Source organism: Bufo bufo, chromosome 4 (assembly GCF_905171765.1).
Source record: "Bufo bufo chromosome 4, aBufBuf1.1, whole genome shotgun sequence".
Taxonomy (NCBI): Eukaryota; Metazoa; Chordata; class Amphibia; order Anura; family Bufonidae; genus Bufo; species Bufo bufo.
The window spans coordinates 581,490,092-581,634,270 of NC_053392.1; the positions used below are offsets into that span (position 1 = coordinate 581,490,092).

The following is a 144,179-nucleotide window of genomic DNA, read 5'->3' on the forward strand; positions in this document are numbered from 1 at the left end:
CTGTAATGTACTGATAAACATTAGACTTTCATATATTTTAGATTCATTACACACAACTGAAGTAGTTCAAGCCTTTTCTTGTTTTAATATTGATGATTTTGGCATACAGCTCATGAAAACCCAAAATTCCTATCTCAAAAAATTAGCATATCATGAAAAGGTTCTCTAAACGAGCTATTAACCTAATCATCTGAATCAACTAATTAACGCTAAACACCTGCAAAAGATTCCTGAGGCTTTTAAAAACTCCCAGCCTGGTTCATTACTCAAAACCGCAATCATGGGTAAGACTGCCGACCTGACTGCTGTCCAGAAGGCCATCATTGACACCCTCAAGCAAGAGGGTAAGACACAGAAAGAAATTTCTGAACGAATAGGCTGTTCACAGAGTGCTGTATCAAGGCACCTCAGTGGGAAGTCTGTGGGAAGGGAAAAGTGTGGCAGAAAACACTGCACAACGAGAAGAGGTGACCGGACCCTGAGGAAGATTGTGGAGAAGGACCGATTCCAGACCTTGGGGGACCTGCGGAAGCAGTGAACTGAGTCTGGAGTAGAAACATCCAGAGCCACCGTGTACAGGCGTGTGCAGGAAATGGGCTACAGGTGCCGCATTCCCCAGGTCAAGCCACTTTTGAACCAGAAACAGCGGCAGAAGCGCCTGACCTGGGCTACAGAGAAGCAGCACTGGACTGTTGCTCAGTGGTCCAAAGTACTTTTTTCGGATGAAAGCAAATTTTGCATGTCATTCGGAAATCAAGGTGCCAGAGTCTGGAGGAAGACTGGGGAGAGGGAAATGCCTGAAGTCCAGTGTCAAGTACCCACAGTCAGTGATGGTCTGGGGTGCCATGTCAGCTGCTGGTGTTGGTCCACTGTGTTTTATCAAGGGCAGGGTCAATGCAGCTAGCTATCAGGAGATTTTGGAGCACTTCATGTTTCCATCTGCTGAAAAGCTTTATGGAGATGAAGATTTCATTTTTCAGCACGACCTGGCACCTGCTCACAGTGCCAAAACCACTGGTAAATGGTTTACTGACCATGGTATTACTGTGCTCAATTGGCCTGCCAACTCTCCTGACCTGAACCCCATAGAGAATCTGTGGGATATTGGGAAGAGAAAGTTGAGAGATGCAAGACCCAACACTCTGGATGAGCTTAAGGCCGCTATCGAAGCATCCTGGGCCTCCATAACACCTCAGCAGTGCCACAGGCTGATTGCCTCCATGCCACGCCGCATTGAAGCAGTCATTTCTGCAAAAGGATTCCCGACCAAGTATTGAGTGCATAACTGAACTTAATTATTTGAAGGTTGACTTTTTTTGTATTAAAAACACTTTTCTTTTATTGGTCGGATGAAATATGCTAATTTTTTGAGATAGGAATTTTGGGTTTTCATGAGCTGTATGCCAAAATCATCAATATTAAAACAAGAAAAGGCTTGAACTACTTCAGTTGTGTGTAATGAATCTAAAATATATGAAAGTCTAATGTTTATCAGTACAGTACAGAAAATAATGAACTTTATCACAATATGCTAATTTTTTGAGAAGGACCTGTATATGGTATGGAAGTGTGGTTTTTATGTTATTTTTCAGGGTTTGTGTGCGTGTCAAAAGTGTGAATATTGTTCCACATTTACGAAGACCCCCTGCGCCAGAATTCTGGAACAAGTTGCACCTTGTTTTTTGGACACAATACCTATCAAAAGTGGGCAAAAAGTCACCAAACAACAATTAAATTTCAGGTGCTGGGAGAAGGAATAACGCCTATAGAAGATAACTAAAGCACACTGTGAACGCAATATCAAACTATCGAAAAAATATAGAATCTTTATTAAGAATTAAAATAGACATGATAAAAGACATATATAAATGGTCATTGACAAGCACACACCACAGGGGTATGTCATATTGGGGTCAGATGTAGCAAACAAATAAGGAATACCGTAAATAGGGGGAATGGCATAGATAAGACCGTATGCCAATTGGCACCCCCACACTAAATACAAATATGAACCCTGCGATCAGTAAAATACAGACCCAAAATGGCACCTCCAAGGACATGCATTTCCTCAGAAGGAAGCTGATGCGAAACACGTGTCGGGTTGTCTTTGGAGGTGCCATTTTGGGTCTGTATTTTACTGATCGCAGGGTTCATATTTGTATTTAGTGTGGGGGTGCCAATTGGCATACGGTCTTATCTATGCCATTCCCCCTATTTACGGTATTCCTTATTTGTTTGCTACATCTGACCCCAATATGACATACCCCTGTGGTGTGTGCTTGTCAATGACAATTTATATATGTCTTTTATCATGTCTATTTTAATTCTTAATAAAGATTCTATATTATACCTTCTTTTTTGGCCCAAATATGTGCCATTGTCCCAAACCCGCAGGTAGTAAAGGCATTAAAGGGGTTATATGGGAATTTGATATTGATGACCTATCCTCAGGGTAGGTCATCAGTATCAGATCGGCAGGGGGTCCGGCTCCCAGGACATCCACCAATCGGCTACTGAAAGAGGTCGTAGCTCAATGTGAGCACTTAGGCCTTTTCCTAGCTCGTTAAGTGGCCTAGGTGCATCTCAGTCCCATTTAAGTGAAGTGCAGCCGCTATCCAATGTACGACACTGTGAGCGGTGAGGAGGCTTCGGCACGCCAGATGGATGTTGGTTGATACAGCTGACCAGGGTTTGTGCAGTGGAGGGGTAAAAGGTAAATGTATTGTGTGGCTGCTAATGTTATGGGGGCTCTGTGAGCAGAAATAGTACAGTGAAAGTATATCAGCAATCCTGCACCATCATAACGGTTATCAGACTGGTAATTTCCCAGCAGCTACTGATCACAAACAGTTGGAAACCTTATCGTGTATAATGAAAATATCTGTGCTTAAACACTCTGTGCTGCCCCCAAGCTGCTTAAGCTTAAATCATTAGGAAAGACATTTAATAGGTTTCGGCAAGACGTCACATCACAGAGATCAAGACAGAGTCCATTTCTTGGTGACGTTCAAGTGGTTTAGGTGATCTTGCAGGTACTTGTGTTCGGGGAAGTGCGCCAGCTTCATGGCCTTCTTCTCCTCGAGGTGTCTGCGTTTCCGTTCTGCGGCGTGACGGAATTCCTGTTGCTTGGTCATGTAGGGCTGGCTTATCCAGTACTCTGTCTCAGCCTCTGTCTCCAGTCTCTTAATCATAGACTGTTTCATGGTCCAGGTGACCACCCGGGGTCTCCTGTATTTCCCTATCCACTGGCGGCCGGGAATGCCCTTTCTCAGGAGGATGTTGGTCAGGAACATTTTTGCTCGGGGTCTGAAAATGAAAAAGAATAAAAACTGAAGCACGAAATACAAGAGCAAAGAGAACCAAGGGCCTTTACGGATGGGAGGCAGCCACTCCACGCTGTAACCCCTGCCCAAACACAAGATAAACAGCCAAATTTGCTTGGCCCGGTCGCAAAATTTTGCCCATGGTCTCCCTAAGGCACCTGTGTACGACATGATCATTTGCCATTTTTTTCAAGGACCAGGGTGTCAGTTTAAAAAATATAAAAAAAATAAATAAATGCAGTCTGGCATGTTTCTGATGGGACTGTTCATACCCATGGATCACTAGCTCATTTGTATGGCTGGCTTTAGAGTATACGGACATCATGGAGAACCCCCCCGACTACTAGGCGGAGCAGCTCAAACACTGGGGGGCCTTAGCAGAGCATGGTCATTGCATAATGTGTGCCTTGTAATGCAAATGGGATGTGCCACCGATGAGTGGGACCACTGCCAATGAGCAGAATGAAGGGGCCACGTGTATGGGAATAGTTCTGTGGTAGCAGAAACAAAGAGAGGACTTACTAGAAAGCCATGATCCTTCCATACTGCTGATCGATGGCTGGCCTTACTACCTATTAAGCATGGATGGCCGACCCTAAGTGGCAATCAAGGCATATTACCGGAAACCCTTCTAGTAACCTGCAAGCACCCAAAGGCCCCTTTACGCTGCCCAATGTTCGCGTTCATGCGTGAGGATCTGCAGGTGTAAAGGTGCTGCAGATTATCTGATGAACAAGCGAAGCGCTCGTTCATCGGGTGATAGGATCGTTGGTGTGGCCACCTAAATTGCTGTTTGCTGGCAAACGAGTCTCTATGGGGAAGAGTGATGGTAATTAGGGATCACTGCTCCCATACTGTGGAGGAGATCGCTGTATGTAAATGTGTCTCCTCCACTGATGATTAGGCAATTACCAGGAAGAAACGCTTCCTTCCTGACAATAGTCGGCCTCAACTGTCAGTGTAAAAGGGCCTTCAGAATATCAGATCAGGTCATCAGAAAGTGACATTGTTTAAATCATGTTTTTACGTTAACCAAAAATTCTTTAAAAATGGGTTAATTTTAAATTTTCCATGTCAATATCTATATTTAAACTAAAACCAAAAATCCTGCAGTTTTCACACTGGACACTAAGCCTAATAATAGGCGCCACTTCTTGGTCTGTACAGATCACTTTACTACAGTTACCTGCTTATCTGTCATTCTAATCCTGCCTGTAATGATATCACCTCTGTGTATAGATAAGACAGGATCTACCATTCACAGTAGGTGATTGTCACAGTTTATCTATTCTTTCCTTGTACAATAACCTCTGCACAGGTCACAGAGCATGTCTATAAGACTCTCCAATAGAAGTTAATAAGGTCCTCTCCTGACCATTGTGTCTATGGACCATGGGGCTGCTGTAAAGCAGGGCTCGCGGGCCACATGCGGCCCCCGTCCTGCTGGGCAGAAACACTGCTGATCCTGCGCAAAGCACCGCACAGCAGATGGATCACAGAGCCTGCTCCTCCACTCTAGCAGGACAGCTGTACAGGGTGGACCTCAAGGAGCGCTGTGCAGGGTGGACCCCAGACCCAATGCGGTCTGCATCTTTTGTGGCTTCATTGAAGTGAATGGGTTTGCATCCAATCCACAAAAAATGCAGTTCCGATGCAGACTAAAACAATGGCCGCCTGCGTGAGCCTTCAGGGAAAGTGCTTACTGGTTATTGCAGGGCACCTACAGTATATCTGGGGGTGCAGGAGGCGGTAAGAACCAGTGAGCGCCGTCCTCTGCAGTGAAGGAAAGCGCACATTTGTGAATAGGAGGCAGGAAGGAAATGTCGACACTTACAGGGGTTTCCCAGTAAAAATGATTTTTAACCAGTTCCTGCAGCATGGCCGCTGACACAGAAGATTCCTACTTTCCTGCTCCGTGCTGACCTCGCAGTCTCCATCTTCCGGTCCCGGAAGAACCTCTCCAGCAAATGACTGACTTCTGTGGAGAAACGCTGCTTGTGGCCACATCACCACTGAGGCCAGTCATTGGCTGGAGAGGTACAAGTGACTATGCCCATAGCCAGCCGGATGTAAACAGCACCGGTACCGGAAGATGGAGGTAGCGGGAGCGGCGGGGAGCAGGAAAGTATGAATCTTCTGTGTCAGGGCCATGCTGCAGGAACGTGTTAAAAATAATTATTTTTTACCGGGAAATTTGTAAGTTCCTAATACACTGTGCAATATTCGTTCAATTACTGGGAACAAGTGTTCATAGGAGCGCTCATTCCTGATATCTGGCGGTATAATCGTACTGCCGATCAGCTGATAAACAAGGAATCACTCGTTTGTCGGACGATTTGCATATTTTATCAGGATGAAAGAGGTACGATAATCGTCAGCACATCTCACCGTGTAATCACGGTAGATTATCGCTATTCCCCATTCACTTTGCATTAGCTTGTGTAATAGGCTGATGCAAACGAGCGCTGATTAACTTTATTTTTTATTTTTGCGGCCCCATGAAATGTGTCAATGTGGCCTCAAGACCAAAAAAGGTTGTGCACCCCTGCCATAAAGCAATTATCTAAAGGCTGTTAAGAACAGCTCAGGCAAGATGTCCGTCCCCATAATCATGTTCAGAAAATAAAAATGAATTAGACTTAGCAGTAATTCTGTTTCCTTGAGTCCACCATGGACTCAAGGAAACAGAATTACTGCTAAGTCTAATTACGGTTTTCCATTTCGTCCACCATGACTATCAGATTACTTGGTAGGGAGTACCTTCTGGCCAAAGGTCATATCAGCAGAAGCAGAGACATCCATACGATAATGTTTCATAAACGTATTTATACTCGACCAGGTGGCGGCTCTACAGATTCTTTTAGGTGAAACGCCATCTCTTTCCGCCCATGAAGATGCCACTGCCCTCGTGGAATGGGCTCTAACATTTGTGGGGCTAGTAAGGCCTGACATTTGGTAGCAGCAGGATATTGTGGCTTTAATCCAACGACCTTGGAAGCTTTTTTCCCTGCGAATTGAATAAGGAGGTTGTCATCCTTCCTGAATTCTTTTGTAGCTGCCAGGTACTGAATAATTGTCTCCCTTACATCATCCAGGAGCTGGAATTGTTCTTCAGATGAACTCCTTGTGTCCGTAGAAAAGCAAGGTAGGATGATTTCCTGATCTCTATGAAAGTCTGTGACGACTTTTGGAAGGAACCCCGGATCTAGCTTCAAAACTTCCGGAAAGATAGACAGATATGGTTCTCGGCAGGACAGAGCCTGAATTTCTCCCAGGCGTCTCGCTGAGGTTATGGCTATGAAAAATGCTGCTTTGAAAGAAAGGTGAGAAAATTGGAGTTTCATTAGCCCTTTCAAGACCAGGTTTAAATCCCACTGGGGAACCCTTGGGGTTATAGAGGGTCTTAGTCTAGAAGCGGCCCTTATAAATCTTCTTCTTCTTAGGATGGAACGGAAACTTTAGACCTTTTGACCGGAGGTGTAGGTACCTGAGGGAGGCCAAGGAGGATTTAATCTTATTCTGGATCATAGATTTAACCTCCATAAGGATAGACTGTTGCTCGTCATTAATACAGAGCTTCTTTTTGTGACTTTAAGGGAGTCTTTTGGCAAAAGTTGCACATCTAGCGACCCTGGATTTAACTCTGGGCTCTTTCACTCCCTATAAAGAGAGGAGCAGCCCAGTATCAGAAATACATAAACATTAAAAATGTCAGGGTAACAGATATTCTCCCCCTAGGGGAACTCACGGTTGGAGTAGCCGAGGGTGGGTCTGTAGAATCCATCTGGCTTGCAGGGGCATCAGGAGCTGACATCCTAAGGCCTCCTGCACACGGACGTTTTTTTTTTCCCCGTTTACTGGCCGTTTTTTGCGTTTCGTATACGGAACCATTCATTTCAATGGTTCCGCAAAAAAAACGGAATGTACTCTGTATGCATTCCGTTTCCGTATTTCTGTTCCGTTCTAACATAGAACATGTCCTATTATTGCCCGCAAATCGCGTTCCGTGGCTCCATTCAAGTCAATGGGTCTGCAAAAAAACGGAACACATACGGAAATGCATCCGTATGTCTTCCGTTTCTGTTCCGTTTTTTGCTGAACCGTCTATTGAAAATGTTATGCCCAGCCCAATTTTATCTATGTAATTACTGTATACTGTATATGCCATACGGAAAAACGGAACAGAAACGGAAACACAATGGAAACAAAAAACGGATCAGTGAAAAACAGACCGCAAAACACTGAAAAAGCCATATGGTCGTGTGCAATAGGCCTAACTCTGGAGCCGGGAACAACCACAGTGGAGCAGCGGTAGGTAGTTAAAAACACCGCTCTTTTTCATACAGGCAAAGCCGGGAATAGAGCGCAGTGCTGCAGCGCGTACTACAAGGGCGGCGTGCAGCGTGCTCTGTAGTTCGCTCTCAGCTTCCTCACAGAAGGGAAGGAAGACCCTGCGAAAATAGAGAGAAACAGGCCCCCATTAATCAGGGACGAGATCTGCTCCTGTTTTAGTCCTCTGCCGAGCTTTAGTAAAGACCGCAGGAGGGCAGAGGTGAAGGAGAAACCGCAGTAATCCCCTCCTGAAAGGTACCATAAAAAGAAAAAATCTGTATAAATCTTCACCTCCTACAGGAGGTCTCCCTGTGAGATGCCCTCTTAGGGACAGGAAACACCGAGGGTGAGAGTGGGTGGTGGCCTTTTAAACTCTCTGTGTTTCTGCCCCTACAGAGGTCAAGGGGTCAATCTCATGTGTAGCCGTCATGGTGGACGAAATGGAAAAATCAATTAGAAAAAAGAAATAAAAAAAGGATAGCTGTCATTATCTCCTTTTAACTGACAGAATAAAAAATTCCTTTATAAGTGTATGTTCCCACAGAGTGGATATGCTGCAGATTTCTACGCGACAAATCTGCAGCATTTTACAGTACTGGCTAGTCTTGAGCGAATCAAGCTTCGGATCATAGATCCGAAGTCGATTCGTTCAAAAACGTTGGTTTTAATGCCGTTTCCGTACAGCATTAAAATGTATTGGCTCCGTGGTGCGAGACTTTGGCGAATTACTTCGGTATTCCTGTGCGAGTATTAAAAAACATTTTTAAAATAGAAACCCGAAGTGGGCTTTAGTTCTGGCTGGTACCAAAGCCCACTTTGGATTCCTATTTTTAAAATACGCAGACAGGAATACCGAATTAATTCACCTAAGTCTTGCGCCACTTTGCCTGAGATGAAGTTTGGCTCCACGGAGCCAATACATTTTTACTGCTGAACGAATCGACTTGAGATCTAGGATTTGGTTGCATCTTAAAATTCAGAAAGTGTACACTACAGGCAGTCTGAAGAGGTGTCCGATTTCTCACAGGGGCTCGGGCTGGATGATGCATCTGCCGTACAGTTAGGACTTTACACCGTCTATTGGTGGGCTTGGTTTGCTACAGCAAAATGGTGCATCTTACGCCAGACAACCTTTCCCGGGGAGTCGCATCCCCTCAGCCTGCGAGGAACAGTGAATTATTCTTTGGGGCTGCATAAATATCTCGAAAATGAGAGGTGCCACATTTTGTGCACGTTACGCCAGCATTCAATAACATCCACAAGGGCCAAATGTATTAGAAACGTGCAAACGTTTTTTAATGCCTATAGCGGCGACATCCAACTTGTGACACTACAACTCCCAGCCTTCCTCTTGCAAAAAAGAAAATACAGCTGATGCCACTGGGGTCCCCAATGAATGATGGGAGTAGTGATGTGGATAAGGCCTCATGCACATGACCGTAGTTTGGGTATGCATCCGATCTGCGTTTTTTGCGGACCCCTTCATTTCAATGGGGCTGCAAAAGATGCGGACAGCACGCCATGTGCTGCCCTCATCCGTATGTCCTATTATCTGTTTTGCAGACAAGAATAGACATTTAAAACATTTTGCAGGACCTGAGGAAGGGGAAATGCGGGATGCACACAGCCTGTATCCGTGTTTTGCGGATACGGCCGTGTGCATGAGGCCTTAGGGCTTGTTCACACGACCGTGGCTGTATGGGTCCGCAATCACGGAGGTGCGGAACGGAAGCACTACAGAGTGCTTCTGTGGTGTTTCTGTCCGTGCCTCCGCACCGCAGAAAAATACTACTTGTTCTATTTTTTGGGGTTCGGACGGATCACGGACCCATTAAAGCTGAATGGGTCTCTATCCGTCCCAGGCGCCGAACGGACGTTGCCCGTGCATTGGAGACCGCAAATTGCCGTGAATCAGCCCTTATATATAGCTTTTACTAGCATCTGATCAGGTACGGGAAGGGGAAGCAAATCAGGAAATCAAACAGGTGGAGTCTTTAATCAGTCAGGAAACGCAGGCAAATACACGACGACTTGTGGTTTAGATAAGATAGATAGACTTCTGCTTTAACAGTCGAGGGGTTTAGGTTTTATTTTTTTGGGGCCCTAAGCTTTGAACACAGCACCCCAGACCAGACGGAAAGCCGATCCAGTCCTGGGCTCTAGGATCCCTTCTCCATACTGGTGGCCTGTATATTATATTGGACCCTGGAGTTCAAGGCCCAGCATTCAGAAATATAATATATTCTACTATTTGCTCTTTTCTCTGTAATTCAGGAATATATATATATATATATATACACACACACACGTATAAAATCAGGCATTGTATACAATGCCTAGGCACTCTACAAAATACCTAAAGTATTCAGGCAAAGAATGATACCCTTAAAGGGGTTATCCAACTTCTCAAACAGCCCCCCCCCCCCATGTGCCGGGCCCCTCACAGGTAATATACTTACCCCGCTCCCCGCTCCTGGTCCCCGCACCGCCGCTTCTCCCTGTACACGGATGAAAACATCCGGTGTCAGGGGGGAGCAGCCACTGGCAGGCGGGGACGAGCCTCCCTAGCGTCACCCACGGGGACCAGGAGCGGTGCGGGGTAAGTTTATTACCTTTGAGGGGCCCGGCACATGGGGGGGGGGGGGGGGCAGTTTGAGAAGTTGAACCCCTTTAATAATTCACACATGCAAAGTATAAAAGGGCCATAACACAAGTGAGGACAATGCTGGTCTCTTTCTCTCATTTTTTCAGTAAGAAGGTTCTGCTCTTCTGCTATTTTATAAGACGTGTAGTTTATTTTGCATTTTGTTTATTGCAATTCAAAATGCCATTCGCTGCAAGAAGTGAGGACATTGGCGTCTGTGCAGGAACAAATGCCAAACTATGCAGTGCTCTAGTGAGAGAAGGACAAAGGGGTCCTCTCACTTCAGCAATAGACATTTATTATGTAGAGGAAGTTACTACAAGCCACTTACTAATGTATTGTGATTATCCATATTGTCTCCTTTGCTGGCTGGACTCATTCTTCCATTACATTATACACAGTTCATATCCAGGGATTAAGACCACCCTGCAGTCCAGCAGCGGTGGTCGTGTATGCACACTACAGGAAAAAGCGCCGGCCTCTCTGGTGGCAGGAGCCGTAGGAGCGCACATAGGCACGCACATTGTCTATAGTGTGCAAGCACGACCACCACTGATGGATTGCAGGGTGGTCGTAACCCCTGGATATGAGCAGTGTATAATGTAATGGAGAAATGAATCCAGCCAGCAAAGGAAGCAATATGGACAATCACAATACATTAGTAAGTGCCTTGTATTAACTTTCTCTACATGATAAATGCCACTTACTGAAGTGAGAGGACCCCATTGAAAGTGATAATGAATATTTTTCCAATATACTTTATTTATTGATTTTGCACTTCATTATGAAAAAAATTAACCCTCGGCTTCACAGCACAGTACTGCATAGTGAAGAGGTTCCTCACTCACTGCGCTGCCCTCACTGCCTCCTTCAAATATGGCTAAAGTTGGCCCTAAATACAGTATTTTCTGCTTTATAAAAGATGCACTTTCCCCCCCCAAAAGTGTGTGGGGATGGCAGTGCGTCTTATAAAACGAATACTAGTGAGGGCTTCCATTATAGAAGCGCTCACTAATATGCAGGATTCGCAGGGAGTGAGTGGCCCAGAGAAGATCAGGCGAGACCACCAGACCTGGAGAGGAGCGGCGGAGCAAGAGAGGTAAGTGAATGTATTTATTTTAGGGTCTGATGTGGGGTCCTGAAATTGGTGTCTGATGTGGGGTCCTGAAATTGGTGTCTGATGTGGGGTCCTGATATGGGGGTCTGATGCGAGGTCCTGATATGGGGGTCTGATGTGGGGTCCTGATATGGGGGTCTGATGTGGGGTCCTGATATGGGGGTCTGATGTGGGGTCCTGATATGGGGGTCTGATGTGGGGTCCTGAAATTGGTGTCTGATGTGGGGTCCTGAAATTGGTGTCCGATGTGGGGTCCTGATATGGGGGTCTGATGTGGGGTCCTGATATGGGGGTCTGATGTGGGGTCCTGATATGGGGGTCTGATGCGAGGTCCTGATATGGGGGTCTGATGTGAGAATGTCACAGTCCCTCAGGTGACTGATGTCAGGAAATCAAGGAGGTTGGCTGAGCGTGGAGGAATCTAACAGCCTCCTTGATTTCTCTTGATCCAGTGTTGATAGGGTTAATGACCACTTCCCTTTTCTCAGCTGTTGCTCAGTGGTCATCACTTCTACCCTTTATAGTATGACCCCACCCTTCTGACTATGCGGTAGATAGCGTCATTTGGGTTTGGCTGAGCTGGTGTGAGGTCGTCTCTGGTGTTCTTGCTCTACAGAAGTTAAGTGTCGCGTTTGTTTATGTTTGTTATATTCCCTGTTGTTTGTATCTGGGCCTGAAACAGAGACTTCCATTCGTCCATCTGGGGAGGAATGGGTTGTCTCTGGTCCTAACCTTTTCCAGGGCCTTATAGGGATATAAGGGCCTAGGTATCCTGCATATGAATATTCCTACCTTCAGGGTCTATTCATATTGATAGATAGTCAGGGCCCGGATTAGGGTTGTCTAGGAGGTGACCCGTTTCTTCCCTAGTTTCCAGGCCCAGTTACTGTTCCCCTTCCCTCCTGTGTTCAGTGTGGAGCCCCCCCCACACTGATCGTGACAGAGAATCTGAAATAGGGGGTCTAATCTGAGCATCTGATATGGGGGTCTGATGTGAGGTCCTGGTATGGGGGTCTGATATGAGAATCTGAAAAAAAAAAAAAAAATCTTATTTTCCTCCTCTAAAACCTGAAGTGCATCCTATGAAGTGAAAAATACGGTACTTTGTCTATCTATCTTGCCCTGTCTGACATCAGTGAGTGCCGACAGAGGGTGCGCGAACTGTATGCGGGATGCACTGACTAACGAGCCGCCGATAGATGTAGGAGAGGCGGCAGTGATCTCTTGCATCTCCTAGCGCAGTGTTGGTGAACCTTTTACAGACGGAGTGCCCAAACTGAAACCCAAAGCCCACTTATTTATTGCCAAGTGCCAACACAGCAATTTAACCTGAATACCAATATACTGTAGTATATCTTCCATGTACTTTTAACAAAAGCCGTCCTACATTCAGTGCCCTGTCTGTGCTGTTCATAGTGCGCCCTGCACTGATGAATGGCAGGAAAAGTCTAAGTCACATTGGTGCACCATAGACTTTTTCCAGGGTGCGGGTGCCTACAGAGAGGGCTCTGAGTGCCACCACTGGCACCCGTGCCATAGGTTCGCCACCACTGTCCTAGCGGCTATATGTTTAGTCAGTGCTCACTCCCTGCCAGAAAGGGCAGTATGTATGTGTATATGTATTTATGGCCAGCTTTAGGGAATATATGAGGGAGTCAGTGAGGGCAGCGCAGGAACATCTTCACTATACAGTACTGCGCTGAATGGTGAAGACGGGCAGCTCTCTGCCAAAAGTCAAATTTAAAGAATGCAAAATCAGTAAATAAAGTATATTGAAAACCTGTTCCTTATTACTTTCCCTACACAATTAACAAAAAAAAAATTGCACGTTTAACCACTTCAGCCCCCCTAGCTTTAACACCCTTAATGACCAGGCCACTTTTTACAGTTCTGACCTACACTACTTTAACCGTTTATTGCTCGGTCATGCAACTTACCACCCAAATGAATTTTACCTCCTTTTCTTCTCACTAATAGAGCTTTCATTTGGTGGTATTTCATTGCTGCTGACATTTTTACTTTTTTTGTTATTAATCGAAATTTACAGATTTTTTTTTTTGCAAAAAATGTCATTTTTCACTTTCAGTTGTAAAATTTTGCAAAAAAAAAAAGACATCCATATATAAATTTTTCTCTAAATTTATTGTTCTACATGTCTTTGATAAAAAAAAAATGTTTGGGTAAAAAAAAAAAAATGGTTTGGTTAAAAGTTATAGCGTTTACAAACTATGGTACAAAAATGTGAATTTCCGCTTTTTGAAGCAGCTCTGACTTTCTGAGCACCTGTCATGTTTCCTGAGGTTCTACAATGCCCAGACAGTACAAACACCCCACAAATGACCCCATTTCGAAAAGTAGACACCCTAAGGTATTCGCTGATGGGCATAGTGAGTTCATAGAACTTTTTATTTTTTGTCACAAGTTAGCGGAAAATTATGATTTTTTATTTTTTTCTTACAAAGTCTCATATTCCACTAACTTGTGACAAAAAATAAAAACTTCCATGAACTCACTATGCCCATCACGAAATACCTTGGGGTGTCTTCTTTCCAAAATGGGGTCACTTGTGGGGTAGTTATACTGCCCTGGCATTTTAGGGGCCCAAATGCGTGCGAAGTAGTTTGAAATCAAAATCTGTAAAAAATGGCCGGTGAAATCCTAAAGGTGCTCTTTGGAATGTGGGCCCCTTTGCCCACCTAGGCTGCAAAAGTGTCACACATGTGGTATTGCCGTACTCAGGAGAAGTTGGGCAATGTGTTTTGGGGTGTCATTTTACATATACCCATGCTGGGTGAGAGAAATATCTTGGCAAAAGACAACTTTTCCCATTTTTTTTTATACAAAGTTGGCATTTGACCAAGATATTTATCTCACCCAGCATGGGTATATGTAAAATGACACCCCAAAACACATTGCCCAACTTCTCCTGAGTACGGCGATACCAGGTGTGACACTTTTTTGCAGCCTAGATGCGCAAAGGGGCCCACATTCCTTTTATGGGGGCATTTTTAGACATTTGGATCCCAGACTTCTTCTCACGCTTTAGGGCCCCTAAAATGCCAGGGCAGTATAAATACCCCACATGTGACCCCATTTTGGAAAGAAGACACCCCAAGGTATTCAATGAGGGGCATGGCGAGTTCATAGAATTTTTTTTTTTTTGGCACAAGTTAGCGGAAATTGATATTTTTTTTTCTCACAAAGTCTCCCTTTCCGCTAACTTGGGACAAAAATTTCAATCTTTCATGGACTCAATATGCCCATCAGCGAATACCTTGGGGTGTCTTCTTTCCGAAATGGGGTCACATGTGAGGTATTTATACTGCCCTGGCATTCTAGGGGCCCTAAAGCGTGAGAAGAAGTCTGGAATATAAATGTCTAAAAAATTTTACGCATTTGGATTCCGTGAGGGGTATGGTGAGTTCATGTGAGATTTTATTTTTTGACACAAGTTAGTGGAATATGAGACTTTGTAAGAAAAAAAAAAAATTTCCGCTAACTTGGGCCAAAAAAATGTCTGAATGCAGCCTTACAGGGGGGTGATCAATGACAGGGGGGTGATCAGGGAGTCTATATGGGGTGATCACCCCCCCTGTCATTGATCACCCCCTATAAGGCTGCGTTCACACGGGCGAGATTTCCGCGCGGGTGCAATGCGGTAGGTGAACGCATTGCACCCGCACTGAATCTGGACCCATTCATTTCAATGGGGCTGTTCAGATGAGCGATGATTTTCACGCATCACTTATGCGTTGCGTGAAAATCGCAGCATGCTCTATATTCTGCGTTTTTCACGCAACGCAGGCCCCATAGAAGTGAATGGGGTTGCGTGAAAATCGCATGCATCCGCAAGCAAGTGCGGATGCGGTGCGATTTTCACGCACGGTTGCTAGGTGACTGTCTATACACTGTATTATTTTCCCTTATAACATGGTTATAAGGGAAAATAATAGCATTCTGAATACAGAATGCTTAGTAGGTGATCAGTTGAGGGTTAAAAAAAATTAAAAAAATTAACTCACCTTCTCCGTTTGTTCGCTAAGTCCCGGTCTCTTCTTTACTTCTCAAAAGATGAACTATGGGCTAAAGGACCTTTGATGACGTCAGATCACATGCTCCAATCACAGGGTCCATCACCGCGGTGATGGACCATGTGATTGGAGCATGTGATCTTACATCATCAAAGGTCCTTTAGCCCATAGTTCATCTTTTGAGAAGTAAAGAAGAGACCGGGACTTAGCGAACAAACGGAGAAGGTGAGTTAATTTTTTTTATTTTTTTTAACCCTCAACTGATCACCTACTAAGCATTCTGTATTCAGAATGCTATTATTTTCCCTTATAACCATGTTATAAGGGAAAATAATAACATCTACACAACACCGAACCCAAACCTGAACTTCTGTGAAGAAGTTCGGGTCTGGGTACCACAGTCGGTTTTTTATCACGCGCGTGCAAAACACATTGCACACTCACGATAAAAACTGAACATCGGAACGCAATCGCAGTCAAAACTGACTGCAATTGCATTCCTACTCGCGCGGGTTTGCCGCAACACACCGGGACGCATCCGGAACTAATCCGGACACGCTCGTGTGAACCCAGCCTAAGGCTCCATTCAGATGTCCGTATGTGTTATGCGGATCCGATCCATGTATCCGTGGATCCGTAAAAAACATACGGACATCTGAATGCAGCCTTACAAGGGGGTGATCAATGATGGGGGTGATCAATGACAGGGGGGTGATCAGGGAGTCTATATTGGGTGATCAGGGGTTAATAAGGGGTTAATAAGTGACGGGGGGGTGTAGTGTAGTGTGGTGCTTGGTGCTACATATTACTGAGCTACCTGTGTCCTCTGGTGGTCGATCCAAACAAAAGGGACCACCAGAGGACCAGGTAGCAGGTATATTAGACGCTGTTATCAAAACAGCGTCTAATATACCTGTTAGGGGTTAAAAAAAATCGCATCTCCAGCCTGCCAGCGAACGATCGCCGCTGGCAGGCTGTAGATCCACTCGCTTACCTTCCGATCCTGTGAACGCGCGCGCCTGTGTGCACGCGTTCACAGGAAATCTTGCGTCTCACGAGATGACTCATATATGCGTGACTCTGCGCAGGGCTGCCGCCTCCGGAACGCGATCCTGCGTTAGGCGGTCCGGAGGCGGTTAAAGGGGTTGTGTCACTTCAGCAAATGGCATTTATCATGTAGAGAAAGTTAATACAAGGCACTTACTAATGTATTGTGATTCTTCATATTGTCTCATTTGCTGGTTGGATTCATTTTTCCATCATATTATACCCTGCTTGTTTCCATGGTTACGACCACCCTGCAATCCAGCAGCAGTGGCCGTGCTTGCTACAGGAAAAAGCACCACAGCCCCGGACACCAATGAAGCTGGTGCCTTTTCCTATAGTGTATAAGCACGACCACCACTGATGGATTGCAGGGTGGTCATAACCATAGAAACAAACAGTGTATAATGCGATGGAAAAATGATTCCAGCCAGCATAGGAAGCAACATGGACAATCACAATACATTAGTAAGTGCCTTGTATTAACTTTCTCTACATGATAAATGTCACTTGCTGAAGTGAGAGGACCCCTTTAAGTGTAATTCAATATGCCATTCTTGCAACAAGTGAGGACAATGCTGGTCTCTTTCGCTTGTTTTCAGTAAGAAAGTTCTGTTCTTCTGCTATTTTATAAAACGTGTAGTTTATTTAGCATTTTCTTTCTTTCATGTTTTCACAGTAATAAAGGCTTCCTATCATTTGACACTTGTAAACATTTCCTACTTTGCCTAAACAGAACTCTGCATTCTATACCTTACCTGTTCTTGGCCTAAATATTTTAGGTATTTTCTAGAATTCCAGCATTTCATACATTTATATGTAAGGCTACTTTCACACTAGCGTTGTTTTAATCCGGCGTTCAATTCCGACACCGGAACTGCCAGCCGGATCCGGAAAAACGTGTGAAAACGGATTACATTTGAATCCTGATCAGGATTTTGATCATCACAATGAAAAAATGCATTGGAAAAAAAACGGATCCGCCATTTATGGACTTTAACTTTTTTTTCACATTTTTCGGGTTTAACATGCAAAAGCCGGATCCGTTTTGACTGAACACACGGCGCCGGATCCGGCGTTAATGCAAGTCAATGGGAAAAAGACCGGATCCGGCGTTCAGTCAAAGTGTTCAGGCTTTTTGGCCGGAGGTAAAAATACTGCATGCTACGTTTTTCTGAAAAGCCTGATCAGTCAAAAAGACTGAACTGAAGACATCCTGAAGGACTGACTCTCCATTCAGAATGCATGGGGATAAAACTGATCAGTTCTTTTCCGGATTTGAGCCCCTAGGACGGGACTCGGCGCCGGAAAAGGAAAACGCTAGTGTGAAAGTACCCTAACATATACAATGTACGTTCCGCTCTCCCCCCAGACCACACTGAAAAAAAAACAAAAAAAAACACCACATCAGACCCCCCAGATCAGATATACTTACCTCTGTGGTCTATCCTGCCGTTCACACTCATACTCCACCTCACACTGATGATAAACATCCGGATGTTACGATTAGGGATGAGCGAACCCACTTTGGATGAAACATCCGAAGTCGATTTGCATAATACTTTGTTGTAATACTGTACAGAGCGAGCGCTCCGTGCAGTATTAGAATGTATTGGCTCCTATGAGCCGAAGTTATCACTTCGTCCAGTCTCGCGAGACTTCGCATAATAACTTCAGAAATCTATTTCTACTGTAAAAAAAAAACATTTCCCGAACTCTGGTTCGGTTCCGAGGCACCACTTCGGATTTGCTCATCCCTAGTTACGATGCTTTGCTTCGCTTAACAATGTCCTGATGCTGAATAGGCCGAGGTTGGGGGATCACTTTAACTCTCCGATCCTGAATGTCTCAGCACCCCTGGCGTGTTTACATAGCGCCCCGGTTTGGAATTGATACACTGAACTTTATAACAGGACTGTATGCAGTGAGCTCCCCCTAGTGGACACTACAGGCAGCCAGAATGTTATCATGTCACGCTAGGGGAAGTTATACAGGCGGGAGTTTCTTACACCAGGCTTAAAAAAGAATAAACCGACCAGTGTAAAATGTGTCAAACTGATCAAGAAGAGCACGCCTCTTAATAAATTGGTGCCCCAGCACCTGAAATGTACACCAGGTGGGAGCTGGCATACATTTTTGGTGTCATTTAAAAGGGTTATCCTTCATATAAGATAGGGCCAGGGGCTATCCATAGTATTCAGTATATTGGGCAGACTAGATGGGCCAAATGGTTCTTATCTGCCGACACATTCTATGTTTCTAAGGTCAACATTATCATATCGGTGGGGGTCCGAGTCCCAGCACCCCAGCCAATCAGCTCTGGGGTGCACAGCACCATACATAGTACAGTGGTTGTGCTTGGTATTGCAGCTCAATCCCATTCACTTCCATAGGGATGTACGGCGACGTCACATGGCAAAGGAAGAGGCCACAAAGCCTCTTCTCACAGCTGGGACCCCCGCCGTTCTAATATTGACGACCTATCCAGACTGCTGTGTAATACTACATTTCCCCTGCAAAACGTTTGGCGTGCGTGGCCATAATCTCGGAAACCAAACACCTTATAGCACCGACCTTTAAAAAGAGGTTCTTCAGCAGCGGTGCATATGATAAAGTAAGTGCATCACACAGGCAGCCCTACTGTACCAATACGATATGATGTCATCACCACAGCCTCTCCCAGGTGGAGCTCCCCTTTAAGCCTGTCATGTGACACATTAGTTCTCCCCCATACACAGTATGGAAGACAGACTACAGCCGTAAAGCAACAGGATATCACTTACCAGCCTAGGACGCCTATGTCATATACTGAATATGTCGCATTTAGCCTCCACGACCCGTCTCAGCAGATCACACATGCATGTCTATTGCCCTTCACAAACCGGAAGTCCGAGGCAAACCGGAAATGCATAGCGCGCCATATTTAATACGGGCACTTCGGCGTAACACAGCGACATAAGAGTAATTCCCGTCTCCTAAAATCTTTTACGGTACTAATAACACTTCGCATAGAGAGGCAATGAATATTCCCATCCAGTGAAAGAAGTAGCTTTAAACCACTGCCCAAACTAAACATGGCGGCAGGGTGCTTCCGTCTGTTGTGCTCAACCGGAAGTGACGCGGGTAAAACAAAACCCAGATCATGGTGGTGAAGGAGAGCGGGATTGAGCTGTGATGTTTGGCGGTTTCTCTTGGTTTTGATAGACAGGTGAGGCGGTGGTCAGTGTGAGAGCGATAGGGCATGCGTATAAAAAAGGGGATGAGTGAACTACAAGTCCCAGCAATCCTCCCTGAGTACAGATTAACGTTATTTTTTCTAAACTTTATTGATAGTATGCCCATAATAACACTGTAGGTAACAAAGTGGAGCATGTGGGTAATTACCAGTGAGCGCCCCCTATTGGAGTCGTAACGGCTGCCGTTTGATTCTGCCTTACGTTTATTTAACGCACGCGCCCGTATGTCCGTATTTGTGATGGATTCAGTGCCGAATGTCTTCCGCCATGTTGCTGAGGATGGGTTCGCGTCACGTTTTCGCCTTACGTTTACCCTGTACAAAAAAACGTACACGTTAAACCAGGGATCCTCAGCCAGCGACCCTCCAGCTGGTGCAAAACTACAACTCCCAGCATGCCGGAATAGCTGTGTGCTGTCCGCACATGCAGGGAGTTGTAGTTTTGCAACAGCTGGAGGGCTGCAGGTTGGGCATGCCTGCGTTCAACAGATACCATGTTGTGCTTTCCATCACCATAGACTTCCATTGTAAAAAGAAAAAATGTATACGTTAAAGGTAGGGTTGAGCGATTAGGGTTTGGATTGCTGTATCCTAACCCGATTATTTTAAAAAACGACGTTAAGACTATGGGCTCCGTCCTACTGCAAAATGTACGGCCTCCGCGGAGGTCTTTCCGAAGTTTCAGCAAATATCGCTAGACTTACTTTGTCTCCCCTCGTTTATTCGCATAAATTACTGTATCAAAATACTAAGTCGAACTTGGCTTCCTGCCTCATTAATGAAGCAGAGTTCGGCTTCATATTTTGATACAGTAATTTATGCGAATAAACAAAGTGACGCGTGATAAAGGCGAGACAAAGTATGTCTCACGATATTTGGTGAAACTTCAGAAAGACCTCCGCGGAGGCCATACATTTTATAGTAGGACAGAGCCCATACTCTTAACGTCGTTTTTAAAAGAATTGGGTTCGTATACAGCAATCCGAAATCGATTCGCTCAACCCTAGTTAACCACCTCAGCCCCCAGTGCTTAAACACCCTGAAAGACCAGGCCACTTTTTACACTTCTGACCTACACTACTTTCACCGTTTATTGCTCGGTCATGCAACTTACCACCCAAATGAATTTTACCTCCTTTTCTTCTCACTAATAGAGCTTTCATTTGGTGGTATTTCATTGCTGCTGACATTTTTACTTTTTTTGTTATTAATCGAAATTTAACGATTTTTTTGCAAAAAAATGACATTTTTCACTTTCAGTTGTAAAATTTTGCCAAAAAAACGAGATCCATATAGAAATTTTGCTCTAAATTTATTGTTCTACATGTCTTTGATAAAAAAAAAATGTTTGGGTAAAAAAAAAATGGTTTGGGTAAAAGTTATAGCGTTTACAAACTATGGTAGAAAAATGTGAATTTCCGCTTTTTGAAGCAGCTCTGACTTTCTGAGCACCTGTCATGTTTCCTGAGGTTCTACAATGCCCAGACAGTACAAACACCCCACAAATGACCCCATTTCGGAAAGTACACACCCTAAGGTATTCGCTGATGGGCATAGTGAGTTCATAGAACTTTTTATTTTTTGTCACAAGTTAGCGGAAAATGATGATTTATTTATTTATTTATTTTTTTCTTACAAAGTCTCATATTCCACTAACTTGTGACAAAAAATAAAAACTTCTATGAACTCACTATGCCCATCAGCGAATACCTTGGGGTGTCTTCTTTCCAAAATGGGGTCACTTGTGGGGTAGTTATACTGCCCTGGCATTCTAGGGGCCCAAATGTGTGGTAAGGAGTTTGAAATCCAAATTCTGTAAAAAATGACCTGTGAAATCCGAAAGGTGCTCTTTGGAATATGGGCCCCTTTGCCCACCTAGGCTGCAAAAAAGTGTCACACATCTGGTATCTCTGTATTCAGGAGAAGTTGAGGAATGTGTTTTGGGGTGTCTTTTTACATATACCCATGCTGGGTGAGATAAATATCTTGGTCAAATGCCAACTTTGTATAAAAAAATGGGAAAAGTTGTCTTTTGCCAAGATATTTCTCTCACCCAGCATGGGTATATGTAAAATGACCCCCTAAAACACATTCCCCAACTTCTCCTGAGTACGGAGATACCAGATGTGTGACACTTTTTTGCAGCCTAGGTGGGCAAAGGGGCCCATATTCCAAAGAGCACCTTTCGGATTTCACAAGTCATTTTTTACAGAATTTGATTTCAAACTCCTTACCACACATTTGGGCCCCTAGAATGCCAGGGCAGTATAACTACCCCACAAGTGACCCCATTTTGGAAAGAAGAGACCCCAAGGTATTCGCTGATGGGCATAGTGAGTTCATGGAAGTTTTTATTTTTTGTCACAAGTTAGTGGAATATGAGACTTTGTATGAAAAAAAAAATCAAAAAAAAAAATCTGCATTTTCCACTAACTTGTGACAAAAAATAAAAAATTCTAGGAACTCGCCATGCCCCTCACGGAATACCTTGGGGTGTCTTCTTTCCAAAATGGGGTCACTTGTGGGGTAGTTATACTGCCCTGGCATTTTCCAGGGGCCCTAATGTGTGGTAAGTAGGTAAATGACCTGTGAAATCCTAAAGGTGCTCTTTGGAATATGGGCCCCTTTGCCCACCTAGGCTGCAAAAAAGTGTCACACATGTGGTATCTCCGTACTCAGGAGAAGGTGGGGAATGTGTTTTGGGGTGTCTTTTTACATATACCCATGCTGGGTGAGAGAAATATCTTGGCAAAAGACAACTTTTCCCATTTTTTTATACAAAGTTGGCATTTGACCAAGATATTTCTCTCACCCAGCATGGGTATATGTAAAATGACACCCCAAAACACATTCCCCAACTTCTCCTGAGTACGGCGATACCAGATGTGTGACACTTTTTTGCAGCCTAGATGCGCAAAGGTGCCCAAATTCCTTTTAGGTGGGCATTTTTAGACATTTGGATCCCAGACTTCTTCTCACGCTTTGGGGCCCCTAGAATGCCAGGGCAGTATAAATACCCCACATGTGACCCCATTTTGGAAAGAAGACACCCCAAGGTATTCAATGAGGGGCATGGCGAGTTCATAGAAATTTTTTTTTTTTGGCACAAGTTAGCGGAAATTGATATTTTTAATTTTTTTCTCACAAAGTCTCCCGTTCCGCTAACTTGGGACAAAAATTTCAATCTTTCATGGACTCAATATGCCCCTCACGGAATACCTGGGGGTGTCTTCTTTCCGAAATGGGGTCACATGTGGGGTATTTATACTGCCCTGGCATTCTAGGGGCCCTAAAGCGTGAGAAGAAGTCTGGAATATAAATGTCTAAAAAATTTTACGCATTTGGATTCCGTGAGGGGTATGGTGAGTTCATGTGAGATTTTATTTTTTGACACAAGTTAGTGGAATATGAGACTTTGTAAGAAAAAAAATAATAAAATTCCGCTAACTTGGGCCAAAAAAATGTCTGAATGGAGCCTTACAGAGGGGTGATCAATGACAGGGGGGGTGATCAATGACAGGGGGGGTGATCAATGACAGGGGGGTGATCAATGACAGGGGGGTGATCAGGGAGTCTATATGGGGTGATAACCACAGTCATTGATCACGCCCGTGTAAGGCTTCATTCAGACGTCCGGATGCGTTTTGCGGATCCGATCCATCTATCAGTGCATCCGTAAAAATCATGCGGACATCTGAATGGAGCTTTACAGGGGGGTAATCAATGACAGGGGGGTGATCAATGACAGGGGGGTGATCAGTAGGATATATTTCCAGACGCCACACGTGCCAGGAGCTAGAAGCAGCGCTCTCTCCACCAGCGGTATCCACCCACCGACTTGAAAAAGGGGTCCGCAGAACCCCGAAACGCGTTGTCACTTTAACAATAAAAAAACCATTGGTTTCTAAAAATTCTCTGGTTGCGTCTTTTGCGCCTACGGTCCGCCCCTCCACTCGACCCCCGGTCCAGTGGAAATATATCCTACTCATCAACCCAGACGGCGGCTTGGCCCCCGCCAAAGGGAATCGCGGACGGAATCGGCAGCATCCACCAGTGAGACATAATCAGTCGTATCCACCTCCAGTCCAGTTGCACCAAACAATAGGTGCATCAACAACAGGTGAGCAGTACCACTCTTCCTGTTGTTCTGGAGGCTCGGCTCTTAACTTATTTACCCTATGAGCGCCTTTTTCTCTCCTTGGCCATTATCTACTAGGGGGGTGATCAGGGAGTCTATATGGGGTGATAACCACAGTCATTGATCACGCCCCTGTAAGGCTTCATTCAGACGTCCGGATGCGTTTTGCGGATCCGATCCATCTATCAGTGCATCCGTAAAAATCATGCGGACATCTGAATGGAGCTTTACAGGGGGGTAATCAATGACAGGGGGGTGATCAATGACAGGGGGGTGATCAGGGAGTCTATATGGGGTGATAACCACAGTCATTGATCACGCCCCTGTAAGGCTTCATTCAGACGTCCGGATGCGTTTTGCGGATCCGATCCATCTATCAGTGCATCCGTAAAAATCATGCGGACATCTGAATGGAGCTTTACAGGGGGGTAATCAATGACAGGGGGGTGATCAGGGAGTCTATATGGGGTGATAACCACAGTCATTGATCACGCCCCTGTAAGGCTTCATTCAGACGTCCGGATGCGTTTTGCGGATCCGATCCATCTATCAGTGCATCCGTAAAAATCATGCGGACATCTGAATGGAGCTTTACAGGGGGGTAATCAATGACAGGGGGGTGATCAATGACAGGGGGGTGATCAGGGAGTCTATATGGGGTGATAACCACAGTCATTGATCACGCCCCTGTAAGGCTTCATTCAGACGTCCGGATGCGTTTTGCGGATCCGATCCATCTATCAGTGGATCCGTAAAAATCATGCGGACGTCTGAATGGAGCTTTACAGGGGGTTGATCAATGACAGGGGGGTAATCAATGAAAGGGGGGTGATCAGGGAGTCTATATGGGGTGATTAGGGGTGATCAGGGGCTAATAAGGGGTTAATAAGTGACGGGGGGGGGGGGGGTGTAGTGTAGTGTAGTGGTGCTTGGTGCTACTTTACTGAGCTACCTGTGTCCTCTGGTGGTCGATCCAAACAAAGGGGACCACCAGAGGAGCAGGTAGCAGGTATATTAGACGCTGTTATCAAAACAGCGTCTAATATACCTGTTAGGGGTTAAAAAAAACACATCTCCAGCCTGCCAGCGAACGATCGCCGCTGGCAGGCTGGAGATCAACTCTCTTACCTTCCGTTCCTGTGAGCGCGCGCGCCTGTGTGCGCGCGTTCACAGGAAGTCTCGCGTCTCGCGAGATGACGCATATATGCGTGACTGTGCGCAGGGCTGCCACCTCCGGAACGCGATCCTGCGTTAGGCGGTCCGGAGGTGGTTAAAGGACTTGCGTCACTTCAGCAAATGGCATTTATCATGTAGAGGAAGTTAATACAAGGCACTTACTAATGTATTGTGATTGTCCATATTGCCTCCTTTGCTGGCTGGATTCATTTTTCCATCACATTATACACGGCTTGTTTCCATGGTTACGACCACCCTGCAATCCAGCAGCTGTGGTCGTGCTTGCACACTACAGGAAAAAGTGCCAGCCTCTCTGGCGGGAGTGCACATAGGCTGGTGCTTTTTCCTATAGTGTGCAAGCATGACCACCGCTGATGGATTGTAGGGTGGTCGTGACCACGGAAACGAGCAGCGTATAATGTGATGGAAAAAATGAATCCAGCCAGCAAAGGAGGCAATATGGACAATCACAATACATTAGTAAGTGGCTTGTATTAAAGGGGGTATCCAATTCTAAATATGCCCCCCACAAATTCCTGGGCCCCTCCTATAGATCATACTTACCCCGGCACCCTTGTCACTCTGGATCCCTGCACGGCCACAGCTGCATCTCCCCGTCGCGCAGATCGGAACATCCAGTGACAGGGGTGCAGCCAATAGCAGGCTGCGATGGTGACCCGCCCCTTTACATCACCACGTGTATAACAGTTTGACCCAGTTTTTAGGAACAGACTTTGTCGACCCAGAAACGCCCAACCTGGAGCGGCCTAACGGGCCTGGGGTGCGACGTAAAGTCTGCGGACAAAGACCAGATAAAGGTCTCCTGAAAACCTAAAAAATGTTAAAGGGGTTCTGCAGTTTTTTTTAAACTGATGATCTTTCCTCTGGGTAGATCGTCAGCATCTGATCGGTGGGGGTCCGACACCCGGACCCCTGCGGATCAGCTGTTTGAGAAGACAGCGGCGCTGGCAGTAGCACCGCGACCTTCTCGCTGTTAGGGTACATTCACACGACCGTATTATTTTATCCGCATCCGTTCCGCATTTTGCTAAATAGATGCGGATCTATTCATTTCTATGGGTGACTAAAATTTGCGGACAACGTTCAGTATGTTGTCCGTATCCGTGTTTCCGCATTTCTAGTCCGCAAAAATATGAAGCTTGTCCTACTATTGTGCGCACAGATTGGTCCGCAGCCCCATTCAAGTCAATGGATCCGCAAATTGCGGATGACATACGGAATGGTTTCCATATGTCATCTGTTTTTCGCGGATCCGTTTCTGTATTTTTGAAGGCCTTAATTCAGGTTTTTTTTCCCTCTTCTTTTTTTTTTTTTTTCTTCCATTTTTTGCGGACCATAAAAAACAGAAGACACACGGAACACAAACGGAAGTCATTTGTCCGCAAAATGCGGTCATACGGTTCCGTTATAGGCGGACCGCAAAACGGAAAGGATTACACACAGTTGTGTGAATGTACCTATACCGCAGGCCAAAAAAACTGCAGAAAGACCCTTTTAAGTCTTAAAAAAAGTATTAAAACATAGAATATTAAATACATTTCATTTAACAGTTTTTTTTTTTTGTTTTGTTTTTTTTTGTGGATATTTTTATTTGGAAACTTGTATGACACCTGGGACCCCCGCCGATCAGCTGTTTGAGAAGGCATCGGTGCTCACAGCTTTTCCTAGGTCAGTGACATCATGGACCTCGGTCACGTGGCCTAGGTGCAGCTCCGCCCCATAGAAGTGAATGGGTCTGACCGCGATACCAAGCACAGCCGCTATACAATGTACGGTGCTCAGCTTGGTGACCAGAGTGAAGACCACGTGCTCACAGGAACGCCAATGCCTTCTCAAACGGCTGATCGTCAGTGGTCCCGGGGGGTCTGACCCTCACCGATCAGATACTGATCACCTATCATGAGGAAACACGTTAAAATCAATGGCTATGTGTGCTGTCCGTTTTTCTTGCCCCACCAAAATGAAAGAGGATGGCCCACTAATTTCATGTATGACTTTTCTGACCACAGAGCGCCCCCCCCGTTCCAAAGAAGTGAATGTAGGGGTTGTCACAGTCTGCTCCATTCACACAGGTGACTCGGGGACCCCTGTACTTGTGATTAGTGGTGGTCCCAGCAGTCAGACCCTCAGCAATCATAAGGCTGGGTTCAGACCTGAGCGTCTTTGATATGCGCGTTTTTGACGAGCGTTTTTTGCAATAGTAAACGCGCGTTTGACGCGCGTTTGTGTGATTGACTGCAATGTCCTATGGCCACAAACGCGCGTCAAAACGCCCCAAAGAAGCTCAAGTACTTGTTTGAGCGTAGGGCGTTTTACAGCGCGTTTTTCAGCGCTGTAAAACGCTCAAGTGAGAACCAGGGCCATAGGGAAGCATTGGTTTTCATGTGTTGAGCGTTTTACAGCGCGTTTGAACGCGCTGTAAAACGCTCAAGTGTGAACCCAGCCTAAATGTATCATCTGTCCATGATGTTCTTAGGTCCACCCCTTTAATTATAGAATATTCACTAACGTATGTACTGCCCCTTGTAAGGATACCTGAAGAAACTTCAGTTTTTTTTCTTCTTATAAAATAATAAAAAAAATTATACAATATATAAGATAGATCTTCTATATTATATTTTTTTAAATTATTTATATACAGTACAGACCAAAAGTTTGGACACACCTTCTCGTTCAAAGTTTTCTTTATTTTCATGACTATGAAGGCATCAAAACTATGAATTAACACATGTGGAATTATATACATAACAAACAAGTGTGAAACAACTGAAAATATGTCATATTCTATATTCTAGGTTCTTCAAAGTAGCCACCTTTTGCTTTGATTACTGCTTTGCACACTCTTGGCATTCTCTTGATGAGCTTCAAGAGGTAGTCCCCTGAAATTGTTTTCACTTCACAGGTGTGCCCTGTCAGGTTTAATAAGTGGGATTTCTTGCCTTATAAATGGGGTTGGGACCATCAGTAGCGTTGAGGAGAAGTCAGGTGGATACACAGCTGATAGTCCTACTGAATAGACTGTTAGATCTTGTATTATGGCAAGAAAAAAACAGCTAAGTAAAGAAAAATTTGTGGCCATCATTACTTTAAGAAATGAAGGTCAGTCAGTCAGCCGAAAAATTAAAAGTAAGGGCTATTTGACCATGAAGGAGAGTGATGGGGTGCTGCGCCAGATGACCTGGCCTCCACAGTCACCGGACCTGAACCCAATCGAGATGGTTTGGGGTGAGCTGGACCGCAGAGTGAAGGCAAAAGGGCCAACAAGTGCTAAGTATCTCCGGGAACTCCTTCAAGACTGTTGGAAGACCATTTCAGGGGACTACCTCTTGAAGCTCATCAAGAGAATGCCAAGAGTGTGCAAAGCAGTAATCAAAGCAAAAGGTGGCTACTTTGAAGAACCTAAAATATGACATATTTTCAGTTGTTTCACACTTGTTTGTTATGTATATAATTCCACATGTGTTAATTCATAGTTTTGATGCCTTCATAGTTATGAAAATAAAGAAAACTCTTTGAATGAGAAGGTGTGTCCAAACTTTTGGTCTGTACTGTGTGTGTGTGTATATATATATATATATATATCACGTATGTATGTTCCGTGATCACTCAAAAACGCAACCATCAATTTCAACGAAACTTGGTATACACATCCCTTGCTACCTGGAAAGAAATCTTGTGGGGGTCTCAGCTCTCTAGGACGTACCGTTCCTGAGATATTCCCCAAAAATGACCTGCATTAGCCAATACAAGCCTGCAAGTCTTTCTCTTCATATCCCAACTGCCATACACACGTTCACATGACTCTTATCAGCCAATAGAAGCTCGCAGCCCCTTATGCCTGATTCACACTTGAGCGTATTTGATACGCGCGTTTTTGTCGGACGTTTTCACATCGCGTTTTTGGAAATGGGGAAACGCGCGTCGTACGCGCGTTCTTGCGATTGACCACAGAGGCGTCCAATGAAAAAAAAGGTGTTACGCGCGACAATACGCCCCAAAGAAGCTCCTGTACTTCTTTTGGCGTAGGGTGTTTTTCAGCACGTACGAACGGGCTGTAAAACGCGCAGGTGAGAACCATGCCTATAGTGAAACATGGGCTTTCACCCGTTGAGCGTTTTACAGCGCGTAGGAACGCGCTGTAAAACGCTCAGGTGTGAACCAGGCCTTAGTCTCCACATACACACAGTTTTACTCCAGGTTTCTATGACAACCCAGCCATTTTTCCTCACTGCTGTAGGTCAGCTTTAGGCTAGGGCTACACGACGACAATAAGTCGCACGACACATAGGGCACAACTACACTGCTACATGTGTCGCGCGACAATTTTTATAATGATAGTCTGTGGTGTTGCACTGTGACATGTGACCTACTGCGACACGACAGTCGCAGAAAAATCTATCTTGGATGGATTTTTTGCAACTGTCGTGTCGCAGTCGCAGCATGTCGCAGTGCGACACCACAGACATCATTATTAAAATTGTTGAGACAAAATGTTGCACAACACATGTTGTCGTGTAGCCCTAGCGTTAAAGGGGCGGGCACTGTGGAGGTCACTGTTAAGGGGCAGTGGCCACTATTAAAGGGGCAACTGCTGTGGAGGTCACTGTTAAGGCAGCGGGGTACTGTGGAGATCACTGTTAAGGGGGCAGACCCCTGAGGAGGTTTCTGTCAAGGTAGTGGGGTGCTGTGAAACTCACTGTAAGGGCTCATTCAGACGGCCGTATGCTGTCCGCAAAAATACTGAATGCTATCCGTTTTTTTGCGGATCCGCAAAAAAACGGATCTGCAAAAAAACGGATAGCATTCAGTATTTTTGCGGACCCATAGACTTCAATGGGGCCATGTCCTGATTTTCACGGACAAGTATAGGACATGTTTCATTTTTTTTGCGGATCCGCAAAAAAACGGATAGCATTCAGTATTTTTGCGGACAGCATACGGCCGTCTGAATGAGCCCTTAAAGGGGCGGGCTGCTGTGAAGGTCAAAGTTAAGGGTATGGGCTGCTGTGGAGGTCCCATTTTAAAGTGGGCGGGGAGGGCAGTGTTAACTGGGTGGGGGACTGTGGAGGTCACTGTTAAAGGGGCGGGGTGCTGTAGAGGTCACTGTTATGGGGGATACTGTCTATCTTTTAATGACACACATAAACATTAAATAAAATAGATGAAATATACCTGTAAATTGCTGCAAACAGGAGTTGTTCATTCCAAGTCAGCTAGATGAAGGCCAAAAAGCAGTCTGGTCTTTTAGGGTTTGTTTGAAATCTGCTAGTTTTTCTACTGCTCCTGTGCGGGTTTATGTGTTTCTATGGTAACAGACTACGAACAAACCCTGTGTGGTCAGATCCTGCAGTCATCCTTCCATCTGTATGTTAGGAAGAAGACGGGGGTAGATAGGACAAGCGTGGACCTGGCCTGACACCCGGGCGGCAGCTTATGGTGCAGTTTTGCAATGCGCTAATCATACTGTCTCTATATGTGATGTGACCAATATGTAAAATCTGCAGTGATATTGGCGTCAGTCCGTCTTCCTTTGTATTGTAGGCATGTCAAACACACGCGACAAGTCAAGGATTCGGTCTTCGTCGTCCTGTGAGGATAGAGGTAATCCGTAGGTTAATGTTACAGCATCTGAACTATAAAGGAGCCTATTACAAAGCCTGAGGGGATGGAGCATGACATATGGCCTACGGAGAGGTTCTCTGTGTCACGCTGCAACGCTCAGGCCCTGCAGTTGGAATAAAGTATTCATCAGTTTTGTCCAAAATGTTCTTTTAAAGGGGTTGTCCCATGAAGTCAACGTATTCCTTGTCCACAGGCTAAGGTATAGGTATCTGAGCGGTGGAAGTCTGACCTCTGTGGCCACCACCGATCACGAGAACTGGAACCTTTGCTCCCCCTTATAAATGGAGTGGTGGTAAGTCCAAGACGTGGAATCAATCAATCCATGTCTTGGACTTACCTGGTCGCTCCGCAGCCAATCCCTGATCTTCTTCTCTTCAGTCTCATAGAGTTGAATGAAGCGGCATTCTTCATGGTTGACCACCGCTCCATGCAGACAGGGGAGAAGAAGCCCCCATTCTCATGATCGGTAGAGGTTCCAGCAGTTGGACTTCTGCAGATACTTATCCCCTGTTTATGGATGGGGGATAAGTGGTGTTCATGGAATAACCCCTTTAAGGGATTTTGTTATGGTCACTGGCCATAAAACACCTGCGCTTGGTACCATCACCAATAACTGACTTTTAGGAGCCCCAATAATGGAAGCAGAGAAGTATGCACCCCGACTTTAGTATTATAGATGTTAGCCCACACCCCTTACAGCACTGCCCACGCTTCCATATTAAAATGGTGAACCCACAAAAATTATTTATCCCCTGTCTACAGGATAGGGGATAAATATCGGATCACGGGGAGGTCCAACTGCTGGCACTACCCATGTTCTCAAGAACGAGGGGTCCCCTGTCTGAATGGTGGTGCTTGTTGGTCAACCCCTCCATTCACTTCTGTGGGACTTGCAGAGCGCATTATACGGAAGCCCCCATTGATGCTTTCATTTGAGTACAGTATCCAGCTCTTTGCACATATACACTCTGCTCTGGTTTTATCTACTCTACATACAGGTGAAACTCAAAAAATTAGAATATTGTGCAAAAGTTCATTTATTTCAGTGATGCAACTTAAAAGGTGAAACTATCATATGAGATTAGGGCTGCAACAATTAATCAACGTTATCGATAATATTCGATAACGGGATTCGTTGTCAACGAATCCCGTTATCGAATAATCGGTCGATTTGTTGCTATGCGGGCGGTCAGGCGATATGCCTGCGGGTCCTTGAACTTTAAATCACCGCATCTTTATTACCTTCCAGTGAAGCTCCAGTAACAGGCAGAGTGGGCAGCGGCGTAACGTCACTTACTCACGTGACGCGCAGGCTCCGCCTGCTTCATTCATAAAGTGGATGGAGCAGGCGCGTCATGTGAGTAAGTGACGTTACGCCGCCGCCCGCTCTGCCTGTTACTGGAGCTTCATTGTAAGATAATAAAGATGCAGTGATTTAAAGTAAAAGTTACTGCCGGTTAAGGAATACTGCTGAGAGTGGCTGGGCCAGGGCTGTTATGGGTAGGGGGATCTGTGGATGGCACTGTTATGGGGAGGGGGATCTGTGGATGGCACATAGCATAAGATGCTATATAGTGTCATCCATAGCCCCCCCCCCCCCATAACAGTGTCATCCAAAGATCCCCCTCCCCATAACAGTGTCATCTAAGGATCCCCCTCCCATAACAGTGTCATCCAAAGACCCCCCTCCCCATAACAGTGTCATCCAAAGATCCCCCTCCCCATAACAGTGTCATCCAAAGATCCCCCTCCCCATAAGTGTCATCCAAAGATCCCCCTCCCCATAAGTGTCATCCAAAGATCCCCCTCCCCATAAGTGTCATCCAAAGATCCCCCTCCCCATAACAGTGTCATCCAAAGATCCCCCTCCCATAACAGTGTCATCCAAAGATCCCCCTCCCCATAACAGTGTCACCCAAAGATCCCCCTCCCCATAACAGTGTCACCCAAAGATCCCCCTCCCCATAACAGTGTCACCCAAAGATCCCCCTCCCCATAACAGTGTCACCCAAAGATCCCCCTCCCCATAACAGTGTCACCCAAAGATCCCCCTCCCCATAACAGTGTCACCCAAAGATCCCCCTCCCCATAACAGTGTCACCCAAAGATCCCCCTCCCCATAACAGTGTCACCCAAAGATCCCCCTCCCCATAACAGTGTCACCCAAAGATCCCCCTCCCCATAACAGTGTCACCCAAAGATCCCCCTCCCCATAACAGTGTCACCCAAAGATCCCCCTCCCCATAACAGTGTCACCCAAAGATCCCCCTCCCCATAACAGTGTCACCCAAAGATCCCCCTCCCCATAACAGTGTCACCCAAAGATCCCCCTCCCCATAACAGTGTCACCCAAAGATCCCCCTCCCCATAACAGTGTCACCCAAAGATCCCCCTCCCCATAACAGTGTCACCCAAAGATCCCCCTCCCCATAACAGTGTCACCCAAAGATCCCCCTCCCCATAACAGTGTCACCCAAAGATCCCCCTCCCCATAACAGTGTCACCCAAAGATCCCCCTCCCCATAACAGTGTCACCCAAAGATCCCCCTCCCCATAACAGTGTCACCCAAAGATCCCCCTCCCCATAACAGTGTCACCCAAAGATCCCCCTCCCCATAACAGTGTCACCCAAAGATCCCCCTCCCCATAACAGTGTCACCCAAAGATCCCCCTCCCCATAACAGTGTCACCCAAAGATCCCCCTCCCCATAACAGTGTCACCCAAAGATCCCCCTCCCCATAACAGTGTCACCCAAAGATCCCCCTCCCCATAACAGTGTCACCCAAAGATCCCCCTCCCCATAACAGTGTCACCCAAAGATCCCCCTCCCCATAACAGTGTCACCCAAAGATCCCCCTCCCCATAACAGTGTCACCCAAAGATCCCCCTCCCCATAACAGTGTCACCCAAAGATCCCCCTCCCCATAACAGTGTCACCCAAAGATCCCCCTCCCCATAACAGTGTCACCCAAAGATCCCCCTCCCCATAACAGTGTCACCCAAAGATCCCCCTCCCCATAACAGTGTCACCCAAAGATCCCCCTCCCCATAACAGTGTCACCCAAAGATCCCCCTCCCCATAACAGTGTCACCCAAAGATCCCCCTCCCCATAACAGTGTCACCCAAAGATCCCCCTCCCCATAACAGTGTCATCCACTGGTGCGAATTCTTCCCGCCCTTCTCCCCTTCCCCCAGTCACCTGCTGGCCGGTCTTGAGAAGTTGAGACTGCCTTAACCCTTCATGACCACCTACTGGCATGATTATCTGGGGTTCTCCTGTACATGAGTGGAGGATTTAACCCCTTCCTGGCGTCTTCCTATTTAAAAAAAATAAAAAAAAAATAAAAAATAATAATAAAGGAAATGTGTGTCCATACTGGGTCCGTGCCCTATCTCGGGTAAAGTGGGAACTATGCGAGGTCCCCATCTGCCCTCCGGGGCTGTTTTGGTTGATGATTCTCCACCTGTGCAATCCAGTGACGGACCACTGCCGGATCCCAATCCGTCCTCCGTGGCCGTTTGATTAATAATTCTCCACCTGCTCTATACAGCGGAGAACCTCTGGAATTTCCAATCCACCCTCCGGGGTAGTTTGGTTGATAGTTCTCCACCTGTGCAATTCAGTGAAGGATCTCCGCAGGATTCCCAATCCGTCCTCCGGGGCCGTTTGGTTGATAATTCTCCACCAGCGTATTCAATAAGGGACCTCTGACATTCCCAGTTCACCCTCCTGGGTCGTTTGGTTGGTAATTCCCCACCTGCGCAATTCCAGTGGGAGACAAATGGAACTTCCCAATCCGCCCTCTGGGGTCGTTTGGTTGATAATTCTCAGCCGGCGCAATTTTATACAGGACCCCTGTTCCCAATCCACCCTTCCGGGTCGTTTGGTTGATGATTCTCAGCCGGCACAATTTTATACAGGACCTCTGTTCCCATTCCACCCCCTGGGTAGTTTGGTTGCTAAGCCCCCTCCTGCGCAGTCCGCATCTGCCAGGGGCGAGGTTCTGAAGGGCAGACCTGCACGCTAGCGGACCACAGCAGGTCATCTTCTCCTCGAATATCTCCACACCCCCTCCCTTCATTCCCGGGTCACGCTCAGGCGCTCCCTCTCTCACAGGAGTGGGTCCGTCCGAGGGAGGGGGGGGGGGGGGGAGGAGAATCACTGATTCAGACTCTGACATGAATCCGAAGCAATCCCCTAAGATTGCGTCTACGGTGGCCAGCAGCACTTGTCGTAGGCATTACCCCCTTCCTTAGGCAGAGTAATTGCACTATTTTGGGATACAGTACTGACCTTATACATTGTTCCCTGTCAAAGGTGGACTAGGTGCAATAACACTGATTTCAGTGCCGGACGTATACATTCCCCCTTATGTAGGTGGCGGAATTGCATCTCCACTGGGTTCAGTACCTGCCGTATTCATTAGCTCCTTCCATAGGTGGCGGGATGACATTATCACTGGTTACAAGGTGTGCTGTATGCATTACCCCCTTATTTAGGTGCTAATTGCACTCCCACAGGGTACAGGACTCACCATATGCACTAGTTCTCGCCGTGGGTATTAACCCCCCCCCCCCCTTCTTAGGTGGGGTATTTTCCCTACCACTGGCTTAAGTACTCCGTACGCATTCCACCTTCTATAGGTAGGGTAATTGCACCACCATTGGATACGGTCCGACTGTCGCGCTATCCTCCCATAGGCGGAGTGTTGCACATCACTGTGCTTCCTGCCTGCCTTACCCCCTTTCGCAAGTGATCCATTAGCGGGGGAATAACTGAATATCTTCAGATACGGCACAGGGGGTTTACTAGCATCACTTGTATCCTAGAGACTCCTATCTCCATGGGTCTTCATTGTTCCAGTCGGTCATGATATTGTCCGCATCCGTAGTAGTGCGTACACCATTGCACATATATGGTGAGTACGTTCCAGCGAGTCAAGTGCTTTACTGACTGTATTCTCTATCCACCACTCCTCCTTCTATCGGAAAGTGGTTATGCTGGCACTCTGGTAGCAGCTACAGCGTGTTCTCCTCCAGAGATGCAGCCTTTCTCTAATGCTCGAGTTCGTGGTCGCTGCAGTGGGACATCCCCTCAGGAGGGGCCCTACCCTGGCTCCAGCTGGGCAGTTGCTCCTTTCAGCGTCATTCCAGGTAGAGTCTTTAAGGTTGCTCTTAAACGTGGGCAGTATGGTACGTGGCTTCTACGGATAATCAGGCTTCCCTCTCAGTTTGCGCTGACGGGACGAGCGCTGGCTACTACTGTGGGAACGGTATTGCGTACCACTACATGCTTGGGTACTGTCTGTTCAGTTTTTCGTCAGTTGATGGACTCTTCTACAACTGAAATCCTTGGCTACTTCTGTATAGCGCCAGTCTCAGATGGGAAATGGGCTTGGACCTAGCCTATTCTTCCCCTGTCCTTTTCCTTCTCTGGATCATGATTCATAGACACCCCGCATGCCGTGGTAGTTCCTATGTTACTACCTTCCCTCATCTGCATCTGCAGGGGGTATTCTTTTGATGGCCTTCCATTCCAGACACGCTCCAGTCCCGACTGGTGGGCCGTGGCAACCTCCACATCCCTCCTTCTATGTGGACTCCTTCCATTGGTCTGGGTGTGCTAACTGTATCTACACGAAAGCTCCCCACCTTCTCTCCCGAGCAGGAGTTCTCGAAACATACGACATAGATGCCCTGACATCCCCTTGGCGGGAGTTCTCCCTCCTTACGTGTTTCTTCTCTCCTACCCAGGGTTCTACGGAGGACCAGATGGAGGGCATTCTGACAAATCCTAGTCGCTCCGTGTTGGCCCCGTCGCGCGCGGTACTCTGATCTTGTTCTCCTTCTAGGAGATGTCCCTTGTCACTGCCCTCAGAGACTACCTTCTTTCAGGGTCCGGTCTTGCATCTGCATTTAGGGTCTTGGTTGACGGCGTGGCTATTAAAACTGTCATCCTGAGGTGGAGGAAGTTTTTTCTGGCGGACGTCATCCGCACTATGATTCAGGCTTGGGAGCCTGCACCGCCCAGGATCTATTATAGGATCTGGCGGTCCTCCTGGGCTTCTGTGAAAGCGGGACATTCCCTCACTCCAATTTTTTTTTCTCTCTCCATGGTCCTATCCTTTTCTTCAATCAGGGTTGGACTTTCGTTTAGCCCTTAGTTTTCTTGTTGGGTCAGGTGTTGGCGCTTCTATCCTGGGGCAGCTTCCAGCGTCCTCTGGCGCCCATGGAAACTTTCCTTCAGGGAGTGGCACATGCGGTTCTTCAGTACCGTCCTTTATCTCCTTGGGATCTGAATATAGTTCTCTCAGCGTTCCAGTCTTCTCCCTTTGAGCCCTTGGGGAGATATCTCTCCGGCTCCTGTCCTAGAAGGTAGTTTTTTCTTGTGGCTCTCGCATCCATCAGACGGGTGTTCGAGTTGGGGGTGCTCTCTTGCTGAGAACCCTTCCTGGGTCTTCACAAGGATAAGGCGTTTCTCCAGCCCATCCCTTTTTTCTCCTGAAGGTGGTCTCTGTCTTCCACATCAATGTAGAAATTGTCCTTCCTTCACTGTCCCTCTCCTTCACTCCCTAAGGAAGGGAGTTACGTCTTTGACGTCAGGGCTCTGATCATTATTGGCAGCCTCCAGTCCCTTCAGGCGTACGGAACCCCCTTTTTCTGTGTCATCCGGAGGTTCCACGCAAAGGATTGGCGGCCTTAAGGTGGAAATTGCACAATGGATTCGGTCTGCAAATGCTGTACATTCCGCACCCGGTGCGGGGTTCCGCCCTTAGGTGTCTCGGGTCGCTCCACTGAGCGGTGGGCGCTTCTTGGGCTCTGAGGCATCGCGCTTCGGCTGCGCAGTTGTGTAACGCGGCTACCGGTCCTCCTTACATACATTCACAAAATTTTACCAGGTGCATTCTTATGCATCGGCGGCCGCTGCTTAGCCCGCTTGGTCTTGCAGGCGGCAGTTTTCTTAGATACCAGCAGGGACGCTTGCTTCCATGGGTCTGTGGTTTTTCCCTCCCCGTGGACTGCTCTTGAACGTCCCACGGTTTCTGTGTCCCCCAATGAATATGGGCGAGAAAAGGAGATTTTTGTATAACTTACCAGTAAAATCTTTCTCGCTCTTCATTGGGGGACACAGCACCCACCCAGTATTGTTGTTCGGCCACAGTTGTGGCGGTTGCTGGTTAGAACCCCATTGGGTCTTTTGGCATGGTTGGTGTTCCATGTTTTTTCTTGGTTGGCTTGCTTCTCCTACTGCGTGTTCACAAACTGAAGCTCTCTCTCCAGGCTGGAGGGGGTATAGCTGCCAGGGAAGGAGCTAACAGCTTTTACTAGTGTCAACGCCTCCTAGAGGACATAGCTATACCCACGGTTTCTGTGTCCCCCCAATGAAGAGCGAGAAAGAGATTTTACTGGTAAGTTGTACAAAAATCTCCTTTTTGCACAATATTCAAATTTTATGGGTTTCACTTGTATTTAGGGCCTGTGACTACCCACATGCAGTTCATTATAGTGAACAGGAGATGCCAAACAAGGTGATTCCCTCTCCCATGTGCAGAGTTACAGTGTGGCCATCAGTTGGCAGCTCCACATTCAGACAAGTATCCATTAGAAACGTGCTTGGAATATGGTTCACCAAAAAAGCCGTATGGAGCCCAAGGACCCTCTTACATGGGCAAATTATCAGGCCAGTTTTTTGGAAAAAAACATTTAGATAATTTGGCCCTATAATTGTACCCCAGATTACTGGGCAGCAGAACAGGGAAGTACTGCCAAAAAACAATGAGTCTCTATGGGGATGAACAATCGCAGTAGTGATCATTCATTCCCATACAGAGATGATGTAAATACAATTAACGAGTGGGCAATGATCGGGAACAAATGTTTCACTCCCAATCATTGTTCCGGGACTATTACAGCTATCCAAGACACTTGGATATGGCTAGCTGTGGATCCCAATCCAGCCAATGGGATTGGCGACTTTTTAAAGACTACAATGGATATAAAAATTCTACACACCCCTGTTAAAATGGCAGGTTTCTGTGCTGTAAAAAAAATTAGACAAGGATAAATCATTTCTGATTTTTTTCCAACTTTAATGTGACTTATAAACTGTACAACTCAATTAAAAAACAAACTGAAATCTTTTAGGTGGAGGGAAGAAAACAAAAAAAACTAAAATAAAGTCGTTGCATAAGTGTGCACACCCTCTTATAACTGGGGATGTAGCTGTGTTCAGAATTGAGCAATCACATTCAAAATCCTGTTACATAGGAGTTAGCATACACCGGCCATCATGTAAAGTGCCTCTGATTAACCCCAAATAAAGTTCAACTGCTCAGTTGGTCTTTCCTGAAATGTTCTTAGTCGCATCCCACAGCAAAAGCCATGGTCCACAGAGAGCTCCAAAGCATCAGAGGGATCTCATTGTTAAAAGGTATCAGTCAGGAGAAGGGTACAAAAGAATTTCCAATGCATTAGATATATCATGGAAAACAGTGAAGAAAATATGGAACTGGACGTCCCTCCAAAATTGATGCAAAGACGAGAAGAAAACTGGTCTGGGAGGCTACCAAGAGGCCTACAGCAACATTAAAGGAGCTGCAGGAATATCTGGCAAGTACTGGCTGTGTGGTACATGTGACAACAATCTCCCGTATTCTTCATATGTATGGGCTATGGTGTAGTCAGTGGCAAGACGAAAGCCTTTTCTTATGAAGAAAAACATCCATCTGAAGTCTCCCAAAAGCATGTGGGAAAAGGTGTTATGGTCTGATGAAACCAAGGTTGAACTTTTTGGCCATATTTCCAAAAGATATGTTTGGCGCAAAAGCAACACTGCACATCACCAAAAGGAGACCATACCCACAGTGAAGCATGGTGGTGGCAGCATCATGCCAAGGGGCTGTTTTTATTCAGCTGGAACTGGGGCCTTAGTTAAGCTAGAGGGAATTCTGAACAGTTCCAAATACCAGTCAATATTGGCACAAAACCTTCAGGCTTCTGCTAGAAAGCTGAACATGAAGAGGAACAATACCAGGGTTCTCTCTATACAGGAAAGACAGAGAAGGCAAGAAGGGAGAGGGGTGGCCCTGTATGTGAAAGATAGCATGAAATCTAATTTGATTCAAGTTAGCGAGACCAATTTAAAGTCAGTTTGGGTTACCTTTGCAGCTTGATAATCGTAAGGTAACTCGTGTAGGTGTGATATATAGACCACCTAGCCAAGTCAAAGAATTAGATGATCTACTAGTTGAGGAAATGGCTAAAATGACATTGAAGGGGGAAGTTATCATTATGGGAGACTTTAATCTTCCCGATGTAAACTGGAAAACCAATATAGCTAGTTCTGCCAGGAGTGCAGATATTCTAAATTCCCTACTGGGATTATCTCTACAGCAAGTAGTTGAGGAGCCAACCCGGAAGGAGGCCATTTTAGATTTAGTATTCACAAATGGGAATTTGGTATCTGATATTACTGTAGGGGAAAGTGACTGATTCACACCACACAAAAACAAAAGTTTGAGATTTTAGAAATACTGACTTTTCTAAAATTAGATTAGTGGTATACAAGTCCCTATCAGATTGGAACAGTTTCAATGGAGTCCAGGAGAAATGGGACTACTTAAAAGTGGCACTATTGAAGGCAACAGAAAATTGCATTAGGCCTGTTAAGTAAATAAGTAAAAGCAAAAGCAAAAAAAGGAAGAGACAACTGTGGTACTCAGTAGAAGTGGCCAAAATCATTAAAAACAAAAAGATCGCATTTAGTAATTATAAAAAATAAAAAAACGAGGATGACAGGCAAATTTATAAGATTAGGCAGAGAGAGGCCAAACAAGTTCTAAGAGCTTCTAAAGCACGGGCAGAAAAGAAATTAGCTCAGTCAGTAAAAAAAAAGGCAATAAGACATTCTTCAGATACATAAATGAAAAAAGGAAACTAAAACAAGGAATTACCAAATTAAAAACAAAAGAAGGAAGGTATGGAAGAAGATAAAGAACTAGCTGACTGCCTCAATGAATACTTCTGTTTAGTTTTTACAAAGGAAAATAAAGGAAAAGGACCTCAGTTAGGAAAGAAGACTAATGAATCTTTTGATGCATGTGTCTTTACAGAGGAAGAGTCAACTGTCTAAAATTAATACAAATAAGTCACAGGGGCCTGATGGGATACACCCAAAGCTATTAAAATAGCTCAGCGGTGAACTAGCAAAACCATTAACAGATTTATTTAACAAATCACTGGCAACAGGAGTCATCCCAGAAGATTGGAAATTGTCAAATGTTGTGCCCATTTACAAGAAAGGTAGTAGGGAGGAATCGGGCAACTATAGGCCAGTAAGCCTGACATCAATAGTGGGGAAATTAATTGAAACCATACTTAAGGAGAGGATTGTGGAACATCTAAAATCCCATGGATTGAAAGATGAAAAACAGCATGGGTTTACTTCAGGGAGATCATGTCAAACTAATCTTATTAATTTTTTTTTTTTTTTGAGATTGGGTGACTAAAATAATGGCAAAGGTGCAGTAGACATTGCTTATCTGGACTTTAGTAAGGCTTTTGATACTGTCCCACATAGAAGGCTTATCAATAAATTGCAGTCTTTGTGCTTGGACTCCCATATTGTTGAATGGATTAGGCAGTGTCTGAGGGACAGACAACAGAGGGTTGTAGTCAATGGAGTATATTCAGACCAAGGTCTTGTTACCAGTGGGGTACCTTAGGGATCTGTTCTGGGACCCATATTGTTTAATATCGTTATCAGCGAAATTGCAGAAGGCCTCGATGGTAAGGTGTGTCTTTTTGCTGATGACACAAAGATTTGTAACAGGGTTGATGTTCCTGGAGGGATACACCAAATGGAAAAGGATTTAGGAAAACTAGAGGAATGGTCAAATATCTGGCAACTAAAATTTTATGCTGATAAGTGCAAGATAATGCACATGGGGCGTAAAAACCCAAGAGCAGAATATAAAATCAGTGATACAGTCCTAACCTCAGTATCTGAGGAAAGGGATTTAGGGGTCATTATTTCAGAAGACTTAAAGGTAGGCAGACAATGTCATAGAGCAGCAGGAAATGCTAGCAGAATGCTGGGGTGTATAGGGAGAGGCATTACCAGTAGAAAGAGGGAGGCGCTCATGCCGCTCTTCAGAGCACTAGTGAGACCTCATTTGGAGTATTGTGCGCAGTACTGGAGACCATATCTCCAGAAGGATATTGATACTTTGGAGAGAGTTCAGAGAAGAGCTACTAAACTGGTACATGGATTGCAGGATAAAACTTACCAGGAAAGGTTAAAGGACCTTAACATGTATAGCTTGGAAGAAAGACGAGACAGAGGGGATATGATAGAAACTTTTATATACATAAAGGGAAGAAAAAAATGCTACAAGAGGACATAGTTTTAAATTAGAGGGGCAAAGGTTTAAAAGTAATATCAGGAAGTATTACTTTACTGAGAGAGTAGTGGATACATGGATTAGCCTTCCTGCAGAAGTGGTAGCTGCAAATACAGTGAAGGAGTTTAAGCATGCATGGGATAGGCATAAGGCCATCCTTCATAAATGGGCATATACTGTGCAACTATAAACTCATAGGGTCCTTGTAACGTGCCTGAATTGCTTGCTAGAAAGCCCATTGCTGCCTGTCCATGGACAATGTAAGGCTTCATTCACACGACATCCTTTCTACATTTTATTTTTTATTTTTTTTGCGGATTATACGCGGACCCATTCATTTATACAGGGCTGCAAAAATGCGGACAGCACACTGATGTCATCCATATACTTTCTCGTACTTTTTTCCATTGGGGGACACAGACCATGGGGTATAGCTTAGAGATATTAGTAGGAGGGACACTATGCAAATGAAAGAGCTCCTCCTCCTCGGGCTATACCCCCCGACTCCACCAGGAGGAACTCAGTCTTTGCTTAGTGTCTGGTGAAGGAGGTTGACATTTTCATTCGTCTCCCTTTTTGTTATTTTTCTTCCAGCTGGGGACGCAGGTCGGCATTGCGCCTTCCTGGTCCCCCATGGAGTGCCCGCCGCCGTTTGTTGGACGTTGCCAGGCTGCCTCCATTATCCCCCCAAGAAGGCAAGTGGATCTGGGCTCGACCTGTCAGCTCCGGCATCCCACCAGCTCCTGGGTCACCTGCTGCCACCCTCCTCCAGAGCACTGCACTCCTGAGCAAGGAGTCAGATGTCTGAAGAGGTGCATCCCTGCTGGTCCTGGGAGAAGATCTGCAGGAGCAGATAAGTATGAAGCTGCAAGGCAGCCATGTCCTCTGTGTCTCCCCCCTCCCTCCCTACCTCTCTGCTCTGAGACCTATGGGCCTCCTGGGTGAATGGGGATCTAGGTGGCATTGTTGTTCTGTCTGGGGCGCAAGGGCGCAAGGGTCATGGAGGCACTTAACTGGGCAGGCGTCTCTGGATGTCCCTGCTCCTTCTCTGCCGGCATATCATGTCTCTGAGCACTTCCCCCTCCGGTCTCCGCTTCTCTGGGCTTGCCATCCCCCTTGCTGGGGACGCCTTACTTTAGTTTTTTCCACGCTGAGCTGCGCCGGGGGCCATTTTCTTTCCCTTCTTTACACAGTGAGCTCTTTTCCCGCTCCTATGATGCGATCGGGGGGCGGAGCCTAATCGCGGCCGGGGGCGAAGCCTAATCGGAACTCCAGCTCCTTCCTGCTGCTGAGAAGCTTCTCACACTGAACGGCTGCTCCCCCGCTCCTCTCTGGATGCCTGAGCGGTAGGATTTTTTCTCTCTGTACTGATTCCAGTCACTTTTGTGAAGAGACCATCATGCCTAAGACTAAGTCCGGTAAGACCTCTTCTCAGACCCCAATGGGGTCCTGTTGGAGTGTCTGCTCCCACTTTCGGTCACTGGTGCCTGTGCCTCCTGCCCTGCCTCTGGACAGAATCACCTCTCTCCCCCTTCTCTTGCCCAGTCCAGCCCCCCCCCCCCCCCCTGCGGGCGGCCCCCGCTTGGGCATCTGCCATGTCCAGCGCGCCCGCTGATTTGGCCCTGTTCGCCAAGGCAGCCATGTCTTTCATAGAACGTATGTCCGTTTCCAATCCTGCGGCGCCAACCACTCCGTCCCCTCACAGTGGTTCCTGCAGAGGACGCCTGACTAGTAAGAGGCAGCGTGAGCGACAGCATCCCTCCTCGGATGACTCCGCTTCTCACCCTCGGCTAGAAGCTTGCTCAGACTCCTCCCCCCCCCCCCTTAGGGAGCGCAGGTCTGAGGTCACGGAACGGGACCTTCCGCCAAAGCTCTCCACCATGGTGGCTGATCTAGTAGCGGCTGTCCGTGACACCTTTAATCTCCAAGGGGATTCTCCTCCTTCCACTAGGAGGGAGTTCGCCCTTTTTCCTCCCAAAAAACCGGAGGCTGCTGTCTTTCCGGTCCATGAGGAATTTTCCGCTGTCATACCCAGGGCATGGACCCGTCCTAATCAGTTTTCCGCCACAAAACGCATGGATACTCTCTATCCTTTCCCGGCGGACAGCGTGGAGAAGTGGTCTTCTCCCCCTAGGGTGGACCCCCCGGTAGCCAGGTTGGCCAAAAACACTTTTTTGCCCGCGTTTCGGCCCTCTCGGTCATTCAACGCAGGGCGGTCTGGTTGAAGGTATGGGATGCTGACGCTTCCTCCAAGCGTTCCCTTGCGTACCTCTCCTTTTGAGGGTTCCAGACTTTTTGGGGCTCAACGGGATGAGTTCATCTCTGCCGCTACTAGGGGCAAAAGCACTCACCTTCCCCAGGCTAGGGCTAAGCACCCTTTCGGGCGAGGACTTCCGGTTCTCGGTACCAGTCTTTTCGCCGCTTCTCTGCGAACAAGTCGTCGCCTGCTTCCTCTGCAGGAGGGTCACAGGACTCCCGCAAGCAGCCCTCTTTCAAACCCCAGCCTACCTGGCGCCCGAGGACACAGTCGACCCACCCTTCCGCTCCCAAGCAATCTTCTGCATGAAGTGGCGCCCCCACCCCTCGTGGTGGGGGGCCGCCTGCTTTCTTATCAGCAGATTTGGACTCATGTTCAGGACGCATGGGCTCTAGAGATTGTAACGTCTGGTTACAAGATAGAGTTCGCGTCCAGACCACCGGAACGTTTTTTCTCCCTCCGCTCCGTTATTATTTCTTTTCTTCCAGGGGAGTTCCTCGCGTCCGTGGACATCCATGGCACTCATCTGCATGTTCCGATCGCAGAATCTCACCAACGATTCCTGCGCTTCGCCATTGGGGCTCGTCACACTCAGTTTGTCGCCCTTCCTTTCGGGTTGGCAACCGCCCCTCGGGTCTTTACCAAGATCCTGGCACCGATCATGGCGCTTCTTCGTACCAGGGGCATTCCTTTGCTGCCCTATCTGGACGATATCCTGATAAAAGCCCCCTCGCTTCCGCAAGCCGAGGACAGCGTCCGGATCACTGTTCAGACTCTGGAACAGTTCGGCTGGATAATCAATTTTCCAAAGTCCTCTCTGCTCCCATCCCAGAAGCTCCCCTTCCTGGGAATGGTTTTTGGACACCTTGTCCGCCAGAGTGTTCCTGCCACCCTCCAAGTCCTCCCAGATCCAGCGGGCAGTGTCGAATCTACTGCGATCCCAGTTCCTCTCCATATGGGAATGCATGCGGGTCCTGGGTCTTATGGTGGCCTCTTTCGAAGCCGTTCCATATGCCCAGTTTCACACTCGCTTGTTACAACAGGACATCCTTTCCCTCTGGGACAAAAACCTCTCGGGGTCTAGACTATCGCATCCGCTTGTCTCAGCGGGTTCGGGCAGCTCTCCGTTGGTGGCTATCCCCATTGAACCTGAGGTCGGGGAGATCCTTTCTCCTTTTCTCCTGGACGGTCGTCACCACCGATGCCGGCCTCCTGGGTTGGGGCGGCGTTCTCCAGTCTCGCACGGTTCAAGGGATTTGCTCGGCGGCAGAGTCTCGCCTTCCAATCAACATTCTGGAACTGAGGGTGATTTTCCGCTCTCTCTCTCTCTCTCTCTCTCTCCCATTGGACCCCTCTCCTTGCGGGCCTCCCAGTGAGGATTCAATCGGACAATGCCACGGCCATGGCCTACATCAACCATCAGGGCGGGACCCGCAGCCGGATGGTGATGCAGGAGGTGACGAGAATTCTGACGTGGGCGGAGACGCACGTTCCAGTGTTGTCAGCAGTTTACATTCCAGGAGTGGACAACTGGACAGCGGACTTTCTAAGCCGCAACAAGGTGGATCCAGGCGAGTGGTCTCTGCATCCAGAAGTGTTTGAAGAAATCTGCCACAGATGGGGCCGTCCGGATGTGGACTTAATGGCGTCCAGGTTCAACAACAAGCTCCCAGTGTCCTGGCTCGCGCCCGAGATCCGAAGGCGTACGGATGGACGTGCAGGTGTCTCCGTGACAGGACTTCAGCCTCCCCTATTTTTTCCTCTCCTACCAAAGGTTCTACGCAAGATCGAGGCGGAAGTGATCCCGACCGTTCTCATCGCCCCAGGGTGGCCTCGCCGCGCGTGGTTTTCGGACGTGGCTCGGATGCTGGCGGACGCCCCATGGCCTCTACCCGACAGACAGGACCTACTGTCTCAGGGCCCGCTCTTCCACCAGAATTTACGGTCTCTTCGTTTAACGGCGTGGCTGTTGAAACCGCCATCCTGAAGAAGAGGGGGTTCTCGGATTCAGTGATTAGGACCACGATCAGAGCGAGGAAGTCTTCTTCCTCCCGGATTTACTATCGTACCTGGAAGGCCTTCCTGTCCTTTTGTGAGAGTTCGGGGTTCCCTCCCCTTCGCTTTTCCATCCCGATGGTACTGTCTTTTCTTCAGTCTGGGCTTGAGCAGGGACTGTCGCTTAGTTCCCTGTAAGGTCAGGTTTTGGCGCTGGCCGTCTTTTTTTGCAGAGGTCCCTTGCTCTTATGGGTCTTGTGAAGACCTTTCTTCAGGGGGTGGCACATTCGGTTTCCCCGTATGTTCCCCCTTTGTCTCCTTGGGATCTCAATTTGGTCCTGCGCGCTCTGCAGTCTGCCCCCTTCGAGCCTTTGAGGGAGGTCTCTCTGACTGTTCTCACCTGGAAAGTGGTCTTCCTTGTGGCCATAACTTCTAATACAGCTACATAGCGTAGTGATTAAAGTTCTGGGCTATTATGCAGAAGCTGTGAGTTCAAATCCCATCACAAGCTTTTAAATCAGACTGGTGTCGGAGCTGGCCGCTTTTTCCTGTCAGGAGCCTTTTCTGGTTTTCCACCAGGATAAGGTTGTGCTCCGTCTGGTCCCCTCCTTTTTGCCCAAGGTGGTCTCTCCCTTCCACCTTAATGAGGATCTTGTCCTGCCTTCCTTTTGCCCTTCTCCGGCTAACCCAAGGAACTGCATTCCCTGGATGTCGTACGGGCCCTGAAGGTGTATCTCGCGGCTACTGCTTCCGTCCGCCGTTCATGACGCTCTGGATCTGCTCGTCTATTTCCGCGGGTTATCGCGCTTGTGGTAGAGTTCCCCCGGCTAGGATTACCGCTCACTCCACTAGGGCGGTGGGGGGCTTCCTGGGCAAGACACAATCGTGCCTCTGCGTCTCAGCTGTGTAAGGCGGCCACCTGGTTGTCCTTACATACCTTTACGAAGTTTATCAGTTGCATCACTGGCTTCGGCTGATGCGGTCTTTGGCCGCAGGGTTTTGCAGGCTGTGGTTCCTGTTTGACCGTTGGATGTTCCTCCTGGCGGTGCTGAGTTTTTTTCCCACCCCATGGACTGCTTTAGGACGTCCCATGGTCTGTGTCCCCCAATGGAAAAAAGTACGAGAAAAGGAGATTTTTGTGAAACTCACCTGTAAAATCTTTTTCTCGTCTTTTCCATTTGGGGACACAGCTCCCACCCATTCTGCCTGTTGCAGGAGGGGTCTTCAGTTCAGTTTCTGTTTATGGTTGGACCTTATGGCTTGGTCCGATGGTTTCCATAATTTTTTCTTGCTCCTTCTCCTACTGCTTGTGCAACGCCTGAGTTCCTCCTGGTGGAGTCGGGGGGTATAGCCCGAGGAGGAGGAGCTCTTTCATTTGCATAGTGTCCCTCCTACTAATATCTCTAAGCTATACCCCATGGTCTGTGTCCCCCAATGGAAAAGACGAGAAAAAGATTTTACAGGTGAGTTTCACAAAAATCTCCTTATCCTCATCCATGCGACTGTGCCACAGATTTTAGAACATGTCCTGTTGGTCGTTTTGATTGTGCCTGCTCGTGACATGGTGTGGACGCTATGAAGAAATACTGAAATAAAGTAGCAACTCTGCCGTGTGAAATGAAAATCGAGAACTGGTCTTTGACTGTGCAGAGCCGTGCGCTTGTTGGACAGGAAAGAAAATGGGATATAGCATTTCTACAGGATGTCACCATACCGCTCCTCATATACCGGGCCACTGTGAGTGTTACATTGGTCTTAAAGAGGATTCCTCACAATGGATATTTATCAACCATCCATAGGATAGCTGCGAAGAAAGGGATGCAAGTGAGCTCTTAACAAGCTCTGCCTCTGATGCCACTAGATGTAATGCAACTATCCTATAAGTCAGTGTTCAACCCTTTAAACAGACCTTGAGAAATGACTCGAATATTAGGTAAGCCAGCATCTCATCTGCAGACAGAAGTTTCAGGGTGATTGCCCCCTCATCAGTGCAGAGCAGAGAGAACTTGCTTGATTGGGTGAGAGGCCTAAGTAAGGATTTGGGGGGTACTATCTATCCTTGGGGAGAGAGCACCTTTTAAGAGATCATTTGCTGGCTTATTTAATATCTGAGTCGTGTCTAAAGGCCTATTTAATGGGTCAAACATGGACTTCTAGGATAGCTGCCTTACATCTGGTGGCATTGGAGGCCGAGATTAAGAGCTCATTTGCATCCCTTTCTTCCCAGAATTCCAGAGGAGCATGTATGGCCTAGAAGACTCCTCACACCTACTAAGGTTCTCTCTCTCTCTCCTTAAGGAGAGATAGTACCCCCCCAAAATTAGGGTAGCTGATAAATGATTGCTGGCCCTCCCATGATCACAAGAACTGGGGGTTGACCTAAACAGCCGACTACATCACTTGGCTGACTTCGTCACTCCCGTAGACACTGAATGGACCGGCAGGCTGCGTGTCACCAGCGCTGTATTCCAACTGCAGGGAGGATAGGTGATCCTTGTCTGATCGGTGGGGACAGTCAGGGGGCGTCCACACAGGGCATGTACTCTGCCAATTGTAGGCAGGAAATACTCAGATTATAAATTTCATCCACAATCTGCACTTAAAGGGAACCTGTCACCTGGATTTTGGGTATAGAGCTGAGGACATGGGCTGCTAGATGGCCGCTAGCACATCCACAATACCCAGTCCCCATAGCTCTGTGTGCTTTTATTGTGTATAAAAACCGATTTGATACATATGCAAATTAACCTGAGATGAGTCAGAGCTTGAAAATATGACTTCTCTGGTCACCCAAGTAAGATATGACTCTTATGTTAATTTGCATATGTATCAAATTGGTTTTTTTACACAATAAAAGCACACAGAGCTATGGGGACTGGGTATTGCGGATGTGCTAGTGGCCATCCAGCAACCAATGTCCTCAGCTCTATACCCAAAATCCAGGTGACAGGTTCCCTTTAAATCCCACGCTGGAATTGTCATGCGTTGCTGGTTTTCAATTAATGCTGCGGATTCTGCCTTTGGTTTCACCCTTTGCAATGCATGGTGTGAAATCTGCTGCAAAATCCACCAAGCTGATTTTGATGCAGGTTTATCAATATCGATAGAGATCCACAGTGAATATTCAGCAGCTAAATACATCCCATGTTGCTATAACCGTAGTGTATGTCCACATCGGCTTTATCCGCTGCAGATTTTCCTCCGTGGGAATTGTAGGCGGAAAATCTGCAGTTTTTATTACAGTTGCAGCAAAGTGGATGAGATGTAACCCAATCCATAAATCCAGGGATGCTCAACCTGCAGCCCTCCGGCTGTTGTAAAACTATAACTGCCACCATGCCCTCCTGTGGGCTGATAGCTGTAGACTGTCTTGGCATGCTGGGAGCTGTAGTCTTGAAACAGCTGGAGGGCCGCTGGTTGGGCATGCCTGCATAAATCTAATCCACATGGAAACAGACATGCAGAGCCTTGCAATGCATGAGGGGTAATCTGCAGCAGAATTCACATGTAACTCATGCAGGTTTTGATGATGTTTGGCAGCAAAGTACATTCCAATTGGATGCTCCCTAAAGGGGGCTCATCATGTTTGGGAGAGGGGTACAAGTGATAGTCTTTATAGTTACAAAGTTAAAACGATAATGTTGGCTAAAGCTTTCATTTTTATTTCTCAGGGACAGAAAAGAACAAAAGGAAACGCAGCCGCAGTAGATCTTCTTCTGTGTCTTCATCCTCCTCCTCATCTTCATCATCATCATCATCATCACATTCGTCTTCCTCAGGCTCGTCATCAGCTTCCAGGAGCAGAAGCAGCTCCAGCAGTCAGGGTAAGGGCCATTTCAAGACGAACCTTTCTTGCTAAGCATCCCATTAGTAGTATCCCTCTGGTTAGCCACCTTCTCCAGACTTCAGTTTCAATCTCTTAGGCCTTATTCACACAGTCAACGTTCGGTCAGTGTTTTCCATCAGTGATTTTGAGCCAAAACCAGTTGAGATCAGAAACATAGAACAGGAGCAAATATTTCCATTATATCTTATCTGTTTGGAGGCTTCACACTTGTCTTGGTTCACAATCGGTGATTGAAATCACTGACCAAAAACTGACTATGTGAATACGGGCTTACCCTAACATTCAACAGAAACAACCCGTCTACCTTCCATAATTTCTCCTTATATGATGCACTCTACTCTTCTAAGGGCGTGCTATAATCTTCTTTTGTAACCCATTCCCCTATCCACGACTTCTCCCGTGCTGCTCCTCTTCTTTGGAATGCTTTCCCCATTCCTGTTGCCTGGCATATAGACCTTTGGGGGGGAGGGGGGTGTAATAAACCCACCTCATCAGTGAGGCCTAGCTAATAAACTACGCCACTTATTCTTTTGTTTCCACTTTAATACCTTAGTGTCTCCATCCATGACACTTATCACAGATAACCTCCCTGGGTGACTGGTCCACTAAATTAAAGGTGCCCATACAACTTCAATAGCCTACGGCCAACTGCTCGTTTGACCATCAGCTGTCCCACCTTACCCCCTCCCCATACACATACATGTTCGGTTTGGCCAAATGTGTGTCTTTTTAATGGCCAAAGAGGGTCAAGCTGCTGCCAGATACCTCTAGTGGTGGCTTATCTCTTGGATCTGGTGTTATAATTCAGTTCTCCTTCTGTCAGGGAACAGTCAGGAGACCCCCATACACGTAAGACTGTTGGCTGGGCCCAACGGAAAAAGCAGGTTCATCTTGAACCTCTATCTATAGTTTTGCCACCAGGGGGCAGACTACTGCCATTTATTTTAATCCAGTTAGGCTCCATTCACACGTCCGCAAATGGGTCCGCATCCGTTACGCAATTTTTCAGAACAGGCGCGGACCCATTCATTCTCTATGGCACACAGTGTGCTGTCCGCATCCGCATTTCTGTGCCGCGGTCCCAAACTTCCGGGCTTCGACCTCGGAACTTCCGGTCCGCGGCTCCGCAAAAAATAGAACCTGTCCTATTCTTTTCTGCAATTGCGGACAGGAATAGGCAGTTCTATGGGGGATGCCGGCCGGGTGTATTGCGGATCCGCAATACACTATGGATGTGTGAATGGACCCTAAATGAACGTGTACCTCAGTGCAGTGTATGAGCTTTGTGCTGCAAGTTTCTGGTGTACAGGAGTGGCAATTTTTGGTGCAAGTGGTGCCAAAAATTTTAATTTTTCTTTTAGCATTTTAAACCTCCCCTGCCACTTGCACAAAAAGTGGACAGAACCTCTGCTGCCCAGTGAACCGACACACTTTAGACCAAAAATCTACACCATGGTGCATGGAACTCCTGGCAATGTGCCAGAATTGTTACCTCTTAATAATTCTGGCACATAGAACCCCAGCAGGGTTTGCTATTAAGACTGGTGTACGTCACATCAGTCTTAATACATTTTACCCCCTTTAGTTTCAATCCTATTCAAGGTCCACAAATATTATTTTAAATGTTTTCTATGTTTTTTTTCTTTTCTATTAGATTCACAGAAACCTAAGTCAAAGAAGGCATCCAAGGAAAAACACAACAAAAAGGTAAAGTCTGTCGCCTTTATTCTGCATGAAGTGTCCGTTCTTGTACACGCTGTATTGTTTCTATGTCCAGTGTTCTTCTCTGATAAGTTTTGTGATCTTTTAATGAATCTGAGCTCCTGTACTTTGATACAGAGCTCCATATCCCCTGTATATTGAGATAAATGGTAAAATGCTGGCAGCCACCACTATGGGTAGCTTAGAAGTTTATTTCTAGTGATGAGCAATTTGTCTCATTGACCAGAGATGTCAAGCTTCAGGGGGGCGCATCTTCAGATCTAGATCTCTGGTGGCTAAGATAAAACGATTGGTACGTGTCGATTTGCTCATTTCTTATTTCCATTGAACTAATAGTCAAACAGTGTGCGGTAAGCTCCCCCTGGTGGTGGCATTTTTTTTTAAACTGGACTACCCCTATAAGGAGTTAAAGGGCTACAAAACCTATGCCCTGTTCACACGATAGAGGTCAAGTGTGGGACCTTCACCTGTCACAGGAAGAGTGGTCTTGTGTCATAAGAATGGATTACGGGTCAAGAATTCCTGCCATTGCTCCATTCATCTCAATGAGACTGCCAGAGATCGGATATCTCCGTTGGTCCTGTGAAGAATGAATGCATGCATGCTTGACCCCTTTTATGATCAATTTCCAGGAGATCTATTTAAAAAAGGAAAAAAAAATTTGGGAAAATGTTAAAGGGCCTATCCTATGTCCAATTGTATGCAAAGCACAATATCATGTAATACGTAAACTCTCAATATGAATTCCTTAAAAAGAAAGCTTATTCTGTGCGTTCAAGTAAATATTCGCACCCACTGGCCTCTCTAAAGACCCCTTCACTGCAGCGTCCTCTTTCCAGAGCAGTCGACGCCCCTGCACCGTTTATATTTTGTTTGCGTTGGCGTTGCGCTGCGATCCCTGATTGTGATGTGGCCCTGTGAACATTCATCAGCTTTTTCTCTACTTGTCAGAGAAAAAGCAGGGCAAGTGCAGTGGCCTTGTGGTCCTCTGACAAGCAGAGAAGATCTACAGTCGGTGTACGGTAGCCAGGGCATCAACATCTGTCTATATTTTGACAAATTACAGAATTGTGATATTTATAAGGTAACACCCTTATATTCTGCACTTGGCAGTAGAAGCTCCAACATAGCCCCGTCAGTATGTGTTTTATAATGGCTCAGTGTGTTACACTATAGGTGACGGCATGTCTGAAAATAATCACTTGTATCATCATTTATGTACATCTGTAAATCTAGCCCTATAGTTAGCTCCATCTGTATGTATATATCAATATTAATATACTTATGTGCACTCCAAAGACCTTGATGGTGGGGTAGCTGTCCTTGCTCTCATTTTACCACTGGTCCATGAAAAACTGGTTGTGGGTGGTTGGTTATTCTGGGCAACTTTTTTTGCTATAATTTCCAAATTTCTCCCCATGTCTCGACATTTCGGCAGAACATCATGCTTTATCTCCAGGCTTCTTGAGTTTGCTCTACATCTGTTGCTCAACGTGCTTCTAACGTATTTGCTCCACTGTGTCGTGACTGGATCCACAGTCAGCCTTTGCACCCCACATCTACATTGTGTGGGTGGAAACTTTCACAAATATATTTCCAGCATTTAGTTCTCAGCTTCTGCAAAGTGATGCTATCCAATATGGTCACCCAGCACCATAGCAAAAACACATTTTGGTGCATCCTGTGATAAATTTTGTGGTGGTGGATCTTGCTAGAAAGCGTTAAGAACTTTTATTTTCTTTGCTCCACCTCTTGGTCGGCTTACGTTAGACCGTTTATTTTGCAGCGTTAATCTTGTGGGGGTTGCAACTCCACTTGGCGGCTCCCCCTTTTGTAGACCTGTTTCAGTATTGGCTAGTGAAGCACAAAGGGGGGAATTTATTACTCGCCCGAATCCTCAGAATGGGGCCACTCACTCCAGTTTTGAAAGTGGATGGTAACGTGGTATGATTATCCTGTCGAGGAGAATTTAAACCAGATTTATTAACTTGGCTTTTTCTTTAAAAAATTAATAAAATAAAAAAGCACAAATTTTCGCAGATTAACATCTTAATACAGAAGTGTTAGGCCTAAATGCACTAAATTTTTTATAATTTTATCTACTTGTATAGCAGTGACACACGACATTTGTTAAACTTGGCACGATTTACGGCTTCACATATCTTGTAAAACTGACTTCCCTTTGCAATTGGGCCCCATGCACATGTCCGTATTTTAGATATGTATCCAATCGTTTGCTGTCTGCATCAGTATGTCCGTTCTGCGGCCTTGCAAATAAAGATAGAACATGTCCTATTCTTGTCCTTTTTGCGGACAAGAATAAGACATTTCTACAGGGGGCGGAAAAAAAAATGGCACCATGCACACGGCCGGTATCTGTGTTTTGCAGGTCCATGGTTTGCAGACCGCAAAACACATACGGTCATGTGCATTGGGGCTTAAAGGGGTTTTCTGGATTTTCATATTGAAAATTTTTACTTAGAATCAATAAGAGATCGTCAGGGGTCCAACTCCAGGCATCGCCAATCACTGAACCTCCAATGAGCGCCGCAGCTTACCAAGCGCAGTCCATTTGATTGAGGCTGTGCGTGGTTTCACAGCTCAGCCCCATACACTTGAATGGGACTAAGCTGCGCCTAGGCCATGTGACAGATGAACATGTCACACGGCCTCCAACTCCCGGCACCCCCGCCAATCTCATATTGGTGACCTATCCTGAGGATAGGTCGTCAGTATTAAAATCCTGGAAAACCCCTTTAATCTCCCTCATTTTGTCTTTTTAGACATAATTTGAGCCATAAGTCTGGTGCATTTGGCTTAGTAAATATTCCCCCATGTCTTACTAGTTTTCTGGACGTCAGGGCTAGGAAGAACACGACCCAGTGCTACCAATCGAACGTATACTTTTTTTATTTTGTTACAGGATTATATTATATTCTCGTTTGTGGACACTCGTGGTTGGATTTATTCCAAAAAAGACAAACAGAGGTACCTACAACATTTAAATATTTTTTATTTTTTAGTATTTTTTTTCATACAATTAAACAATTGAAATTTTTTTTAAATGTAAAAATAGTGTTTTGTTTTTTTCTTTCAGACCTTTTTGGCTACAGATGATTACAGGAGTTGTTCCTTCATAAAAATAACTTTCATTAGTTACTTTCCCGGTAAGTCTTGTGAAGGATTATCATCCATAAAAGAATCCCTTGGAATAAAAAGTAAATTAATAACCATTTCTTCTATATTTTAGGTCGGCTGAAGAGTTAATTGCTCCCATTCAGTTATGCCGTCGTGTATAATTAAAGGTTGCTTCAACACGTGGAAGACAAAAGACTCCAATGTTATTCTTCATGTCTTCCCAAAAGATAAGGACGGAATAAAACTGTGGCTAAGCCAGTCCCCGGAAAACTTCCCGAATGTTGACGAGCTGGTTGAGAAAGTATACTCCCAAAATAAATATGGCACCGTTAGATTGTGCTCGAAACATTTCAACGACGATCAGTATTTCCACGAGGGAACACGACGAAGACTCAGGCCGAACGCTGTTCCTACCATTTTCATACCCGAAAGTTTACCTTCTGAGAAAGTAAAAAAAAAGGGCATTAAACGAAAGAGAGCATCGAAAAATGATGAAACCGGTGAAGGAGCTTCGAGCAGTGTCCTGTTTTATTCGCAGACATCCGATCCTAACAACCCGCTCGTCCAGCAAGTTTTGCCGTCACACTTGCATATTGTGCTTCCAAGTACGAGCCTGCTGTCAATGGGAAAACCCAGAATGTACGACAAGGCCGTCAACACAGATTACTTCGTTGATAAAAAATGCCGAGCGGTGGGGACAGATCCCCATTTCGGCAAGAGAAATTGTGTCACCCAAACATTGCCTTGGAAGGGGAAATCTCAGGGTTCACTCTGTACCATTTTAATGGGAGATTTAATAAAACCTCTTCCGAGAACATCTGAACCCAACCTTTGGCAAAGCAAAAACACCACGTCCTCTAATATAGGCACCTTAAACCATACTTTTTTCCCCAGAACCTCCCAAACGTTGACTGGGCGTGCCGCCAACATAATAATTCCGAGGCAGAAAGAAGTGAAGCTAGAATTTGGTAGTCGTGGGAAAGAGCCTTTTGGTGACCACGATGGATCACCATCATCCGTTCCTCCGGTCCTTCTGAGGGAAATCAAAGAGGAGAGGATGAGTCCTACACCAGAATGCGATGGAACGCAACTTATTTCCGAACTGGATTATTCTAAAGTTGTGGTTAAAAGCGAAGATGGCGATAGTGACGAGTCTGAGGCCGAATCTAACACAGACGTCTCGGAAAACGATAATTCGTCTACCAAGGATGCTTCTGAGGGACATTTCAGTGACCCTGATAACGACGGCAATTTTACAGTTTTAAAAAGCTGTTTATACGATCTGATCAAGCTGATTCGATGCCAGTATCGCGGCATGTGTAACGCCACATTGACGAATGTTCAGGTCAAAACCTTAGGCACAGTGACCGCCATTGATGTTCTGTGCTCCAACGGCCACAACTCTACCCTTTATCACAGCGAAGCCACGAAAGCTCGAATGGCTCTTGGAAACCGTCTCAGTCCTTCTCAGCAGCGCGAGTCTTCAGAAACTGAGACGTTTTTCCACAATTTTGAATATGATGATCTCTCTGATTAAATACTGTAGGCTTAACAAACCGTATGCGTTTCCAACCTTTCACCACCACTGGCAAAAAGAAAAAGCTGCAAATTTGGTTTGGAAATTTGACAGTTTTTCCATGATATGGGCTTTCTAGTGTTTTCGTCAAAGAACTGCATTCCATGTTTGAGGAGACCACAAAGAAAATAGCGTATTTCAGCAGGTGGATCCGCCATTGACCTCAGTTGGTCCTTAAAGGGAATCTATTAGCAGAAAATTCATTGTTAAACCAGGCACCATGGGGGTCGTTATCGCTCTCACTGCGCCTTGATTTGTGCCAGAATTTGTGGCCCACTCTTGCTGCGCCAAATATATGAAGTACAAAGTTGTTTTGTTTTTTTTTAGACTTGCCCTAGGTTCACATCTTGCATTGTGAAATCCTGCAGGCTGTTGCGGCAGAGAATAAGCTCGCTGGAGTTCACCGTATCCAGCATAGCAGGATAATGCCGCAAACCACCTATTATGGGACCTGAAGGGGATCCAGCCACTTTCCGGTAAAATCCTGCAATTTTTTGTCTGTCCGAAAGCCGGCATTTCTGCCAGAACGTGGTCAGATCCCATCAATGTTAAAGAGGACCTTTCACCGATTCTTACCCTATGAACTAACTATACAGACATGTGGAGCGGCGCCCGGGGATCTCACTGCACTTACTATTATCCCTGGGCGCCGCTCCGTTATCCCGTTATGCCCTCCGGTATCTCCGCTCACTAAGTTATAGTAGGCGGAGATTCCAGTCCCTAAGTTATGGTAGGCGGAGTCTGCTCTAGCGCTGGCCAATCGCAGCGCAGAGCTCACAGCCTGGGAGGTTATTTTCTCCCAAGCTGTGAGCTCTGCAATGCGATTGGCCAGCGCTAGAGCAGACTCCGCCTACCATAACTTAGAGAACGGAGATACCGGAGGGCATAGCAGGAGAACGGAGCGGCGCCTGGGGATAATAGTAAGTACAGTGAGATCCCCGGGCGCCGCTCCACATGTCTGTATAGTTAGTTCATAGGGTAAGAATCGGTGAAAGGTCCTCTTTAAAGGGTTTTTGGTGGTACATGGAATTATCTGGCTATGTCGGGTATAGTGATCCTGCAGAATGTCCCTCTGCTGCATTACACCATGCAGATGTTGAACGTTCCCTTTGCACCAGATTTTTTTTTTTATTTGCGCCTATTTTCTCCGTGTTTTGTTGCAGTCTTAGGTTTTTGGTGCATGGTTTGAACAGAAACTATATCCACTCCAAGGTGGTATAAAAAGTGGTGTAACATTCTGGTAGCATGAAGCCCTGTGGAGCATTGTGTTGCATCTTCCCTTCCCTTTCCAGTACTGGCTCACAGATTTAGATACATTTAACAACCCAATCGTCTAGAAACTGGAGCAGGCACAATATTCTGGCGCAAAATAGGCCTGGCTTACTTATATCTTCCCCAGTGTTTTGTAGGGATACTTTTCACTTAGCGATCCGTTGCGTCATGCGACATTTCATATAATTGTCAGTGGTGTCGCTAAGCGACAGCTGCGCCAGAGTCGCAGAAAACCCATTTTGTGTCGCTTGCCGTGCTCGACTGCTCATCCTTGAGACGTGAATTGCCTGCGACATGTCTATATTCTTACAGCAAAGCCACATTTCTAAAATTGTCGCATGACAGCAAGTTGCAGACAAGTCACCATGTTTTTGAAGTGCGTGATCTGCAAGTCATGCGACATATGGTGCCGTGTAGCCGCACACTTATTCAAGCTAAAAAGTATTTTTTATCCATAAGCAAATGAGCAGTTAAGTGCACCGGGGGCGGACCAAAGCACTCTGTGCACCCTTGCCTCTCAATGAAAGTCAACTTTTTTTTTTTTTGTCAGTACTTATACGTACAAAACAGAGAGGATGGAATTGTCATCTCTCTAAAACCCTATACGATTTACAAAGACACAACATAACAGTTCTGCTTCCTCTGCTGGCCTCTCCCTCCTTTTGATTGACCTTGCATAGTCCTCTTACCTGGTCCTACCAATCAAGAAGGAGAGGGAGGAGCTGGCAGAGGAAGCAGGAGGAGCAAAGGTGCACAGAGTGGCTTGGGTCCGCCCTCAGTGCACCTAACTGCTCATTTGCACATGGATTAAAATTTCTTTTTCACCAGAATAAAGCAACTGATTGCTAAGTGAAAGGTATCATTACATTCTGCTGAGTTAGCCCTACAAAGCATTGTGCCTGGTTTGGAGTGAATTTGATGGTAGCCGACTCCCTTTTAAGGTTTCCTGCATGCGGTCATGTCAATTTTCCAGTCCACATATAACGGATCTGCAAAGTACGGACAACTGTTCTCATCGGCAATACGGACAAGAATAGGACATTATCTAGAATTTCTGGAGCGGCCACACCAATCTGCAAAACATCCGGATGTGTGCATGCCCCATAGAAATGAATGGGTCAGTGTGCGATCTGCAAAAATATGCACTCCTGAAAACTATGGTCGCTAGCAAGAAGCCTAAGAGGGGCAATGCTACAGATTGACACGTGAGAAGTATCCAGATAATGCACGTCCATTGCATACCTATCACCTGGCTGTAATGTCAGGTAAAAAAAAAAAGCTAAAAACTGTTACTTAAACACCGTCTCAGACTGATGAAAAAAAAACACCTTTTGGTCGTGTGCCAAAACGTGCGAAGAGGACCTTTTTAATCTCTTGGTAAAGAAATGGTTGGCTGTAGAACGCCAGGCTTCTCCTTCTGGACTCTAACATTGCCAGGGCAGTGAATTTAAGGCGTAAAATAAACTCTGAAATGTGTTACAACAAACTTTTGTGATGCCCTTTTCTCCTACAATGGACTGACGGTGCAGGGATGGTTGTGGAGCAGGGGAGTCTGTGGCTGCCATGTAGGTGCCCATCCCTAACTCCTACTAGGGTCAATTTCATAAGAAGCCAGTTTACCTCTTGGTAGGTTTTTGGAGTGCGAAATGAAATCGGAGAACCTGGAGGAACCCACACAGACGTGGGATGGACATACAAACGCAGCTCCCTAGTGCTAACCCCTGACCGTGCTGCCCATTGTGAACCAAACTTTCTTACGAGGTATCTGACCTCTTTCCTTTTGCCGTATTGGAAATCTTGATGTCTGTCACAGCGGTGTGCTAAATATTGCGCAAAGAAAATATTTTTTTGTTATCTGTGAGGTGTTAGCTGGGACAGATCTGGTACCCCTCTATGAAAATTGGTCTCGGACAGCAGTCGTTTGTACATCCGTCTCTGGACAAAGACTTACTATTTGGTTGAATTTTCTGGAGCAAGGGAGGCATCGGTGGTGAAGACGCTTTCCGACCCGGTCGTAGCTTGTAAAGCCAGCACTTGGAGATGGAGTCTGTCCTAGGAGGGGAGAGAAACTTTTGGGGGGGGGGGGGCCTCGTACTATTGTACCTGTTTCAAAAGCAGATGATTATGAAATAATTTATGCCTCCAAATCAAGATTCTAGAATCCAGAACTAAAACCACTCTGGTGTTCTCCGCCTTATGGGATTTTAATGAGAAAAATACGTACTATAAATCCTGTGCCAAGTACGGCTTTCTTTCAGATTGTCCTGTTTTTAACAATTCTTGGTTTTGCTTTCAAACCTCTCTTTTTAGTAGTACTTTTTTTTTTTTTGGTTTGAAATGTTCCCAGGCGCTTTTTTTTTTTTTTTTTTTTTTTTTTTACGTTTTTAAAACCTGTCCATTATAACTGATTAAACGTATGTGAAATGAGCTATCCATACGACAGTTTAAAAAAAAAAAATTGTGTCCAACTCTCATTCTTTATCTGCTTGCTGTACTGTTCTGTAGGGAAAGGAGTGGTTCTTCCAACCATGTACAGAATTCTATTCACACTCTGCACATACCTGCAAATATGACTTTACATTATTATAATGCCCTGCGGTCCTGCTACAAAGTCCAGGATGGGAAATCGCACCCCCACAGGGAGCTCGCTCGTCTGAAACTGGGCTTTAAAGGGGATGTCATCAGAAAATGAGCTATTGATTAGATCCCGTTTTTGTGTTTCCATGTCACTATCTATATTTAAACAAAACAATCAAATCCTGCAGTTCTCACACTGGCCACTAAGCCTAATAATGGGCGACACTTCTTGGTCTGTACAGATCACTTTACTGCAGTTATCTGCTTATCTGGCATTCTAATCCTCTGTATAGATAAGACAGGATCCACCATTCGCACCAATGTGATTGTCACATCGTATCTAGTCTTTCCTTGTACTATGACCTGTGCACAGGTCATAGAAGTCAATGAGGACCCCTCCTGTCCATTGTGTGGACCATGGGGCTGCCGTAAAGCACTTTTCTCAATGCTTTCTAAACCCTGTTAAGAAAAGCTCAGGCAAGATGGCCGCCCCTGTAATCATGTTTAGGAAATAGCATAAATCTGCAATCACAAAATTAAAGCAGATTAGAAATAAATTGTGTCGCTCTCTCTGGGTTTTAACTGGCAGATAAGATTTCCGGTGACGCTTTTCCTTGAAAGGGGTTTTCTGGGATGCAAATATTGATAGCCTGTTCTCAGGATAGGTCATCAATAGCGATGAGCGAATCGACTTCGGATGAAACATCCAAAGTCGATTCGCATAAAACTTTGTTTCAATACTGTATGGAGCGAGCGCTCTGTACAGTATTAAAATGTATTGGCTCCGATGAGCCGAGACTTCGGGTAATAACTTCATAAATTAATTTGTAGTGTAAAAAAAAAACCATTTCCCGAACTCTGGTTCGGATCCAAGTGGTACTCTTGCTCTGTACAGTATACTACACAGTGTATGGAGCCTTCTGCTTCCAGCTCTGCCCGAAGCATCCGATTGGTTGCTTCCAACCCAGACCTATCCTGAGAATAGACAATCAATATCTAAATACTCTTTTATTTATTTATTTTTTAATATTTTCCTATAATGTGTAAATCAAAATATCCGTGAAATCCACTCTAGTTTCTTTTTTGGATGCAGGTAGATCCATTATAGTGCAGACCACACATGGTATGGGTACCCATTGGCAAGAATTCTGTGAACTGACCGCATGTAACGCCTTGTTCGGACTGGGTACTTTTTATCATTATTTCAGTCACACGTGCCAGCCCGACCACTGTTCTAATGATCATTATAAATCCCTACGATGCTGATGGTCGGTCTGAGATTTACAGTAGTGTTACAGACGGTAAATTATGCCCACATTATTGCAGTCTGAAACCAAGCTTTAAAGGGGTTATGCAGTTTGTTTAAACTGATCTATCCTCTGGATAGATCATCAGCATCTGATCGGCGGGGGTCCGACACCAGGGACCCCCGCCGATCAGCTGTTTGAGAAGGCATCGACGCTCCAGCAGCGCCGCGGCCTTCTCACTGTTTACCGCTGGCCCAGTGACTTTACGACTAGTATCAACTGGCCTGGACGGGGCTAAGGTCCATTCAAGTGAGCAGAGCTTAGCCGCGCCCAGGCAAGTTGATACCAGTCGTGACGTCACTGGGCCAGCGGTAAACAGTGAGAAGGCCGCGGCGCTGCTGGAGCGTCACTGCCTTCTCAAACAGCTGATCGGCGGGGGTCCCGGGTGTCGGACCCCCGCCGATCAGATGCTGATGATCTATCCAGAGGAACAAACTGCAGAACCCCTTTAAAGCTACAGTAAAATCCAAAAATATAGTTGCATGCCAGTATAAGAATAATTGTTGACATTGTATATAAAAGGACTCAATATCTGTGTGATGATTGGCAAGATCTCCTTGTCTGTTTTTGTAAGATTGTTTTCAACTGTATGAAAGTTACCAATAGCTTTATGCTGAATCCAGAAGTGGGCAATAGGCTCTGACTAAGGCTGCGTTCACATGACCGTGGGTCAGCCGTGCCCATTTTGCAGACTGCAAAACACGAGCACCGGCCATGTGTACTCCGCATCGCGTGTGGACCCATTGACATCAATGGACCTGCAAGATACAAGCAAAGATTGAACATGTCTTGTCTTTTGCGGTGCTGACCCGATAACACCACGTAGGCCCTTTCAGGTCTGTGCTGCAAAAGATAGGACACGTCCTATCTTCGGCCGCATCTTGCAATTCCGTTACCCATTGAAGTTAATGGGTCCGCACCACGATGCAGAGTTCACATGGCCGGTGACGGTGTTTTGCAGATCCGTGGATTGCTGTCAAAACGGACACCGTCGTGTGAATGCGACCTAAGGACAATACACTTTTTGTCTGAAATGCGTAACCACATTCCTGGATCCCTTGCACCATGAGTGCTCTTAAACTAATGCAAGTGTTGGCGAATCTTCTGTTTCCGGTTTACACTGCGTGCCAAAAACCATGTGGATAGTGCTTTACTCCGAAGCACCGCCCCTTATTAGACTTGACAGTTTCGGCGGGCCTGCCCCTCTCTTCCTCTTGTTTGCGTGGACACCTGTTTTACTGACCGCTATTCATCTTTCCATTGACTGGAAGAAACCTCTGCAGGGGCTTCACACGTTTCAGATTCCGAGTGAATTTGCAGGAAATCTACGTTCTGTTGTTGCCAAAAGGACTCTGTGTTGCTGTTCAGACGGCGAAGTCTTTGGGAAGGGCCTGGTGTCCGCACGCGGGTTATTTCCATTAAATGGGGCTAATCCGTGGTTGGATCCACAGCATACAAAGTACAAATCCACAGCAAAAATCAGCGGGTCAGACTTGGATCTTTGCCGTGGATTCTGCTGCTAATGCACATTGGATTTTTCCGAAAATAAGCTTTACAGATATTGAAATGTTCCTTGAAGGATCGACTGTGTCCAGAAATCCTGGCAGTACAGTCGCCTCACATAAGTTAAGACGTTATACGAATGGGTGTGTTAAATATTAAGTATAAGTATTACGAAAAGCAGTGCGGAGGATCTATGATAATGTAAAGCCAAGTGAACAATTAAGTTATTTGGTCAGTTATTTCTATCAGGGCTTATTCAGACGGCCATATGTACGGGACCGTATCCGTTCTGCAATTTTGCGGAACGGGTGTGGACCCATTCATTTCAATAGGGCCGCCAAAGATATAGACGGCACACTGTGTGTTGTCCGCACCCGTGGTTTCGTTCTGTGGTCCTTTATATAATAAAGCATGTCCTACTCTTGTCCACAAGAATAGGCATTTCTATCACAGGGCTGGCCCTGTGTGTTTCCAAAATGCAGAATGCACACGGCCCGCATCAGTCTTTTGCGGAACGCAAAACATGGCCGTCTGAGCCATTATTGTGAGCCAAAACCAGGATCGGGTCAAAAACACAGAACAGGTACAGATCTTTCCATTACACCTAATCTGAGTAGGCTTTTCTACTGGTTTTGGCTCACAATAACTGACCAAATAACTGAAGTGTGAACTTGGCCTAACATGGAGAGGGTGTAGAGGCGAGAGTTAATTTGGAGAGGGGGATGTAGAGGTGAGGGTGCGAGGTTAGATGAAGAAAGGGATGTAGATTGTGAGACTATGATGAGGAGAAGGGGGTGTGGAGGTATAGATATTGTGGGACACAGAATAGGTTGTTGAGGTGATGATACAGTGACATGGAGAAGGGGGATGTGGATACAGTGACACTCGAGGATGTAGAGGTGTGGATTTTGTGTGACATGGAGAAGGGGATGTAGAGGTGAGAATACAGTGATTCAGAATTTGGTGTGCAGGTGAGGATACGGTGACTGAGAAGGGAATGTAGACGTGAGGATATGGTGCCTGAGAAGGAAGTGTGAGGATATATGACATGAGAAAGGAGGTGTAAATGATCAGTGAGTGCAGGACGGAGACGATAGACATGCTCTGGCTCCTCAGGGGTGGGGTTACAAGAACAGTGCTGTAAATAATTACTGGCAGATTGTGAAGGGGGCACATGGTGCAGCACTGCTGCCCTCCCACCAGCCAGTAACAGAGCAGAGAAAGCGGTGGTTCTCATTTGCATATTAACCCCTTAAGGACTCGGCCCTATTTCACCTTACGGACTTGCCCATTTTTGCAAATCTGATAAAATGGTAAAATGAAGTAAAAAAAATTCATTTTTATTTATAAAAAAATACCAAATTTACCAAAAAAAAAATAAAAAAAATAGCAAATTTCCAAGTTTCAATTTCTCTACTTCTATAATACATAGTAATACCACCAAAAATAGTTATTACTTTACATTCCCCATATGTCTACTTCATGTTTGGATCATTTTGGGAATGATATTTTATTTTTTGGGGATGTTACAAGGCTTAGAAGTTTAGAAGCAAATCTTGAAATTTTTCAGACATTTTCAAAAACCCAATTTTTAGGGACCAGTTCAGGTCTGAAGTCACTTTGCGAGGCTTACATAAAATAAACTACCCAAAAATGACCCCATTCTATAAACTACCCCCCTCAAGGTATTCAAAACTGATTTTACAAACTATGTTAACCCTTTAGGTGTTCCACAAGAATTAATGGAAAATAGAGATACAATTTAAAAATTTCACTTTTTTGGCAGATTTTCCATTTTAAATAAATTTTTTCCAGTTACAAAGCAAGGGTTAACAGCCAAACCAAACTCAATATTTATGGCCCTGATTCTGTAGTTTACAGAAACACCCCATATGTGGTCGTAAACTGCTGTACGGGCACACGGCAGGGCGCAGAAGGAAAGGAATGCCATACGGTTTTTGGAAAGCAGATTTTGCTGGACTGGTTTTTTTGACACCATGTCCCATTTGAAGCCCCCCTGATGCACCCCTAGAGTAGAAACTCCAAAAAAGTGGCCCCATTTTAGAAACTACGGGATAGGGTGGCAGTATTGTTGGTACTAGTTTAGGGTACATATGATTTTTGGTTGCTCTATATTACACTTTGTGTGAGGCAAGATAACAAGAAATAGCTGTTTTGGCACCGTTTTTATTTTTTGTTATTTACAACATTCATCTGACAGGTTAGATCATGTGATATTTTTATAGACCAGGTTATCACGGACGCGGCGATACCTAATATGTATACCTTTTACACAATGATTTCTTTTTTTGAAGCAAAAAAAATCATGTTTTAGTGTTTCCATAGTCTGAGAGCCATAATTTTTTCAGTTTTTGGGCGATTACCTTGGGTAGGGTATTATTTTTGCGGGATGAGATGACTGTTTTATTGGCACTATTTTGGGGTGCGTGTGATCGCTTGCTATTACACTTTTTGTGATGTAAGGTGTCAAAAAATGGTTTATTTAGCAGTTTTTATTTTTTACGGTGTTCATCTAAGGGAGTGAATGAATGGGAGCAGGGGCCGCGCATGCGCGGTACGCTCCCAATTCACTTCTGTGGGGAGCCGGCATGGTGGTGCCTCCAGACAACCCCTTTAAGTCCTGGTGTTGATTTTTACCATTAGATGGCACTTCCCATTTAATACCTGTATTTTTTTTTTTTTTTTTAAGAGGGTTCATAGGATAACCCCTATATTTGGATGTACTGTATTATTACTGCCTTAAGTTCTCACAAGTTCTTCCCTCTGTAATTTGGCACCTCAGTGTTGTCAGAAGTACAGAGCAGCCAATCAGAATCTCAACATTAAAATTTTCTGCAGTCATAGCCAAAAGTTTTTAGACTGACACAAATGTTGTTTTTCACAAAATTTGCTGCTTCAGTGTTTTTTGAATTTTGCCAGATGTTTCTACGGTATATTGAAGTTCAATTATAAGCATTTCATAACGGAAATGCAGCGCAAAATTCCACCTCATCACCCTACTGAGGACGGTTATACAGTTGAATTCAAGAGGGCACCTGTGGCTGCTGGCTAGGTGCATAAGTACCTGATGTTCCTAACATTAACCCTTTAAGCCCCGGAGGTTTTTCATTTTCGTGTTTGTTTTTCCACTCCCACCCTTTCTGGGGCCATATTTTATTATTTTTTATTTATATTTTTCATTCACATAGCCATATGAAGGCTTGTTTTTTGCAGGAAAAGTTGCACTTTCTAATTCCACCATTTAATATTGCATACAGTGTTTCCCAACCAGTGTGCCTCCAGCCAAAGGCTGTCCGGGCATGCTGGGAGTTGTAGGTTTGCAACAGCTGGAGGCACATTGGTTGGGAAACACTGGCATACAATATAGTGGGGAGCTGGGATAAATCCAAATGGGGTGAAATTGGAAAAAAAAACAACTGCATTTCCGCCACAGTTTTATGGGTTTTGTTTTTATGACGTTCCTTATACAGTAAAACTGACCAGTTACTGTCATTCTCTAGGTCAGTACTATTACGGCGATACCATATATGTATCGTTTTTCTTGCATTTTTATATTCCAAAAAAAAAAACTTTCAAAAAAAATTCTTTGCCATCTTCGGACTCCTATAACTTTTTTTTGTAGTTGTGTATGTGGTTGTGTACAACAGTTTGATCACTTTTTATTTAATTTTTTTTATGGGAGGAGAAGCAACCAAAAAACGGTGAACTGGCCATTTTGACTTTTTTTTCTATATCACCATTTTCCATATGAGATAAATATTTTGACATTTTAAAGGGATTCTGTCATCAGGTTTGGGGCTATAGAGATACGGACATGCACGGCTAGAGGAGACATGCACGCCTATGTCTCCTCTTTTCATCAACGATAGATAGCCGTAATCTTGCGATGCGCAGTTCTTTCCCTGAGGCTGATGCCAGCACAGGGAAGGAACACTATACCGGCACTGCGCATGCGCGAGCTCGTGCATCGCGAGATTACGGCAATCTATCGTTGATGAAAGGAGGAGACATGGGCGGTGCTGGGCTCCTTCACAGGCGGGCGTGGCTGGGCACAAGTAAGGTTAGTGCAGCCCCTTGGACACATTCAACACTCATTTGCATATCTCTAAAATCCTTTTTTAAAGAAATTAAAGCCACACAGCCCTATAGGACAGATATATTGCAGACATGCTAGCAGCGATCTAGCCGTGCATGTCCGTATCTCTATAGCCCCAAACCTGATGACAGAATCCCTTTAATAGTATGGGAGTTTTCGCGTGCGGCAATGCCCATAATGTGTATATTTTATGTTTTATTTATTTTCATCTTGGGGAAAGTGAGGTGATATGAATTTTTATTTTTTTACATCATTAGATTGCTGCTTTCATAGACTGCAGTGCATTAGCACTGAAGTTTATGAGAATTACACTATGTTCCTATGGGGCTCTGCCACAGGCAGGGGCTCCATAGGAATGAATGTGCAGCAGCCTCCAGTCACACAGGAGGACAGGGGCTGCCTCACACACACTCCAGCTACCCCAATACCCGCTGGGGGGAGGCCCGAGCACACCCGGTAGCGCACGTTTCCAGGTTTTAGTGTGTACAGATGCTGTGGTCATGTTTGACCATGGCATCTAAAGGGTTACATTACTGCTGGTTGCGGACTTTTAACAGCAGACACCCAGAGGCTATGTGTGGAGTTGCTTCTCATCCAAGTAAGTGGGCTCACTCTGAATTTTGCTTAAGGACGCTGCAATGAATAAAGAATGGGGTCAAAACCTCCTCCAAGAGCAACTTGTGTGAAATTGTGAGTCACTCCAGGCACTGATTAGACAGGAATGGGTTGCCATCAGTCAGTATCTGACCTAGAAGCCGATATCCAGCAGGTCAGGGCGAATTGAAGAAGTCTTGAAAAAGAAGGGTCACCACTGGAAATAATGAGTCTGCATAAACTTGATGGATTTGTCAATAAAAGGTAAAAAGAAACTTATGAAATACTTATTGTACTTCAGTATACCATAGAAAAGATCCAAAAATACTGAAGCAGCAAACTTTGTGAAAACCAAAATTTGCAGCAGTCTCAAAACTTTTTGACCACGACTGTAGACCAGAAAAGATCGGGTTGGTTGCCTGCTGGAGTGAGTTGTCCGAGTACAGGAAGTGTTGTAGATGGGGCTTCTCTTCAGAGGTACAGCCCACCGATTGTGTCACGAAGGCTGCATTCACATCTCCGTTAGAGATGTGTCGGCTGGACAAAAAACGCTGCTTGTCAAACTCGTGGCCCTCCAGCTGTCATGCCTGGACATCCTACAGCTATCAGGGCATTCTGGGAGTTGTAGTTTTGCAACGGCTGGTGGGCCATGAGTTTGACATCCGTGCACTAGCAGCTAGGGCTCATACATCCATGTGTCTGCAACACTGAATATGAGTTTTATTTCCTCAGAAGAGAAAAAAAGACAGCAAGTCCAAGAAGAAGAAGGAGAAGAAAAAGAAACGAGAGTCCAGTCCTGTGCAGATATCCAAGGTGCGGTCTAGGTTCCTCCATTGTAAATAGCTGGATCAGATGAAAATAAATTCCTTATGAGCTAATTCCAGTGATCACACGGACCTGTGTCCAGGGCTCCAAGCATAAAGCTGCACCGCACCCTAGTAGTGGAGCCAATTTTTTGCAAAAAATGTCCAGAGCTTAGTGCCCCAGACACAAGTGTGTGCATGCCCTCGATGTGTACCTTTGCAACCATTTTTCTTATGCTCCAGTGCATCTTCCAAGTAGTCTTGATTTTCCAAGTAGTCTTGATTAAAAATAGCCTAGTTTAGTGTATACAGCTCCTATATAGACATGTCTCCATAATGGGGCTAATTTACTAATGCTGTCTAATAGTAAAACGGCTTAAACATAGACAGTCTTCGTCAGATTTATGACAGTGGATGTTGGCTTGGTGTACTTCCAAAAATTTGTGAGAATTTTTGGCACTTTCTTTGGAATACGCTAACACCTTTAAAGAGGTTGTCCGGGCTTTTTAATATTGTTGACCTATCCTCAGGATAGGTCATTAATATCAGATCGGCTATCAGATCAGCTGATAAGCTGTACGGGTGACGCCACTCGCAGTGCGCACGTGCCGTCTCCCTTCTCTCCTGCTGTCCGCTGCTTTGTCTGTGACTGCAGCGCTGAACAGGAAGAGAGAAGGGAGACTGCACGTGCGCACTGCACATGTTGTGTCCTCAAACATCCCATCATCAGTATTAAAAAGCTCAGACAACCCCTTTAAACCACGCTTCTTTTCCCAAACTGTCATGCCCTTTCCAATAATCCACGCCCCTTGTCAGGCAAGCTGGAAAAGTGTCTAAAACCCGAACACACCTACATTTCCCCCCAGGCAGCCCCCCTGATGGCATCGGAGCAGGGCTTTTTTTTTGTTTAACACACTGCTGGACGGAGGCTTCTGCCCAGCAGTGTTCTGGTGATGCCACCAGCTCTGATGGGTGGGCTTTAGCGCTGCCCTAGCTGTTTTACAGGCTAGGGCAGTGCTAATGCTCGCCCATTAGAGCCGGTGACGTCACCAGGCTCACTGCTGGGCGGAAGCCTCCGCCTAGCAGTCTTTATGGAGAGCCCAGTACGTCACCAGATCCCCTGAAAATGCCTTTGCCCTGCGCTATTCAGCGCAGGGGGGCTGTCTGGGTGAAATTCTGGGCATGTCTGGGTTCAGCTCTGAACCTGGACAACCCCTTTAAGGGTGTTTTCCACTCCTTTACATGCGTTTGCCTGTCCTCAGGATATGTCATCAATATCTGATCGTCAGGGGTCTGACACCCCGCACCCCTGCCAATCTGCTGTTCTGTAGTGCTGGTGGTACACAGGTCTGTCCGTTGTATATTGGATAGAGCCGGTTACTGCAGCATTGAAGTGAATGGAGAGCCGCACTACAGTAACCAGCTACATCAACTGCACAACGGACAGAGCTGTGTGCTTCCGGCACTGGACCTCCTACGGAACAGCCGATTGGCGGGGGTGAGGGGTGTCAATCAGACCCTAAGGATAGGCCATCACTTGTAAAGCATTGGACAACCCCTTTAAAAAATGTGGTGCATGGCAGGTAAGCCATTTTCTTTTGGCTTGCATTGTGTCAAAATTTTGGCATAGTAAATATGCCCCATTGTAATCCCCCAAAAAGTTTCTTGAAATTTTTTGATATATACTTTACAATATGTTGTGCCACTGAGTGAAGCTTTGTAATGTAGCCTGCCAGTCTGGGGGTCACAATGAATGATGGGGTCTGTCACCAATATTTCATTCACCTCTATATTGTGTAGGTATATTGATGCAGAGAAAACAGGTAGTAGTATAATATGTCAGCGTGTACATGAGCTCGCCCCCATGGCATGATGACCTGGTACAGTGGGCATCCATACATCAACGAAACCGCAGCACTCTCTCGTCTCTTTAAATATCCTTTATTCCATCAAATTCATGCAACGTTTCGACCTGAACGGTCTAGCTTGAAAAAGACCGTTCAGGTCGAAACATCGCATGAATTTGATGGAATAAAGGATATTTAAAGAGACGAGAGAGTGCTGCGGTTTCGTTGATGTATGGATGCCTGCTTGGAGGGACGCTACGGACTGGCGTCTAACACCGCGTGCACCACCACATATAAGGCCAGTATACCCCCATGTGCTTCTACTCCTATTATACCGTTATGACCTGGTACAATGGCCACTAATGGAGATCAGGGTTATAGGTGGCGCTCTACACCCAATGATCTCCTTATGTAACCCTTATTATTATGAGCGGCTGGAGGATACGGTAAAAGGGAAATCCAATGTAGGCTAATGAAGACTATAAGAAATCCCTGTGCTCAGGGAAGAGATCCTGGGCTACTTTCACACTAGCATTATTACCGGATCCGGCAGGGTTCAGCAAAAACTCTTCCGTTACTGATAATACAACCATCTGCATCCGTTATGAACGGATCCGGTTGTATTATCTTTAACATTGCCAAGACGGATCCGTCATGAACTCCATTGAAAGTCCCCATTGACTTGCCTTGGGGGTCATGCCGGATCCGTCTTGCTCCGCATCTCAGGACAGCAAGCAAAATACAACATGTTGCGGTTTGCTCTCCATTCTGGGAACGCAACTAAACGGAACGGGATGCATTTTGGAGAACTCCATTCTGTTCAGTTCAGTATTGTCCTGATTGACAATGAATGGGGACAAAACTGAAGCGTTTTTTTTTTTTTTTTCCGGTATTGAACCCCTATGACGGATCTCAATACCGGAAAACTAAAACGCTAGAGTGAAAGTAGCCTTGTCTAGTAGTCCCTTGTCTATTTCTGCTTTCACTTCCCTTCCTTGAAATCCAAAATGTGGACATGCAAACTGTAAAGAGGTGGTCCAGGAGTAGAACCGCATCAGTGATTTCTTCCAGACACAGTCCATGGTTGTATGTAGTATTGAAGCTCCGCTCCATTGACGTAAATACCACACACAACCACCAGACAGGTATGGCACCGTTTTTAGAAGAAAACGGCCACATTTTTCAAATCCTGGACAAACCTTTAAGAGAAGTAGAAGGCAGAACTTTGGCTAAATTGCATGTGTTTAAAGGAGTATTACCATTTTGGCATATGCATTAGATAGGCTGTCACTGTGTGATTGGGGTTCCAACCGCTATGACCCCCTCAATCCAATCCCTTCATTGTTTGGCCGCCTGGCTGTGCGGGGAACTGCAGCCAACTCCATTCAAGTGAATGCGGCCAGCTGTATAGTGGGTGGTTAAGATTAAGAGTGCTGCCGTGCAGGGAAATACAGTAAATGGCTGTTCTCTGGACCTCCTAGAGATATGTCATCACTATAGAAGTATCCCCTTAAACATATACGCAAGCTTTTAATCTGAAATTTAAGGTTTCCTTGTCTGTAGGAATACAGCAAAAGTGTTTCTGCAGCTTGCAGAAAGAAGAGAAAATTGCAAACGGTCTATAGAAGAATATGAAAGCCATGTCCTGTGATCACAGCAGCATCAGCATTGTTTCAATCATGTTGTTTCTGTACGGTGAAAGTGGAGGACAAGGGTCAGCAACCTCCGGCACTCCACCTGTGGTGAAACTACAACTTCCAGCATGCTCCAAGAACAGCCAAGCAAGTATGCATGCTTGAAGTTGTAGTTTCCCCATAGCTGGTGTTCCGAATGTTGCTGATCCCTGGTGTAGGAGTATTATCGTGAGCTTAGTAGGCTTACAGAGGAAGATTCCTGATGAGAAGAAACCTTTTGTCTGGATAGCCCGGGTGCCTACTGACACACAAATCACAGTATGGCACGTAGCTTACTTTGGCACGTGGTATGTAATTCTCAGGAGCACCTTGTCTACACAAGTAGATTTCATATGACATTACCTTGTAATTCTTTGTCCACCAGTACTTAAAAGATAAAAAGAAGAGTGAGAATTACAGTATGATCACAGGGAAGAAGATCAAGATGAAAGTGAAGAAGACCAAAGAGGACAAAGAGGTAAGTCCTGAGGAGAGCGCTTCCCGACTAGACAACATCAACACATTTTGATATGTAATAGCTATCTGTGGGAAACCACATAGACAGAAAGGGGGGAAGAATTAGACGGAGGGTTCTGGGGGCATCTGAGGTGCTTTATGGGGCCATTTGAATTATCTGAGGGGCATCTAGAAGGCACTTATGGAGGCATCCATGGGTATAGACAGTGATTGTGCCACTTTTCCAATTGTTGACTAGTTTTCCATTAAAATGTTTATAGGGAGCACACAATGTATTAGAAATGAGGTGCACTAATTTCCAAAATGTTTGCAATGCCGTAAATGTTTTGAGATTAGGAAATTTTTTATTTTTTTATTATTCCTATACAACCCCTTAAAATTTTTCTTTTGTCTTGCACATTTCTTCGTTTATTCCCAGTAACCTGCTCTCTGGTGACATGATGCTTTGTCTTCTTTTCTCCATAGAGAGACAGAAATCGAGCAAAACTTCTGGAATTCCTAAACTCTTCAATGTGACGGAGCAGCCAATTACGTTCTTGTTTCATTTTTTTTAATTTTTTTTTTGTGTCAAGACAGAAACGCCATCATTATTATAGGATGCAGATCTCTCCTAGCCTGTGCCCACAGACTAGGTTCACTTACTGATGCACCTACGTACTGTATTCTGTTTATTCTTGCCATTGGATGCTATGGGCATCTGCTGAGTAAGTATGGTGCTTGTGGGGTCGTCCATAGGGGCAGCCCCAATTTATTTTCCATATGGAACATGATTTCCCTAGTCCGGTATTCAATTCTTTATTATAAGTGGGTGAAGCGGGTTTTTTGTGCAGTTGTATTAAAGAGGACCCGCCACCTCTTTTGACACGTCTGTTTTAGTGAACACTTATATTCTCCATAGAATAATGATTCTGAAGCAACATTTTTTTAAACTCTGTGTTGTGCCATAGCTCTGTTATTCCTCCTGGAAATGCACGGATACATTGATAACCATTCCCACTGTCAAAAGGCTGGTGGCCACGCCGGACTGCATAATGACATACCATTTTGTCAAGAGCAATAGTAACACCCAGTTGTCAGTTTATTCATTTCCAGTAGGAATAAAAACAGTACTTGGCGATCTAAAAAGAGATGGTATTTTATGGCAAATACATGTATTTACTAAAACAGGCAGGATGTTCGCTAGTCCCCTTTAGATGGCATGTCCACCTTTGTTTCAATGCATCTAAAATTAAAAAGAAATTAGGCAACTTTGCGAACAGTCTTGAATAAAAATATTTTCTTGTTTTGTGTATGCAGCTCCTGTTCCATTGAGCTGTCCCCATGGTTACAGACTACAAACAAACCCCGTGTAGTCAGGTCCTGCGATCATACTCATCTATTTGTAATCTCCCAAACTTATGTTAGCAAGACATAGAGAACAGAGGGGACTGCAGGATCAGACGACGCGTGGTTTGTTTGTAGTCTGTAACCATGGAGACACACAGAACTCTGTACACGAAGACTTGGGCATTCTTTTAGATGGATTAGAGAAACGGAGGAAAATGGTTTCATGGGTGGACATTGCCTTTAACATAATCATTGACGTACTTTTTTTGCAGTGCTGTTTTGCGCCCTATCATTACCACTATGTGTGAACGTCGCCTATGAGAAGAGAATCAGCCATTTGACCGATTTTTAATTTTTCGCTTTTGTGTTTTCAAAATCGTACTAGGTCCAGCCTTTCGTAATAATCCATTTTACGGATAAATTGCGCATTTCATCTGTAAAATGAACAGAACCATGAAAACAAATGCAAGCGCTTGATCCAGAATATGACACTAACCAGACGCGATGAACCCCTCGGACTATAATGGGGATAGTCGGGTTTCCGTCATTCTGCCTGACAAAATACTGCTGCGTTCAGTGGTGGTTTGTCCCGCTCTTTTTCTGGAATCTGCGACAGAGCTTACTAATAGAATCTTCTCGATAACTGTAATTTAAAGGGGTCCTCTCACTTCAGCAAATGGCATTTATCACGTAGAGAAAGTTTAATAAAAGCCACTTACTAATGTATTGTGATTCTCCATATTGCCTCCTTTGCTGGCTGGATTCATTTTTCCATCCCATTATACACTGCTCGTTTCCATGGTTACAACCACCCTGCAATCCAGCAGCGGTGGCCGTGCCTGCACGCTATAGGAAAAAGCACGAGCCTATGTGCGCTCCCACTGTCCCGGCCACTGGAGAGGCCGACTCTTTTTTTCCTATATTGTGCAAGCACGACCACCACTAATGGATTGCAGGGTGGTCGTAACCATGGAAACGAGCAGTGTATAATGTTTTCCCACAAAAAAATATTCTACAATTTTCAAACCAGCCCCTGGATCTGAATACTTTTGTAATTGCATGTAATTAAACATTTATTATAGTCACTGAGTTATTCACTGAAATCTCTGTGTATAGCGCCACCTGCTGTTTGCTCTTTTTCTAACTTCTGTGTGCAGCTCACTGAGATGGAAGCACATGCTCAGTTCCATCTTTGCAGCAGAAAAGAGAAAGGACACGTCCTCTAAGATGACAGCTTCAAATAAATCTAGCAATGAATGTGGAGATCTCTGGATCCATGTGAGGTCCAGGGCTGGTTCTAGCTTTGTTAGAAAGAGGTTGTCATGTCCTATATGATGTCTAATATTCATTTTTTACAGTATTCATGAGAGGACCCCTTTAAAGTTACTGAAGGCTCTGTCAGTACCGACTGGATCTTGCAGCATCATGGATGCATAGAATACATACAGAGCTTGTTTGCAGCCTGTAACCATAACAACACATAGATCTGCATAGTGGCTGCGTACACAAAACGGGAGGATCTTTTTAATCAAGAGTAAAAAGAATTTATATTTTTTAATTTGCTTGATATTTTTTTTATTTCAGATGCGTTACAGCAATGTTTCCTAACATGTCTCTCCAGCTGTTGCAAAACTACAACTTCCACCATGCCCTGACAACCTGCAGCTATCAGGGCATGATGGGAGTTGTAGTTTGGCAACAGCTGGAGAGCTGATTGCAGACATGCTTGGATGCTTGCCTTGTAGTGGAGGCGGTTATATTTCGTTTCGCCCTAGTATATAGAGAATGATGTTTTGGGTCATAATTTGGGCTCCATCTATCGAATAGTTTTTTTCTATGATTTTATGAGGAAGCTGATGATTACATGACTTTATCCTTTCTTTACTGTGTTGTCCTTTTATTACATTCACCTGTGATGTCACACGGAAATATTTCTCATTTTCCCTAAAAGTATCTGGAATCCAGTAAATTTCCTTTTTTTTTTTTTTTAACCTTTTCATTCTAGTAAAATAAAACCTCCTGCTTTCTGTGGTTTACATTTGTGTCGATCTTTATTGCAGGAAGATAATATCCAACTATGATTGCTCCGGATTTTAAAGAGGGTGTCCAGAATAAGAAAAGCATGGCTGCTTTCCTCTAAAAACAGCACCACGCCTGTCCACAGGTTATGTGTGGTATTGCAGCTCTGCTCCCTTCACTTCATTGGATCTTAGCTGTAATTCCACACATTCCACAAGGGGTGGTGCTGTTTTCGGAAGAAAGTGGCCATGGTTTTCTTATCCTGGACAACCCTTTTACGTGCCGCCTGGGAACATCAAGCTGCAGACATTTCCCGGGGCGGATGCTCAGTGAGCTGCACACGTTATATGTGGATTTTGGCGCATATTTAACCTCACATATTTGCAAAGGGTCAGAATATGCCATAAAAATTTACAGCAAAAGTGACATGTCGTGGATTAGTAATGTCCACAGCATGTTCTCAGTTCCTTTAGAAGTGAATGGAGCATGCTGGGAGTTGTAGTTTCACAACAGCTGGCATACCAGAGGTTGCTGACCCCTGTCCTAAACATACAGTGCTGCCCATAATTATTCATACCCCAGACAAATTTTGACTGTTACCTTTATTCAACCAGCAAGTAATTTTTTGACGGGAAATGACATAGGTGTCTCCCAAAAGATAATAAGACGATGTACAAGAGGCATTATTGTGGGGAAAAAACATCTCTCAGCTTTTATTTACATTTGAGCAAAAAGTGTCCAGTCCAAAATTATTCATACCCTTCTCAATAATCAATAGAAAAGCCTTTATTGGCTATTACAGCAATCAAACGATTCCTATAATTGCAGACCAGCTTTTTGTATGTTTCCACAGGTATTTTTGCGCATTCATCTTTAGCCATGAGCTCCAAATCTTTCAGGTTGGAGGGCCTTCTTGCCATCATCCTGATCTTTAGCTCCCTCCACAGATTCTCAATTGGATTCAGGTCTGGACTCTGGCTGGGCCACTCCAAAACGTTAATGTTGTTGTCTCCTAACCATTTCTTCACCACTTTTGCTGTGTGTTTTGGGTCATTGTCATGGTGAAATGTCCACTGGTGACCAAGGCCAAGTTTCTCTGCAGACTGCCTGATGTCATTGAGAATCCTCATGTATAGCTCTTTTTTCATGGTGCCCTTTACTGTGATTAGGTTCCCTGGTCCATTGGCTGAAAAACACTCCCAAAGCATTAGGTTCCCACCACCATGTTTGACAGTGGGGTTGGTGTTCTTTGGGTTGAAGGCTTCTCCTTTTTTAGGCCAAATGAAGGAAACCTCATTGTGACCAAACGATTCAATTTTTGTTTTATCTGACCATAACACAGACGACCAGAAGTCTTCTTCTTTGTCCAGATGAGCTTTTGCAAAGGCCTAATCGAGCTTTTGTGTGCCTTATCTGGAGAAGTGGCGTCCTCCTTGGTCTGCATCCGTGGAACCCAGCAGTGTGCAGTGTCCGTTGGATTGTCTGCCTCGAGACATTGCCACCAGCAGAGCCCAGATTCACCAGGATGGCCTTGGTGGTGATCCTTGGATTCTTTTTCACCTCTCTAACTATCCTCCTGGCCAGCACAGGTGTCACTTTTGGCTTCCGACCACGTCCTCTGAGATTTTCCAGTGCGGAACATCTTGTATTTTTTGTTCAAATGTAAATAAAAGCTGAGAGATGTTTTTTTTCCACAATAATGCCTCTTGTACATCGTCTTATTATCTTTTGGGAGACACCTATGTCATTTCCCGTCCAAAAAAATACTTGCTGGTTGAATACAATTAACTTTAAGTCAAGCACTGTACATGCTATATACTGCTGTAGAGCAGCAGCGTTCGTTGAGATGGCCATAAGGGGATATTCACATGCGGCGGATTTATTGCAGAAACTATCCCGGTGACTATCACATTCATGTAAATGGGGCTTGCAGAAAACTCCTTGCTTGCTACTATAAGACATCAATATTTGATAGGAGCAGGTCTGGCACCCCCCCCCCCAATCAGCTGTTGGAAGGGGCCGCAACTCCAGAAAATGGTTTGGTCTATGACCAATGTGAAGCTTGGTCCCATTCAAGCGAATAGGATTGAGCTGCAATACCAAGCACAACCACTATGCGATGTACGGCGCTGTCCTGAGAATACTGTGAAGAGGCGGCGGCGCCCGTCTGGTAGCCGCGACCTCTTCAAGCAGCTGATAGACGGTGGTGTCATTAGTCGGATCCCCAGTGATCTAATATTGGTGACAGATCTATTATAGTATTCATGAACAGCAGCCTTTACGCTAGTGTGGACAGAGCTGAACCATAAGCAAAACTGGAGGGGGGAAAAAATGCAACTTCGTTAGTTTGTGTTTTTATTTTTATTTTAGTTTTTAATTCTTTGTACAAAAACATTAAAACAAAGTCACAAACTAGCTTACAGGTATCAGTTCGATGTCAAAGCAGTCCTGCCACAGAGGGGGTTAATAAAACATTCAGAGATGTCGTAGTGAACATCGGACAAGTACAAAAACAATTCAAAGCCGACTACAACGCCACCTTAGAAAACCGTTGTCCAATATTCCAACCTTTTAAATGTATGGAAATCGATATAAATACTTTTTCAGTCCTATTTCTTTTTCAGTCCTATCTAAAGCTACAGTCCGTTTTTCTCGATCAGTGCATTGTGGGAACTCAGGTTACACAGAGCTGTTGGGTCACATGTCTGACAGCAAAGTGCTAAACTGTAGTCTGTTTCCAAGGGCAACCAGCAGAATTTTGAAGGCAGTTATGTAATACGTATTTAGACGGACAGAAATTCCCCTGAAAACGCACCGGTGGCTGCGTCCATTCTGTCTCCCATTCATTTCAATGAGGATCACGGTGTGGTGGCTGAAAGCCGCGGATGCAATCCTTAGCGCTGCCTCCCATTCAGATGTATGGGAGGCAGAAAGGACGCAGCCGCCAGCAAGTATTCCACAGAATTTCGGCGCTGCTGTCTGCTCCGCTGTGAAATCAGTTGTGTGAACGTCCCCCACCATCCAGATACAACTTGTTATAGTGGCTTTTTAGGCAGTGAGAGGTATAGACTGGGAGAATCCCCTTCTGTATGCTATTACTCCCATTGTAAAAAAAAAAACAACTGGTGGCTAGATGTGAAGGAAGCTTAATAAAGTTTAATTTGGTTCCAGGGCTTTGTATTGCAAGACATAGTGCACTGCTTCCCTTGACCTTCCCTTTATTTAAGACATGGCGAAATGCATTTACTGAATAATCCGGATCATAAATGGTTCCCATATATTTCTGTGGAGTTTAAATTTGTCTACTCTAAAAATCATCAGAAAACATAATGTGCTGCAAATTTTGTGAAGTGCTGCGCTCAAAATGAATGGAGCAGCGGCGCACATTTCTGATTATCGGCTCCATCCATTTCAAAGTGGCCCAACGGGGTACAGAGCCGGCTAATTTGTGATCGGTGGGGGTCCAAGTGGTAGGACCCCCGCCAATCTGATAGTTATCTCTATTGTCTTTTTGCTGATGACACAAAGATTTGTAACAGCGTTGATGTTCCTGGAGGGATACACCAAATGGAAAAGGGTTTAGGAAAACTAGAAGAATGGTCAAAAATCTGGCAACTAAAATTTAATGTTGATAAGTGCAAGATAATGCACCTGGGGCGTAAAAACCCAAGAGCAGAACATAAAATCAGTGATACAGTCCTAACCTCAGTATCTGAGGAAAGGGATTTAGGGGTCATTATTTCAGAAGACTTAAAGGTAGGCAGACAATGTCATAGAGCAGCAGGAAATGCCAGCAGAATGCTTGGGTGTATAGGGAGAGGCATTACCAGTAGAAAGAGGGAGGTGCTCATGCCGCTCTACAGAGCACTAGTGAGACCTCATCTGGAGTATTGTGCTCAGTACTGGAGACCATATCTCCAGAAGGATATAGATGCTCTAGAGAGAGTTCAGAGAAGAGCTACTAAACTAGTACATGGATTGCAGGATAAAACTTACCAGGAAAGGTTAAAGGACCTTAACATGTATAGCTTGGAAGAAAGACGAGACAGAGGGGATATGATAGAAACTGCTAAATACATAAAGGGAATCAACTCGGTAAAGGAGGAGAGCATATTTAAAAGAAGAAAAACTGCTACAAGAGGACATAGTTCTAAATTAGAGGGGCAAAGGTTTAAAAGTAATATCAGGAAGTATTACTTTACTGAGAGAGTAGTGGATGCATGGAATAGCCTTCCTGCAGAAGTGGTAGCTGCAAATACAGTGAAGGAGTGTAAGCATGCATGGGATAGGCATAAGGCCATCCTTCATATAAGATAGGGCCAGGGGCTATCCATAGTATTCAGTATATTGGGCAGACTAGATGGGCCAAATGGTTCTTATCTGCCGACACATTCTATGTTTCTATGTTATTACCTATGAATTGAGGATAACTTTTTCTAACTGGAATACCCCTTTAAATCAAATGGACACCCACTTACAAAACTGAGTGGTGTAAGGCCTCTTTCACACGGGCGTCATGTTTTTGGCCCGGATAAGATGCGGGTGCGTCTTGGGAAAATGCATGATTTTTCAGCGCGAGTGCAAAACATTTTAATGCGTTTTGCACGCGCGTGAGAAAAATCTGCATGTTTGGTACCCGAACCCGGAGTTCTTCACAGAAGTTCGGGTTTGGGATCGGTGTTCTGTAGATTGTATTATTTTCCCTTATAACATCGTTATAAGGGAAAATAATAGCATTCTTAATACAGAATGCATAGTAAAATAGCGCTGGAGGGGTAAAAACATAAAATAAATTTTTTTAACTCACCTTAATCCACTTGTTCGCGCAGCCCGGCTTCTCTTCTGCCTTCATCTGTGAGGAAAAGGACCTGTGGTGACGTCACTGCGCTCATCACATGATCCATCTCCATAGTGACGGATCATGTGATGAGCGCAGTGACCACATCACAGGTCCTTTTCCTCCTGCACAGCAAAGAAGAAGACAGAAGAGAAGTCGGGCTGCGCGAACAAGTGGATGAGGTGAGTTAAAAAAAATTTAACCCACTTCAGCCCTATTGTACTAAGCATTCTACATTAAGAATGCTATTATTTTCCCTTATAACCATGTTATAAGGGAAAATAATAATGATCGGGTCTCCATCCTGATCGTCTCCTAGCAACCGTGTGTGAAAATCGCACCGCATCCGCACTTTATGGGGCCTGCGTTGCGTGAAAAACGCACAATATAGAGCATGCTGCGATTTTCACGCAACGCACAAGTGATGCGTGAAAATTATCGCTCATGTACACAGCCCCATTGAAGTAAATAGGTCCAGATTCAGTGCGGGTGCAATGCGTTCACCTCATGCATTGCACCCGCACGGAAAACTCGCCCGTGTGAAAGGGGCCTAAAAATGCCAAACTGTGCAAAATTTGTGTGCAAATCAGATAACTCGTGATAAAATCTCCAAACGTTTGTCTGTAAAGTACTTGCCTTTTCAAAAGTGCGACAATTTGTGATCTAGTCACGTGATGCTCTGTGCCGACTTTCACCACCATCCTCTGATGTAATGTTGACACAACCCCTGATCCACTCTAATAAGCAGATTTTGAAAATGCTCACCACCACTTTGGCTACACAATAATTTGTTCCGCAGTAGAAACGCAGGGAAACATTCGACCCACAGCTGACATTTCTGTCCCCCTTTTTAGACATGATCCACTGTGCCTGTGTCAACAGAATATCATCAATGCTCCTGACCTATACAAGGCCTGCCCTTGTTGCATCAGCTCAGCATCCAGCTCTGAGTTTTCCACATTGTGCATGCGCTATCACTGAATTGTACTGTGCTTGCACCCGATGTTTTCAGTATCCGACTAGTGGAATCTACAGCACGGATGTGGACTGGGAGGTCTTACAGCAGGAAGTGAAGCCTGCCAAACCACATGAATTCTCACCCATATAGCCCCCCCACCCCCCTACATCTCCTTCTTCATCTCTGTCTACCATCCTACCTGTGCTCTCCGTTCTGCAAATGATCTACAACTAACATCCACCATAAGCCGAACCTCTTGCTCTCATCTTCAAGACTTCTGAGCTACACCAGTTCTCTGGAACTCCTTACCCCAAGCAATTAGGTTAATCCACTGGTTTAGGTGCTCCCTATGCCTCTTTTTAGGGTGGCCCATCACACCCCCTAATCTAACTCTTCTCCTTTCACTCAAGCCCCACACCCCACCAACTACATCCTTCAGAACCTGATCCATCAACCCAGAGTATCCACCAAACCCCATGTACTATTTTGTTAAGATGGCCAGACTGTTGTACAAAGCAAGCACTTCTTCCTTTTTGTGTCATCCCCATCTCCTCATAGATTGTAAGATCTTGTGAGCTCCCCTTGTATTGATTGTAGACTTGTTTGTTGCTATGTAATGTATGATTTAATTTTTTTTTTTACATGAACCCTCTGGGGAATATGTTAGTGCTATATAAATAAATATTATTGCATGGGTGAGGGTGCAGTGTTTCTGCATAGCGTAAGAACCGAGGAGGAAAACAAATGGCAGGCAAACACAGGGAAGGCAGAAAATAAAAAAAAGTATGGATTAGGGTCTTGGCACAATGAGGCAGTGGGAAACAAACTGTAAGAAGCATTAGGCCTCAGAGAACCCCTTAAGAAGAACTTCAACAAGTTCTGTATTAGAGATCCAATAGCGTGTTTTAAAATTGTTAGTACTTCTTGCAATACATCTCATGTTCTTTGTGATATTCTCAAATCATGTTCTTTCAATGGCTACCTGAAGATGAGAAATGCTGGTCTAAACTAACAGATCTTTACATATAACTCACCAGAGTCTATATTTCACGAGTATATAAGGCTACAGCTTTGGTCAGCTTTTACTAGAAATGTCATTTCTCAGAGTTCAACTTTGAACAAAATCTATGCCTACGCAGTTTCTAAAAATGTCAGACTTCTTTTTTCCAATAAGTGCAAAAAAAAAAAACACAAAAAAACAAAGGCCAAATTGTCCTCAGTGGTCTCCCTATCGTCATCCACTCTGCGGCTGGATTTAGTCATCTTTGGTGGTTCTGAACTCTGGCATGCTCCAGACCCTGCGAGTGGGCTCCACTTCCCGCTCCACATCCTCAGAGATGGTCTTAATGTCACTCATGAATGGGTAGATCCTGGCCCGGGACTTGAAGGTGGTGAGGGACAAGCTCATAGCCCTCTTTGTGTTCCACTGCCTTGCAAGTTTCTTTGCATCCTCTTCTTCTTTTATCTTCTCAGAAGCTTCTTGAAGAACCGCCCGGAAGAGACGTGGAACCTCCTGCACCTCTGGTTCATACTCTGCAACCATTTGTCGAAATCTGGAAAAAAAAAAAATAGGCATCATTGGGTCCATTAGGAAATTCTAGGTCTTTCTGGAGGAACCTAAAATTTGTCTACATTTCCCCTCAAATCTCATCACCAGTCTAGATGTCATGTGTGAACTGAGAAATGACCAAAGTTCACACCCACATGTATTCGGCACGAATACACACGGAACAGTGTCACACTTTTCACTCTATTTTCAATTACTCTAGCTCCCTTTCTTCCATGGATTGTTTTGTTGTGTTTTATTTATTTTTTTATTTACCTCATTTACAGTTTTCTCTTATCCCCCATGCTTGGAATCCTACTTCCTGGTTTGTCATGTATCCGCTGTCCCATCATGCCTTAGGGCAGTGAGATGTGACCTGACATCAACAGATCATGTGACGCTAACCACACCCCTTCTTACCAATGACACTTGCGCGTCCTACAATACAAGGCTCCAATGCAGGACGTAACCTACAGCATCTGGATATTAAACATTTTCCACAGGGCGCAATGGCCAGCTAATAAGTTTAGAATAAGTCAGCTTTGATAAATTATGGTATTTGGGGAAAGAGATATCACAGTAATATCTGTCGGGCGGGATACATTTATATTAGTGGTAGTGACGGCTGCTTCGCAGAATTTTACAAAAAAAAATTGTCATGAAGTGCCTTACTTTGTGCGATATCTTGCGCAGCCCATAATGATGTTATCAAGCCGTCCGGTGTGATGATGTCATACGTCACCGCACACAGGATTTTGAGCGAGATCTTCAATCAAGATGGTGGCAGCAGGCTCTTCGCGCTCAAACAGATGAGGTAAGTATGATTTTTTTTATTTATTTTTTACCGCCATTCAGGGAAAATCAATTCGCTACCACAAAGCACAAGGAAATTCGGCTTCGCAGCGAATCGTTGAACTTCGATTTGCTCAATACTGATTAGTGGCACAACCCTTTTAAGTTCAGTGCATGAATTATCTGCAATAAACTCCTAAGGAACTCTTAACCTTCCTCGTATTAAGACATTGTGGACAATTGTAGGCTTCCAACTTTGTGGGAACAGTTTGGAGAAGGCCCTTTCCTGTTCCAGCATGACTGCACCACAGTGCACAAAGCAAGGTCCATAAAGGAACGGTTACATACTTACATAGTTAATACGGTTGAAAAAAGACATACGTCCATCTAGTTCAACCAAGGGTTAGGTGGGGATGCGAATCCCAAAAGGAAGTGAGACTCAAATTTCTAGTTTTCATAAGCATTAATGTTTTTTACTTTTAAGAATTCGTCTAAACCCTTTTTGAAACTGTCCACTGTCTATTCCACAGATTCACAGTTCTTACAGTAAAGAAGCTTTGACGCTGCTGGAGACTAAACTTTTTCCTCTCCAATCGGAGGCAGTGCCCCCTTGTCTTTTGAGCGCATTTTACATGGAAGAGCTTTTCACTATTTTTTGTATGGCCCATTTGTATAGGTTAATCATGTCCCCCCGTAGACGTCTCTTCTCAAGATAAATTCAATTCTTTTAATCTTTCTTCATAACTAAGATCAGTCAGTTTAGTCGCTCTCCTCTGTACTATTTCCAGCAGCAGGGAATTCTTTCTATGTAGTGGTGCCCAGAACTGAACTGCATATTTCAGATGAAGCCGCACCAACGCTTTGTAAAGTGGTAATATTACATCCCTGCCCCGCGAGTCCATGCCTCATTTAATGCATAACAATAACCTGGTGGCCCAAATCTTTCTGTATAAGTGACTATCCCAGTGTTACATCACCTAGTGCAGTGGTCGGCAAGCCGCGGCTCGCGAGCCACATGCGGCTCTTTATACACTTTAATGCGGCTCTTCTGCAGGGCTCCAGATGCCATTTGCGACTGGACCCGCCGCCGCAGCTCTGCTCAATACAGCGGCGGGCACAGGAGATGATCGTTCTCAGCAGCGCAGGAGGAGTCTCTCCCTCCCCCCTGTGCTGCTGTCCCCGCCGCTGCCAATAAGAAGAGAGACAGGAGGAGGAGGGGAGGGGCTGTGGCCACTGCGCCACCAATGAAGAAAACTGACCTGTAATACAAATACAGGAGGCGGGTGCTGGAATCAAATAGCCGGCACCCGACCTCTGTGACAGGGAGCTGCGATCAGCTGCAGTTGAGTTAACTCTTCAGGTGCGGTACCTGAGGGGTTAACTGCCGCTGATCGCAGCTCCCTGTCACAGAGGTCGGGTGCCGGCTATTTGATTCCAGCACCCGCCTCCTGTATTTGTATAAGAAACGTTGGTGGCACAGTGCGCCCCCCCCCCCCCCCAGTATAATAAACGTTGGTGGCACAGTGCGCCCCCCCCAGTATAATAAACGTTGGTGGCACAGTGCCCCCCCCCCAGTATAATAAACGTTGGTGGCACAGTGCCCCCCCCCCAGTATAATAAACGTTGGTGGCACAGTGCCCCCCCCCCCAGTATAATAAACGTTGGTGGCACAGTGCGCCCCCCCCAGTATAATAAACGTTGGTGGCTCAGTGGGAAGTGCCAATGAGGGTTAAAAATAATAAAAGAAAATTAACTCACCTCCTCCAGTTGATCAGGTAGCTGCCGGTCTCCTGTTCTTACTTCTTTCTAGTTTCTTCAGGACCTGTGGTGACGTCACTGAGCTCATCACATGGCCCATTACCATGGTGATGGATCATGTGATGAGCACAGTGATGTCACCACAGGTCCTGCGTCCTGAAGAAACTAGAAAGAAGTAAGAACAGGAGACGATCAATTGGAGGAGGTGAGTTAATTATTTTTTTATTTTTTAACCCTCATTGGCACTGCCCACTGCGCCACCAATGTTTATTATATTGAGGGGGGGCGCACTGCGCCACCAATGTTTATTATATTGAGGGGGGGCGCACTGCGCTACCAATGTTTATTATATTGGGGTGATGGGGGGGCGCACTGCGCCACCAATGTTTATTATATTGAGGGGGGGCGCACTGCGCCACCAATGTTTATTATACTGGGGTGTTGGGGGGGCGCACTGCGCCACCAATGTTTATTATATTGGGGTGATGGGGGGGTGCACTGCGCCACCAATGTTTATTATATTGAGGGGGGGCGCACTGCGCCACCAATGTTTATTATATTGAGGGGGGCGCACTGCGCCACCAATGTTTATTATATTGAGGGGGGGCGCACTGCGCCACCAATGTTTATTATATTGAGGGGGGGCGCACTGCGCCACCAATGTTTATTATATTGAGGGGGGGCGCACTGCGCCACCAATGTTTATTATATTGAGGGGGGGCGCACTGCGCCACCAATGTTTATTATATTGGGGTGATGGGGGGGCGCACTGCGCCACCAATGTTTTTTATATTGGGGTGATGGGGGGGCGCACTGCGCCACCAATGTTTATTATATTGACCTTCTACTATGCATTCTGTATTCAGAATGCTATTATTTTCCCTTATAACCATGTTATAAGGGAAAATAATACAGTGAATAGACTTTCATCCTAGGAACCATGCGTGAAAATCGCACTTGCTTGCGATTTTCACACAGCCCCATTAACTTCTATGGGGCCTGCATTGCGCGAAAAACGCACAACAGAGCATGCTGCGATTTTCACGCAACGCACAAGTGATGTGTGAAAATCACCGCTCATGTGCACAGCCCCATAGAAGTGAATGGGTCCGGATTTAGTGCGGGTGCATTCCAGTATTTTGAATGCCGGATCCAGCACTAATACATTCCTATGGGGAAAAATGCCGGAGCCGGCATTCAGGCAAATCTTCATTTTTTTTCGCCGGAGATAAAACCGTAGCATGCTACGGTTTTATCTTTTGCCTGATCAGTCAAAATGACTGAACTGAAGACATCCTGATGCATCCTGAACGGATTACTCTCCATTCAGAATGCATGGGGATAAAACTGATCAGTTATTTTCCAGTATAGAGCCCCTGTGACGGAACTCAGTGCCGGAAATGAAAAACGCTAATGTGAAAGTACTTTAAAATATTAAGTTTAAATCCCCCCTTTCCCAATTTTACATATAAAATATATAAACAATAAATAAATAAACATATTACATAGCCTTTTTAGTCACCTTGTCACCCCAAAAAATAGCATAGGACTGTTCTATTATGGGCCGAATGTTTCATAAAATGCGAAATGCACGCAGCTTTTTTTGGTGTTTTTTTTTTTTTGCACGGTATTGAGTATCACAATACTTTTTTATGGTGACGAAAGCGAATCAAAATTTTGGTTTCAAAACAACCCTACGCCGATCTGATCGGCGTAGCGTTGTCACGATACCAAAATTTTGATTCAGTTTCGATTTGGCGACTAAAAATTTGATTTGGCTCCTAAATTTTTCAGTTCAGGAGCCAATGGCTACTAGGAATTTTTTTTAGTCTGGAGCACTGTTCTGTGTGCCGGGCGCCCGCTCCCCTCCCTCCTCTCGGGGGCGGCAGCCTGCGGCTGTCCTGCCTACATGTGTGCTGTGCGGCGCTCAGGCCAAAGGAGGCGTCACTGACTGTCAGTGGGGCCGCGGCGGAGGGAGGCGAGGAGGCGGAGCTGCTCTGTCTGCTATCGCCTGTAAAAGCTGCCCCTCCAGGCTGGCAGCAGAAGAACACAGTCACAGAGTAACACTGAGGCACGACTTGTTGGAACTTGGCCGACCCTGCTGGACTCTAGTCTGGACTCTGGAGAAGACACCTTAAGGCAGAGCCAGCTGAGATTGGAGCCAGGACCAGACCGACCCCACTCCAGCCAGACCCCAGTGATATATCAGGTACCGACTCCAACATTGTCCCTCATCATGTCACCCCCCCGATGGTGCAGACTCCAACATTGTCCCCCATTAGGGAGCATAATGGATGGGGGCTGACGGCTGTCATGGGGGGCATGATGGCTGACATGGGAGTAATGATGGATGGGTGCTGACGGCTGACATGGGCATGATGGATGGGGTGCTGACATGGGGGGCTGACGGCTGACATAAGGTCATGATGGCTGACATGGGGGGCATGATGGATGGGGGCTGACGTCTGACATGGACATGATGGATGGAGTGCTGACATGGGGTGCTGACGGCTGACATGGGGTGCTGACGGCTGACATAGGGGCATGACGGCTGACATGGGGGGCATGATGGATGGGGGCTGACAGCTGACATGGGCATGATGGATGGGGTGCTGACGGCTGACATGGGGGGCATGATGGCTGACATGGGGGGCTTATGGCTGACATGGGGGGTAATGATGGATGGGGGCTGACATGGGCATGATGGGGTGCTGATGGCTGACATGGGCATGATAGATGGGGTGCTGACGGCTGACATGGGCATGATGGATGGGGTGCTGACATGGGGGGCTGACGGCTGACATAAGGTCATGATGGCTGACATGGGGGACATGATGGATGGGGGCTGACATGGACATGATGGATGGAGTGCTGACATGGGGGGCTGATGGCTGACGGCTGACATGGGGTGCTGACGGCTGACATAGGGGCATGACGGCTGACATGGGGGGCATGATGGATGGGGGCTGACAGCTGACATGGGCATGATGGATGGGGTGCTGACGGCTGACATGGGGGGCATGATGGCTGACATGGGGGGCTGATGGCTGACATGGGGGGTAATGATGGATGGGGGCTGACATGGGCATGATGGGGTGCTGACGGCTGACATGGGCATGATGGATGGGGTGCTGACGGCTGACATGGGCATGATGGATGGGGTGCTGACATGGGGGGCTGATGGCTGACATAGGGGCATGACGGCTGACATGGGGGCATAATGGATGGGGGCTGACGGCTGACATGGGCATGATGGATGGGGTGCTGACGGCTGATATGGGGGGCTGATCTGAGGTATGATTAACATTGGGGGTCTGATTGGTGGTCTGACCTGAGGTATAATGGAAAATATTGTTTCTTATTATACTCCTCTAAAACCTATGTGCATCTTATAGGGCGAAAAGTACAGTCCTCAAACCAGATTGAAGCAGAGCGAAGATATCAGGACCACACAGAGGAGAAGCCAGCTGCTGCAGACAGAACCAGGACCAGGTGAGCTGCGGGCGGGGCGGGGGGAGGGGGGGTCACCGAGATGTAGCTTCGCTTGTGTTGCCAAAAAATCCTTGCACAGGCTCTGGTCACGTCCACGTGACAGGGCCGGTGCAAAGAGTCCCACAGTACCCGACCTATGTGGATACTTGCATGCACAATATTCTCAATAAAAACTTATTGAAACTAAAAACAGTGTACCATCCTATGTATTTTCGGTTTTAAAAATGTGGCTCTCAAAATAAATTTCAATCGTGGTTTTGGCGAGATCTGGCTCAGTTGAAAAAAAAGGTTGCCCACCACTGACCTAGTACATATGAAGAGATTATTACTACCAAGATGCATAACTTTACATTTATCTACATTGAACCTCATTTGCCAAGTTGATGCCCAATCACTCAGAGTGTTCAAGTCAGCTTGTAGTTTATGGACATCTTCCATAGACTGTACAGTTCTACACAGCTTAGTGTCATCTGCAAAAATAGATATGGTGCTATGAATCCCCCTCCTCAATATCATTAATAAATAAATTAAATAATAAAGGGCCCAGCACTGAACCTTGGGGTACACCACTTATAACCTGGGACCATTCTGAATAGGAATCATTGACCACAACGCTGGACACGGTCCTTCAGCCAGTTTTCAATCCAATTACAGACTATACTTTCCAAGCCTATAGACCTTACTTTACCTATTAAGCATCTTCGAGGAACAGTATCAAAAGCCTTTGCAAAATCCAGAAACGCTACATGCACAGCCGCCCCTCTGCCCAGGCTACTACTGACCTCCTCATAAAAACAAATCAGGTTAGTCTGCCAACTTCTGTCCATGCTGGTTACAACTTATAATATTATTTACAGTCACATACTCCTGTATATAGTCCCCTAAGAGTCCTTTAAACATTTTTCCCACAACAGAAGTTAAACTAACTGGTCTATAATTACCTGTCGAGGACCTTGATCCTTATTTGAATATGGGCACCACGTTTGCCTTGTGCCAATCACTTGGCACTGAACCAGTACCTAGAGAATCTTTAAAAAAAAATTATAAACAGGGGCACAGCAATGACTGAACTGAGCTCTTTAAGCACTCTTGAGTGTAATCCATCTGGACCCGGAGCATTGTTCACATTTACCCTATTTAACTTCTCTTGGACCATATCTACAGTTAGCCAATTGAGTATATCACTGGAGGTACTGACAGCCCCAGCACCACAGATATCAGCTCCTTTCTCTTCTTTTGTATATACAGAGCTAAAAATTTTTTTAGTAACTCTGCCTTTTCCTTATCTTCAGTGACTACCTCCCCTTTACCATTATTGAGTGGACCTACCTGCTCAGACCTAGGTTTTTTAGCATTTATATATTTCAAGAAGAACCTGACTGCCCTGACCTCAACCCTATCCAACAGCTTTGGGATTATCTAGAATGGAGATTGTGAGCCAGGCCGTCTCCTCCAACATCAGTGTCTGACCTCACAAATGCTCTTCTGGGTGAATGGGCAAAAATTCCCACAGACACTCTCCAAAATCTTGTAGAAAGCCTTCCCAGAAGAGTGGAAGATATTTTAGCTGCAAAGGGAACCAACTTCATATTAATGCCTATAGATTTGGAATGGGAGGTCAGAAAGCTCCTGTAGAGCCATATAGTGTAAATTTTGCATGTAAGAAGAGAACAAAGGGAATACTGTTCTTCATATGAATATTGGATTCTATTTCAAAGGCCTATCAAGATAGACACAAAAGATATGTAAATAGAACTACTAGATAGATAGATAGATAGATAGATAGATAGATGGACAGTGGTAAGGTCCTTTTAGTGAGAGGGGCCCAGCCCTGATTGGTAGCAGGTCCAGTCATGTAAGGCAGTGGTGCGGTAGCAGGTCCAGTCATGTAAGGCAGTGGTGCTGTAGCAGGTCCACTTATGTAAGGCAGTGGTGCGATAGCAGGTTCAGTCATGTAAGGCAGTGGTGCGGTAGCAGGTTCAGTCATGTAAGGCAGTGGTGCGGTAGCAGGTTCAGTCATGTAAGGCAGTGGTGCGGTAGCAGGTTCAGTCATGTAAGGCAGTGGTGCGGTAGCAGGTTCAGTCATGTAAGGCAGTGGTGCGGTAGCAGGTCCACTTATGTAAGGCAGTGGTGCGGTAGCAGGTTCAGTCATGTAAGGCAGTGGTGCGGTAGCAGGTTCAGTCATTTAAGGCAGTGGTGCGGTAGCAGGTTCAGTCATGTAAGGCAGTGGTGCGGTAGCAGGTTCAGTCATAGTGCGGTAGCAGGTCCAGTCATGTAAGGCAGTGGTGCGGTAGCAGGTCCAGTCATGTAAGGCAGTGGTGCGGTAGCAGGTTCAGTCATGTAAGGCAGTGGTGCGGTAGCAGGTCCACTTATGTAAGTCAGTGGTGCGGTAGCAGGTCCACTTATGTAAGGCAGTGGTGCGGTAGCAGGTCCACTTATGTAAGGCAGTGGTGCGGTAGCAGCTTCAGTCATGTAAGGCAGTGGTGCGGTAGCAGGTTCAGTCATGTAAGGGAGTGGTGCGGTAGCAGGTTCAGTCATGTAAGGCAGTGGTGCGGTAGCAGGTTCAGTCATGTAAGGCAGTGGTGCGGTAGCAGGTTCAGTCATGTAAGGCAGTGGTGCGGTAGCAGGTTCAGTCATGTAAGGCAGTGGTGCGGTAGCAGGTTCAGTCATGTAAGGCAGTGGTGCGGTAGCAGGTCCACTTATGTAAGGCAGTGGTGCGGTAGCAGGTTCAGTCATGTAAGGCAGTGGTGCGGTAGCAGGTTCAGTCATGTAAGGCAGTGGTGCGGTAGCAGGTCCACTTATGTAAGGCAGTGGTGCGGTAGCAGGTTCAGTCATGTAAGGCAGTGGTGCGGTAGCAGGTTCAGTCATGTAAGGCAGTGGTGCGGTAGCAGGTTCAGTCATGTAAGGCAGTGGTGCGGTAGGTTCAGTCATGGTGCGGTAGCAGGTCCAGTCATGTAATGCAGTGGTGCGGTAGCAGGTCCAGTCATGTAAGGCAGTGGTGCGGTAGCAGGTTCAGTCATGTAAGGCAGTGGTGCGGTAGCAGGTCCACTTATGTAAGGCAGTGGTGCGGTAGCAGGTCCACTTATGTAAGGCAGTGGTGCGGTAGCAGGTTCAGTCATGTAAGGCAGTGGTGCGGTAGCAGGTTCAGTCATGTAAGGCAGTGGTGCGGTAGCAGGTCCACTTATGTAAGGCAGTGGTGCGGTAGCAGGTCCACTTATGTAAGGCAGTGGTGCGGTAGCAGGTCCACTTATGTAAGGCAGTGGTGCGGTAGCAGGTTCAGTCATGTAAGGGAGTGGTGCGGTAGCAGGTTCAGTCATGTAAGGCAGTGGTGCGGTAGCAGGTTCAGTCATGTAAGGCAGTGGTGCGGTAGCAGGTCCACTTATGTAAGGCAGTGGTGCGGTAGCAGTTTCAGTCATGTAAGGCAGTGGTGCGGTAGCAGGTTCAGTCATGTAAGGCAGTGGTGCGGTAGCAGGTTCAGTCATGTAAGGCAGTGGTGCGGTAGCAGGTCCACTTATGTAAGGCAGTGGTGCGGTAGCAGGTCCAGTCATGTAAGGCAGTGGTGCGGTAGCAGGTCCAGTCATGTAAGGCAGTGGTGCGGTAGCAGGTCCAGTCATGTAAGGCAGTGGTGCGGTAGCAGGTCCACTTATGTAAGGCAGTGGTGCGGTAGCAGGTCCACTTATGTAAGGCAGTGGTGCGGTAGCAGGTTCAGTCATGTAAGGCAGTGGTGCGGTAGCAGGTTCAGTCATGTAAGGCAGTGGTGCGGTAGCAGGTTCAGTCATGTAAGGCAGTGGTGCGGTAGCAGGTCCACTTATGTAAGGCAGTGGTGCGGTAGCAGGTCCACTTATGTAAGGCAGTGGTGCGGTAGCAGGTTCAGTCATGTAAGGCAGTGGTGCGGTGGCAGGTCCACTTATGTAAGGCAGTGGTGCGGTAGCAGGTCCACTTATGTAAGGCAGTGGTGTGGTATCAGGTTCAGTCATATAAGCGCAGCGCTGAAGCAGCTCCTCTGTACCCCCAACAGCAATGTTCCTGCTTAGTGGCACTTTAAGAATTATCTACTTTAGGTTAGACATTTTTGTATGAATTTATGCATTTATTATTGCATTTTTATTGGGCGAGCAGCGGTTATCAGTAGATCCTGTTCATTGTATCCAGACTAAACCTTTTTCTGGATTAGCAGGATACGGCTCCTCGCATTTACTATGATGAATATAAATTAAAGTCTTTATTCCCAGGATGTTACTGGCAAAAATTTAATCACGTCTTCCTGGTTGTCATGGCAACGCTGGCAAATTATAAACCACAATTGTGACTTGACGATTTGCAAGACAGAAGATCCTTGAATCAAAGATTGTTTACTAGATATAAATAGCTTTTGTATTACTAAGACAGCCATTATAATACTGGGAGAGGGGGTCCCATTTATATCTAAAATACATTAAAGGGGAACTCCTATCATTTACAAGATGTGCCATAAATGTCTCCCAACTCAGGGACCTGCACCCGTTTCCAGATTGGGAGTCCCCTGTCCCACAGCAATGGAGAGGTGGTCCTGCATACTCTTCATTTCTATGAGTAAGTTCTGAAAGCAGCTGAGCCAGCCTCCCTCCTGCCGCTCAAAAATTAAAAAAATATTCTACATTTTTCAAACCAGCCCATGAATCTGAATTATTTTTTTAATTGCATGTAATTAAAAAAAATTAGTATAGCCCCTAAGTTATTCAATAAAATCTATCTGCTGTTTGTTCTTTTCCCTATTTCTCCGTCCACCTCAAGTGACATTGCTGAGGTGGTCACACATGCTCAGTTTCTTCTTCCAACTGCCACCAGCTGTATCTACTGTTAGAAGCTGTGACAGTTGCAAGGAGAGAGCAGAAAGAACACCCCCCGAGCTGTCATAAGGAGAGAGCTGCAGCTGAAGGGAAACCCCTCTAAGCTGTGATAGGTAGAGAGCTGCAGCAGAAAGGTCACACTTCCTTAGCTGTGATAAGGAGAGAGAACAGAAAGGACACTCACCCCTGAGCTGTGATAGGGAGAGAGCTACAGCAGTACAGTGTTTGTGTCAGGGTCAAGTGTCAGGGTCAGGTGTCACACTGGCATTATTTTGATACTTGACTATGATGTCTGACCATGTCCTAAAATGAACACTGTACCCTTGAACTGTGGCAGGGAGAAAGCTGCAGCAGAAAGGACATGCGCACTGAGCTGTGACAGGGAAAGAGCTGCAGCAGAAAGGACATAATCTCTGAGCTGTGACAGGGAGAGATCTACAGCAGAAAGGATACAACCCTTGTGCTGTGACAGGGAGAGAGCTGCCGTAGAAAGGGCAAGCCCCCTGAGCTGTGATAGGGAGAGAGCTGCCTTATAAAGGACAAGCCCCCTGAGCTGTGATAGGGAGAGAGCTGCAGCAGAAAGGACAAGCCCCCTGAGCTGTGATAGGGAGAGAGCTGCCTTATAAAGGACAAGCCCCCTGAGCTGTGATAGGGAGAGAGCTGCTGTAGAAAGGACAAGCCCCCTGAGCTGTGATAGGGAGAGAGCTGCAGCAGAAAGGACAAGCCCCCTGAGCTGTGATAGGGAGAGAGCTGCTGTAGAAAGGACAAGCCCCCTGAGCTGTGATAGGGAGAGAGCTGCAGCAGAAAGGACAAGCCCCCTGAGCTGTGATAGGGAGAGAGCTGCTGTAGAAAGGACAAGCCCCCTGAGCTGTGATAGGGAGAGGACTGCAGCAGAAAGGAAACACACCCCTGACCTATGATAGGGGGAGAGCTACTGCAGAAAGGACAAAGCCATTGGATCCATCAAGTGCCATTGGATCCATCATATGACTGATCCGGAGCAGAGGCATGGCAGCCATTATGAAATGAAGCCATGACGTATACGGACATAGCCTATATTACAATAGCGTCTAGCAGTTGCTGAGAGTCCTTACCGGAGGATGACTGGGCCGCAGTACGACGGATGGATTGTGCTACATGAGTCCTCCAGCTGTAGCCTCTCCACCGGGCTGATGTCATAGCTGTGCTTGGGGTAACTGACCAGCCAGCTGTAGTCCACCCCCGTCTTAATCTTCCTATATTCGTTCTCCTTCTCTCGCTGCTGCTTCTCGGCCTGTTTCATCTGCCAGCTCAGCTCCATCATTAAGGTCTCCACCACCATGTCTGCCGGATTCCTCTGGGAAAGTCTTAAATTGGGCTCATTCCACCTGAACCAGGACGTCAGTGCCATACCTCACCAGACGTCAATCTGGAAACAAGAAATGGATCAACTTTGTCATCAGTTCTTTAAATTTATTCTGCATAAATAGATAGCAGCTATATTCATATGTATTTATACAGAATCCATTGACTTCAATCTGAGCCCTCACCCCACCCCCGCTCCATGTGGTTCATGTGAGCTGAAAAAGTTATTGTTTATAAAGGATTTAAAGGCTATGAACACCTTAGGGGGCATTTTTTTTATGATTGCATTTTACTCATTTTGGGCTAAAAATACTTTTTTCAATTGGTCTTTCTAAAAATATTCATCTGTTCTGTCACAAAGGGTTATGCTACCTACTTTCACACCTGCGTTAGGTGCGGATCCGTCTGGTATCTGCACAGACGGATCCGCACCTATAATGCAAACGCTTGTATCCATTCAGAACGGATCCGTTTGCATTACCATGATAATTTGTTCATGATAATGCAAACGGATCCGTTTTGACTTACACTGAAAGTCAATGGGAGGCGGATCCGTTTTCAATTGCACCATATTGTGTCAGTGAAAACGGATCCGTCCCTATTGACTTACATTGTAAGTCAGGACGAATGCGTTTGGCTCTGCATCATCAGGTGGACATCAAAACGCTGCAAGCAGCGTTTTGGTATCCGCCTCCAGAGCGGAACGGAGGCAAACTGATGCATTCTGAACGGATCCTTATCCATTCAGAATGCATTGGGGCTAAACTTATCCGTTTTGGGCGGCTTGTGAGAGCTCTGAAACGGATCTCACAAGCAGACCCAGAAACGCCAGTTTTGAAAGTAGCCTTAACTGTATGTCTAGCTGTGTGAATGGTACTTTCACTTTGTTCCGATCATGTAATAAACCTTATCTCTAAATTACTAAAAGGTCATAAACATTTATTTAAGCCATATCTTTATCACTAAGATAAGAATTGAGCAATAAGGAGTGTTTAGAAGGCCAGAGATAAAGAGCTGTCAGCTGAGAATATCAAGGTTGTACAGAGAAAGGGGCTAAATTTTTTTTAATAAAGACCAATTGAAAAAATTATTTTAGCTCAAAATTAGTACAATGCAATAATAAATAAATAAAAATGCCCCCAAAGGTGTACATAGACTTTAAATATTGATGACCTGTCCTCAGAATAGGTCACTATCATCTAATTGGTGATCGCCGACAAGTCAGTAGAGTAGGTTTTTACATCCTCTTCCTCGGCCTGTGATGCCATGTCTATTGGTCATATGGCCTTTGTGCAGTTCAGTCCTATTCCATTGAATGGGATTAAAGGGGTTATCCAAGACCTAAAAAGCCATCCCATATGCACGACCCCTCACACATATTGTACTTACTTCGCTCCCCGGCACCCACTTCGCTTCTGATGCCGGCACAGCCCCGGCGACGGGGGGAAGCCAATAGCAGTCCTTGACGGGAACAAGCCTCCCTAGCATCGCGGGTGACAGTAGACAGGGCTCGTTTCTATCGTGGCTGAGGAATACCCCTTCCCTCGATGCCGGATGTTTTCATCCGCAGGACGGGAAAATGCGCCGGCATCAGAAGCGATGCGGGTGCCAGGGAGCAAGAAAAGCCACTATACAATGTATGGAACTGTCCTTGGTGTAATATGAAGAGGGGCGCCTTCAAACAACTGTCCTGAAGGGAGTGCCGGGAGTCAGACCCCCACGATTAGATATTGATGACCTTTTCTGAGCATAAGTCATCAATAGTTTATTCCCGGAAAAACCCCTGGCTGTGTGGTATTGGAGACTGCTTTGTCTGCTATAAAGATGTATAATTATCAGGATGTCATATTGGATCTTTTTAAACCAATCAAACAAAATGATAGTGACACTAACCCCTTCACTACCCTAGCAGTACAGGTGAATATATGAAATGTAATATATCTTATCAGACAAAATGCCTTGTTCTCCAGTTATCAGCTTTCCCCTATCCTAAACTAACCTCTCTGAATTCTGTGATAAATCCATCTCGTAAAAACCAAAACTGTCTCTCTGCTTGCTGAAAGATCAGATTACATCATCCCATCGAAGTCTATGGAGAGGGGATGGGGAGAAACCATGAGAAGCAGCACCAGACAGAGACACACACACATGCCCCTGCAGATAATAGTGTCATATCTCACCCCAAGTGCTTTACTCACATCACTACTGCTCAGTATTTCTCTATAATATCATATATGGTGATTTTGAATTATTCTGAGTGAGTGAACGTTAGGGAGCAAAATCTGCTGTCTCCATGTGTACTCTATGGGCAGACATCATCTACCAGCTAAGGGAAAACTGAAAATTTGAGAATATAATGTTATCACTCATGTATAGACATATGACAACTTATTCTGAAAAGATATCTGAGACAACAGGTCCGCTTTAAAGGGGTAGTCCGCTTTTTTATATTGATGACCTATCCTCAGGATAGGTCATCAATGTCAGATCAGCGGGAGTCCGACTCCCAGCACCCCCACTGATCAGCTGTTTACCAGCTTGCCATCACAACTCCAGTGGCGAGCAGGTGTAATTACAACGCCGCCGTCCTATTTACTTAATAGGATGGCCCCCTGCCAATCTGATATTGATAACCTATCCTGAGAATAAGTCATGAATATAAAAAAAACTGACAAACCCTTTAAGGTAGTGCTATTAGTATGGTATTCATTTCTCATTCACCAATGCTGGCTCAGCCCTCTTTGGAGCTTAGGGTGTGGACTGACTCCACCACTTGCTTCCAGAAGATTCCAGTATGTATAGCTGTAGAGAGGAAGGAAGGAAGGAGCAATCTCCATGTGCTTCTCTCCTCCAGGCTCCAGATGCAAGTCCTGGAGTGCTGTCACCTCCAGGAGCGCCAGGAGATGAAAGCAAGCAAGGAATTGCATGGCTAAAGCGAGACAGAGAGAGAGACTGCAAGGTAACCCAGCTTAAAGCATCCCAGACGCTGCTGCTGCTGAGCGCTAACAAGTTAAGACACCCTATACACCCCAGAATAGTGGACACTACAGCCACAGATGCCAGATTGCACTTGCTAGCCAGAGATCCCAGTATTCAAGACTAGCAAGAAAATGAGTAACCAGGGGGCCTTTGCTGTAAAGAAACTGCCTAGCTCAGGCTTGGACATCTCTGAGGAATTTGTATAGATACCTGCTGGTACTACAACTCTTGTTTTGTACACAGTAAAGAGACACTTTGGTTAATTTCAATCTGAACTGGACTTTGACTCTTTTAACACCACATGCTGGCCAATGCGTCCCATCAGCTGTCCTGCCTAGCACCCACATGGACATTAAGACCATGGGCAGCCCCACACTACCATCAGGCAGGAGCTCACAGTTACAGGGAGTGCTTCGAGGGAACACAGGGTGCACTCCTTCACTGCACTGATCCCAGGGAGCAATGGCCTGAAGTGTACTTACACTGTGTGTATATGTGCTCATAAACACCCATATTCCCCCATCCCTTTGATAAAATCCTGCCTCTGACCCTCAGGTCTGGACTTAACATAGTTTACTAGACAGTGCCAATGGAGTCTATAAGCTACTTTGCGGGTTAGCAGCATAGTATGTAGACAGATTTTCTTTCAGGCAATTGGATTAATCTGGGATTTCTATATATATCTGTAACTTTCCTCAATTTGATAAAGTGCTCACTGCATAACCAAGTGTCCGAGAGTGGCCCCGTTACGAACGGTGCTAAGAATGTCTAATCTGAAAAAAAGTCCCCTATAAATATAGATCCCTGAGTCGTCTTCCTCTGTATACAGTGATCATGACAGGGATGTGCAATGAGCAGGACACTGGGTCAGTGGGCATGCCATGCAGTGGGTCAGTATATATGTGTATAAGTTTGTGACGCCAGTTGCAGCTTGCGCAGGTACTGTAGCAGGGCCCTTTAAGATGTTCTAGGCTCACGTACCAGGTGAGGAATGCCAGAGGGGGATAATGTCTCTGTATAGTGTCAACAGTGTCTCCTACCTGTAGTACGGCTGGACTCCTGTATCTCGGCTCACATGCAACAAATTGAGTGTGGTTAGTAGAAGTAACTGAGGAATGATGGGATTCCACACAGATAATAGGGTCCAACTTGTCTTTACTTGGTGGTATGCAGCTTTGATCCATACAGTGTACAGCAATAGTCTAGGGTCCCAGCAGGTTTTGGCAATATGTGGCAGGAATTTATAAGTATTCTGCATCTGATCATATGCCTAGAGAATCTGGCAGGTATCTATATTCTGCTCTGTCTTTAGTCTGCTTAGTTTGGGTCTGACTAGCTGGTGAGGTACTTATCTTCTCTTTGTCTTAGGATCTTTACTTACAGGACTGCTCGCAGGGTATGATGGTGGCTTCCTGGAGATCTGATAGTTCTGTGAGAGGCTGCTTTCTTTGGTCCACCAGCTGAGGTAAGGGACTCAGGCTGGGAATGTTGATCTTGGGCCTCAGCCGAGGCTTGGATCCTAGGTTGGGGTCCCTGTTTCTGGGAGCTCCTACTAACACAGCCTACCCCAGCAGGGGGGTGGCTCACACTCTGACTAGAACTTTCCTTCCTCCCGCTGAAGTAGGATGTGGGAACATTCCACTCCTCCTCAGATAGGGGGAAGCTAGCCTGGAATGGTCTATTCCAGTCTAGGTCTATTAACTAACCATGGTCTGCTTACATATTGCTGCCACCTGCTGGTGTACATTGAAAATTACAGCAAATATACAATACAACAGGCCTGGAAAATGCACATTATGGAGAGAGTGATGCAAACTTATACCAGATGACAATATGCATATACCTAACATTATGAAGCAGGGGAACAGAAGTTTAGTGACATACTTCAGGATGTTACAGATGCAGAATTTTTGGAAAATTTTTGTAGGTTTTCATGGACCATTTTACAAACTGGTACAATCATTTATATTTACTACACCCATCAGCCTAAACATTAAAACCCCATGAATCTCGATACCATAGAACACCTCCAGAGTTCCTGTGGAGTCCATGCCATGGACATAGATATATTTATAATTCTGAAACATTTCTCATAAGAGTTGTATGTGAAGGAATAGTTGTCACGCTCTTGTCAGCTGGAACAGTTTCACAGCGTTAAAAGGACACTACAGGGAACAAATGATTTATCTTCTGCTCATCTGCTGCAATTTCAGCTGGTGGCTGGCTAAGCGGGGGCAGGACTTAGTGAAGGGGTGGGGCTTAATATTTTTGTCCAGCTGGAGACAGGACACAGAAGGGAGGCTCCTACTGCAGCCAACAGGACAGTGAGGAAGAAGAGAAGACTGATCTCCTAGGACACACGGAGAAGATTTCTTTATATATTTCTTAGTTTTAACTTTAATATGTGTTAAAAGGAGGAAATGCTGGGATGTTTTTACTTTTGTGCATGTTTTTTGAGTTTAGAGTTCTTTTAAACCGCCTTTTATACTGCTGCTGCTTTACACATGTCTACCTATGTGGATACCGATGTGGACTCTGCTCCAAAGGCCTGCAGGAGTATGGATGAGGCCCCAACCCCAATGAAAAATCTGTCACATGGCCCCCTACTGGTGTCTTCTTATGTAGCAGATGGACCTTTGAGTCCCCACATCCACCAGGATCTCAGTGTGACTGCTACCTCTGCATCCCCTACTTGGCTGTATATATTCCATTTAGATTATTTTACCTCATTCCAACAAAGCATTATAAACCAATCTGCCAAATAAATAATTGTTTAAACTTCCATTATCCCCTTAATTAGTTTCAAATTACATCCTTCAAGGGCTTCACTGACTTTCTTTCAGATGTTTGACCTAGTCTGGGATTTAAGGGTGGTCTGGTAGGCCATGGTGCAGTGTCTGGTTATCAGGGTCTAGGGGATCATAATGCAGGATGGATTTCAGTTTATGCAGTTGGTGTAGTAGTATCTATATAATACATACAGTGCATTCGGAAAGTCTTCAGATCCTTTAACTTTTTTCACAGTTTGTTATGTTGCGGCTTTGTGTAAATTAAAAATCAAGTTTCCCCATCAATCAGCGCTCATAATGAGAAAGAATTTTAGAAATTTTTGCAAATTTATTCAAAAATAAAAACTAACAATTAGCATGGACATAAATATTCAGACCCATTGCTGTGACACTTGACATTTAGCTCTGGGGGCCTCCCATTTCTATTGATTACCTTTGAGATGTTTCTACACCTTGATTGGAGTCCAGCTGTGTTGTTGGCTGGACAAGATTAGGAAAGACACATCCCTGTAAGGTCTCACAGCTGACAGTGCATATCAGAGCAAAAACCAAGCAGTGAGGAGGAAAGAACTGCCTGTAGAGCTCAGAGACAGGATTGTGTGGAGAAACAGATCTGGAGAAGGGGACAAAACATTTCTGCTGCACTGAAAGTTCCCAAGAGCACAGTGGCCTCCATAATTCATAAATGGAAAAGGTTTGGAACAACCAGGACTCTTCCTAGAGTAGGCTACCCCACAGTGGCGTAGGGATCGCCATAGCAACCATAGCAGTGGGGGCCCGTCCGATCGCATTCATTTTATTTATTAACACACACACTACACACAGGCAGCGGCGTAACTACCGGGGAAGCAGCTGCTTCGGGGCCCGACAGTTTATTTTCAAGTTAGTTAAATATCGATGTCTTAATGTTCAGGGCCCCTTCACAGCAGCAGCGGTCCTAATGTTCAGGCCCCCTCACTAATGTTCTCTAATCTTACTGTATTCTAAAGTCTCCTGATGTGTCTGGGATTCAAACCCACAACCTCCAATGTATGAGTGTATCAGAGGCAAAGCATTTACCCTCACAACCATAAAAGAGGCATTGCAACTGATTTGTTATAGCTGGCTAAGCCCCAACACACCCAGCACTGCTATATCTCTATATGACAGCTATCCCAGCACACTCAGCTCTGCTATATCTCTATATATGAGCAGCTGTCATGTGTATAGATGTACACTTAGCCAGCTATAACAGTAGAAGTCTCATAATTTTTCAGTCAGCAGCAAGGCATCTCATTTGGTCTTGTGGTTAGATGCTTTGCCTCTGATACAGAAGGTCATGGGTTCGAATCCCAGCAGAAACCTTTTCTGAAATACAAGCACTGACTCCAGATATGGACATACAGGGCGGGACCCAATACAGGGAGGGACACAGGAAGAGGCTGCATCGCATCGCTGACATGGAGGTAAGTAGAAGTGTTTATTTTATTTTTTTTAATATCCGACTGTTACTGCCATGGGGGGAGCGGGGGGCACTTGATACTGGCACATGGGGGGAGGGGGGTTGGTACCTGACCTGATACTCGCACCTGGGGGGGGGGGGGTTGGCACCTGATACTGACTGGCACATGGGGGGGGGGGGAAGGCACCTGATACTGTGGATGGCACTGTTTAGGGGAGGGGGATCTGTGGATGGCATTATTTAGGGGAGGGGGGATCTGTGGATGGCACTATTTAGGGGAGGGGGATCTGTGGATGGCACTATTTAGGGGAGAGGGATCTGTGGATGGCACTGTTTAGGGGAGAGGGATCTGTGGATGGCACTGTTTAGGGGAGAGGGATCTGTGGATGGCACTATTTAGGGGAGGGGAATCTGTGGATGGCACTATTTAGGGGAGAGGGATCTGTGAATGGCACTGTTTAGGGGAGAGGGATCTGTGGATGGCACTGTTTAGGGGAGAGGGATCTGTGGATGGCACTGTTTAGGGGAGGGGGATCTGTGTATGGCACTGTTTAGGGGAGGGGGGATCTGTTGATGGCACTGTTTAGGGGAGGGGGATCTGTGGATGGCACTATTTAGGGGAGGGGGATCTGTGAATGGCACTATTTAGGGGAGAGGGATCTGTGGATGGCACTGTTTAGGGGAGGGGGGATCTGTTGATGGCACTGTTTAGGGGAGGAGGATCTGTGGATGGCACTGTTTAGGGGAGGGGGATCTGTGGATGGCACTATTTAGGGGAGGGGGATCTGTGGATGGCACTATTAGGGGAGGGGGATCTGTGGATGGCACTGTTTAGGGGAGAGGGATCTGTGGATGGCACTGTTTAGGGGAGAGGGATCTGTGGATGGCACTGTTTAGGGGAGGGGGATCTGTGTATGGCACTGTTTAGGGGAGGGGGGATCTGTTGATGGCACTGTTTAGGGGAGGGGGATCTGTGGATGGCACTATTTAGGGGAGGGGGATCTGTGGATGGCACTATTTAGGGGAGGGGGATCTGTGGATGGCACGGGGGGGGCCCATAATTTTTTTTTGCTATGGGGCCCATGCATTTCTAGCTACGCCCCTGCTACCCCACCAAACTAAGTAATCGGGGGGAAAGGGCCTTGGTAAGAGAGGTGACTAAGAACCAAATAGTTACTCTGGCTGAGCACCAAAGATCCTAAATGCAGTTGGGAGAAACTTCCAGAAGGTCACCCGTCACTGCAACACTCCACCAATCTAGGCTTTATAGCAGAGTGGCTATAAAGATACTTCTCCTCAGTAAAAGACACATGAAAGTCCACCTGAAGTTTGCATAGAAACACCTCAAGTACTCTCAGACTGCGAGGAACAAAATTCTCAGGTCTGATGAAGCCAGAAACTGTTCATCACCTGCCCAATACCATCTTCACAATGAAGTGTGGTGGCAGCATCATGCTGTGGGGGTGTTTTTCAGTGGCTGGGACATGGAGACTAGTCATGGTTTAGACTAGAGAAAGCTGAATGGAGTCCAGAAATATTCTTAATGAAAACCTGATCCAGAGAGCTCTGGACCTCAGAGTGGGCCGAAGGTTTACCTTTTAACAAGACAATAACCCTAAGCACAAAGCCAAGACAACACAAGAGCGCCTTAGGGACAACTCTGTGAATGTCCTTGAGTGGCCCAGTCAGAACCCTGACTTGAACCCAATCGAACATCTCTGGAGAGACCTGAAAATGGCTGTCCACCGATTGAGAGGATCTGCAGAGAAAAATGTCAGAAAATCCCGAAATCCAGATGTGCAAAGCTTGTTGCATCATCCCCAAGACTGATGGCTGTAATCGCTGCCATAGGCGCATCAACTACGCCCTGAGTAAAGGCTCTGAATACATAGGTTGATGCAAGATTTTAGTTTTCAATAAATTAGCGAAGTGAAAAAAATGAAAAGGTCTGAAGACTTTCTGAACGCATCCCTGACATTGGTATGGATGGACATCCATGTTGTGTTCCTGACTTTGTGATGGTCGCCTGCAACCTTTGTTTACCTTAGTGAATTAGGGAAAGAGCCTCCTGCTTGAGTTTATGGTGCAATTTCACTATAAGTTGAGGATGACCAAGTGTTGCCATGTAGCTCTAGCCAAAATGTAAATTTTTTCATATTTTTTTCAGCGCATTTCCATGTGTAGTGGTGTGACCTTGTTCTTTTACTTCCTAGATTAGATTGATATGGGATTATACGCAAATGGAAGCAAAGGGTTAAATGTCCTGGGATCTTCAGATTGTGTGAAGATTACATGGTTTGCCTGGAGAATGATGTTACGTCTCTGGTTAAAATACAGATCTGTGTCAGGCGGCAGGTGGTCGGATGATGGATGACAGCTCCAATAAATCCCCATTGCTTGGGAAGATTACTGTCTGACACATCTGCAGTCATGTCCCTAAAAGGGCTAATAGCTGCAAATCTTCCATCCAATTTAGAGCAGAACTTGTGTAAGATTCACCCTCATTTACTAGCTAATGCCTTTATATTTCTGTGCCAACGGTGACTTTGTGGCATTGTGAGAATTACAATGACAGAGGTTTTCCGGTTTTATAGAAGTAAAATTTAATCAGTGTACAGTGACAAGTTCTACAACTTTCTAATATACTTTTTGTTTCCATTAGTTTCCTGTCAGGGAATTAAAAAACCTTAGGTCTCGTTCACATTTCCGTTTTTCCATGGACATCATGGGTACCCATTGGTGGTTTTCCACTGACCTGTGGTGGAAAACAGAGACATGCACCACTTAGGCCTGCGATGTGTCGAAATTTGAAGTCAATGGGTCTGCGAAAAAACACTGATACAACATGGACGGCGTCCAAATTCCAACAGTGTTTTATGGACCATTGGTACGTGATACGCTGGACATTAAAGGGATTGTCCCACAAAAAATATTCCACTATTTTCAAACCAGCACCTGGATCTGAATACTTTTGTAATTGCATGTAATAAAAAATTTAGTATAGTCACTGAGTTAATCAATAAAATGTATCTGTATAGCGCCACCTGCTTTATGTTTTTTCTTATTTCTTTGTCCAGCTCACTGAGAAGGCCGCACATGCTCAGTTTCATCCTTCATAGCTGTGATAGCGAGAGCGCTGCAGCAGAAAGGACACGCCCCCTGAGCTAGCAGCTTTATATAAATCTAGCACAGCAATGAATGTGGAGATCTCTGAATCCATGTGAGGTACAGGGCTGGTTCTAGTTTTATTACAAAGATATTGTCATGTACTATATGATGTCTGATTCTAATTTTTTTACAATAATCATGAGATAACCCATTTCATTTTCAGCCGAGCAGTGTCCGTGGAATACAGATAACACACAGAGGAAAAGCATTGGACAAACAGACCAAACGCAGACGCTTCACGGATGAAACACGGGTGAATTTTCCATCAAATCGACACAAAAATGTGAACAAGGCCTTATTTACAGGTCATGGCCAGTCCTGATCTCAGCTGTGAAGTGGACACAGTTGTATCCAGTGTAGACCATGCTCTGTGAGCTAAACTCCTTATCAACACTAATGTCTCTGGTAGTTTGCTACAATGTATCAGTGTGGCATCCAGGCTGTTTAGCTCACATTGTCTAGACTTGTATTCACTTCTCAGCTGACAGCAGAATTGGCTATGGACAGGTTTACTGCTTGTGAATGGAAACACGAGTGTTCTCACTTACTGCACAGATATTTTGGAAATCGTGAGGAATTAAATCGTAACGTCGATGAGAACGTAGAACATTTAATTTATACAGGGATCGTGCCTTATATACAGTAAATAAGATCAGAAAACCCCTTTAATATTCGCTCTACCAGCCTGTCACAACGATCAGATGCCTGGAGACCACTTCGGCTGGATTCTGGTATCTTCACTGTGACCGCAGCTGTCTAACAACAGCTCGGTCACAGCGATCCGCAGCACCATAGGGAGCTGGCAGATCATAATGTGACTCGCCACTTTTATACGGTGGGTTATAGTTAACAGCTTACCCGCCCCGACGTAGATAGTCGTGTAGCGGTAAGCAAGTGTTTAACAAACCCTTGCATGGTGTCACCTGCTCCTCGCGGCTCCCATCAGTGGTTTTCCAGATGGACGGGGTCACGTACAGTCAATGACTGGCCTCAGTGGTGACCGCATTAATGTGCTAATTGGCGGACATGTCATCGCTGAGGCCAGTGCACTGCTGACAGAGACCCTGAGCAAAATCCTGCAGTCATATGTCCTTTCGATTCTCCTCTAATGGTCACCTATGTTTGGTAGACTAGCAAGCGGTAGGGGGAGCGTGACTGTGAGATCTGACTAGACACACTTTGATTGAAGACTGTTATCATGCATAGGACCTGTCCACACAAGACGATAGGACATTTCTAAAATCTGATAAGTTGAGATAAAGGGAGAAATGTGGCCTCATCACTTTGTAGGGGTCACTCTGTTCATTCACACAGGGGGCATCAATTGCATCTACTGATGGCCGGGAAATTGGCGTTTGTGACCACCACAAATTTTAATATGGATTGTATGGCAGTTTTTAGCTTCCTTTACATACGGAGCTGTTATCTGATCACTATATGCTGGTATTATTTTAGCACTGCATGTCTGTATATGGTATATGACTGTATATACATTATGTTCTCCTGCAAGTATATTATTTTTGTAGTGTATGATGGGCGGCACTGTAGAACATTATTTTGGTAACTGTGTGGAAGTGTTATTTGGCCAACATATGGCACTAGTATCTGGGTATAATACTGTATGGTGCTGATACTTAGGCATTGTATAGTACGGTCATTTGTACACTCAACCACTGTAAGGCCAGCCCTAGTGGATGTGACTGACTGCTTTTATCCCATGGCAAGTGGCCAAGGGTGGGATCGATAGGGGCACGCCCTCACAAAGCAGTGCTAGGTAAAGGTTTTTTGGGTCCGATTTTTTGGAACCATAAACCACATAACATTGCAGGCAAGAAATATATACATGCAGGGGTGGATTGGGAACTTAAAGTGGCCCTGGAAAAAAAACTAAAAGTGGCCTCATGTTGTAGGCGGGACTAAATTGATAGAAGACAGGGAAACATAAATAGGCAGGAACAACATGAGCAGGCAGGACCTGCAACACCATAGTGCAGCACAAAGTACCACCCCAGCAGAACCAAATACCACAGTGCAGAACAAAATACTGCTGCCCTCTCCACAGTATTCAACTGTATCATTGTCCTGAGGATGGTAATACAGTTGAGTTCAGGAGGGCAACTGATCATCATCAGGTTATTATGTACCTGGCCTGCGGCCATCAGGAGAGCTTGGGTGGCCCACTGGGCATCGGCACACCTGCAAATTTCTCTGTAGGGTCTGTGGCCAATCCACCCCTGTATACATGCATATAAACCATTAACCATGTGTAGTGTGAGGGTATAAAGAGCACCCGTCTTGTCTCCTGACATGTCAGTTTTAGTAACTACTTGCATTCCCCAACACAGAGTCATAAGAATAGATGCTCCAGAATTGGTATTACAAGGGGAATGCAAGTAGTTACTAATACAGAGAAGTTTCAAGAAATCCCTTCTTCTCTAACATCAGATAAGGGGCATAGACAGCAAAAAACTTGATCCTGAGTCATACGACCTGAAATAATCATTTTTTTTATAGCCTCTCTCATACCCTAAGGCTTCCAGGTGTTTCATCCACATACCTGTGGTTTGCCAAGAACCCGCCGTACCTTGCTAGATGGGCACCATTATCTATCACTACATCCAGAATGTCCTCCTGGCGGTCTTGCTGAGCCTGTTCCCTTATGCAGTTTCTTCCTCCCATCTACCGTCTTACACTTTCTTGTCCGTCTGAACATAACCTTATTGTTAAGGCAGGGGGTATGGCTTCTTACTGTTTAATCATGCTTAACAGATCACACAATCGCAGGTGTACAGGAGATACAACTCCATGTACGTGGATACATGTGCACACGCCAGCCCTGATGCTTCACCAACACATACTGTACTGCTCCATATGGAAACATATAGGGAAAAATATATAAAAAAATATTTGTCAAGATATCCAAATACAGCTGACCTTGAAAGAGTGACTCTTAAAGGGGGAGTTTTTATTTATTTGCCCCCAATCAGCAGGACCTGTGGAGAGAACTTACTTTCTCCCCACCTCTCCATTCAGGCTTTGTGACCCCTGTGCTGTCGTCACTGGACTTCTGGTTCCCTCCTGTAGAGTAGACTGACATCTTGCATTGGATAGGGTCACGTGCAGAGCTGCAGCCATTTACTGGCTTCAGCAGTGAAGTGTCTCCAAGTGGCAGAGCCCAAACAGAGTGGTGGGGAGAAGGTAAGGATAGATGTTTTCACAGGTCCTGCTTAAAAAAAAATCCTGGACAACTTCTTTAAGTTACCTGTTAACATAAGGGCAAAGTAGGCCGAACCCAAAAAATTTGTCGGAATGCCCAACTATCCTATGCGTATAGGGCTTTGTCGATTCTCCCCCAATGGAAAATATTTTGGGAAAAACGGATTGAGCATGTTTGATTTCAACATGTCCATGTTTTTTGGGTTCTCAAGGGAGATGTGTCTGGCAACAGCTTATTCCCAGGAAGAAAAGCCATTAGCTGAAAAGGCTTTCGGCTGTCAGCAATTGAAGGTGTTTGGGCACCTTTAGGATGGTTTCACAACACTTTAATGTTCATATTATGGCCGCACGAGGGTTTTATGGTGACCTAGTAGATCTCGGGTCAGAGAGATAACTTCATGCTCCTTAATTCTGATGAAAAACGTAAAGTTTTTTTTCTCCTATGCACAGTGTTCTCAGACTGTCCTAAGTAAAATTATGCTCCTAGCAGAACCACTAAGGACCAAGAACATCGAATCAAACTTTTTGTAGTCTGATCCTGCAGTCATGTGTAGGATCAGAGGGTGTAGGATCAGAGAGCAGAGGGCATAATCATGATTTAGCATATATCAAAGCTGTATACACAAAATTATAGGATATTTTTTAATTAAAGGAGTTGTTTGGCCAAATAAAATAAAAAACTAATGGCCATCAGGGTTGTGTTTTTGGCCAGGAGATTGCTGCAGCCAGTCAATGGTCTTAGATATTACGTGTGCTAGAATAGCAGCCTCAAATCATGTGCCGTTCTTGTACGTGAGACCACTGATTGGCTGCAGCAGTTTTATGACCAAGAATGGGTCCCCATCACTTCCAGTCTGAAAGGGACTTATTCTTGGTCATGAGAATGCTACAGCCTGTCAGTGGCCTCAGTGGTCATGTGTTCTAGAACAGTAACTGCTAGTTGTGTGCCATGAGATTGCTCAGGCTACTGAGTGGCTGCAGCGGTCTCATGACTACGAATGGGTCCACGTCACTTCCAGTCAAATGGGGACCATCAGGAGCCAAGGAGCTAGTCAGTGAGTGTTTTTTATTTTGGTGTAATAAATAATCCAGAAAGTCAGCACCTATTCTCAGCACAGAACTGCAATATGAGGACTTTTTGGATGCAGCAGGGACTCGCCAGTGATTAGCTGAGCCGTCATTTCCTGTGTGTCAAAAGATACCAGGAAGTAGAGATCAGCAGAAGACCAGGAAACATTGGAATGGGAGCGGTGGAGAATTGGTGAGGGGAATATCATTTATTTTATAGCCTTTTTAAAAGATGTAAATGGAGATCGCCTGAAGGGGTGCGGCTTATTTTTTTGTCCAACTGCAACACAGCAGGGAGGGTCCTGCACCAGCCAGTTGTCTTACATCTTGTCACAGGCTAGTGAGGAGAAAGAAGGGAGACGTGACTGATCTGCTAGGACACAGAGATTTTTTTCACATATTTCTTACTTGTAACAGTTACAGTACATAAGAGAAAATGTGACGAGAAATGAAGAGAGTAAGGGAAGAACTGACGGAATATTTCAGAGTGGCCTTTTATTGTGGGCAGTCTTTATCTCGGCAAAGGAGAAGTGCTCACTAACACAGATATAGACAGATTTGTGAACAACATTTGAGAGTAATGGGTCTTTTGTGTCTGTAGAAAATGTTTCAGATCTTTGAGTTCAGCTCATGCAAAATGGGAGCAAATCCCAAAGTGTTGCGTTTATATTTTTTGTTCAGTGTATTTATGGTAACCGGAATACCCCTTTAAGGTTCTCCCTCTTTTAGATGAATATTATATCATTTTCTTTGATATTGTATAATCCAGAACATTTGATACTCATGTCCCTACTGTTTCTCAGAAGAGATGTAAACAGGTAATATGAGGGTATATTAGGATGCAGATACTGTCAAGCGTGCAGCATGATGAAAATAGCTCAGGCTATTAAGGAAAAACTGCCCTTCAGCAAAAAGAAGTCATTTCTATTTTTTTTTCTGTAGGGTGATATAGATATTTAGGGGGTCATTTACTATGCCTATATTAGGCGTATTTCAGGTGCAGAGGGTGGCACAACGGTTAGTTGCACCGCTATCTTCCACTTCGCCCCACTCAGACCAGGTCTAAAATTGTGAGCGGGGAAGGGGACAGGCCGGCAGTCCCGTCTCATTCACGATTTTCTACGTCTGGTGTAGGAGTAGAAAAAAGTCTAAATGTAAGAAAGCTCGGAATCTGTCTTACATTTAGAACTGGCGCTGGACACGCAGAAGTTATGGAGAGACCTGCTCCTCTTCATAACTTCGTCGGATCCACCGCCAGCACAGGGCCTTTATTAAGACCGGTGTCTACAACGCTGGTCTTCATAAATGTGCCCCCTTAATCCTAGGAACACACCTAATACCAGGGCACGTTTCTCACAGCCATTTAGCAATCAAATTAAATAATAGCTTTCCTTTTGGTGCCACTAAGGGGAGCTCACTGAAAATAAATCATCATTAAGTTTAATGGGAGCTGTATACATTACTATACAGTGAGCACCTCCTAGTGGTGGTTTCAGGAAGACAGAAGTTTACCATTTAACTAAAATCTTTTGATAAAGATTTATTGAGTAATTTATATTAAATACAATTATAGTCCACATTCCTGACGTAGAGTGATAAACTTCTATTCCATTAGAAATGACTAAAATCACTCAGGACTTCCAGGGCTATTAGATATTAAAGTATAAGCACTCTATACCACCACCGAAAATGGATGGCACTATCCTAGAGTAGAAAAGACATGGCTGCTATATTCCAGAAGCAGCGCCACACCTGTCCCAGGTTGTGTGTGGTATTGCAGCTCAGCCCAATTCACTGCAGTGATCATGTGTTGCAATGCTATTTCTGGAAGAACGCAACCATGTTTTTCTAATTCTGGATGACTCATTTAAATTGTCTGACGCAGCGATTAAAGAGAAACCCAATTTTTTTGAAAAATGGGGGTCCCTGCAGTGCGCATGTTTACAATTGAAAATGCACTAGCTTTTTAATGCTTTTTGCGCCAAAAAACATACGTGCATGCTTTGCATCACTTTACTAACTGTTTTACAATATTTTCTAAGCATTTCACGCCTTGCCCGACAAGGGGGCGTGGTATCACGGGAAAGGGACACATTTTTTTGGTGCACAGAAAGACTGGTGCATTGACAAATTTTTGGTGCACAAACGGAATTCTAGCGTAAGTCTTGCACAGGATTTACAATACTCCAAATATTCAAAGGTCAATGCGCAAGAATAGTAAATTTGGCCGTGTTTCATTTTTTTTTAGTGCAAAGTATGCTATTAGTAAATCTGCTCCATCATGTGGATCGGTGATAAATGTTTGGTTGGAAAGCCCCTTTAAGGTCTCATGCACATGAACGCATTTTCTTTCCGTTCCATTTTTTTTTGCGGACCGTATGCTGAACCATTCATTTCAATGGGTCCGCAAAAAAAAGGGAAGTTACTCCGTGTGCATTCCATTTCCGTATGTCCGCATGTTCGTTCCGCAAAACAATAGAACTTGTCCTATTATTGTCTGCAGAACGGACAGGGATAGGACTGTTCTATTAGGGGCCGGCTGTTCCGTTCCGCAAATGCCGAATGCACACGGACGTCATCCGTATTTTTTGCGGATCCGTGTTTTGCGGACCGCAAAATACATACGGTCATGTGCAGGAGCCTTAAAGAGGTTTTCTGGATCTTAGATATTGATGGGCTATCCTCAGGATCAGATCAGTGGAAAGATGGCTGTGTCTACTGTATAGCTTCAGCTGCCCAAAAGCTGATCAGTGGGGGTCCCGGGTATGGGACCCCAATGATCTGATATTGTCCTAGAAAATCTTTAACCCTTTCATCCAAAGGTACTATTAGCAACTAAACAACTCTCAGACACTCAGGGATATTACAGAACTACTGTCATGCACCTCTAAATCTCTGTATAGAAACTTGGCAAAGTGAGTATAATTGCAGCCATTTAAGCCTTCTCCACTGTGGGCACCAATACATTCGGAGATCCCCTTTAAACATCATGGACGGCTACTTTCACACAGGAGGCACTGCAATCCAGCAGGCTGTTCTGGCATACAGTACTGTGGATCGGGCATAGCCCGAAAAGTGCTGTGTGCCCGCCAGACCCATTGACTATAATGGTAACCGTCAGGTATCTGGCCGTTCCCACGCATAAATGGCGTGATTCGGCTGGTCAAAAATAGTTGTTTGAAGCAATTTTTGACCTTCCAGAACCATGCCATTTATGCAGGGAGCGGCCGGATACCTGCCGGTTCCCATGATAGTCAATGTGGTCCAGCAGGCACGTGACACTATGTCAGATCCAGAGTACTCCGCAGGCTGTTCCTTTGCTGTGTAACATAAACTACCAGGGGTAGGCAACCTCTGGCACTCCAGGTGTTGTGAAACTACAACTCCCAGCATGCATACTTGCTCTGCTCTTCTCAGAACTCTCATAGAAATGAATGAAGCATGCTGGGAGTTGCAGTTTCAGAACAGCTGGAGTGCCGAAGGTTGCTGACCCCTGAACTAGCCTAAGGTATTAACCTCCTCTCAGCAGCTGCAGAGACTGGATACTATTCTACAACGTTAGGGCACTTCATGGACTCTTTTTATTTAGCCACATTTGCACACGACCGTATGTATTTTACAGTCCTCAAAAAAAAAACGGATCCGCAAAAAGTATGGATGACGTCCGCGTGCATTCCATATTTTGCGGAACGGAACAGCTGGCCCCTAATAGAACAGTCCTATCCTTGTCCGTAACGCGGACAATAATAGGACATGTTCTATTTTCTTGCGGAACTGACATGCAGACATAAAGAAACGGAATGCACAGGGAGTAACTTGCGTTTTTTCTTTTTTTTTTTGCAGACCCATTGTAATAAATGGTCCACAAAAAAAAAAAAACGGAACGGACACGGAAAGAAAATACGTTTGTGTGCATAAGCCCTAAATGTAAGGTGGAGTGCCCCTTTAAGACTTGCATCAGGCAAGACAACAGTATAAAGCTCACGGCGATATATCACTGCCACAAGGCTGGTATCATTCATGATGAAGTTAATTCTGTGAATAAGACAGAAGCCACTAGATTACACCATCGGAGATTGACCCATTTCCGACCAGAATCAGCTCCATACATTGTTACTGATCCGTCGCGAACACCCTATAAAGTTCTAACTAATGAACAAATCCCCATGTGACCCGACAGCAATTTATTTTGCAAACAAAAATCAGATTCTGTTTTAAAAATGTATAAATCCTATCAATAAAATCTTGCCAATTCATCGTATTTCACTTACTTTTGATATTTGGGAGCGTAACCGGCGATGAAGATGGAGGGGATGAAAAGACCTGGCACCTTGGTTGTGTTCAGCCTTGGCACAGTGATCTTTAGTTTGCCGTGCCCATGATGCTTCTGGGGACCAGGTAGAAGCCTCTCAGGTTATTAAGCTGAGGTGTTACTGACCTGAGTTCAGACAGTATAAGCCCGGCTCTGGGAGGGTAGCAGGACCCCCTCGTGGTTTAGTAGGATTTAGCTGGAGTCTGTCCCCAGGCTGGCAGTTGTCACACAGGATAACGTGTAGTCAGGGTGAGTCAGCCGGAGGAATACAGCGTCTCCTAATGCAGATTAGTGGTGAGCGGGGAGGAGGATGAGGATGACTGGGGCAGGTCGCACACTCAACTCTGCTACACGGAATGGACTCGTCTCCTCTGTAGGGTCCCACATTCAAACCATCATTCACACTCCAGTATATTACATTTATATAACAGGAACACATTACTGGGGTAATGCCTATGGATATCACCTCTTAAAGGGGCATTTCTTATATATATATTTTTTTTTAACATATAAATAAAGTTTTAAACAGAGCCCCTGGGTTGTGTCTGGTATTGCAGCTCAGCTCAACTGAAGGGAATGGGGTTGATCTGCAATACCACACACAGCCTGTGGACAGGTGTGGCGCTGTTTTTGGAAGAAAGCAGCCATGTTTTTATAATGCTGGACAATCCCTTAAATCACCAATGTGTTGAAAACATTTGAATGCACGTGTATTTCAGTTTCTTACCATTTTCCTAAGCAATCTTCTTTACATGTCAAGACTGAAGACTTGTACTGACCGAATACTGCTCTGTTAGATAGGATGTGCTATAGGATAACATTTGCTGCTATGTGTGCAGTGTACAGAAGACAATCCTCCGTGAGGTCAATATGTCTGTCCTGCGCTGATAGTTCTCTACAACATATCCGTGCACATATCAGTCTCTTCAGCTCTCAGAAGCTTGTCTAGACAGATGCAACTGTAGCAAACTCTCAGCTGTGAGAAGTAGAAAGTCAAAGTGTTTTTTTGTGTTCAGGATGAAAAGAGGGATTTTACCTAGACTGAAAGCAAGCAGAAATCTTAAAAATGGTATAGGGAGCTAGACAGCGACTGTGCTATATACATTGTGTATAATACCTGTACTGTGACATCACTGTGTTTATTATCCCTGTACTGTGACATCACTGTGTTTATTATCCCTGTACTGTGACATCACTGTGTTTATTATCCCTGTACTGTGACATCACTGTGTTTATTATCCCTGTACTGTGACATCATTGTGTTTATTATCCCAGTACTGTGACATCACTGTGTTTATTATCCCTGTGCTGTGACATCACTGTGTTTATTATCCCTGTACTGTGACATCACTGTGTTTATTATCCCTGTACTGTGACATCACTGTGTTTATTATCCCTGTACTGTGACATCACTGTGTTTATTATCCCTGTACTGTGACATCACTGTGTTTATTATCCCTGTACTGTGACATCACTGTGTTTATTATCCCTGTACTGTGACATCACTGTGTCTATTATCCCTGTACTGTGACATCACTGTGTTTATTATCTCTGTACTGTGACATCACTGTGTTTATTATCCCTGTACTGTGACATCACTGTGTTTATTATCTCTGTACTGTGACATCACTGTGTTTATTATCTCTGTACTGTGACATCACTGTGTTTATTATCCATGTACTGTGACATCACTGTGTTTATTATCCCTGTACTGTGACATCACTGTGTTTATTATCCCTGTACTGTGACATCACTGTGTTTATTATCCCTGTACTGTGACATCACTGTGTTTATTATCCCTGTACTGTGACATCACTGTGTTTATTATCCCTGTACTGTGACATCACTGTGTTTATTATCCCTGTACTGTGACATCATTGTGTTTATTATCCCAGTACTGTGACATCACTGTGTTTATTATCCCTGTACTGTGACATCACTGTGTTTATTATCTCTGTACTGTGACATCACTGTGTTTATTATCTCTGTACTGTGACATCACTGTGTTTATTATCCCTGTACTGTGACATCACTGTGTTTATTATCCCTGTACTGTGACATCACATTGTTTATTATCCCTGTAATGTGACATCACTGTGTTTATTATCCCTGTACTGTGACATCACTGTGTTTATTATCTCTGTACTGTGACATCACTGTGTTTATTATCTCTGTACTGTGACATCACTGTGTTTATTATCCCTGTACTGTGACATCACTGTGTTTATTATCTCTGTACTGTGACATCACTGTGTTTATTATCCCTGTACTGTGACATCAATGTGTTTATTATCCCTGTACTGTGACATCACTGTGTTTATTATCTCTGTACTGTGACATCGCTGTGTTTATTATCCCTGTACTGTGACATCACTGTGTTTATTATCTCTGTACTGTGACATCACTGTGTTTATTATCCCTGTACTGTGACATCACTGTGTTTATTATCCCTGTACTGTGACATCACTGAGTTTATTGTCCTTGTAATGTGACATCACAGTGTTTATTATCCCTGTAATGTGACATCACTGTGTTTATTATCTCTGTACTGTGACATCACTGTGTTTATTATCCATGTACTGTGACATCATTGTGTTTATTATCTCTGTACTGTGACATCACTGTGTTTATTATCCCTGTACTGTGACAACACTGTGTTTATTATCTCTGTACTGTGACATCACTGTGTTTATTATCTCTGTACTGTGACATCACTGTGTTTATTATCTCTGTACTGTGACATCACTGTGTTTATTATCCCTGTACTGTGACATCACTGTGTTTATTATCCCTGTAATGTGACATCACTGTGTGTATTATCTCTGTACTGTGACATCACTGTGTTTATTATCCCTGTACTGTGACATCACTGTGTTTATTATCCCTGTACTGTGACATCACTGTGTTTATTATCCCTGTACTGTGACATAACTGTGTTTATTATCCCTGTACTGTGACATCACTGTGTTTATTATCCCTGTACTGACATCACTGTGTTTATTATCCCTGTACTGTGACATCACTGTGTTTATTATCCCTGTACTGTGACATAACTGTGTTTATTATCCCTGTACTGTGACATCACTGTGTTTATTATCCTTGTAATGTGACATCACTGTGTTTATTATCCTTGTAATGTGACATCACTGTGTTTATTATCCCTGTAATGTGACATCACTGTGTTTATTATCCCTGTACTGTTACATCATTGTGTTTATTATCTCTGTACTGTGACATCATTGTGTTTATTATCTCTGTACTGTGACATCACTGTGTTTATTATCCCTGTACTGTGACATCACTGTGTACCCGGAGGCGGTGTCACTGCGACATACATCAGCCAAACTCATAGCTAAGGAGTTAATGGAGATGTTTTCCTGAGTGGGACTACCTAAAGAGGTTCTGACTGACCAAGGGACCCCTTTTATGTCCAAGGTCATGAGGGAACTCTGTAAGTTGCTCCACATAAAACAGCTACGGACGTCCGTGTATCACCCGCAAACGGATGGCCTAGTAGAGAGATTTAATCAAACATTAAAAATCATGTTAAAAAGAGTGGTGTCTAAGGATGGGAGGCACTGGGACCTTCTTCTGCTCTATCTCATGTTTGTAGTGCGAGAGGTGCCCCAGGCCTCTACTGGGTTCTCGCCCTTCGAACTGCTATATGGCAGACACCCTCACGGTCTGTTGGACATAGCCAAAGAACCGTGGGAACAGCAACCCACCCCGCACAAAAGTGTTATTGAGTACGTCACCCAGATGCAAGGACGGATGTAGATAGTGTTGCCTCTGGTCAGGGAGCATATGGAGGCAGCGCAGCGAGCCCAGAGTAGGGTCTATAATCGGCAGGCTCGGGTCCGGAACTTTAACCCGGGTGATCGGGTTTTGGTTCTGGTACCAACTGTAGACAGTAAGTTCCTAGCTAGGTGGCAGGGGCCCTACGAGGTACCTGAGAAAGTGGGAGAGGTGAATTTCAAGGTACACCAGCCGGGGCCGCAAAAGCTAGAGCAGGTGTACCATGTGAATTTACTAAAACCATGGAAAAATAGGGAGTCCTCTACTGAAGATAGCCCGCGGCCAGGTTTTGTAGGAGAAAAGGTTCAGGCTCCTCGGTCTGATGCAAGAGAAGCAGTTGCCACAGTATGGCAACACGTTTGTTTTCTCGGACCTCCCTGGACGCACTTCCATAATCCAGCATTAAATTGTCACTGAGCCTCAGGCAAAAGTCCAGTTAAAACCATACCGGGTACCCGAGGCTCGGCAACAAGCCATCGCGGAGGAAGTGCAACTAAAGCTGCAACTAGACGTCATTGAGGAGTCCAAAAGTCAATAGGCCAGTCCGATATTCTTAATACCCAAGCCAGACGGGACGTGACGGTTCTGTAACGATTTTCACAAACTAAACAAAATCTCCAAGTTCGATGCGTATCCCATGCCCCGGGTAGATGAGCTTATCGAGAGGTTAGGACAATCTCAATATTTTTCTGTTTTGGACCTCACGAAGGACTACTGGCAGGTGCCCTTAATGGATGCTGCATAAGAGAAAACTGCCTTTGTCACCCCTGGGGGGCTGTATCAGTATAAAGTGTTACCCTTTGGTCTGCATGGTGCCCCCACCACGTTCCAACGACTCATGGACATTGTACTTCGTCTACATCGTCGGTACGCTTCGGCTTACCTGGATGATATTGTCATCCACAGTACCAACCTCTTCGGTTTAGTGTATATTATTATCAGTCTGTAAAAGTGGCGTACTACTCGGACAACATCGTTCCCAGCAGTGACCTGGGAGTCCAAGATACATCCAGACATCCTCCCCATGCTGTTCCTGAACCATTTCGATGGTGTTTCCATCAATTTCTGACCTTTTCCTATGAACCAGACGCCCTTCCCTCTTCAGAGCAGGGGGTGAAGATAAAATCGATTTTAGAGGAAAAATTGTTAGGAAACATTCTTTCCTGTATATTTACTTATATATTAAGTGCGAGTGCTGCCAAAAATTACAGTGAAGAGGCACTCCGATACAACCTGTATATCACATAAAGGAGGGCCTTATTCACATTGTGGTACAATTGTTCAGGTAGTGGGACTCCTACACTCAAAAAGCCTATGCACTAAGGGAAAGGGCTGCCAAAAATTACAAGGAACCAGCACTCCAATACACCCTTTATTACACATAAAAGGAGGGCATCATACACACCCTTGAAAAATTATGATTGATGGCCTGCTGGTGACCCTCAAAAACATTAGGAGCAAGGGCCTGCTGCTGATTTGACCATCCAAAACATTAGGGGTGAGAGTCTGCTGCCGAGCTGACCATCTAAAAAAAAATTGTGGGTGAGGGCCTGCTGCCGAGCTGATCATCTAAAAAAAATTGTGGGCGAGGGCCTGCTGCCGAGCTGACCATCTTTAAAATTTTGTGGGCGAGGGCCTGCTGCCGAGCTGACCATCTAAAAATTTAGGGGTATGGGGCTGCTGCTGAGCTGACCCTCTAAAACATTATGGTTGAGGGCCTACTGGTGACCCTTTAAAACATTATGGGTGAGGGTCTGCTGCTGAGCGGACCCTCTAAAACATTAGGAGCGAGGGCAGCCTAAAAAGCATGTTGATATGATGGAGGAGGAGGACAAGAAAAGAGAGATTGAACCATATACCCTTTTTAGTGGTGGAAGGGGTGCATGGGAATACAGTGTATTCAATACACCATGAAAGCCACATTTAGAGTGCCTTTATGTTCAGCCGCTTTCCTCTGGTGGAGTAGAGAAGTCAGGGGCAATCCAGGCCTTGTTCATTTTTATAAGAGTCAACCGGTCAGCATTTTCAGTTGACAGGAGGATGCGCCTTTCAGTTATTATGCCCCTCAGCAGCACTAAATGCCAGCTCTGACAAAACGCTGGCGGCGGGGCAGGCCAGCACCTCCAAGGCGTAGAGCGCCAGTTCGTGCCACGTGTCCAGCTTGGACACCCAATAGTTGTAAGGCACACAGGGATCACTGGGGACGCTGACACGATCTGCTACGTATTCCTTCACCATCTTCCAAAACCTTTCCCTCCTTGTGACACTAGGCCGCGCATCAGGTTGAGGGTGCTGGCGGGGTGTCATAAAACTGTCCCAGGCCTTGGAGAGTGTTGCCCTGCCTCTGTTGGAACTGCTGTGTGTTCCCCTCATCTCCCCTCCTCGGTTGGCCAAGGAACTACGTACTCTGCTGCCAGCGTTGTCAGCTGGAAATATTTTGAGCAATTTTTCCACAAGGACCTTCTGGTATTGCACCATTTTGCTAGTCCACTCCACCACAGGAATGAGAGACGAGAAGTTCTCTTTGTAGCGGGGGTCGAGAAGGGTGAACAACCAGTAATCGTTGTTGGCCAAAATGCGACTGGGAACTAAGTGGCCCTGGAAAAAAAAAAGTGTAGGTGGGTCCAAATTGACAGAAGATGGGGCAACACAAGTAGATGGGGGCAATACATGTTGATAGTGCAGTACAGAATACCATCCCACAGAACCAAATACCACAAAATACCTCCCCAGAGGTCCCTCTGTGGTGGCCATCAATAACCACCATGTTCTGTTCTCCTCCAATTGTCTCTAATATGGATATTGAGCAGGGGGCTTAGAAGGTGAGATGTGAGCGACAACACTAAGCCAGCTCTACCTTCAGCATACTGCCTGGCAGTGGCGTAGCTAGAAATGACTGGGCCCCACAGCAAATTTTTGAATGGGGCCCCCTCCCCCAGTAATTTTTTCGCAACCCCTTCCTTTCATGCCGCCCTCATTCCTGTGGCTAGTAAAGATCGCTCTCTCAGACCAGGCCCGGCAGCTGTTCCATCCGTTTCCTACACTGTCTATACTGTCACTGTATATAATTTCATTGTGCAATACTTTTGAGGGGGCCCTAACAAAATATTTTAGTCCTCCTCCTCCTCCTGGATGGGCTCTTTTTGGCCAGGGTCCCAAAGCAGTTGCTTCCCCTATAGCTACGCCCCTGCTGCCTGAACTTCCTCTAATAAAGACCTCTATAGTTCCCCCAGTTGTATATACCTGACCAGCAGCAGTGAGGAGGGCTATTGTGGCCTTATGGGGCATTGGTCCACCGGAAAACTTCCCTGTAGGGTCTATGGCCAGCCCACCCCTGTTTCACCTTGTCTGCACAATCAGATAGTTTGCTTAGGGCTCATGCACACGACCGTATGTATTTTGCGGTCCGCAAAAAACGGATCCGCACAAAATACAGATGATATTTGTTTGCATTCCGTATTTTGCGGACTGGAACAGCTGGCCCCTAATATAACAGTACTATCCTTGTCCATAATGCGGACAATAATAGGACATGTTCTATTTTTTTGCGGAACGGAAATAAGGACATAGAGAAACGGAATGCACATGGAGTAAATACAGGTTTTTTTTTCAGACCTATTGAAATAAATGGTCCCGCATACGGTCTGCAAAAAAAAAAACGGAACGGACACGGAAAGAAAATAAGTTTGTGGGCCTGAACCCTTATGTAGTATCTCTGTTTTTATTCTCAAGTTAACTTTTCTTAAAAGGGTTGTCCAGGTTCAGAGCTGGGTTCATAGCTGAACCCGGACATACCCATATTTTCACTCCGGCAGCCCCTCTGATGTTTGCAATGCATCGGAGTACAGTATCTCATGCTCCGATGCACTCCCTTGCCCTGTGCTAGATCGCGCAGGGCAAGGGCTCTTTTGTTTACAATAAAACACTGCCGGGCAGAAGCTTCCACCCGGCAGTGTGTTCGGTGACGTCACCGGCTCTGATGGGCGTGCTTTAGCGCTGCCCTAGCTGTTTTACTGGCTAAGGCAGCGCTAAAGCCCGCCCATCAGTGCTGGTCACCGGGCTTCCTGGCAGCCCCATGGAGAGCCTTGTTCGTCCCTGGAACTCCTGAAAATGCCTTTGCCCTGCGCAATTTAGCGCTGGGCAAAGGAGAGCATCGGAGCATGAACTGCTCTGATGCTCAAGTCAGGGGGGCTGCCTGGGTGAAAATGGAGGTATGTCCGGGTTCAGCTCTGAACCCGGATAACCCCTTTAACCAGAGCAGGCTTAGGCCTCTTTCACACAACCGTTTTTTTTTTTCGTTTACGGGGGGTTTTTTGCGTTCCGTATATGGTCTGTATACGGAACCATTCATTTCAATAGTTCCGCAAAAAAACGGAATGCATGCATTCCATTTCCGTTTTTCCGTTTCATTGAAAGATAGAACATGTCCTATTATTGCCCGCAAATCACGTTCCGTGGCTCCATTCAAGCCAATAGGTCCGCAAAAAAAATGGAACACATACGGAAATGCATCCGTATGTCTTCCATATCCGTTCCATCTATTGAAAATGTTATGCCCAGCCCAATTTTTTCTATGTAATTACTGTATACTGTATATGCCATAGGAAAAAACGGAACAGAAACGGAAACACAACGGAAACAAAAAACGGAACAACGGATCCATGAAAAACGGACCGCAAAACACTGAAAAAGCCATACGATCGTGTGAAAAAGGCCTTAGGGTGGCTGCACACAGGGCATTGTTCGGAAAATCTGCACAAAATCCTCACCAAAAGCACACATAAATCAGCATTACTTATCGCATTTTGAGTGCAATTTTTGTGCGGTTTTTTTTATGTGGATTTTTTGAAGATTTTATGCAAATCTCATCCTTCTATTAAAAAGGGTACAATCCGCACAAGAAAAACGCAACAACAATTGACATGCTGCAGATTTCGAAATTCGCACAGCAGGTGTATTTCGGCACCTAAGTAAAAAAGCACACAGCACACAGTACACAGGATTTGTCTCATGCACTTTGCTGGTGCTGTATTACACACATGGAAAAACCAGACATAATCTGCACCGTATGCATGTATCCTAAAGCTGGCCATACATCTGAGATGCAGATGTAGTGAATGGGGAGAGGGGACAAAGCCGTGCCAGACACATACATCTCTCCTGAGAACAAAAGCATCGGGCAGTTGAAATCCAACATGCCTGGACCTTATTTCCCTGGCAGGGGGGACATTTTTCATGGGTTCCTCAATGGGAAAAAAAGGATGAAATGTATTATTATTATTATTATTATTTGCGATTATTTCATTATCAGGATTGTTATTTATTAGCATTATTAACTCATCCCCAGTATAGTGTGATAAATGCAGCTATGTAGTAGTTAATAAGCATTATTTTGTATATTATTAATATTTTATATTATTATGTTTTTTATTATTATTAATTATTATTATTATTACTTTAATTCATCCCTATGTAGTATAGTATAGCTGAAGTGTAGATGTTATAATGAATATTATTTATTAGAATTTATTTTATGTTGCCACTATTAATACTATTCTATTCACCTCTATAACAGTTATACTAACAATTTGGTAGTACTTAAAGAGGTTTTCCAGTCTTAACTGAAGGTGGTGTTCGCTTCACGGCTCCCTGTACTGATGCTGCTCGCTCTTAGCTTCCTTGTCCAGCGATGACGTTCCAACACAAGGACATGTGACTGCTGGAACTAATTGGGACATCATCTTTGGACCAGGAAGCAGATAGTGACGGAGGATCTTTATGTTTGAGCACCACCCTCAGCAATTAAGGCCATATTTTTTTTTTCTGCTAGAAATCCCCTTTAATACTTTTTTAGATTATTATACAGTATATTATGTTGCTGTTGTTATTATTATTATTATTATTATTATTATATCTATGCCACACAGTAATGTCTTTATAGATTTTAAAAAAAATGCATTCTATTATTATTTATTATTTTATTTTATATTTTTTTACTTTTATTGCATAATTTTGTATTATTATTCACTCATGCTTACCAACATACCAAAAGTTAACTTAGGTTACTAAACAGATTTTGTGCTAGTTAGCACATACATTTTACTATTGTTATTATATTATTTTGAGCTATTCTTTATAATATCTGGCTGATCTCTCGGCAGCATAGTAGTTTACTATAACTTTAGTAGTAGTCGTACAGGATATTAGGTGGATTCAGAGCTCTGATCTATAATGTTTGCCCTGTGAAAGAATAGGCTGAGCGGCTGTATCTCCCTAAAGTAGAACCCGAGAGACCCAGCGCTCAGTTTATCATTCCCAGCTACCATGGAGACCAGTATAAGCCTATTTACCCACTCCGAGTATTATCTTCTGAGGGAGAGTGTATTACACAGGCTTCACGTGAAAAAAACACAGAGGATCAGATTAACTGCTCAGGAGGAGCTTAATGAGGTGGCTTAACCTCTTCATGTTTGTCAGTGGTGACGCGGGCTGTGACTATAGATAAAGATGTTGATTTTTGGGCGCCTGTTTCATTACTTTAATCTGCCGGAGATCAAATATCGTATTATTTCCATATATATAGTCCAAGCCAAGCATGCATGTGTACAGCTGTCACGGTTGGGTCCAGCAAGGATAGCAAGCTAATGCATTCTTTCTTCTCCCCTAGGTTGTTGACATCACATGGAAGCAGCTATTCAGGGGCCTTTCTAAAAATGTCCTCTTCTAGATTCTGGGTGGAACTTTATAGAAATTGGCCAATTGTAAATAAGGTTTCCCTTACGTCCTACCAGCAGCACAGATGGGGTTAATCCCCCCCCCCCCATGGACTGGTAGGACCGGCGGAATGTTTAATGAGCCCAAGCATAATAACTAAATTTAACAATTAAGTATCCCCTTAAAAGGAGGGAGTCCCCAGAGATGTTTTTTTCTGTCCTCCCGGACAGGTGGACTAGGCGGTTGATTCCCCAATTTCTCTTTGAAAGCGCGGGGATCCTTTTTTTCGTTGGGTAACGGGGTTGCCCCTTTTTTCTTATATACCTCGTTGGCCGGCAGCTTATCTGCTGCCAGGGCCCGCGCTGTTGCGCCTGGCTGAGGTAGGTTGGCGGCGTCCTCGTTCCAGGTTTTGTGACGCGGGGATTCTCCGTCGCGTCACTTCCGGGTATTTCGTTCGATGCAATTTTTTTGCGTTCTCGTGCACAAATTTTAATAAATTTTTTCGCATGTTTTCTCTGGTTGGAGGATTTTCAGTGACCTCTGCTATAGATTTTTCCTCTAGGGGCGGGGGGGGGGTTGGCTGAGCCCTCCCCTTCCCCTATTTAAGGAAGCAGTGTGCACCAGTTGGGTCTCTGGCTGCACATACTTTTCAAGCTAGCTACCAAAGTCCTGAAGTTGGTGTTGTTCCACCTGTGGTGTCTTTTTCCTCCGGTCCTTATTCGCAGCTGCCTCCGGTCTGTTTTTCTACCTTTCTCGCTGAGATAGGTAATTTACAAATGTCTTATTTGTCCTTTTTTTCCCGCAGTGATGTTATCTCCATGGGATTCGGAAGGCAGGAAAGTGAGTTCCAAGAGGAAGCATCTATCCTGCTACGATTGTAGCACCCTGCTGGAGGACAGCTGTCCCTACTTCAGATGTGACAGCTGTCGTTCGAGGGTTCAGCCCTCTAGTGAACCTACGATGCAGGAGATTTACCAGTGGGTGAGGACTTATGTGGATGGCTCTATTAAGGGAGTCATAGGTCTGCTGGATAAAAGGCTTCCTATGCCTGCCCAGGCCCCTATGGAGACCTCTGTCCCGGTGGAGAGACCTTCTGTGGTCTCCTTAGGTTCTTTCTCCTCGGATGAAGAGGAGCTGACGTCGTGTTTTTTCTCCCCTGAAAAGACACAGAAATTGCTCGAGTCCATCAGGTCGGGGGACCAGGATGTTGACCCTGGGGAGCCTTCCGATCCCGCTAGTTGGGCAGCTCGTGTCTTCAAAGTGGATGAGCTCTGGTTTTAACAAAGAAGTTTAAATCCATGTTCCTGATGGCTAAACCCTTGGTGGATTCATGGGGGTCCATTCCCAAGGTGGACATGGCTATTGCCAAGTTGTCCAAGCGCACTCTGGTTACTGCAGACGATGGGTCTAGTCTGCAGGATCCCCTTGACAGGAGAGCAGAGTGCACCCTAAGACGGGGTTATTCAGCAGCGGCGGCTTCCGCTTCCACAGCCATAGCGGCTTCTGATGTCTCTACGTTCCTCCGGTCTCGCCTGAATCAGATCCAAGTTGACGTGGACCAGAGGGTTTCCCGGGATGACATACTGGCTGCCTTCAAGACAATCAACCTGGCTACGGACTTTTTGTGCGATACCGCACAGCTCCAGTTGAAGTTAGCGGCCAAATCCATGGCCCTGGTGTCGGCGGCCCGTAGGCCTTTATGGCTTAAGCCTTGGGTCTCTGACAATTCCTCAAACTATAGCTTATGTGGTCTTCCATTTGAGCCCAACCGTTTGCTCGGTTCGGAGCTGGATAAGATCATGGAGGGCCTTTCAGACAAGAAGGGGAATAGCCTGCCCCAGCAGTCCTTTTGAGGGCGGGGCAGACAAGACCACGGAGGTAGGTCTGGTCAGCCAGCAAGGTCTCGAAGGGACTTGTAACGGCATACAAGGGAATGCTCCAAACTCCGAACGGAACCTCACGAATAGCTGCTAGCAGACGAATAGGAAACGCACCCAAGCGGCTTACACTCCTAGCAATCAGTCTCTAACAGCATACAGTGAATCCCCCCAAGAACTAGACGAGGCTCCGTGTTGAGGGTCAAGCAGTGGTCACCCATAGCTGTGTGTTTATTGATCTTATATAACATTGGTACACATTAGTACCACCCACAGGGTTTTGTAAAAACAACCAATAACCACGTACAATACAGTAAAACACTCCCACACAAAATCCTCCCCTCTGCCTGTGATACAATTACCTTACACAATGGGTTGATGTAATTATCACAGGCAGGAGAATACACAATGTCTTCTGTCCTGGAGACAACCGAGTAGTAAGTCAATTATCTCTCAGGACAAAGGGAAATCGCCAATACACACGTGGGGACAATAGGACAGACATTACTACTCAAATATACAATGTCCCACCCATTAAAGTACACATAGACATTTAACATATCCCAAAATGGCACGAATTAGACCAGGGGTTCAAAAGTTAGTAAAAGTCCTTTGTGAACAAAGGAAGCATAGCTGATGATCCTGATAATCCTGGGGCAAGAGGCTGGTAACCAGGCTTCTCCACCACCCAGTGGCGAGGTTGGTTTTGCCACATTTCTCCCCTTTTCCAAACAGACTAACAGGGTATATGACCTTCTGCCGGTCAGTGCCCTTGTTAGTCCAGCAGCCCACCCACAAAACAGAAACAGCAGTACAGCCCACCCACAATAAATGGTTACTGCACCTGAGCAAGGGATAAACCTGTCCATGTCCATGTGCCTCACCACGGCTGTGTGTGGGACTGGTAGACTGCCTTGGTGGGTTGCTGAGTGGGCAGAGACCAGCGGTACTTTGCCCTGGTGCCAGCGCTACCACGGAAGAAGCCTGGTTGTAGCCTGGTTGTTGGAGGGGGAGACCGACTGTCTCCCCTTTAGATACACCGCTCTGCTATTGTAGGGAGAGACCGACTGTCTCCCCTTTAGATAGACCACCATGCTGCTGTGGGGGGAGACCAACTGTCTCCCCTTTGGCTAAACAACCCTGTTGCTGAGGGACAGGACCGACTGTCCCTACCCCCTGTGCTGTGAGTGCAGAGACCATGGTCCCATCTGCACTGTTGTGGGGCTTACTGTCTCCTCCTGGTGCGTTAAACTGCCGCTGGGGGATGGAGACTGTGCTCCCAATTCCTTGTAGATCACACGGCCGCTCTGGAATGGAGACTGGGCTCCCAATTCCCTGCATATCACACTACCGCTGGGGAATGGAGACTGGGCTCCCAATTCCCTGTACATCACACGGCCGCTGGGGAATAGAGACTGGGCTCCCAATTCCCTGTAGATTACACTGCCACTGGGGAATGGAGACTGGGCTCCCAATTCCCTGTAGATTACACTGCCGCTGGGGAATGGAGACTGGGCTCCCAATTCCCTGCATATCACACGGCCGCTGGGGGGTGGAGACTGGGCTCCCAATTCCCTGCATATCACACGTCCGCTGGGGAATGGAGACTGGGCTCTCAATTCCCAATAACTCCCATTGCCGCTGGGGGACAGGACTGACTGTCTCTGCCTCCTGTAACTCAGCCTGCCGCTGGGGAATGGAGACTGGGCTCCCAATTCCCTGCAGGAGCAGTGGAGAGACCTCGGTCCCATCTCCACCGGCCACCTGGGGTTCTTCCCAGTAAACATCCACAATATCCTCCCAGCTGAAGGGCTTTGGACCTGGGTCTGACTTCTTGCTTTCCTGCTGAGCCTTCCCAATGGAGTGGAAGAGATCTCGGTAGTCCTGCTCCAGTTCCCACTCCAGGGTTGCTAGGTGAGCCAGGTTTTCTCTTCCTCATGGGGGTCATCCCAATCCTGCCTAGCCTCCCTCTCGTGGAAAATGTCCTGAAGTCTGGACTGTGCAGGGGTCCCGAAGTCAGGCTCTGCAAAGGACTCCCATAACAAGCCAGGACCATCAAACTCCTCTCCCTCTGGTTTGTCATGCTCAGCTGTCCAGGGTATATACTGTGCCATATACCACCAGAGCGCCTGGTAGGCATCCTCCAGCCATAGCTCCTGCCATACCCGGTGCTCTAGTTCCTTCACCCATTCCTCCAGGGGCTGCTCTCCCAGGAAGATCATTCGCAGGGCCACTTGCTTCTGCAATCGCTGCTCTTCACTGGGGAGACTCTCACCTCACTGGTATTGTACATTATCCAGGGCCTGGTACCAGATGCCTTTCCTTAATGCATCCCGGCCATCCAGGTCTTCCTCATCGTATGCCACTGCTGGTTCCATACTGCTGCTGTCAGGGTCGCTGTACTGGGACATGCGTTGCCCTCAAATTGTAATTCCAGGGAATGATGTTTCTTTGTAGCTGTCCTTCTGGGCTGTGAGAACGATCCCGCCGCTTGCCACCAATTGTAACGGCATACAAGGGAATGCTCCAAACTTCGAATGGAACCTCGCGAATAGCTGCTAGCAGACAAATAGGAAACGCACCCAAGCGGCTTACACTCCTAGCAATCAGTCTCTAACAGCATACAGTGAATCCCCCCAAGAACGAGACGAGGCTCTGTGTTGAGGGTAAAGCAGTGGTCACCCATAGCTGTGTGTTTATTGATCTTATATAACATTGGTACACATTAGTACCACCCACAGGGTTTTGTAAAAACAACCAATAACCACGTACAATACAGTAAAACACTCCCACACAAAATCCTCCCCTCTGCCTGTGATACAATTACTTTACACAATGGATTGATGTAATTATCACAGGCAGGAGAATACACAATGTCTTCTGTCCTGGAGACAACCGAGACAACCAATCTCTCAGGACAAAGGGAAATCGCCAATACACACGTGGGGACAATAGGACAGATATTACTACTCAAATATACAATGTCCCACCCATTACAGTACACATAGACATTTAACATATCCCAAGATGGCACGAATTAGACCAGGAGTTCAAAAGTTTGTAAAAGTCCTTTGTGAACAAAGGAAGCATGGCTGATGAGAAGGCCCATAATCCTGGGGCAAGAGGCTGGTAACCAGGCTTCTCCACCACCCAGTGGCGAGGTTGGTTTCGCCACAGGACTGGAGAGCGCAGCGAAGGGGTTCGAGGCGCTCTCGTGGAGGAGCCAAAGATGGAAAATCCACCTCCTGACTACGGGCCTCTTCGAGGCTCTTGGATAAGTCCCGTTACTCCTGCCATCCTGCCAGTAAGCTTCCCCATTCCTATGTTTCATGTACCTGTCGGGGGTCGTCTCTCCCACTTCAGGGAAGAGTGGATCCGAGAGATCTCAGATCCCTGGGTCCTGAACATAATTTCTGAGGGATATTTAATCAACCTCACTTCTATCCCTCTGGACAGGTTTGTCAAGACCAACCTTCTACAAGCTACCAGGCAGGCGATCCTGGAGTCCTACATTCAGGACTACATCTGCAAGAGGGCTTTAGAGGAGGTTCCTGCAGGAGAACGGGGCCTAGGGATCTATTCACCAGTTTTTCTGGTTCCCAAAGCTTCAGGAGATCTCCGGATGATTATCGATCGGAGGTATTTCAATCGGTTCATAAGGAAGGTGAAGTTTCGTATGGAAACTGTCAGGTCAGTAGTTCACGTCCTCAATCCTGGGGACGTGATGGCAACCCTGGACCTCAAGGATGCATATCTGCACATCCCGATCCATCTGTTGCCATTCCCTTTGGCATTTCTTTTGCCCCTCACACATTTACCAGGGTGGTGGTTTCTGTGGTGGCGGCTTTGAGACTTCAAGGACTGACCATCATTCCTTATCTGGACGATGGCTTTTGAAAGCCTCTTCTCTAGCGGTCCTAACTCAACATCTTCAGGTAGCAATCTCCTTTCTGTTCCACCTAGGTTGGATCGTCAACTGGCAGAAGTCAAACGTGAACCCGTCGACTTCAGTAAGATATCTAGGCTTCATAATCGACTCCGCTGGGATGTCTCTCCAGTTGATCCCAGAAAGAAGATCCCGGATTCAGAACACGGCAGAGTTCCTTTCAGTTCCCCAGCCAATCCGGACTCTCATGAAGATGTTGGGGCTCATGTCAGGGTCTGCGGAAGCAGTCCCTTGGGCTCTATCGCACCTCTGTCCTCTACAGTCGGAGGTCCTCTCCAAATGGGATGGCAGCCCTGCCGGGCTTAACTCCCTGTGCTCCCTGTCTTGGCAAACTCTGTATTCCCTCAGATGGTGGTGCCATCTTTTAGACGGGAAGTCTATGACCCAGCCAACCTGGATCATATTGACTACGGATGCGTACCAAGTAGGCTTGGGCGCTCACCTAGACGACACTACTGTTCACGGAACCTGGTTTCCTCAGGAGCCGCTTCTTTCATCCAATCTCCACGAGATTCGAGCAATCCGGCTAGCCCTCCTTCACTTCGCCCCTCAGATTCGGGGCAAAGCGGTGAAAGTCCAGTCAGACAATATGACTGAGGTACTTTACATCAACAAGCAGGGAGGCACAAGATTACTTCCCCTCCTATCAGAGATCGGGTGATTCTGGATTGGGCAGAGTCAAACCTTTCCCACTTATCTGCGATCCACATTCGAGGCTCCCTCAATATCATAGCGAATCGGCTGAGCCGCGGTCTTCCGACGGTGGAGTGGTCTTTACATCCGGAGATATGCAAGCAGATAGTCCTCAAGTGGGGTATGCCAGAGGTGGATCTCATGGCAACAACGTTCAACGCCAAGGTGGAGAGGTTTTGCTCCCTTTACAGGGAGGACTACCCCCTGGCGATAGACGCTCTGTCAATATCCTGAAGGTTCAGGCTGGCTTACATATTCCCTCCGTTTTCCATAATTCCAAGGGTATTGATGAAAATCCATCAGGATCAGGCCTCGGTGATAGCCATCATACCGTTTTGGCCGAAGAGATCCTGGTTTACCCAGCTCACGCAGATGAGTCGAGGACAATATTGGAGGCTCCCCCCGCAGCAGACCCTGGTGTCGTGGGACACTCACCTCTGCTCAGATTTGCACAGATTCAACCTGACAACCTGGAGGTTGATAAGTCCCTTCCCGGAGTAGAAGGGCTTTCAGAGTTGGTCCTGAGAACGCTGTCTCATTCTAGAAGCGGACTTTACCAAGAGAGCCTACACTCGTATTATGAGGATATAAGAAACCAAACTACTGAATATATAACCTGCAGGACCTAAAAGTGCGCACTTAAAAAAATCGGAAAAATAAAAGAAAGACGAATAGAAGATCTTCGTTTTTCTCCAGTACACATTCGCAGCTAAGTCACGTGACCACAAAACCGACATTGAGCGCAATAACAGTGCATAACGAAAGGAAAAAGCTCCCGGCTCGGGTTAGTAGCTGTACTGCAGGAGGGACGCCCTTGCAGTAAGTGAAACCAAGTCTTTTGTAAGTAGAGACAATCGAACATCTGAAAAATTCGCATCAACAATTCGAGGGATGTCATATCGATAAGAGTTACGCTGTTCGTCTATCGACCTCAAATGGTCAGCTGCATTGTCATATCATTCTGCTCAAGTGTTTTCCACCAGATAATATAGTGTATTAACCATAAAATCACTATAGTGGACTGAGTCAAAAGATATTGCCAAACCATTACAATACACCTGGATGACTATATACACTCTTGCATGATGATACAAGAGTTGAATAACTTCAAGTGCGACCACTAATGCACTTTATATAAATATACTACCATAACTGGACTTTCAACTAGCTTACTGCATAGACTTTATTGTTATCCTTATTATCACATGTTTTATCTGATGTTGCAAGATTTTATCGGATGTTAGTTTTCACCTGATTATATCATATGTTGCAAGATTTTCACCGGATGTTTGTTCTTATATGATGATATACGATTTTACCACATGGTTTTAATTGATGTTGTGTGATTTTACTTGTTCTAACTATTTGTTTTATATCAGTATATGACAGATGTTTATTATTACCTTACAATAAATATGTTATGTGTATGAAGTACAGATGGTCAGTGCCTGCTAATCAATTTATATTAGTACAATACAAAGAGATTAGGTGAATTACTTATAGCAGAGCACCATCGCCACAGTGACAAGAGAGGTGAGCCACTATATACCAAAGTCTACTAATATTCTCATCCTGGTGTACCTCAAAGGAGGTGGCGTCTGCAGATCCGCCCCTCTCTGCTATCCTTCAGTTCCTGCAAGATGGCCTTGATAGAGGCTTAGCCCCTTCTACTCTGAGGGTTCAAGTCTCAGCCATCTCAGCTTGCCTCAACAGGCCTTTTTCTCAGGACCTGCTCATCAAACGGTTCCTTAAAGGAGCTGAAAGATTAAAGCCTACAGTACTGAGACCCATTCCTCAATGGGATTTATCAGTAGTTCTCAGGGGGTTAGCGTCTCCCCCCTTTGAACCGTTAGAGAAGGTGGATTTCAAGTTCGTCACTTGGAAGCTTGTGTTTCTCCTTGCAGTGACTTCGGCCAAGAGGGCCTCTGAGCTTCAAGCTCTCTCAGCACATGAGCCCTATACGATCTTCTTACATGACCGGGTCCTTCTTAGATTCCTCCCGTATTTTAGGCCTAAGGGCTCCATTCACACGTCCGCAAAATGGGTCCGCATCCTTTCCGCAATTTTGCGGAAAGGGTGCGGACCTATTCATTCTCTATGGGGACGGAATGTGCTGTCCGCATCCACATTTGCGGATCCGCACTTCCGCATCCGTGCTTCCGTTTCCGCAAAAAAATAGAACATGTCCTATTCTTGTCCGCAATTGCGGACAAGAACAGGCGTATTCTATTATGTCGGCAATGTGCGGTCCGCAAAATGCGGAACACACATTGCCGCTTTCCGTGTTTTGCGGATCCGTGTCTCCGTGTGTCCGCAAAACACATTGCGGACGTGTGAATGGAGCCTTAAATTCCTTCCTTCCAGAACATCAACCAGGTGATATCTCTCCCGGTTCTGTCCATATCCTCCACCTCCTCCGAGGAACCTGCTAGACATCCTTTGAACGTCTCGAGATGTCTCTGGATCTATATGGATAGATCAAAAGAGTTCAGGAAAGATGAAAATCTTCTAATCCTGTTTGCCGGTAAGTTTAAAGGCTGTAAGGCATCCAAACCTTCCATCAGTCGGTGGATTAAGGAGGCTATTAGGGAAGTGTTTGTTTCCCAATCTCTGGACCCTCCGGAGTTTGTGAAGGCCCACTCTACTAGAGCTACGGCTACTTCTTTTGCCGAGAGGAGTCTTCTGCCTCTCGACATGATTTGTAAAGCTGCCTCCTGGAGCTCTCCCATTTTAGACTAGATGCCAGACTAGCTGAGTTTTCAGCCTTTGGGCAGACTATTCTTAGTTCTGCCAGGCAGGAGGGCCCTCCCTAGGGGTTTCTTCTTGCTATCTCCCCATCTGTGCTGGTGGTAGGCGTAAGGGAATCGTTAATTTCTAACGATAATTTGTTTTCCCTTAGTCTTAACAGCAGCACACAAATATCCCACCCTAGTAAGTCTAGTTTTTTCTTGCTATAAACACAGTGGGCTGGGGGTTGACTCCCTCCTTTTAAGGGGATACTTAATTGTTAAATTGAGTTATTATGCTTGGGCTCATTAAACATTCCGCTGGTCCTACCAGTCCACGGGCGGGTGGTTAACCCCATCTGTGCTGCTGTTAGGACTAAGGGAAAACAAATTATTGTTAGAAATTAACGATTTCCGTGCACCATGGGTGGGGCCACTCCATTTAGTGCAGGCATGCCTAATCTGTGGCCCTCCAGCTGTTGCAAAACTACAACTCCCATTTTTGCCCAGACAGCCTACAACAGGGATGCTCAACCTGCGGCCCTCCAGCTGTTGTAAAACTGCTCTGTTGTAGGCTGATAGCTGTACGGTGTCCAGGAACGATGGGAGTTGTAGTTTTGCAACAGCTGGAGGGCCGCAGGTTGAGCATGCCTGGCCTACAGTTATCAGCCTACAGCAGGGCATGGCGGAACTTGTAGTTTTACAACAGCTGGAGGGCCGCTGGTTGAGCATCCCTGATTTAGTACACCAGCAATGCTCTGCCAGTAACACCTCCAGGCACCTAACCTATTGTTTCATTTACAGTCCATGAGATTGCAGTAATGGTAGCAATGATGCAAAGGAAGTCATGTGCACCAAGCGAAGAGGCCCCACCCACAGTGCACCAAAAACCTTGCATAAAAGATGCATTTCTCAGGACCAAAGGTATGGTTATGTTGCGGGGCACCTACCCTATGTGGGGGTAGGCTTACTTTGAAACTGATTTTGGAAGTGACACACTCCCTTTAATGAATTAAAGGGTTACTCCCATCTAGGATATTGATGGCATATGGCTAGGATTTGCTATCAATGTAAGGGTCCATTCACACATCTGCAAAATGGGCCCGCATCTGTTCCGCAATTTTGCAGAACGGGTGCGGACCCATTCATTTTTAATGGGGCCACAAAAGATGCGGACAGCACACTGTGTGCTGTCCGCATCCACGGCCCCACAAAAAAATAGAACATGTCCTATTCTTGTCCGCAGCCACAGACAAGAAAAGGCATTTCTATCATAGTGCCAGCAAAGTGCGGTCCGCAAAATGCGGAATGCACTTGTCCGGTGTCCGTGTTTTGCGGATCCGCAATTTGCGAATGAACCCTTAGAAAGGGTTTCTTTAGAATGGGGTCTCTGAAGTGAAGGGAGAGCAGCCGCACATGGGTAACCACCCTCTATTCGCCTCTATTGGAGTTCTCAAAATAGTTGAGCCCTGGCTCAGCTATTGTTGACAGTCCCACAGCACTGAATGGAGAGCAAACCATTCAGGATAGACCATCAATAACTGTTCAGCAGGAGTCCAACACCCCACCCCCTCACCGATCAGCTGTTCTGCTGTAGCTCCAGCACCAGAACTCCACAGCTCCGTCCACTGTGTAGTGGATGGAGCTGGTAACTGAATCCCTGCTTCCATTGAAGTGAATGAGAGCAGTGCTGCAGTTACCAGCTCCGTCCACTACACAACATACGGCGATGACTTCCGGAGCTACCCCGAAACAGCTGATCAGCGGGCTGCGGGGTGTCAGACCTCCACTGATCTGATATTGATTGCCTATCCTGGAGTACCCCTTTAAAGATTCCATTGACATAATGTCCAATGTCAATCATGCCTGTCCCATTTTTTCTTCCTCCCCAGTTCTCTTTGTGCCCCCATGCGTGATATGTCATCCATACGGATGATGGTCAACCATGGGCAGCTTCTATTTCTCTATTACAAAAAGACTAGTGCTTAGTGTTTGTCCTCCAGGACATTTTTATTTCACACTTGCAGCAGAAACATTTTTATAGCCATTATATTGTTGCTGATATCATTTAACGAAAAATCGGATTAAGCCTTTCGGCTGCAAAAAGATGAGTCTGGGCAAGTCGGAGCAACACCTGACGACACAGAAGATGGAATAACCTGAGGGACTTGTTTATGTTCTCGTGTCTTTAGGGAAATCTGCTTCTACATCTTCTCATATTAATAGACATCACACATGGCATAGGAATATCACTCCCGAGAGGCTGGAGGCATGTTCTAGCACAGATTATATAACGATAATACTTCATATTCTATATCATTTTTTGTTTCAAATGTATTGTTTTCCAATAGGTCTAAGAGGAACCGTTTCTATTGGGCAGACTAGATGGGCCAAATGGTTCTTATCTGCCGACACATTCTATGTTTCTATGTTTCTCCTTGTGGAGAGCTCCAGTTGCTGTAGGAAGTCAAGTCAGGCAATGCTTCATGGGGAAAATAAATATGTAAATAAGCTCTCTGGTGCCACCTGTTGGACAGCCACTCAATAAATCCACGTCTGATCCTTTAAACAGGCCTTGGAATATGCCTTGGGACATAAGCCAAAACCAGAATCTTTGACATAAGAAAAAGACACAAACCTGCATACAACTGTTTCAGGGTTCTTGACCCTCATCAGAGCAGGGCATGGTACTGGTTGGCCAGAGATGAATAGACTACGGTATATAAACTAGATATTTTAAGAGAAACTGGTCAATGGGGACCCAACCATTACACCTTTGTAGCAGCCAGCCCCATACTACATGACACTTATGGTGCAGTGATCCAGACGGGGAGAGCCAAGAGGAGGGGAATGGTATTAGTGACACTGATAGGAGTGGTGGTGGTAACAGTGGCTGTTCTCACCCCAGTGCTCCCTGGGGCCTTGCAGTTCTGCCCTTGGTGTTAGGTGGGCTGACCTGGATGTTAGGTAGATGGGTAAAAGGCAGGACTCCCTCAAGGTGCAGGCAATTCAATGGTGGCAGCAGTGTAGATGTTGGGTGTAAGGCAGTGCAATGGTGGAGTCAGTGACCAGACCCATATGGTAGCATAAATAAAGTCCCTTTAGTGAGGATGATAGGAGTTGCAGCACGTACAGCTGCAATAGGCACAGTTTTGGGGTATTCTGCAGAGTAGGCTTTTTCCCAATAGCTATGTATAGACAATGTTGATGATGGTGATAGTCATTCCTGAGTCTCTCTAGATACCTCTTGTAATCTTGCCAAATAACCACAGTCATGCAAATCCGTTCTCAGCAACTCTTTCTTCAGGTCCGAGTCTGGCTGACTTACATCTTAGATCTAGATGGCCAGTCCCTCTCAAAGTGTTAGTGGGTGCCAAAGCAATATACACTTTCTATAAGCAGTAAAGTCTTAAGTGCCATAAACGTACAGTACCTTACTGTTTATATCAGGCTTGACCTCAGGTTCACTTTGATCTGTATGGATTTCAGACTTTCTCTCTCAGGGGTATGCTCTCAGTTCAGTTGTTTTTCCTGGCACAGATATGTTTGTGTAGTCGCTTACCTCATGTACATCTTCCCTATCTTTTTTAATCAACTTGGACTCTCCTTGCCTGTTTTAATTATGTAAACCAATCCTTCTGGTTTGTTTCCATCCTGTATGTAGCACTTCCTGTTCCTGTATTCTACCAAACCCATGATGCACTTCTCCTTTCTATACCACAGCTCCAGCACCGACCCTAACAAGACCAAGTTACATAGACACTCCCCTACCACTGCCACGCCCAACATTTAAAGATGGCTGCCGGCTGATTAGGTTCCAGCTATTTCTCCTAACCCTCCCACACACATGTACCCTCAGCTCGCCTGATCAGGTATGTCTTTTCAATGGAGAGAGGAGAAAAAAATCCACTGACAGACACCTCTGGTAGCAGAATATCTCTCCTGTTGAAACCCAATACTACCTTTCTCAAGTCTTTGATATTTTCAGCTATGCCATTATTTTGAGGCCACGTCTTTACAAATCACAGCAAGAAATCTCTGCTTTATTGATATACAATGGTTTGCAAATGTTTGTGCACCCCTGGCCAAAATTACTGTTACTGTGAACAGTAGAACATTGTTCTACTCTTCAGCAACACCTGCACAAATATGGCCTTCATCAGAAGAAAAACTCTCCTGGGTCCTCACCACAAAATTTACCTTTAGAAGTTTGCAAAAGAACATCTCAACAAGCCTGATACATTTTGGAAACAAGTCCTGTGCACAGATGAGGTTAAAATATAACTCTTTGGCCACAATGAGCAGTGGTATGTTTGGAGAAAAAGGCCCCAGAATTTCATGAACAGAACACCTCTCCAACCATTAAGCATGAGGGTGGATCAATCCTGCTTTGGGTTGTGTTGCAGCCAATGGTATGGGGAACATTTCACGGGTAGAGGGAAGAATGGATTCAATGAAATTCCAGCAAATTCTGGAAGCAAACATTACACCAACTGTAAAAAGCTGAAGTTGAAAAGCGCATGGCTTCTACAAATGGATAATGATCCTAAACACACCTTAAAATCAACAATAGACTACCTCAAAAGGCGCAAGCTGAATGCTTTACCATGGCCATCACAGTCCCCTGATGTGAACATTATTGTAAATCTGTGGATAGACCTCAAAAGAGCAGTGCATGCAAGACAGCCCAGGGATCTCAGAACTGGAAAATGTCTGCGAGGAAGAATAGATGAAAAACCCTCAAACAAGAATTGGAAAACTCTTAGCTGGCTATAAAAAATGTTTCTAAGCTGTGATACTTGCCAAATGAGGTGCTACTAGGTACTAACCTTCCAGGGTACCCAAAATTGCTTTGGGCCCTTTTCCAAATTTGTTATTTTAAAAATGTAAAAGAAAATTGAAAAAATAGTTTTAGCTTAAAATACAAAGGGAAAGTGTTTTAGGACGTGTACCGGGGTGGGCTCCCCAGGATACATTGAAGTTACGAACCGCAAATGCTGAGAACATACAATCAATTTACATACACCCAACCCGAAGGCTGAGACCCTTGTGCTGCACAGCACGGCGCCCTCCGATGGATGAAGGAGAAAGGTGAAGTAATTTACCTGCTGGTAGGCACAACTAAACTGCCACACCTTACCTGTTATTACCCTAGAAACAAGAACCACTGTATGGGTGTGTGTTACAGGCTATCCTGCGGTGCAGCACAACAGCTAAGGCTTCATTCACATCACCGTTTAGGTGCAGGAAAACAGAAAGGACGGATTCGGCACATAACTTAGCCGAACGGAGCCCATGGGCCCCATAGACTATAATGGGATCTGTTATATTTCCGCTCAGAAGAAGATATTAGAGCGGAGACAAAAGTTGTGCATGCAGGACTTTTGTCTCTGCTTCAAAAATCTTCTGAACGGAAACCTAACGGACCTCATTATAGTCTATGGGGCCTGTGGACTCCGTTCTGCTCTCATCAGCATTCCTGGCCGCAATCTTCCTTTCTCTGGACAGGATCAGCGTCTTGGACATGATCAGCTTCACTTAGCTGCAGCTCTGGTATCTGAGGGATGCTCTCACACCTGGATGCCGTCAGATTCTCTGCTCACACAGTTCGTTAGTTTTCACCTCCCTCTAAGATGGCTGCTGCGTCTTTCTTTTCCTCTCCAGGCTCTGTGTGTAACTTCACCTCTCATGAATATGGAGATATACATGCAGTCTGTAGCTGTGTTTAGGAAACAGCGGCATCTTGTGGCCAAACACCAGAATGTTAGTCCAGAACATTTAATTTAATCTACACAGTGTTCAGACAAGGAGAGCTGTTTCCCCATCTCACATGCCACCCGACTAGAGGATGTCGTCCTCGGCAACCCTCCCCATACAAAATCATCCTGGGCATAATGCTGTGGGGGCACACCAGGATTGGGCCTCGTTGACCTTCGTAGAGTGACAGGCTCAGAAGCACTGGGGACGTCAGGCAAATTTAAATGGAGAGGAGCTGTTGACCGCTCAACACTTTCCATGGGTGGCAAACTTGCCACGGCTGGAGCCTCTGTGGGTACCGGGGCAGGGACAACCCACCATTCCTCCTCCTCCTCCTCCTCTAAGGGGATTTCCTCTGTACTCTGAGCAGGAGGAGGCATCTCCTCCACGCACACTGGCTCATCAAAATTACAACGCCTCAACATGTTACGGTGCAAGTTTTGTGAGGGCCCCCCAGTCCTTATTGGCTCTAGCTCATAGACAGGGATGGCAGGGTCTACCCTCCTCTTTACCATGTATAGGACCGCCTCACACCGCCCATCCAACTTCCCAGACTCTCTGGTGGGTACAGCCACCGCATACTTTGTGAAATGATTTGTCATGACTAAACAGTATGAGTTTCCCGAGGTAGAGTACCCAATCTGTACGTAATTAATCATAAGAAGCTATAGGTATGCTGAGGTCCAGATGGCCTGGATAGGAACCTGCTGTTCAGCACTCTTACTCAGCCCGCAATCATCCAACGTCTTTCCTAGCACCGTTGGCATCCTGGACGGCACCCCACTTGAATGTGCCACGTCCTGGAACATGGGTAATCGACAAAGATCAGGAGTTTCAGTGTCCTCTAGCTCCTCGTCGGCAGTCTGAGCCGACAACCACACAGGGACTCACGAGAGTGCGTCGGCGTTGCCGTTCTCCCTACCTGACCGGAACTTGATGCGGTATTGGTACTTAGAAAGGTGAGCCAATCACCTCTGCTCAAGCGCTCCTAGCATGGAATTCTCCAGATGTGCTAACGGGTAGTTATCCATCATCACAGTCACCTCTGTACCTGTCAGGTACTCTGCAAACCTTTTGGTTATGGCCCACACCAGTGCCAGTAGTTCTAATTTAAAGGAGCTATAGTTGTCAGGGTTGCGCTCTGACTCCCTCAGAGACCGGCTGCCATAGGCAATGACTATCTCACGTCCATCCTGGACTTGGGATAACACGGCCCCCAGACCATGTAGACTTCCGTCAGTGTACAGCAGGAATGGGGTGTCGAACCGCGCATAAGCCAGAATTGGGGCACTGCTCAGCGCCTCCTTCACTGCTTCAAAGGCCTCTTGCTGCAGGGGTCCCCACTCGATGGGACAATTCTTCAGGCCCTCCGCAGTGCCCCTTAATAACTCGTTTAACGGGCCCACCAAATGAGCAAATTTGGGTATAAACCTCCTGTAGTAGCCGGCCAGTCCCACGAATGCCCACACCTCTAGTAGTATACTCGGCTGGGCCCACTTCTGGACGGCCTCTACTTTGCTGGGGGCCAGCTTTACCCCCTCATGTGTGACCAAATGTCCCAAATACTCTATCTGCTGTTGAAAAAGTTGGCACTTCTTGGACTTGATCTTAAGCCCATGTTTCACAGCCGTCTTAGGACCTGTCGCAGCTTCTGGAGGTGATCCTCAAAGGAAGCCCCAAACACTACTATGTCGTCCAGGTATATCAATACTGACTCGAAGTTGAGATCTCCCAGACAGTGCTCTATCAACTGCTGGAATGTTCCCAGGGCTTCGGAAAGGCCGAATGGCATCCGGTTGAACTCGTAGAGTCCCATAGGTAGGATGAAGGCCGTCTTCGCTTTGTCCTTCTTGGCCACCGGTACCTGCCAATACCCACTGGCCAGGTCAAGAGTCAAGAAGAACTTCGCATGACTCAGGGCGGACAACGACTCCTCAATCCGTGGAAGGGTGTAGGCATCTCAGATGGTCTGGGCATTCAGCTTCCGATAATCCACGCAGAACAGGAGACTCCCATCTTTCTTCCGCACCAAGACTACTGGAGCAGCCAAAGGACTTTGACTCTCCTGGATCACCCAGTTTTCCAACATGCTGGCCATCATATTCTTCACCTCCTGGTACAATTTAGGTTGGATTTGCCGGTAACGTTCCCTGATCGGTGCAGAATTGCCAGTGGGGATCTCGTGTTCGATGGCGGAAGCACACCCGAAGTTCCTCATCATGTCTCGAGAATGCTTCCTGAAGTTCCCAAAGGGTGTCTTCCAGCAACTTCTGTTGTCCTCGAGTCAGGGTCTTGCAGTCCACCCCCATCCGAGTCATGATCACTTGACCATTCCACTCCACTGTTGGGGGTCTCCCTTTGATGGGCCTTTACAGCATAGGTCCAGGCTGACCTCCTATCTGGCTGTAGCGTGAAGCTCCTTCATCGAGGAATATCCCCTTCGGACACATAAACTTTGGCCAGCAAGGTATTCCCAGGAATGTTTAACTCGCAGTCTTCAACATTGAGGCAGCAACGGGCACACATCCATTCTTCACAATAGCGAGAGCCTGGGCTACCAGTGGGCGAGTCTGCGTTTCGTCTTGGTAAGCGGGCTCGATCACCGGCAGCATCAATATTTGTTCTTGTCGAGGTGGGATCTTAACGGGGTCCTCCGCGGCACCTTCACGTGTCCAATGGTCCAACCGGACATGTTGCTCTTTTGCAGACTACAACTTCTCACCATCTGCTGTAGAACCTTCTGGGTCGGCCGATGTGTGGTAGCCTGTTGACAATACTTCGGCCCTTCTTTGGCATAGAGTTGATGGTCTAGATCTCTCAGCATATTTATACCTAGCGTCACGTCTATCCCTCTCCAGGTCGAATGGTCCACCAGCACGACCCCCTTCTGGCCGATGTATTTCCCAAACAGCGGGACCCGCATCCAGAATATCCTTCGGACGTCCATCTCTCTGTTATTAGCAGCTGTCAGCCTGATGACGCACCTGTCTTCCAGCTCCATCATATGTCCAAAGTGTCTTTCGAAGAACTCCAAAGGCATAAGGATGCACTCCGACCCTGTATTGACAAGGCAGTGTACCTTCTGGCCTTCCAACTCGGCTCCCATAATGGGGCTGCTGGAATACAGGTTGTGTTCCTCACACACAGGGCTTAGCTTCTGGTGTACCGCCGCAAGATGCCCAGCTACTGCGTCGGTCGGAAGTTTAACGTTGGCTCAGACTTCATCTGTTCGGGGCACTCTCTGGCCATATGGCCGTACTGTCGACAAGCCCAGCAGAGGGGCCCTCTTTTGATGAGCCCCCGCACCAGAGCCATCCTGGGTGGAGTGGCGCGGGGGGGCTGGGGTCATTTCTGGAGGCTGGGGTGATCCTGCCTTCACCTGGGACACTTCCAGCCGAAGTTCTCTCAATTCTGTCTGCAGGCCCTGGACCACATCCTTTAAGGACTAGGTAGACGCTATAGAATGTCATGTCGGGCGTCGTCCGGGTCATCTCTTGCAATTTGTCCTGTAAGAATTTGTTGGAGAGACCCACTATGAACTGGTCTCGTAGCAGCCGGTCCACCTCCCGGAAAGCTCCCATGGCCTCTGGATCTCGCCGCTGTATTTCATTTAGCGTCTTCTGTAGGGCATTGGAATACTGCATCAGGGTCTCATCCTCTCGCTGTAGTTTGGTTGAAGATGTGGCTCCGCAGCTGCACGCCCCCCTGGGCTCTCTCCAGCAGGGAGAATATTTTCTCTAGGGTGTCTCTCTCAGATTCGGGCCTTACCATCACTGTCCGTTTGACATCACCCTCTAGAGCCCCCAAAGCAACCTCTGCCCGCAGCTCGGGGGTCAGGTTACACATTCTAACCGCACTTCGCACCCTTTCATTCCAGGCCTGCAACGTCATATTTTTACCGTAAAATTTTGGCGGATGACGCAACAGCGCCCCCACGGGGATGTACCCTACTGGTATGGGCATGACGGGAGCAACCTGTATCAGCTGTGTTGGGGCAAGTTGGTC

General features: G+C 45.8%; 3 protein-coding genes and 1 long non-coding RNA gene across 7 annotated transcripts; 1 reads left to right on the top strand and 3 right to left on the bottom strand.

The window, feature by feature from the left end:
* Nucleotides 1–2,926: 2,926 nt before the first annotated feature.
* Nucleotides 2,927–19,393, bottom strand: MRPL57 (mitochondrial ribosomal protein L57). The gene is made up of 2 exons (XM_040430394.1): nucleotides 19,275–19,393; nucleotides 2,927–3,306 (listed from the first exon to the last, which is right to left on the bottom strand). The coding sequence occupies exon 2, from the start codon at nucleotides 3,291–3,293 to the stop codon at nucleotides 2,979–2,981; it is 315 nt and encodes a 104-aa protein (XP_040286328.1). The 5' UTR covers nucleotides 3,294–3,306; nucleotides 19,275–19,393; the 3' UTR covers nucleotides 2,927–2,978.
* Nucleotides 19,394–19,607: 214 nt separating this feature from the next.
* LOC120999477 (corepressor interacting with RBPJ 1-like) lies at nucleotides 19,608–74,044 on the top strand. 4 transcript variants are annotated; one of them, XM_040430389.1, is made up of 7 exons: nucleotides 19,608–19,699; nucleotides 30,603–30,662; nucleotides 50,011–50,163; nucleotides 51,841–51,893; nucleotides 68,725–68,805; nucleotides 72,701–72,793; nucleotides 73,258–74,044. In XM_040430389.1, exons 2-7 carry the CDS (start codon nucleotides 30,605–30,607, stop codon nucleotides 73,306–73,308), a joined length of 489 nt encoding a protein of 162 aa, XP_040286323.1. In that variant the 5' UTR covers nucleotides 19,608–19,699; nucleotides 30,603–30,604; the 3' UTR covers nucleotides 73,309–74,044. The 4 variants fall into 4 exon arrangements, with proteins under 4 accessions (XP_040286323.1, XP_040286324.1, XP_040286322.1 ...); XM_040430390.1 differs by lacking the exons at nucleotides 68,725–68,805; nucleotides 72,701–72,793; nucleotides 73,258–74,044 and adding exons at nucleotides 54,832–54,896; nucleotides 54,985–55,075; nucleotides 55,159–56,023; XM_040430388.1 differs by lacking the exons at nucleotides 19,608–19,699; nucleotides 30,603–30,662; nucleotides 68,725–68,805; nucleotides 72,701–72,793; nucleotides 73,258–74,044 and adding exons at nucleotides 54,832–54,896; nucleotides 54,985–55,075; nucleotides 55,159–57,170 and having other exon boundaries at nucleotides 50,085–50,163.
* LOC120999482 lies at nucleotides 57,746–60,317 on the bottom strand. Its single transcript, XR_005778536.1, has 2 exons — nucleotides 59,124–60,317; nucleotides 57,746–59,039 (listed from the first exon to the last, which is right to left on the bottom strand). It is a non-coding gene; the product is annotated as an uncharacterized LOC120999482 (long non-coding RNA).
* Nucleotides 74,045–83,187: 9,143 nt separating the features above from the next.
* On the bottom strand, nucleotides 83,188–95,739 carry RD3 (RD3 regulator of GUCY2D). The gene is made up of 2 exons (XM_040430391.1): nucleotides 95,444–95,739; nucleotides 83,188–83,485 (listed from the first exon to the last, which is right to left on the bottom strand). Exons 1-2 carry the CDS (start codon nucleotides 95,737–95,739, stop codon nucleotides 83,188–83,190), a joined length of 594 nt encoding a protein of 197 aa, XP_040286325.1.
* Between the last annotated feature and the right edge of the window lie 48,440 nt (nucleotides 95,740–144,179).

What these genes read in the sequence shown, in the direction of transcription:
- MRPL57 (XM_040430394.1), bottom strand. Translation starts at nt 3,293, where the DNA reads ATGTTCCTGACCAACATCCTCCTGAGAAAGGGCATTCCCGGCCGCCAG.
- LOC120999477 (XM_040430388.1), top strand. Translation starts at nt 55,192, where the DNA reads ATGCCGTCGTGTATAATTAAAGGTTGCTTCAACACGTGGAAGACAAAA.
- RD3 (XM_040430391.1), bottom strand. Translation starts at nt 95,739, where the DNA reads ATGGCACTGACGTCCTGGTTCAGGTGGAATGAGCCCAATTTAAGACTT. An exon ending in TGCGGCCCAGTCATCCTCCG is followed by an intron (nt 83,486 to 95,443) that starts GTAAGGACTCTC and finishes TTTTTTTTCCAG; the next exon opens with ATTTCGACAAATGGTTGCAG.